The sequence below is a fragment of the Pseudoliparis swirei genome, chromosome 9 (assembly GCF_029220125.1).
Source record: "Pseudoliparis swirei isolate HS2019 ecotype Mariana Trench chromosome 9, NWPU_hadal_v1, whole genome shotgun sequence".
Classification (NCBI taxonomy): Eukaryota; Metazoa; Chordata; class Actinopteri; order Perciformes; family Liparidae; genus Pseudoliparis; species Pseudoliparis swirei.
In genome coordinates, this window is record NC_079396.1 from 19139051 (window position 1) to 19259624 (window position 120574).

Below are 120574 nucleotides of genomic sequence, written 5' to 3' on the forward strand. Positions count from 1 at the left end.
ACAGTATCTCCTGCCCTCCAACACAGAGCCAGTGCCTTTTCTAACAAAGTCCTCCATAACGATGTGGGTTTCCCAATTGAGCAATGAGCGCCGAGTGTGATTTTGTGAATGCAAATAAGCAGCTATCAGCTTTTATGGTTGGGAAACAAAGACATTTAGCCATTGTTTTCCCAGCCCTGTTTCTGTGCCACTAACCCTAAACAAATGAATGTTTGCATGGTTTTAACCGTGCACACGGTGCCATGTATTGACGCCGGAACAATTGCTCAATTGTTTCCTTTTATCCCTTTTTTTGTGTGTGTGGGATGCAAGTTGTGTTGGGAACAGTGGCTAAGTGTTTGCCTTGTGCCATCCGGTTTAGCTCTGCAGGGATACAGGACCTGTTGTTTTTTTGTTGTTTTTTCGTGCTCAGTTTTGTGACAGCCTCTGGTCGTTCTCACGTGTCAGCATGTTGCTTTGTGTTTTCTCTATCCGCGTTCTCATCGCTTGAAGTGCAGGACAGTCACTTTTTGTGTGGTTCGACATTTGTTTTCATTGCCGGCCTGCTATCATAGAGCGATTAGATGGTTCTTCAGCAATATTTAAATGAACGTATGCTTAGGAAGTAGTAAAGCTGATATAACGATACAGACAAATAGGGTTCAGTGGGGTTATGTGGATGTTTAGTTTAGGCAAAATATATATATATATATATATATATATATATAAGCATTTGGTGGGATCTACAATTACAACATTTGACTTTTAAATGAATATTTAGTTACCTCAGTTAGTAGCCAGTCTTAAAACAGTCTCCCAATTAAAGACAACCTATTTACAATTTTAGAAATTCCTCTGGTTTCAACAGATGTCTGTGAGCAAGCAACATATTTTCTTTGTTAACATGCCTTATCCTAAGAAAACAAACATAATGGAAATCTGATCTTTACAGACACAAGCCATTGTGTTATATATGTGTGTGTGGTGTGGAGTGTGTGTGTGCTTAAGTCTGTGTTTACCTTCCCTGCTTTCAAAGCACTTAAATACTGCTGCTGCCAAATTCATTCTTATGCAATCGGGAAACCTATAAAAAAACAATTAGAAAAGAAGTGTAATATGGATTATTGTTGATACTTAAAATATTAAGCCAAACACTGCAATATTTTTTTTAGCATCTTAACAGAAAAAAACCATCATGTCTATTTATATAATATATAAAATATATATACATTTTTAACGTCTTTTTGTTCATCATATTATTTTGTTGATCCTTGTTTCCCTATTTTCAAACATAGTGAACATTTTTGTATTCCTGTATGCAAACGGTCTAGACATGTTTTAAACCACCTAAATGCTGTGGTCTGCTTCATCAAAGTTGCATGTTCATGCTTTTCATCACCGGGTGATGACTCGGTGCCCTGGGCCATTCAGACCCCGGAAATGTTTTCATTTTGATATGGCGTGGTGCTTTTTTAGAATGGAGAGGGGATGGTGACGGGAGAAGGAAAAGAAGTTAAAATTAAAGCTGCGCTTGTTCAAGTATTACTGTGAGCATAACTTATGTTGTTGCATAAGGATTCACTTTTATTTTTGTTGGTATACCAATAATAAAATGTTAATTTTTTTTGTGCCTTTATCCCTATTGGTGCCAATTCTTTTTTCCCTCTTAAATGAAGTTCTCTTTCTGCCACCATAATGTCCACCCAACCCCATGATCTAAGTCATAGCCTGTCCATATTTGCTGTTTGTTTGACCCCATAAGGGCACGAACCCTGGCTGATCCTTCATCTGAGGACAAAGCTTATGTTTGCTGTGACATCATAAATGCCTGTGCAAAGAAAACAATGGCTGATGAATTCAGCGGGAGTCGGGCACAGTGGACAGCAGAGACACAGGGACGTGGCCCGAAACTTCCAGTGTCATGGAAAGTTTTTAGACAAGGACCCACACCTTGGCCAAACACACAGAATGCTCCCAAAATGTGGGGAAGCTGCGGTCTGAAGGGATCGGATTGCGGCAGTTGTTTTAGAGACAGTGGCAGGGAGGGACTGGCTATTGCCGGGGGATCATCGGGTTATAACACTAAATGTTTATATGAAGCTTTGTGGCTGTTGGAGACAGTCAGAGATGGCGCTCTGCTCCTTGGGGAAGAGAGAAGCTTTGTTTTTATAGTCAGGCTGGAATGTGTCGAGGACTGTGGACATCTGCTTTATTAGCATATGCAATTTCACCCCCAGCTATGAATCTACTGGTGGTCTGATAATGCACCATACTGTTCCTGATATCTGTAAATACAGAACGTGTGAAGGATTTACACCAGTTGATGAATGGGTTTGGAGTCATATTTTAACATGTGACTGAGACAGGAAGCAGGCTTTCTGAAAGGCATGGTTTTGAATAAAGTGTTTTGTTTTCAACTGCACCACACAGAGATTAGCACGATATGAATGTGTGGTTGTGGTAATTTTTAGTCTAGCTCTCCTGGAGCTTATGGGTGTGAAAATTCCTCAGAAGCATTCTCAGGTCATTACGGATGCATCCCACCCCTGCACTCATACTGGCTCATGGATTACCATTTTCTTTCTTAGGGTAATTGCATTATGGTGGCTTTTATTTTTTAAATCAAGTAGGGGCCATTTGGGCCTATGGATGAATGTACAACCACTTATGGATAAGATTCAAATGGAAATGTTGGTTTTACTCTGGACAGTGAAGCTTTCTTGTGACTTACTTGAACAATTTTAATTGATGACATATTTATATGAGCAACAATACCATGTCTCATCTCAACTCTTCCCTGATATTACCCGGCTTCACGCAGCCTCTGGGTATTTCCTGTTATCACAGCTTCATGCCAGATAATTAGTTGGTGTATGAATGATGCACCATTTCTCAAAATGTCCAATGATAAAGATCACATGGCAAAGTCCCTTCAGACAGATATCATCTATTAAATAGAGCAGGCCCATGTAACCTAACACCTTTTAGGGAATGCACTCAATCAAGCCTATTGTTTCTGCTCACATACAGTTCCCTCTGTGAGATAAGTGTGGCCTGGCCACTGAGATAACAACAATGCCTTAAAAGCATGGATGAGATGTTCACTGTCAACACCTCCGTCTGTAAGAATCCAGCCCAGATTACTGCGCTAGTTCAGTTTAGTCAGCCGGTCATCTGAGTGGAAAAACATTATTATAATTAACAATGCATGTGGAAAGGTATTATGACTCCGCAGTATCACATTACCCCTGACTAATATTCAGACTATTAGTCAGAATGAAATGAGGTGCCCTGGTGCCTGTGGGGTGATTCACATTGCAATTTGATGAGACCAGCTCCTGAAAAGGCAGCATAAATATTATGGCATGGAGGATGTGAGTCAGGACGGAGAGAATCCAGTTCATTGGGCCATTATTTGAGTTGAAAGAGAGAAGAGGAAGTTGGTTTGAAGATCTCTGTCTTGTAGGAAGGGTGTTTGCTCTGCACAGCTCAAGAATGTGAAGGGGGAAAAATCCTGGCTTTTGGGATTTTTAAAAATAAATAATAATAAATATTTCACTTATGTGTTGCATTATCACAAGTGAATGAAAAGCAAGCCTGATAAAAGCCTGTTGTTCAAGAAATAAATACGCTGCAATCATGTCTCGGTCAACAGGTTTAGACGAGTCAGAAATATCTGAGCAACAGGTAAATCAGACATTAACTGCATTCTCTCTGGTTTTGATCGGCTCTGGCTCATTACTTCATTTCAAGTATTTCGACTGCAGCCACATTCCTGCTAAAAGTTCATTTGACGCAGTCGTCCTCCTCAGACACTCATCACAGGCGGTGGGAGGCTGATATATCCATCTGCGCCTGCGAAGGGGCGCTAATCCTTGACAACTGTGCCCCTCTGGCACCATATCCGTTGCACTGCTGGTTGTGTGATACAATAGACTCCCCTCTTTTGTCCTTGAAATTGTTTTAATTAGCCCCACGGCGGGGGGTGGGGTTGAAAACATAGGATGGACTCAATAGAATTGACAAAATCACAGGAGCATGATACTATGGGCTTGGAGATGACAGACGCGTGTTAGAAATGGACCATCTGTAATAAAATGGATAAAAGTGCGGGCCTTTAAATCACAATGAATGAGTCAGCGCAACCTTGGGCTAGAAAAATGCAGGTCATCAAAAAGAATATGAATCACCTTGGAGATGAATTTGTATCCGTAAAGATCTTTAAGACATGTTTCAGTATTACCTCATGTCATTAGAATCTAATTATACTTCACTTCAATGAAGTCCTTAATCTAATGCAGGATGTGAATACTTTATTATTAATACACTTGGAGAGTGAACTTAAGGAGAGATTTAAGTGGGTAATTCTTGTGTGAAAAAAAAAAACCTGCTGCAAAACACACAATGAGACAATAACCCCCAAAACTAATTTCCCTCAAATGTCACTTGCAGCACTCATTGCAAAACTCTAAAACCTGTTATGCTTGCTGGCCCATGGTTCACTTAACAAAGGCAATGCATAGTTGTGTGTGTGTGTGTGTGTGTGTGTGTGTGTTTCTGTGTGTGTGTGCGCACGTGCGTGCGTGAGGGTGTGTGCTCACACTTGTATAGCTCTCTTTGTGAGGTCCAATTTGAATCTTAGACCTTCAGAGTGAGGACATTTTTGGAAAGTGGGGACAATTTATTCTGTCCTCACTTTGAGACATACCTTCAAAGGCCCGTCTGTGGGTTCAGACTTAAAGTTCGGGTTAGAATTAGGTTTAGCTTAAGCCTGGGGTTAGGCATTTAGTTGTGGTGGTTAGGGTCATGGGCTAGGAAATGTATTTTGTCAATGTTCTCACACAGAAAGTAGTACAAGGTGTTGTGTGTGTGTGTGTGTGTGTGTGTGTGTGTGTGTGTGTGTGTGTGTGTGTGTGTGTGTGTGTGTGTGTGTGTGTGTGTGTGTGTGTGTGTGTGTGTGTGTGTGTGTGTGTGTGTGTGTGTGTGTGTGTGTGTGTGTGTGTGTGTGTGAACATATAGGGTCTGATAAGCCACAGCCACATGCATTTGCTTGTCCCACCACCACACTCGCAGCATGGACCACTTGGACCTCCCAGCAGCCAGCTGGCTCAGGCAACAAGAGGTGACAAGAAGCCAACGTCTTTACCTGATCCAAGAGGATCATGTGACCTCTAAAATGCCACTATAATCCAATATCCATGTCTGTTAGGCCTTCTATTGGAAAGTAAATTCAAGGAATCTCTGCGGAATGCCAGCCGCAGCTTTAGCACCAGTTCTTGATACCGGGAAGAACAGATGTAATTAAGAGCAATGCTTGTCAGACAACAAAACAGTAACTCTCTGTGGGTGAAACTTAGTGTGGCCTTTTATGTAAATGCTAATTCCCCCTTCCAAATTCAGCTCTCCTAAGTCAAACACACCCATCCCCCTCGAGTGTTCCCCGCCTCATGGGAGGAGGGGTGGGAGAGAGAGGCAGAGATCCCAAACCATCTGAATCCCTTTTAACTAAGTGGCCAGAGAGGAGTACGGGTAATTATTCCACCATGATGCATTCCTTTTCAAAAGAGGATACCATCACTGTTCAACACATGGAATGCAAGCTGTGTTATGGGCACGGAAGGCATGTTACATCCTCCTACCGCAATAGAAACAGCAAAACAGGTGCTCACAAAGTGCTGCATGCGCAGTGGGGTACAAAGTGTGCGTGTGCGTGTGCGTGTGCGTGTGCGTGTGCGTGTGCGTGTGTGTGTGTGTGTGCGCGTGTCTTCTTACAGTATGCTTAGTGGGGTTATTTTCTATGTGCTCAAGGCTTATCCATCAAACAGCCAAGTGGATGTATGTTAGAGTGATCTGTTTCAAAATTATGTAATAATCTCTAACTAAGTATGAGAAATAATTGAAACCTCATCACCAAAATCTGATTCAGCTGTTTGACTCCTTCCTGCATACACTAATTATGTCAGAGATTTATTCATAACCAGGTTTACCCTGAACATTCAGGCGGTGTAGATGTGGAGTTTAAAGCAGAGTATATATAAGAATCATTTCACGTACTATTTCACGTTGGTAGAACAGAATTGTGTTCTCCAGATTTCAACATCAATCGCTTATGTTGTAGGTGAGTTTATAGAGATAGGTCACAGCAGGCTTAATGACAACAAATACAGCTGCGGGACATTTGAATGGAGAAGTCTACAATTAACAAAGATTAATAATGGTGCGCTTATGATGAGGCCCCTCCTCATAATGGGTCCCTCAGGCACAAAAGTTCTGTGAGGAAAAGTGTTTGTTTATTTTCACCCTACATAGTCATGCTGATTGTAGGAAACTGGAGACGTTGCAGTCTTGTCTGCGTGGAATTTGCGTCCCCCCGCACCCCCCTCCTGCCACCCCGTCACCTTTCATCATCAGTTAATGGAATATGGAACAAAAGAGGGCCTGCTGTTTTTTATAAGACAAAATGATGAGGACGTTGTGTGTAATTTTAAAGGCGTGACATCTACATACAAGCAAAGATGTTTTTTTGTCAGGCACTGATCAATTTGAGATTGCTTACATAACACGTCTGTTTCAGAATAGAAAAATAGAAAACCAAATACACATAAAGATTTCTCACCAAAAGCTATTCAAACATAACATTTCTCAAAACTTGTAATACAAATAAATAATTGTCTTCATTCAAATCATCAGGTTTCATGGTCATATCTATTCAGTCAGAAATCTCCACTTTAGTGCACTTACCTACACAAAACTTTCAAGTTTCATTCTATCTATATTCTGAAGGAGTTTGTATCATTCATAACCGGATTTACACTTTATTCTGAAAAAAAACATGGGAATATTTTCTTTTTTGAAATTGCTGTTGACATTGTTTTCTGACTTCTGGAGTGATACAAACACATAGCTCTTCTGTAAAAACGTTTTACTTTAATATTTCAACAAATGGTAACAAGAAGTTTGAACCTGACAGTATCAAGTGTGTAGATGTACAGTATGTGCAGGAAAGTTATGCAAGATTAGCACATATTTGATTAGATATTGAGTCATTTGCATATTCCAACATGACAATTTCAGAAACTTCTAATGCAAACAAATTAATTCTCTTAAATGGGGTTATCAGTTAAAACTCATACCCCCACCCACTTATAGTGACGCCCCTTCAATGTAATACATTCTAAATATGACTTCTGCTAATTACCATTTGTGTTATCCTGCTGAGCTTTCATCCCCTCAAATATACCCCTCCACTGCATAACTGCCTTTAACCGGATACAATACACACGTTCTCCTGACCAAAGTGTCACTCCTCGTCGTGCTCGTACCCCACCTGTAGCGTGTGCGGCATTGATTGCTCCTGCGAGCTCCACTCTCCGGGTGGTGTTTAATGGAGCTCATCGTCCCCGACCAATTCTCTCACCATTTCCTCTGAAACTGGACACTTCTGCCCATGTTTCATCCAGCAGCACCTTTCTTAGGATGCGACTGGAGCGTGGAGCGAGAGCTTTAACACGTCTCTTAAAAGAGTGAGACAATGAGCACAGGACAACTTTCCAGCCAAGCAGCTGTGTGGTGGAAAACACTTGCCTTTGTCCAAACCTTCCCACAGTCGCATAGGGGCTGTCATACGCCGAACATGTTGTCTGACTGTTTGAGATGGGGTTTTGAATGCATGTGGGGTGGAACCAAACACATTCATCTGTGTGTGTGGAAGTCACAGGGTATAAAGACAGATGTAGCATTACCTAACTCCCACTTTTCCCGCCTCCTCTGTGATATTATTCCACCGTGTGCTGGAAGAGTCATCCGGGGTGTGGTAAGTAAGTAAGTAAGTAGCTTTTATTGTCAATTTCTTCACATGTTAGACATACAAAGGAATCGATAGGACGTTTCCCACTCTCTCACGGTGAAACATATAAAAGTGCACAGGCACAACAGATAAGACAAGACATTTCCTAATACTAAGTAAACATAAAGATAAAGATTCACGTACAGTTGTTATAAATACTATATATATATAAATACTATAAATACGTAATATAATTTTAGACAAGTGAAGACAAGTGATTAAAGTGCAGAGTTTTGAGTGATTTGGTGTGTTTGAACTCAGTTTTCAGATGTCAGAAGATCGAAATGCCTCGACGTTATTTCACCAACATCAATATGAATCATCCATTTGACATCTTGGGAAATATCTTTATTTGTCAAAACTATTGTTTTTAACCCTTGTGTTGCCTTAGGGTCATTTTGACCCGAATCAATATTACACCCTCGTGTCGCCTTAGGATTAATTTGACCCCATTCAATGTTTAATGTCGGTGTTCTTTCGGTAGTCAACAAACAAACATAAAGTGCCTCACACTTAAACTTGGAAAACAATATTAATTCTAATAATTTTCTGGAGGTTTTAATTGCTGGCGTCAAATTGAACCCAAAGGGTAAAATATGTTAGTAAATATAAAGGTAACAGGAGGGTGAAACATTGAATCAGGTCAAAATGACCCTAAGGCGACAGGAGGGTTAAATATTTAATCGGGTCAAAATGACCCTAAGGCGACAGGAGGGTTAAAGTGTTAATAAATCAAGTTATTATTATTTGCATTCTAAATATGCTAAATATGAAGCTACCTCCAACAGCTGGTTAACTTAGCTTAGCGTAAATACTAGAAACGGGGGGGGGGGGTAGAATGTCTCCGTCCAAAGGTAACACAAACTCCCTTCTTAAGCTCACAAGTGAACACAGTAGAGCCAGGCTGGTTGTGTCCCCGTTCCCTGTCGTTGTGCGGAGGTAATCTGTTGTTTCAAGCTTCATATTTACTGCACAGACACAAGAGTGGATGGATCTTCTCATCTAACTCATGGGAACAAGTTAGTGAAATTCCCAAAAGGTCATGCGCAACATGTTTGCCATTTTAACGTTTGAGAGCGAAATCTCCGTCGTCTGTATCTCATAGCTAACTCCACAGTGTCTGTGTCACGTTAGCCGGCAGATCCGCCAGCAGCCAGCTCAATGTGTCTGTGTGATAAGTCCAACCCAAGCCTTTCATCCTCTGGACAGTCGCACGGAGACACAGGCGGTTCAGGGTTAATGACGGGTTGTCGCTGCACCTTTAATGTACTATGTGTTGAGTAAAGGGTGGTTATGGATAATGGTTTTTAAAAGAAAAAAGGCATATACTTACACATAAAAGGATGTTGATAATGACATATTGATGAAAACCTACAAGCTGCATATATCACTGGTGTATTGTCAGGGCGAAAGCATTGTCTGATTTCTAGGGAATCTCCAATCATACAGCACAAAGGTGTGTGTGTATATCCCATATCTGTGCAAGCAACATCCCTATCTCTACCCACAAAGGAACTGAGTATGAGCAACATTTCCTTTAGATTAGTCTGACTGTAATGGAATACTTGTTAAAAAGGCAAGAATGTGCTTTAATTTGTCAAGGGGATCTGAGCTGACAACTTTAGTAAAGTCCACTATAACAACCTTCCAGGGCCCCTGACCTAGGGAGGGAGTGACCCCTGACCTTATTTGGGCCTCTTTTATGAGGCCTTTTTTGGGCTCTGGCCAGATGGCTAAACTATCAAAGGGGTTTTTATGAGAAAAATCTGCAGGCAAGAGTGGAGAAGTATATGTATCTCATTGTGTGGAAAACAAAGCCTCTGTAACTTCCGACTAGGTGGGTCGAGAGAGAATCGGATACATAGAGGGGGGCGGGGTGTGTGAGTGTGCCAGCCTTCATTTCATTTAGCCTCTCTTTCATAAATAATATCAGCGGGCAAGCTTTTCATTAAATCTTTTGACCTCCATATTCTCCATCATTCAATGTCTGCTCTGTCCTACTCAAACCCAACAACATGGATATCTTTACAAGTGTGAAGAAAATTGAGAAAAATATTGTTGCACACTTTTGAATTAGCTATCCTCGAGATGAAAAAATAAGTTTTTTTATCTCCATTATGAGCAGATTACAATTGGCTCAGTCCTCAATATCCAGCAGCATCAAACATGAAGACAAAATATATTGTCTTCATGTTTTGTCAATAATTGCAATCAGACAGTTGAATTATATAATAATAATAATAATAATAATAATAATAATAATAACTTTATTTATATAGCACCTTTAAAAACAAAAGTTTACAAAGTGCTCTACAGAGAATCAAGGCAAAACATATAGAATAGTAAGACAAAAATAAAATTTAAAAAACTTAATGAAAAAAATTATTTAAATCACAGACAAACTAAATTTGTGGAACTGCATAAAATGACTTTAAAGCTGTTCTATAAAAATGGGTTTTAAGAAGTGATTAAAAAGAAGTTAACTCCCATATGAACTGCCGAATATTAATATATGTTTTTATTTTTTATTATTTCAAACAAACCCAGCCATTTATAAAGGTAATGTAAAAGCATTATAATAACGCCACTCTGAAATTGATGCGACAGTTGTCTGAGATCACAGATGAACACAAATCAGTGGAATTTGTGCGTTGGAGAACAGGGAAGAGTTGTGTGTCCCAGGGACACGATAACTCGCTCTGCTCACATCACTCATGTGGCGTCTTTATGAGCGATGGGCTGTTTTGTTGGATTAGGTTTCTGGGGAAGCATTTAGGGCCGGCCTGGATGGGGAGCTATACACGAACAGATTCAAGATCCCCCCCCCACCCCCCCCCCCCCTGTAAATGTTTGCTGTGACGTTTTATATGCATAGAATCCAGTGAACGTGTTTGTACGAGTCCGACTTTGTGTATGACAGAAATGCTGCCATATTTGTGTCGTGGTGGTAAAGCCCATTCAGCCGGAAGTGTGTGTCTTCTTTTACACACATGGACAGTGAGGCAGCTGTTGTAAGCATTACCTGTGTGTTGTTCTCAGCAGACACCAAATCAGCTGCTCCCTTCCGAGCCTACTCATCATACATTCTTTTTGACCTCCGTATGAACAGAAGCAAGATCATTTCCAGACTCTTATTCACACACCAGTGGAAGGGCGATAAACAAGAGTTTGAAAGTCAGCGTGGCACTAGATTCATCGTGTTAAAGATTTTGCTTTTTCACTTTGTCGCACAAGTCATGTCACCGAATTAGTAACATTTTTTATATTTTGGTCATTCGTAGCCTCCCATACTGAGTCCCAGAGATACCGATCACTCATTTCTGTACATGTGAAGCTTCAGAGTTGTATGGAATCCTTCATAACTGAGGTAACCTAAGCTGTTGTCGACCTGCTTGTTTTAATGTGGCCATTCCTTCTCCTGATTGCACTCAGAGGTCGAGCAAGATCTGAAGTCACTGGAAGCTGTTAGAATAATAGGAGCTGACCATGTGTTTGAGGTTATGAGAAGGGGAAGGACTGCCCCTTTACACGGAGCAGAGACAGTCGCAGTGGAGACGGCAGAAGTTTGCCTCAACGTACCAGGACCTGGAGATGATGTGATGATATAACATCAGTCATGTCAACAGGGAGGGCACGGCGGATCCAGTCAATTGTAATGATTGTATTCTCTCCTTCTTCACTATTTGCCATTATTAACTACACATACAGCTTCCGTTTTGATTCGGTGTGGATGATTATTTAATTCATTATTAGCCGCCAAAATATAATTGTACCTAAGATACAACGAAGTGAACAGCAGTCCATGCAAATCCAGAAATGTAAGTTTATGCAGACATTGAAACAAAACAAAATATCGAAAATAATTCAATGTGTTATTCATGTTTTGGTAAGTTCCCTTCAGCCTCTAACACCCTGCCTGTTTAATTTCCCTTGCAAGGCAACGGCTCAGCACATGTACACACACATGCACACACTCCCATGCTTTCAAAATACTCGCCCACACACATGTACATACACCCCACCACATAGTTGTCTCCACCCATTTTCATTCACAAAGAAGAGCGTGGAGGGGGGGGGGGGGGGAGTTGTGAAGCAGGGGCCGAGTCAGTCAGTGAATGAGCTCACTGGGCATCTGCTGCGTGCTGCAGGGAAAGTCATCACCTATCGGTCCAAGTGGTACTTTTATTGTGAATTTTTTTTTTTTATGTTTATCATGAAGATGCTTATCGGTGCACTTTACGAGGACTGTTCTCCGTGCCATTTTGACTTCACAGTTTGATTTGTGTGTCTTGCAAATGAGCTAGAACCAGAATGGTGAGGGGGATCCTTCACCGTATGATTTTTTTTCTTCTCTCTGTTCCACTGTTAAATCTCCTAAAGTTTAAAACACAAAGACCCCTGGGCGCTAGCCAGCCCACCCTGCAGATGGCCGGAGGATCAGAGGCTGTCAGCACGCTTAAACGAGCCAAGAGTCGAGGCTTCAGCCCTGCGGGGGAGGACAAAGCATGAATGGGCTATTTCCACCAACTTCTATAGCCCCCCACCGGGCATTTGTAATATGATTTGTGGCAAATTTGTTTAATCAATATGGATGCGGGGGTTTGGAAAGAAGTCTTTCTTTCCCCCATTTTCTTCTGGCCTGTAAATGGATCAGTGGTTACGATGTGTGAAGATTAACTCAGGTTTTTAATCGCATCTTTGTGAGTATACAAAAGTGAGTGTGATACCTGAGAGGGAAGTTGAGGAGGGGACTTGTCAAATGGCACACGGATTCAAGTAATACAAGTTTGGACACTTGACGTGACAAAGCAAATACTTCTTTACTACAAATATTGCATGTGTGGAAAAGGGATCCTTCCTCTGTTGCGCCTCCTGACATTGTTTGTGATGTCAGTTTTCTTTTGGCGGGTTGGCTAGGGGGAGATCACATTTTTCACTAAAAAGCTTAAATCCTTCCATCATTAAGAGAAGCAACAGTCGTCTCTCTTTTCTCCACGGTGGCTTTGCAGACAGGCAGGTGGCTTCAATCCAATTGCACTGTGGCTGCTGTCCACGAGGAATCAAAGGACAAAAGGCACTAAAGGGTTTTCTCCTTTTTGTCGAGCTTGTGATTTACAGTTGTGCCTCCCATAAAGTAAACCACCCTCTCTCAGTTGCTCATGTTTTCCTCGTCGGAGAGGAGAGGGAGGTTGCTGTGGTTTTCGCATCCGTTGGAATCATTCTCTCAGTGACTTCAGGAAATCAGAAAAGTCTGCATCAAGTCTCACAGCAACACATTTATAGCTCACACACTAGCCTTAACATTTGAAATATCATACGTGTGTCTTAATTGTATGTATGTTTTGTTTTGCTTATTCACCTGGCCCACCATGTGTGACCAATAAAAGACAAAGAAAAAGGCACAAGAAAGTCCCGGAAGCATACATATTCTGCCCCAGCGTACCCCTCTGGTTATTATTCACAGATCATCCACCTGGATGTTTCTGGCTCTTCCTCTGGATTTGTTTGCCATTATAAGCTGTGGAAAGCACATAATTACTTTTGTCACAGCCCTTTTTCACCCCATTGAATTGAATATCTTCAACAGGCCCTCATATGTCTCTTTTCTTTTTCTCAACTTCCTCTCAGATGCCCGTTACAGGAGCTTACTGCGGCGCAGTTCCTGCACAGATGTTGGCAGGATTCCTAATTTCATTCTCATTCTCTGAGCCTGTCAGTTTTGAAAGGGGGAAGCAGGACAGAAAATAATCAGCAGAACATCCCATAAGTCTGAATGTGGGGGCAGCAGATGTGGGTGGGGAGGGGGTTGCCACTGGGCCTCTCCACGGCCCATCTCACTATTGTTCAGCAGAGAAGCCATTTCTGTGGTTGCCATAACAACCATAATACACTCCTATTCATGCCCCCGTGCTCGCGGTCGTATATGAGCTCCGATTCTTTGACAAGAAGAAGCAACAACAAACTTAACCATGTCTTTTGATATTTCTCTTTTTATAGAGAAAATCTATCTTCAGGAACCAGGAAGCACAAGAACACCATAATATCAAATATAGGTGAGCAGATTGTTAGTGCCAGGGAGTGAATGTTGTTGAATACAGTAGGCATTTGGGGATTAGTTTCTCTTCAGCGGTCTCAGGGGGAGGTCGTTACCTCTGAGGTCCGCGGCTGTCTTTGTCATTTGCCGCTGTAAACCTACAATGAAGAGCCTGAAAACCCAGCAGGTGTCTTATAGTCTTTGAGCCCCGTGAAGAACAACCACATTCACTGTCAAGTGCTTTATGCTGCATGTTTCTTTTGTATTTTAGGAAGTTTTTACCCTTCAACACCCACAGGCACTTTTGAGAGCTTTTGGCTCACGCTTAATTGGAGGCGTTGACGGGCCCCAGTGCACGCTGTTATCACGGCCCCTAGTTACTTATGCTGCCTTCCAGACAGCTCGGCGGTGTGCATTTACCTTGTTTAAATTTCCAACTTCCAAGCGTTCCCGGTGCACATTGCTAAACGTAAATAAGAACATGGCTAACCGAGACAAACTGATGTTTCAATTGAACTCTCGGCAGTGCAGGCTGTACATTTTTTTAAAACGTTTTTTGTGCAGAGAAGATAACTTTCAGAGATTGTTTACCGTAACCAGCTACCTAATAACATTAACATTAACGTTGGTGACACATGTTGACATCAACAGGTTTTTACTACATGATACTAATGATAGTGTGTATTATTTTGTTTAAATACAGGTAAACATACTGTACTTTATGTTGCATTTCAGTTGATGGTTAACCATTTGCTGTATAACATCAGACAACTGCTTCTTTGTGAAGTTTAAAGGAGGAACAACAACTCTGAGTGGCATTGCTTGCTCGCCTTCACAGATCGGGTCCTAAACTAGCCACCGTATATTTTATTGTCTTGTCACATGATCAGATCTGGACATTGGACAACATCAACATACATATTACCCTGTATATACTATATGTATATGTCAATAATACAAAAGAAAATAAAGCAAGTTTTAAATGATTATGATGTGTATAAATATATATACATGTACAATATATATATATATATATATATATACACACAGTATATGTGTGAATGCAGTATATGTAGTATATATGTACAATATATATGGACAATATATATATATATATATTATACTCTATTATTATAGTTTGTAGATCAAGCATAATTTAATAAAAAACTGCTACATGAAAAAAATAACATGACAGCGATGTTTTGGGTCTTTCAAGGGAATATATAGCAAATGGTACAATTTTTTTATTTAACAGAAGCTCTTTCTTGGTGTTAAACTGTGTAGTTCTGAATATTTGCCCCATGCATTGTTGTAGAGGCCGCTCTTTCAACAGACATTCATTTCATGATACATTTCCTGCCTGTAAATAAATGTGACTGCAATATGATCAATCAACATCCCTAACACACTCACGCCTCATTGGGAGTAGACACACGTGCACACGTGTCAGCATGAGATCATGTTAACATGGGAGCCTTACAATCATCAATGTTTCATCAGCGCCACACTGGTCACTTTGCCATCTGGTTGCACATTCCACAAAAATGAATCCGTCAATGTGAATGCTCATTACCTCCTGCACCGTAAAAACAAATTGGTAACCTAAAGAATAACAAAATGTATTTGTTTATCGATAATGTTGACATATTTAACTTCTTAGATGATACTGAAGTTGTGTGGTAGATATAGTCTACATACAAGAAATAGCGACCATTTGTAGTTTTACTGTGATGTTTTTTGACGGCTATGCATGAATCTGATATGAAACTATGTATATACAGGACTGTCTCAGAAAATTAGAATATTGTGATGAAGTTCTTTATTTTCTGTAATGCAATTAAAAAACAAAAATGTCATGCATTCTGGATTAATTACAAATCAACTGAAATATTGCAAGCCTTTTATTCTTTTAATATTGCTGATTATGGCTTACAGCTTAAGAAAACTCAAAAATCCTATCTCATAAAATTTTAATATTTCCTCAGACCAAGTATACTAAAAGATTTATAACAGCTGAGTGTTTGTCAAGGCTCAGGAAACCTGCAGGTGTTTCGAGTTAATTAGACAATTCAAGTGATTTGTTTAATACCCTACTAGTATACTTTTTCATGATATTCTAATATTTAGAGATAGGATATTTGAGTTTTCTTAAGCTGTAAACCATAATCAGCAATAAATCAGAATAAAAGGCTTGCAATATTTCAGTTGATTTGTAATGAATCCAGAATGCATGACATTTTTGTTTTTTTAATTGCATTACAGAAAATAAAGAACTTCATCACAATATTCTAATTTTCTGAGACAGTCCTGTATACATGTTAGAGGGATTAGACATTTTTGGTATTGTCCTTTGGTTTTGAAGGAACTTGGACATCACCGAAATAAGAGTTGGCAGTATGCGATGGTATAAGTGGTGCATTCTCATAAGCTAATTAGAAGTGAGAAAGGACTGATATCCTGCAGACCCTCTGCTCAGCACTTCCCGCCCTGTAAATGTTTATGACCCTGGCCCAGATTGCATCTCAGATTTGAAGGATTGGCCCCCTGTTGACTCACAGCTTGATAGTGACTGCCAAGCTCTCCCTATCTCTTTGTTTATTGTGTTTTAAATTCTTCAAGTTTGACCTCTTCATTCCCAAAACTACATTTCATCTCGATAAACGTATTGAAATGTATAAATTAAAAGCAGAGTTGTTGGGTTCTCTGATTTGAATGGATCCCTGAAAGTGCTAGATCTGTGTGTCTGTGCTTTACTTTCTCTCCAATGTGTGACTTCAGCTCTTCAGGCTCGTTATTGAACTGACTCAACATACGCTTCTTTGCTGTGCCATTGATTACAAGAGAATGGGGAAAAGTGGACACAGTGGGGTTCTCTCTTCATACAGTGAGTCCTTGTTGCCCCTCAACACTCTATTGTTTATTGATGGAGGTGCTTGTCATAGTCATGCAATAACAAAAGCCTGGCTATTGGTGTGTTTACCTCTGCACAGGAACCACTGGGCAATTCTCCATTAAATTACAGCCATGTGTGGGCCACTGATCTCTCCCCTCACCCGCCCGCTCCGGCATCCAACACACACTCGCACTGATCACACACTCTAGGTTGAGCAGGATATTAGACCTTTAGCATCGCTATAAATAAGGAATGTCAAGAAAGAAACCCACATCATGTCACAAAAGATAATGTTTGTGAAAAGAAATGTGGCAAATAACGCTTATAATAATCTTGACAAGAAGAAAACACAATTTTAAGAAATCAATGAGCAGAGCATAGGTTGATTGGGGAATTATTTCCTCCAGCACCAAGAACGCCCCAACCTCAACAGTCAACAGTGTGAGACAAATAAGCAGTCATCTTGTTATCTCTAAAGAAACAGACCGAGTACTTCCTGCTTCCTGATAGGTGGCACAACCATTTCAGGTTAAACTCTTGCTTAACATGCAAACGGATCGGTTAAATTTGACTTTGTATTTGGTCATATTTTGCATTCAAAGATCCCCTCGAGACATGTTTTAAGACACATAAGAATGCTCTGTTTTCAATCGAAATGTGTGTCTGATAGGTTACTTCGACACATTAAAAAAAATAACGAAATGAAAATATTTATGATTCTGAAAATATTGAAACGTCTATTATGTGTCTGTGTGTGTGTGTTGGAGTTCCAGTTTCCACATCACATGTGTGTGAATTGCATCTTGGCTTCTAAACAAGCTGTGATGTCACAAAATGGTGTTTGTGTGACCGCACCATGCACAAAACGCTGTTACGAGGTCGTGGTAATTTCACTTACTTCTGTGCGGTCACGTTGAAAACACTTCTCATACATCGGTCTGTACAGTGAAGGCCAAATATCCAAGTGAAGTAACAATAAGCACATTATTCAGTGAGGGGGTGGGCTTTCAAATTCAATTCATCACAGAAATATCTCTCTATATACATTGTATTTACAGTTGACTAGTAGGTACATGTGGCATGCTGTAGGACTCATATGAGCAGTGCTTTTCAATAGAGCTACATTCAATGGGGTGAACAACAATATTGGTCGTGCAGGCAAACACCCATTCCCTTTCACCTCAAGGCCCGCAGTCTATTCTAGGCTGATGTTACCCAACAAAAGAAACTAAATACATGTGTTTATAAAAAGGGAGACATTTTAAGGGATGTTTGCTGATCAATATTGAACACAGTCTGACACTATAGTGATTGCCGTGAGCCTCAACACTCGTCTTTGCTAGATAACGCTGTATTTAGATGATTGTATACTGAAAACAAAGAGTGGCAGGGAAAAGCAGTGTATAGTCTTTCCAGAGCTCTCATATAAAAAGGTGGATTGATTGCTTCCAAGCAAAGTTTATGTTGTGATATGACGAACATGTGTGGAAAGAAACACAAGACCTATGTAGGTAGTCTAAGTAACAACAAAAGGTCAGCGGGACTGTTTTCATTTGTGCTTGCCTATCCTCAGCATTACTTACCCTTTCCATGGGCATCAAGCTTCGCATGAAAAAACAAACTTTTCCCTTTGTCCTTTGTGTGAGTTTAATGACGTTATTTATGACTACAAGGGAGGAAATGTTTTAAGAGGCACCTGAAAAAAACCAACAGAGGATAAAATAATAAAACAGAAAATAGGAAATACTCTCAGAAGAAATCCTAGTTTCAGAAAGCAAGAAACTGGTCACCCATTAAAAGACTTGCTGGCGTCCCACTGTTGAAGAGTAGACATCTGAAATGGTGCGATATGAAAGGCCTGTCGACTTTTGTTTTTAATGGCTCCTATCGGATGTGAAAATGATGTTTTTCACTGTGTTTCTCCAGAAGACAGTTAATCGTTTGCAATCTAGCACTTATGGAGTGTGTGATTCCATGCAGGGAGTTTAAGAATACACGGACATGTCATTATACATATTGAAAGGTTATGACAAGCAGGGAGGGGTTTCTGGGTACCTTTTGCACCCATTGCTGATCATTTGAGTCCAAGTATTTGTGAATTTCCCTTCCAGAAATATACAAAGAGAAAAGAAGAAACTCAGCTTTAAAGATTACCAGATTGCATGTCTGGTATGGTTTCTCCACCCCCAGATATAGTCAATAAACTATTTTTAAAAATCTCGCTCATTAAGTCGAGAGTACGCATATTTGTTATATTTCAAAGGTTGCATGACACTAGATTTCTCCTTCTTCACTGAAGCATTAGTCATCTGTGTATGTGTGCTATAAGATTTCCTTATCACACGTTTAGGTTGCATATTGAACCATGATTTGGTTTTAAAGATATTTCTGACATCACAAAATCATGCCTAGGTCAGATTTAAGGTGGCGGAATTCCTTCTTCAGCACTTAAATGTAAAATAAGCCTTCTGGTGTCAAACCAGGAATACAGACTTCTCCACACTGGGGGTCAAACAATGAGCAAACACATTTCTGAGGCGGGGGTTGTTAAGTTATTTTAGCCTACAACTGAAGATTTAGCAAACTGATTAGTAAATCAGGCTTTTTTCATCAAATAAATGGGCTCACTTTGACAACAGTTGTGATTGTCACACTTCTTCACAACTTCCCAAGTCGGTCAGTGCCTTTCATCTTTTACTGAGTGCTTAAAAAACACATGTTCAATTCACAATTCCTCAACAAGTGTCGAGGCCATTATTGTTTGTCCACTGCAAGGTCATCGTAAAAGTCGACAAATGACATGTGAGAAACTTTACGTCTCTCCAGCTCGCAGCTTTGTGTAAACTCTGGAGGGAATAAAGGAACGGCCAGGATGTAGAAATGACTGAATAGTAACTGTGGATATAATCAAGATATTGTCAGATAGATGATTTGGTCAAGGACGTACTGAATGTTATGGTTTATGTGCCCAATGCAACAAGATGATCCCAATGGCTCTCAGCAGCTGACAATCTATTCGCACTTTAACAACCGAGGATCTCTCTGTCCATATGGCTTCTTACTTTTACACAGAACGAAGCTGCGAGATGGATTAATTTTCCTTCACTGTCTCCATTGTTTGTGGCTGTCAAAGTGAACACTGCATTTGATTTTCAATTAACTTATCTATTATTATATCGTGATATTTTGGTTATTTGAGATGGATTGTCTTATTATTTGATTTTACAAAATGAGGTATGTCCATGTGGCTTATGCATCCATCTGCTTCCCACAACTGCACTTTTACAACTGCACACGGTTTGGCTTGTTTAGATTGAACGTAGAAGAAACAGCGTATTCAAGCATAGTTTCTTATTGGGGCAATAAACCGTCTAGACAGCACTCCCCTCTTTTTCACCTTCACCCAGTCCCTTAAAGGGCATTTGTTTATCTGAATATATCGGCTTGTCTTTGTCTCACACTTATCAGCTGTGGCATTATATAACACATGCAGAGGCCTTTCAGACTGAAATAGAATGATGAATGGCCAACATCACTTATATCAGCTCATTTAAATGATATATATAGAGTTTGACTTTGCGTTCTCAGCTAATGTATGCATTACTTTTCCATGTATTTGTTGTTTTTAAATACATGCTCATCCCATGTTGAGATTCCGAACTGAAAACTGAATTAATAATCGTTGGTGTTGTGTTCACTCCTTTTTGTTGGCACGGTTTAATCTCTGAAAGCCTGGAGGAGCTTGTCACATACAAGATACTCTCCTTTCTCTTTTCTTTTAGGTCTCATGTATAATAATATTGTATCCAAAAATAAATTTTCCCACACTCGAAGGATCTCAGCTGACCCCTTTACACAGCTTATATGTCCTCAGTGGGTCACAATCCAAAAATAAATTCCTGCCTGCATAAGGTAATATACAAGTACAAGTCAGGTGCTATACATGTCCTGCACATACATACCTCATATGCTCATGCTCTGAACATTTATAAATCTTGAAAGTTGCAGTCTGGATTCTTATGTAAAGCCAAAGCCGCACAAATGCTGTGTTATCACTGAACATGTTGGGATCTTTACCCTCACATATTTTAGTGTTATCAATACATGTAATGTTGGGTTATTGATTAGTTGATAATCCATTCCGGTTTTTTCTACTACACCCGTCTAAACCACTTTAGTTGTTATAGAGGTCACATTAAATCTGAAAGACATGATTGCGACACTCATAAAGGTTTCAACAATACCCACATGGGGAATGTTAATGTAAAGCAGTATCTACCTAATTTCACAACACCACCACAATGTAGACAGTACGACGTCAGCCCGAATACATGTTATAGATTGGGGTGACATTTGTTGTTTTGACTGAAATGATGCCGCTAAATAAACTCTAATAAGAGTATGTTTTATGGCTGTAGAGCTCAGCAAGTTGACATGTAGGAAACACAGGACAGTATGTGACAAATTCATCTCTACTAATAAATAATGCTTCACAGCAAAGGGGAAAAAATGCAAACAAAACACCAGTGTGATTGCTTCTACTTGTTTGCAGTAGCCTGAATAATCAAAGCATTTAAGTGATCTCTGTCGGTAAAACTAAAGGATACATTGTTGGAGCAGTGACATAAGTTACTGGGGCTTACTGGGCAACTTCCATTCACAGTATCAAACACAATGAACCCCCACAAAAGGATGTATGTTACTTTATTTTCACATCTCGTTTAGTTCTATATTTGATAAAGTTAACATACGCCATAAATACTTCTGTATATAGCTTTAAAAAGCAGTGCAAAAAGAGTTGACCTGTGGGTGTGTATTCTCCATTACTGCACATTCCTGAAACAAAACTGACCCTTTGACTGTGTTTGGGAGAGTTTAGATGGACATGTAAACCCTTACTACTAGTAAACAGCAATACTATTATATCTGTTCGAAGAATATCCAAATATATCTATAAATATCCCAAGGAATATTGTGAGACGGTAGACTATATATATAAACATGGTCTATGTATGTATAGTCTACCTTCTCAACATTCCTTGGGATATATATATACACAGCTGACAACCTAATGTCGACAGTATCATCTTAAATAAATAGTTTACTTCTATTTTAAAAGCAGATATATTTTTACAAAACCTATTCATTATTTCGTTACATTTATTTTATTAGAATTTATTTTAAAATTGTAAATCATTTATGTGTTGAGTTTGGCACTGTTTATTTGTTGTCTATTGCACCAATCACCAAAACAAGTTCCTTATATGAGCAAACCAACTTGAAAACTCTTCCTGACTCTTTTTGATTGCAGTGAAACTGTAGTAGAAAAAAGACATACCATACGAAGCATAATGTAAGTGTAGCGCATTAATCACTGCAGGGAAAAAAAGATATACATAAAAGATCAAACTCATACTGATCTAATGGTTAATTAAATATATACCAGAAAGTACGTGAGGTATGTAACGTGTTTTTAAAAAAATGATTTAAGTTATAAGTGCAACAGATTATTAACAGACGACCAGTTTAAGATGGTGTTGCTCGGCTGATATATTTTTTTTTTCAGGACCCAGGCAGAGAGCGATGAGTTGGGTGTTATTAACCCTGCCTCCATCCTGCCGTCCATCCACTAGCATGGCTCCTCCCGCCCCCTCCTGCCCTCTCGGCCGGGCTCATCGATGGGGGAGTGCATTTGAATAATGTGCGAGCACTTGGACTGGAGCCAATCAGCTGTCAGAGGACCGTGATAAATCGCAATGCATTATTGATAATAATAATTACGTTGACATGCGCATTTCTACTTGAGGGGTTAATTTTCCGAGCCGAAGAATTTGTTGAAGAAGGAGAGGAATATTGTTGGCAACTCTTTTGCTCCTGATGGTTGCACCATGTCGAGGCGCAAGCAAGCCAAACCGCAGCAGATCAACTCCGACGAGCCCGGTTCGTCACAAAATGGTAAGTTTACACTAGACGTGAGAGTTGTGGCTCCCTCAGAAATGTATCGAGTAGCTCCGCCGTGCCATAACGCAAACTATCGACATTCTATCTCAGAGTCGGTGGCGCTCGCACTTTGACCTGTTGCTGTCTGTTTGGGTTGACCAGCAGTCAAACTTAACTGCAGTCATTGAACGCGACACCTTTTTTTTTCTTCTTTTTGGGGAAATATATATTTTTTGGGTACACGATTACAACACTGTATGCATTCGCTTGGCTCCCGTGGAGAAGGGTCAAGCCATGAAGTTATCATTTAGCCTGTGTATAACTTATGTGGCATTTTAAATAAATGATACATTTCATCCTAAATCGATTTATTGTGGACTAGGTCTTACGTGGGCAAAGTTGGAGTCGGCGACTCCGTTTGAACTTTTTTTGGGGGGGGTGGGCTTCGTTGAAGCATATGTTGCTCCCTGTTGATTTTAGGATACTTTGGAGGCTACGTATAAGTTGTGTGTCATTTGAATGAGCCTGTGCTGGTCAGGATATATCCGTTGTTTATTTATTTTTATATCGTTCTGATATCACCAACTGGTCTCATTCATCATGTAACAGCACTTTTAATCGGAGCAAATATGAATGCGTGTACTTAAACATTTCTTTGACCGAATTTAAAAAGGGTGGTCTATTGCCATTGTCTGACTTTTTCTAAATTGATTGCTTTAATATCTTTAATTTGTGATGCGGCTATATGCAATATCGCAAATTACACATTTGGTCATTTATCTACTATTATTATGTTGCATTTGTTTGCAAGCGCGCGCCGATATTGAGGTTTTAAACAAAGGTACATAAACACTGAATGAAATATGACTCTGGAGTAAGCTGAGCTAAAGGCAATAAATACCCCAGTTTAATGCATGACTGTTTCCTTTCGTACATATGTGGAGAAGTGGGGGATGGAGCAGTGGTCTTTTTGTGGAGACTGGGTGGGGGTGTGTTTTGGTGTTGCCATAAGCAAACTCCCGAAACTGCTGGCGTAGACCTCCCCTTTTTTTATAATTGGGGAAACCTTGTTAACACGCATTCTTTTCTTTTTAGCTCAACATCGTTGTTGGATGAACTATTCCACATTTGGTGAACCACACAGGATCATATCTTGAATGTTTTAACGTTAGTCTGACCTCGTGTCATGTACCCCACCAAAGGTGATCTGTACAGGTCATGCGCCGTCAAGTGGTAAACTATAGCGTTGCTCCCTTATTTTTGTTTTAAATTTCTTTAACTTCATAAGGGACAGCGTGTAATTTTTATTGGAAAGAGTAGTAGTTACATTTTCCTCAGTTAAACCGTGTGTGTATTGTTCCTATCGAAGTTAACTGCATTATGGTATGAATGGCTGTACTCTAAAGAGCAGTGTGTGTGGCTGGGTACTGTTTCCTAACAAATCACAGTTTAATGCAGTTCGCAAAATTTTTTTTTTTTTTTAACTCTTTTTTTGTGTGACCCGGGCTTCAATACCTCCTGGTGACCAATTAACAAGTCCAACAGTTTCCTTGGGCAAATGCAAACAGGTGGTCTACCCCCTTTGCTCAAAGGCATTAGCATTTAACAATACACCCAGTTGTGAAATGGCCTCTTGGTTAGCAGACAAATTCAAATGCTCACTTGGAGCACTTATCAGGCTTTCACAGGCTGTGAAAATCCTTGGCGGTAATAAATATTACATAGCCCCATTCATATTATTTTGTTCAGCCTATGTTTGCTTAGTAAATTTACTTTAGTTATTTTCCTGACTATTATATCAATTGGCACATCAAAATGCAGTTTCTAGAAATGGATGCTCATTGTGAAACCTACATTTATATTTCACTTGGAGTTGGTTTGATTAGTTTTGCCCCACACGTAGCACTGGAAACGGATCAGATTTCTGGCAAGTATTTGAGTGTTTCAGAAACAGTCATTTAATTCCCATGTTTCTTTGTCTTTCTGGACATTATTCTGGGTAATGTCAAAGGGAGGTGATTGCCCTCTGCTGGCCCTGGAGGCAAATTCAAAGTCCCTAATGGCACAGTGGAGTGACCTACAGGGAGTCGACAAAAGAAAAAGAACAAAAGCCTAAAAATGCCACAGATTCAACTCTTTCTCACAATTGCAAACAAATAAAGATAAATCTATACTAAAACATTTTTTACATTCTTACAAATTTGTTAAACATTATTTAACATTATTGTTTTAGATATTGCCTTAACTATATGAAGTGCATTAATCCAAATCTTGTATTCTCTTTTTTTCTCTATTCTTTTTTTAGGGATTTCCCCTGACGATCAAGCCATGGAAACTGCAAATGAAGCAAAGAGATTCAGAATCGACGAGACCAGGGTCTGCAACAAGTGTTGTGCTGAATTTTTTGATGAAGCAGAATTCCTTGAACATGAGAAAAAATGCACTAAAAGTCCACAAGTGGTCATCATGAAAGATGGCAATAGCAATGAAGTGCCTGAGGAATATTCTCAAGGCTCTCCCGAAGGCTTCACCAGTGACCATGACGATAGCCAGTCCAGCAGCCATTCCCTATCAAATGTCAATACAGACCATCTGGAAAGAACGGAGGAGGAGTCGAGCATGACTGCAGATGACTCGGGACAGCAGGATCAGACAGAAATGCCTGCTAGCCCTGAGATGACTTTCATTCCCTCATTGAAAATGCTAAGTTCAAATGTCACTCTCAAAACCATGGCGGACACCAAAGTGGCTGTCTCCCAACATTATTCAAATATTACATCTCTGACCTCATCGCAAGAGGTCATGCAGGCCATCCCGACTATCTTGGAACAGTTGGTGTTCCTTCAGCAACAGCAGCTACAGCAAATCCAGATCACAGAACAGATCCGAATCCAAGTAGCCACAATGACTCCACAGGGTCTCCAGTCATCAGTGGGATCAGCAATGGACCCTTTGAAAGCCCTCGGCGCACATCTCTCTCAACAGCTGTCTGCTGCAGCAGCTCTGATAGGAAAAAGGACCGGCAGCCTTGCTATGGAGGCCATGAAGCAAGGTAAACTACCTCTGCCCAATGGCATCCCTACATCTCTACCCAGAGGACTAGAATCTATGACTTCTAAAACAGACATTGTGAAGGGCATTTCAGATATGGCTAGCCGCTTCCCGGCACAACTGCCACAGTCAGAAAGTGCCATGGGTTTCACTGACGCCTTCAACGGCATCGACTCAGGGATTGAGTCCTCCAAAAAAGTGAAGACGAAAATGCTGACCCCCCCAACAGAACCAAAGACTGATGACTCGTTATATAGGCACAAGTGTAAGTACTGCGGAAAGTCCTTTGGCAATGACAGTGCTCTCCAGATTCACCTGCGTTCGCACACCGGCGAAAGGCCCTTCAAGTGTAACATTTGTGGAAACCGCTTCACAACAAAAGGCAACCTCAAAGTGCATTTCCAGAGGCATAGAGACAAGTATCCCACCATTGGCATGAACCCACATCCTGTGCCAGAGCATCTTGACAACATCCCCACCAGCAGTGGCATTCCCTTTGGCATGTCTGTGCCCATAGACGAGTCAAATATGACCGACAGCAAGCCTATGCTAGGTAATCCTGCTGCTGGCTTCAACCCGTCACCCGCACCAGGATTCAAGACAACATTTGACAGCTTAGCAGGGGACCAATTTCCTCAGAGACCCTCCCCAACCGCAAGTGACGGCTCCCCATCTGTTTCCTCTCATGCGTTTATCCAAGAGATGGAAGCAGATCCCATTCAGAGAGATGCAAAAGAAATGCTTGGAGTACTGCATCATATGAATGGCGATGCCCTCGTAGGAGAGCAGAGCTCTGGAACTGCAAAACTTCAGCAGATGGTGGACGGCCTGGACAAGAGTACCAGTGACTCCAACGAGTGTGTGATCTGCCATAGAGTGCTCAGTTGCCAGAGCTCGCTCAAAATGCATTACCGCACACACACCGGCGAGAGGCCCTACAAGTGCAAAATCTGCGGGCGCGCATTCTCCACCAAGGGCAACCTCAAGGCCCATTACGGAGTGCACAGGGCCAACACTCCCCTTAAAATGCAGCACACGTGTCCCATCTGCCAGAAGAAGTTCACCAACGCTGTGGTTCTGCAGCAGCACATTCGTATGCACATGGGTGGGCAGATCCCCAACACCCCCGTATCAGAAAACCAGTTTGACGCAGCAGACCTGATGGAGTCATCGCTGTCGGAGGAGCAGTTCATGGATATGAATGGCTTTGATGACAGCTTGGAGGATCATGAGCCAGAGCTGAACTCCCAGAAGCCAAACGACATCTCAGATTCCCTCCCACCTGCCTCTGAGGAACCGCCACAGAAGCATCCGGCTCCCGCCATTCTGTCCAGCCTTGACGGCTTGAAGAATCTCACCTCTGCTCTTGCACTGAAACGACAGAGTAGCATCGCTTCGGAAAGTGAGGGAACGTCTAAAGAATCCTCTTCAGCTCCCAAAGAGCAGGAATATCAGACTGGCTGCATTCCTGTCATTTCTGACTCTGCCATGTCGTTCCCCTCGTTTTCCCCACTGAACAACAACATGAGTATCGGCAAGTCTTCCGAGTCGGCTGTTGATGACTTTGCCCGCGGTGTGTCTAAACACGAATTTGATGGTGCCACTGAGTCCAATGGGGCCCTTGACCTCACAGCTTCCAGCAGCTTCACCCCCAAAGCGATCAAAGAAGAGCCTGGCATGCTATTCACAAATGGAGATTATGGTGAGTTTATTAGAAAGAATAATTTGTATTGAATGTATCATGTTGGATGCTTTGCTCTAATTTTCCGCCTCCTTTATTCAAACAGTTCCCAGTAACATGACCTTCATGAGGATGCCATCGAGTCTGGCCAGCCTGGAGATGAAGCTTCCTTCAGAGAATCCCATGGGCCCTCATGGTTTGTTCAGCTCTCACATGCCTCAGGGAACCGCCTTGCCCTCTTCCATCTCCAGTGCACCGCGACGCTCATCCAAACAGCACATGTGTCACGCGTGTGGCAAGAACTTCTCCTCCGCCAGCGCCTTGCAGATCCACGAGCGCACTCATACAGGGGAGAAGCCTTTTGCCTGCAACATCTGCGGCAGGGCTTTCACCACCAAAGGAAATCTGAAGGTAAGTCCTCTTTGTCTGATAAAGTGCTGAATTGTCCATTTTCAAGCCTGTTCTTGGGAGTAATGTAAGTTGTGGTGGGATGGTAAACGACTGTCTTGTCTTTAGGTGCATATCGGCACTCACATGTGGAACAACACGCCCCGGCGCGGCCAGCGTCTGTCCCTGGATAACCCCATGGCGCTGATGGCAATGAGCTCCGAGGCTAAGATGTTGCCAGAGATCCTGCATGCCCCTAAAGAACTGGGGGCTCCACCAATGAACTTTGATCAGTCTATGTGGAACCAGTATGCTTCTGCCTTCAGTGGGGGCCTCACCATGAAGACCAATGAAATTTCTGTCATCCAGGGTGGTGGCATCCCACTCCCTGGAAGTCCTGCTGGTGGCCCTCTGATTGGATCCACTGGAGGCCTCATGAAGTTGAATGGATCCCACTCTGGCTTTCCTGCCAACGTGGCAGAGATTGAGAAGACCAGTTCCGACAGCGTGCCAAAATTACAGTTTCCACATTTCATGGAGGATGGTAAAATTGCAGTTAACTAGGTTTTCTTTTAGCCTTCAATCAATTTACCACCTGAACTCTGTTTTTGAATGAAGTACAATCTATTCACAGAGAACCTTGTAGAATGGACCTAGATGTGTGTTTTTCCCCTCTACATTAACTTCATCGCAGCTCTCTCTCCTCTTGATTCTAAGTGTTATTTTTAGTTGAACTTGGTAGGACTACTGTAGTTGTATTTTATTTGATATAAATATATATGCGGGTATTTTTGTTTTGCTGTCTATCCAGAAGTTTGAATGTATAACTTACTTGAAACTGCTTTAATTCAGACTGTCTCCTCGATACTTTTATTTTTTACCGTTGAAGGATTTTGACGTTAATAGGAAGTTTCAGGGCATGGCTTTTTTTAAGGACACCATCTGTGTTCAGAAATTATGTTGTAGTTAACGTATGTATCTATAATGACTACTTTCCCTCCTATTGTGTGCCATAGGTTTTATGACTTCATACATTTTTGTAATGCTAACTGTCATTAGCAGGTCTCATTTCTGAAGGGGGTTTTGATCAGACTGACTTATTCCAGTGTGCTCTCCGTCAAATCAAGTTGCAACAGTTCACTTGTCTGTTTCAGAGAATGTAGGTTACAAAATAGGCCAAGTTACAGTGGGTAATGACTCAAACCTTTTTGCCAAGTGCCTCAATTGAATTGTACAATGTTGCTGTTGTCTTTCACTGTGCCATAAGGTTGTTATGAAGGCTCTGTGTTGAGCCTAATAACATTGTTGCATTGTACTTCATATATCAGTTAAAAAAGTCAAGAAAATCAAGTTCCCCCCCAAAACATATTCCACTTGTAAATCTGCAGATTCAAACTTAGTTGGCTGAGATCTGAAGGCTACTATGTGCTTAATGATCTCATGCCTGCACTTTATTTCAGGTTTGAGTATGTTTACATGTCACTGCTTTTATTGTGATGGCTGAACAAGGAAAGGGCAAATCAGAAATTGTCGACTTTCCCATCCTGTCAGATTTTGTGTGACGCAACCAATCGTCGGAACCTTTCTTTCTAGGTTATCATGTCAACTGTAGCATCATTCATTTATTTATAATTCACAAAATGCTTGGGTCTAGGGGGTACGTTCTACCTCGTTTAGCTTTTAGTTGTCCTCCTTGCCCCCGACGCTCAATGCAATGCTCTGTACATTTTCCGATACATTCTTGAGTACACGATGAGATTTTCGTTCTCAACCTGCTGAGTTGAAAAGTAATGAATGTATCACTGGACACTTTACACCACTCAGAATGGTCAGAGTACTTTGTAGGCCCCTGCTGTACATTCCTTATCGATATGCATTTGCCAAGTTGTGCCTTTCTTTAGCAAACCATGTCAAAACTGCTTTAAAGTTGGTCTCTCCAATTCAAGTAATGTTGAGCCAATTTGGCCCGTTTACAATGTAAATGTTTTTGTTTGTGCTTCAAATATTTCCTACACCTAAATATTTTCTGATTTTGAAAAATAAAATCAGGGTGACTTTTTCAATCATTTTCCTGTCATTACTTTGCGTCTAAAGTTATTGTTCCCAAACTGATTTGAGCTGAGAACAAAGAATGAACTGTGTGTCTGATCGCATGCGGGGCTGAAAATGTATTTGACACGTGTCGAGGCAAGTTTTGATGTCCATTTTAAACCCTAATTTACATCAATTCACCTTCAGATGACTCGAGTATTATTTGCTATCCTCCCGAAGAACCAGTAGACATTAATCCCTGCCGTTTTGCATTTTCCATGAACGAGTATTTGCATCCACAACTGAATCCTGACTCTAATCCTGTCCACATTCCATTTTGCGTCATACAGTGGTCTTTTTTTTACGATCTTTACATTCTACAATAATGCTTCAATGTTATGGTGCACTGAAATTAGTACAGGGTGTCCATTCAGAAACCCCTGAACTCCAATATGTCCGCTCTACTACAAATACAACCAGTCTATTGATTTGTTGTTGTGTATAAGACTTGCATTCATTTCTATCTTGGACAACACAACACACTTATCCATTTACAGAATAAAAAACCGAAGACCTGGACACACAAAGTCTAAAATTAGACAGTTTTATATATAAAGCATGCCACAAGATAGAAACACTGACATGTTAATGCAAGTGTATTCATTGTGGTGGCTCCCCCTGATCATGATAAAGACTGGTCTGCATTACACACTGAAGACAGTTGTGGCACGCATTATACAAGTACATGTTTACAACAGCATAGACTCATTCACGTCTCCTCTTTTTAATTCCTTTCATATGTTTTTACACCTGTTTTTGGAAGCTTGTGTAAATCTGTCAGGATGTTCTTTTGGCTCCAAAAACGATTTAGGTCTCTAAGTCATATCTGTGCAATCGGATTACATTCTTGAATATGCCTTGTATTATCGCTCAAATACCTATAAATCGCCTGGGGGCTGAACCATTGGACAAAATATTGCAACGTGTTACCAATATTTTGTCCACTTTACATAACCACATAAAAAGAACAAAAGATTACAATAGAATGCATTCCAACACTGAAACTACAGCCCAACACAAATCACAAATGATGTATTGGATTGCAATTCACATGTTTGTTTTTCTGCCAGGGATGGAAAAAGTACCCATGCAGATCTTAACAAATTTGTTGACTGAGCAATAAAGTATTGAATTGAAATATAAGAAACGTTTCAATGTCACTGATTGAAAACAGGGTGCCAACCTGAGCAGATCTGATCAGCCACAAATGCTGAAGACACCATGTCTTTAATGAATGCTTCCTGAGCCATATGCTGTTTATTATATGTCTTTTTAATGTGGAATCAAAGTGACTTGTAACTGCAGTTAAATACATGACGTGCCATAAACAAATGTGAATGTAATGTAAATATAGCTTACACATATTACACTTGCTCACTGATAACCCCAAAACAAGCGGCACGTTGATAGCTATTCATATCACGTGGAATAATGCTCGGTAAACTACACTAATATATTGACAACCCTAATTATATTAATAAATGTAGTGTTCAAAATACCAAAGTATGATACTATCAAACGGGCCAGTGAATCACGCTGAGATAAGCGTGCTGGGTCCCAGCAGCCATCTGGACCGTCCTGTGTGAGTGACAGCTGGGATGCCTCCGCCCAGAACCGCGACAGCCAGGCGTGCTGCCTACAGCCTCCACCCGCTACCAGGAGCCGCAATGACCGACAATATCCCCCTACAGCCCGTGAGGCGGCCGAAAAGACAAGATAGTAAACACAGGAATGGGTAAGGGCGTTATGGCGCACAGGAACGGGCAATATGAAGCCGTTTGTGGACGAAGTGTGCGTCCGTCGGCTGCTTGTGCTTCAGCCGTTAAATTGTTTACAAAGAGCGCATCGACATTGTCTCCAGAACTAGGTTAGCTCAGCGGCGGAGGGTTTCAAACGGGCGGGGGTGTAAGAAGAAACAGCGGCTAACAGACACAAGCACGTTACTTCTAAATGATGTGCTAATTCGCATTTACAACGGCTAGCGTTAGCAGTAGCTCCAGCAGACATCCTTGTTCCGGGGTGCAGCCCCGGGAGCAAGTGCATTTGACGCCCATGTCAATATTTGCTCGGCATACCCCCCGGCGTTTGTCTGTCAGAAAGCAGGAATAACGCGTGAATGTCGGCCCCGTCACGAGGCGGAGTGTGTGCGAAATTCACATGCGGACCCAGTTGTGCTCTTTGTGGTGTTATTTTGACCCAGAACATGAAGGGGCAGGCCTCGGCGATGATGATGGAGACAGACGTACAGGGCACAGTTAATGAGTGATTGAAGTGCAGCCAATAGTCTGGTTAGGCTGCCACGATGACGTCACATCCTGTAAAGACAAAAACAATAATGCCGAAATATTGACCTGCGGCTAGCAGCTCGGTGTACAGTATTTTCTGCATTTTGCAGGATAATTTATAGGCGAGCCCAATGCATCAAATTCACCTGTTCATTTTGACAAGGCAGCGCACTCCATTGCCAGTCTAGGTACAACTAATGCTGTCTATTACATACACCCTACCCTCATGAGGTTATTATAGACTACACAAGAAGGAGGATATGCTAAATACAATAAATCCATCTCTTTGTCATGCCCCAAAAAGTGCATCCTCAAAATGTAACCTAAAGCTGAATCAACACCTTTTTCAAACAAACAAAACATTATAACCTTCATGAAAGTAGGATGTATTGCTGTTGTATTAAATGCATTAGTTTTTGCCTTATCTAGGTATCTAATAAACTGGCATTTCAGTGTATATAAGACTCATAAGAGTGTTCGATATAGGACATCGCAGTAGGCCATATTGTAATTATGCTAAATGTTTGATAATTGTGCAGCCCTGCGTCAGATGCACTTTAGCATCACTGCCTCTTTATTATTGTCAGCTGTATTCTCCAACATATACAAGAGGTATATCTTTTGAATGCAGCTACAAGAATATGTCTTTATCTTTAGGCCTGATATAATATGTTGGTGTCTCCCTGGATATGAGCCATACAGGAGCCCCAGCTCTAGCGTATTAAGGGGGTCCCATCCATCACAGGGTTATCACATAGTAGGTTGGCAAAAAATTAACTGCAGTGTTGTCAGACCTGGCCCACAACTTTTGAAATGTTTTTATTCTTCAAAAGAAAAAGGTATCTGTCATAAAACTTTGTTTCCCCCTAAAACCCCTACTCTGAAAGTAACCATTTTATGTGCATCAAATATATGCTCGATATTTGTAACTCCTATATTTTTTTCATCGCATTTTTTAAAAACTATTTAACCATATGGTGAGATTGACTGTGCGATATCTTAACCGGCGCCGCCTCTTCCTCTCAGGTGCTGCCCGTGGTCGAGATGCTGTGGCATGGGTGACTTCCGACCCCGCACCGTGTGGCTCGGCCACCCAGAAAAGAGGGAGCAGAGATACCCAAGGAATGTCATTAACAACCAGAAGTACAACTTTTTCACCTTCCTGCCTATGGTGAGTGTCAGTCAAAGGTCACCCCTCCACATACCCCCCTCCCGTAAACCCCAGAACCACCACCCACCTCTCTCAGCCTGGCTCTGATTCACTGTCACTTGTCAGACACATTTTCCCATTCAGACGATCATAATCTGAGGAATGTCTTCATCTTGTATCACCCACTGTATTTGCAACAGTTGGTGGTCATTGTTGTGTTTGACTCATTTGAAATGGCCTTGGATCAGAGGATCACCATCGAGCTGAGCTGACGCTTATTTTCCAGATTAACTGATTACTAATGTTGTCTATAAATTGTCAGGAAAATAAAGAAACATGCCATGACAAACTCTCGGAGCCCAAGGTAGTGTTGATAGATCACTTGTGTTGTCTGCCCAAAGATAATCAGTTTGCGGCTACATTTAAGATTATATGACATATGCCAGAGGACGTAGTTTTTGATAGGAATCTACCACCAGTCCGATTTGTTGGTGAGGCTTCACTTCACATGCTGACAGTATAAGGAGGTCATTAGTAAAGCATTTTTTAATGACTCGTGTTAAAATGAAGATCCCTTGGAGAAGAGAAGCATGACTTGTCACATTTGGACAACAACATGGTCTCATAGCATCAAACCACATTCATATTCTTACAAGACCATGGAAGGGCCAGATGTGATACTGGTTGGCGATTCCTTACATTGGCAGCAGTTGCTAAGCTTCGTGATCTCCAGCCTGATTTACATATGCATTTGGTTTTTAGACATTAGTTGTCTTACGATCTTCTGACTTTTTTTTTCAGACATTAAAAGTAGCTCAAATTTGTTTGGAGAGCCAAAGACAAGAGCAGAGCCTTTTTGCATTGCAAATTGTGATGCTTTTTATTTACTTTGGTTCGTGTCAAGAAGTTCTTCTCACTAGAACATATGTTTGTCTGTATGTTTTTATTCGTACATTGTTTCATGTTCACTACTTTCCACCTGGCATCAGTTTGGGAAGTGATGTACAGTCGCAAGATACGTTTTTCGCACTTACACACTGGTTGTAATGAAAGAGAGCAAAGTTGAAGCATTATTTATTTTAAGAATGACGCAAGAGGAGGAAAGCTGCTAAATGGCTTTGGATATTGTTTCATATCTTTTAGGTTGTTTATAAGGCCAATGAGGACAATGATTGTGGGAAATATTGGAATTCTATATTAGATTTGTGTGTTTATATAAAGAAAGTTGTTTGATTAGAACTAAAGATCATTTTCATTTTTGGTTGATTTGCATAATTCGTTCCTTATAAATCAATGAATATTTTGGTCCATAAAAGTTGAATCTTTCAATTTCCCAAAGCCATTTGGTTGTGAGGACAATGAAGCTGTAATTTTAATTTTTTTCTCATTGACGACTTAAAACCTGAAAATATTTACATTTGAGAAGCAACGACATGTGAATGTGGGGGTGCTTTTGCTTTCAAATAAATTAAATGAATGGTTTTACACAAACACACACACACACACACACACTATCTGTGTGTTTGGATACTTATGTCATGTCAATCCCTAAGAGGGCAGTTTAAAAAATGTTGTGAAAATTGTCCCTGAAAAAACATAAACATTGTATTGCAAGTCATTTCTTTAATTATTTATTATTTTGTATTTTTTTCTTTTCTTTACCATTTTCTGTTTACTACCACTTTTCTTCTCCAGGACACTAAAACACTATAATGAGGGAAATGGACACCAATGGTGTCCAATACATTTTCTATCAAAATCCATCATGGCCTCTCAGTACATGTCAGATACACTTGCATGCACAATAACTTTACACATGGAAAATATTTCACTCTGTACTCTTTTGCTCTATGTTCACAGGTGCTGTTCAATCAGTTCAAGTACTTCTTCAACTTGTACTTTTTGCTTTTGGCCTGCTCTCAATTTATCAATGAGCTACGCTTGGGTGCACTCTACACCTACTGGGTGCCTCTGGTATGTGGCATCTCACTAACTCTTAATTGTTTTGGTCAATCATCTCCTTTTTGGAGACTTTATTAGTGCTCAGTGCATCTTTGTCATGTCTTTGTGGTTCTCTACTGTAAAGAATGTTTTGATGTTGACATTTCACTCTGCAGGGTCTCGTTTTGGCTATTACCATCATGAGAGAGGCAGTTGAAGAAATAAGATGCTACATTCGAGACAAAGAGATAAACTCCCAGATTTACAGCAAGCTTTCAACAAGAGGTAAATGGTGGCTTTGAGAAACAACATTGGTTATGTGTTGGTTGTGTTGATATCTGAACCACGGTGCTTATTTCTTTGCATCAGCGTCTATTAACTGTAAGAGCTTAGGTCCTATTAAAACTTATTGAGGCTAGGGGAACTGGTGGGTAATTCAAAGCAGAGATGTAAAAGTGTACATAAGAGGCCTTGGTATAAAGTGCTACCAGCAATAAAAAGCAGGAGACCTCTTGTGGTTTCCATCACTTTTCCCCTTTGATGTGGCAGCTTGTTTTACCCATAAACACAATGACTGGTTGCCTCCATGATAGCGGCCCCCGTGCATATTTTGCGGTTTATAGAAGCTTCATGGTGTCAGAACTGGATGTGTTGTTTTCTAACAAAAGAAGAACTGGATTAAAGTTATTTTGTTTATTCATCTACTAATCATTTTATCCATAGCAAGTAGAACTTGCCTGTTTTATTTTCCTACTGATCAAGGAGATGTAAGCAATATTCAGTTTACTTTGAAACGAGGGTTATATGATTACGGGCAAACTCATATAATCCTACTTTTTTCTCCTTTCAATATTGAGATTATGATTAATCATCACAAGTTTTTGCAGTTTCACATATAAAATAAACAGAGTAGTGCTTTAACTTCCTTGTTAGACTGGTCCTTATTCACAGTGTATCTGTCCCAAAACCTTTTATCCAAAATTAAATCAACAGAGCACTGCTTTCCTGTTTATGAAAGCTGCTAACGAACAAATAGTTTTATCTAAATAAGACTTAAAATAAGGTTGTTCTTCAATTGAATTGAGTGCATTTCAGTTTTGCCCATAAGGATCCAGTATATATTAGTGCCTTACTCTTCTGATCTGGTTTCATCATTGAGGGAAGTTTTCACAGGCTGTTGCTGCAGCGTCATGACAGCTCCCCAAAAGTCAAGCCAAACATCGTGTGGCTGGCTGTAAGTTTTTATTAATACACAATTAAAAGTGATGAATCAATTTATAAAAATAGTTGCAGGCTAGTCTTCTATTAATCAACTCATCAGTTAAACACATGAACTGTTGCAGCTCTGGTCACATACAACACACATACATGAGATCTTCACGGAGAAGCACTTTCTTCTATTCATGAAAGCTTCCTCTTTTATTTGAGATAAAGTATGTGTTGCCACATTTTGTTTGCTAATGGTGTTTCATGTTACATGCCGCTGTGTAATCTGTAAAATGTTAAGAGCACTAATCTAAAGTTCCTTGAAGCCTACTGCATAGCAATATTAATGTGCTTTAATGTCTTACATATGCAAAGCCCAGAGGTCACGGCAGAGGTCAAGGTTCAGTGATCTCTTCCAAACAATTTTGCCCGTTGGTTCCAAATGGAATGAGAGAAAAGGCTCAACTCCCCCAGCATTCTTTCAAACCTGTGAGGAAAATGACTTTCCCAAATTCACTAAGGTGACCGGTGAGGCGCACAGAGCAACAGTTCATTCAAAGAAGACATGAGTGTGTTTAGGTCACTCAATGTTGTTAAATAAATCACAGGTGAGCTTAATGTGTTTTTAGACAAGATCTAGATGGTATTGGAATGGTCAGCCAACATGTATTTAATATTTCAACTACATGGTGTTTAGCATAATATGGAACCCATCAAATAATGTTCAAAGTTACTGAACTCTAAATTAACTTGAGACTTTATTCTGTGTATTTCAGGTACAGCGAAAGTGAAAAGCAGCGGTATTCAAGTCGGGGATCTTATAATCGTGGAGAAGGTTTGTTAAAGATTGTTTCATCCACATCTGTGAATAGTTTTGCTTTTCAGGACTGTCAAGTTCCCATTTATATGACAGAGAATAATGAGGGGGTTGTTAATCTTCTCTGCTCCACTGGTGACTGAGGTGAAAGGAGTTAGTAAAGATTTTGTAATCTTGTGATCAATGCTGAGCCTCAGCCTGTCAAGCTCAATGCATGCACAGCACACGTGAACCTAATATGCCTTTCATTAGGGCGCACACACAAATTCAATTAACTACTATTTATTGATAAAATCGACTTCATCTTGAAATCCCAATTCTTTCTCGTTTTTTTTGGTTTAAAATATCTCAGTCAGTTTAGGTTTTCAGGCAAATCTGTCGCTCTTCTCGTGGACACAGTGGATTCTCTGAGGTCTTCGTCCATGAAACATGAGAAGTGGCTCCTGTCTTCAGTTTCCAACTAAGGGCTTCCTTCTGAATCACTCATTTCAAAGCAGCTGAAGGAAAGGTCACACGTGTTGTCCTACTAGTTTCACTAATATGACTGAGTGATTCAGAGTTATGTGATTTACAACTGAGAAGCTCTTCAGCAGTGGTGAAACCAGTAGCTTTAGAATTATTTTAATTGAAATGCATTTGAAAACTCATATAACACATCTTTGTTAGACTGTTGACTACTTGGCTATATCCCATGCACAGTACATTTCTTCGGAAGCGGTCCAGATGAATTGAATGGAGAGTTTGTCTAGTGTCGTGCAGGGACCAGGTCAGGCAGAGTGTACAACCTGGTCAGGGTCCTGTTCAGGCCACGACTGAATGATTTGCTGGAGGGCTTATTATTTTGACTGACTGGCTGTTGGTAATGTGGCACATGAAAAGCCAAAAGTCTTACTTTTCTACAGTTAAAGAGCAGAGGAGGGAGGAGGAAAAGTGCAGGCTCAGGAAGTGATGTTGAAGTGATGTTTTTCTTTCTGCCTTTCTTTGTAGAACCAGCGTGTTCCTGCTGACATGATCTTTTTAAGGACCTCTGAAAGAAATGGTAAACATCTGCTGGTCATTCATCCAGATCGCCACAACAGGCTGGCGGCCCGGCTGGCTGGCTGGGGAAATGACTTGTTTAAAAAGGCGCTGAGGTGCAGGGATTAGCCCTGAGCCGGGACAGGAAGTCCTACAACGTCTAAATTGTAATTAGGTCCAGTACTAAACTATCACTCAAAGCGCGGTGCGGTGGAGGGTCACTCCTCCACCTAATGGTGAGATGGGCATTGTAGACGAGACCTTGTTCTCTCTTCACCTTTTGATGACTCATTTTGTCTTTCAAATGAGAAGATAAGGAAAGGAAAAACAAGGACACAAAAAATCTAATGCAAAGAGAAAACCGGAGACATGCCTCATCTGAATAATCAAATATGGATTAAGACCAGATTTGTCAGTGATAACACAAACTTGGCAAAATGCGTTTCACTGTTTATTTGCACATATACAAAATCCAAGCAAGTCCATTCAAAATCAAAAAGCACATCACAAGGACACGCTATCCTTTTCCTTTTTTTTCTGCTTCCAGAAACCCAAATGTGACTCTGTCAGTGAAGCTCGTTGCAGCTCGTTCTTCTTGTTGCGTCTTCCTGTTGAAGGAAGAAAAACAACAGCTTTGTTTTACTGGAAATAGTTATTGGTTATCTCGCTTCCATGTGGAGGCCATTAGGTCAATTATGAAGTGCCCATAGGCTAGGATTTTCTAGTTGAGGCAGGATGGGGGGGGATTAAATGGTGGATGCCATCACTCCTATCTCAACAGTGATATGAAGCTTAGGGCCATTCACAGATGTTGCTACAATCCATTCGTGACTCCACGCTAAATAGTTTGATTGCTCTTTTTAATGTGTTTATTCAACCCAGCAACTTGGAAACATAAAGTAAAACGTGTATTAGAGCAAATAAATTCAGAAAGCAGCAACCGGGAGAGTAGCTTTCAGTATTTATTGAAATATAAATGTTTTGATTTGTTCAAGCAGTTGGAGATTGTGACATACCCCCTTTAACTAAAAGCCAATCTATGGTTGCCCCCTAGGGGTGAATGTGTTTCTATCTGGCATCATTGGCAGCTCTTGTCCTCCCCTTCCCAGGCTCCTGCTTCCTGCGCACTGACCAGCTGGATGGAGAGACGGACTGGAAACTACGCCTCCCAGTGGCCTGCACTCAGAGACTGCCAACTGCCGCCGTGAGTCATACAATAAAGACGTAGATGCAGGAGAACATTGTATGTTGTAACATTGTTTATGTCGTTGCTGTGCCCTGTAATAACTGATGTATACTGATGAATAACTGACTGGTCTCAGAGAAGCAAGTCATGAGGACAGAGTGGTCATTTGACGAGAGTGCAGGGTGGCCAGACATCAGAGAATGACTAAAAAGTCAAAGGTTCCCCTCAGGCTCATATCGTTTGCTATTGTAGTTCTTCAGTGTCGGACCAGTTTGGGTTCTTTAAAGGCAATTACTCAAGCAGATTCAAACATTTAAAATGGAAAATTGTCACTAAGTCAATATGTTTAAGATTGTTCAGTATGATACAGTTAAATTAATAAATTAAATACCTGAAAAAAGTATTTATTTAGTGATTTATTATTTCAATCAAAATTTTAGGGCAAGCGGATGTGTTGGTCCGAAGCCAAAACAAGTCCATTGACAGAAAATGAATTAACAACTAGTTTGTAAATGTATTATTTGGTTTGATTCCGACTTGATTCTATTGATTCAAATGTGAACGTTTTCTGTTTAGTCTTCATCCGGAGCGTCTGAGTTCAGACGAAACGGGACGATGGGAACTTTTGCCCTGGGAAATTGTGATAGGCATCTTTAACTCTTTTCTAACATTGTATAGACCAATTTTTAGTGACAAATCAAGATAATAATCATAACATTAATCAATAATACTGCCCAAGGTCCAACTCAACCCTAAAGTGCTACTCCACCCGCCTGTTTCTGTCATCTCCTGCTCTCTGAGCTTCTGGTGACAGTATCTCTTTTGAGAGTAAACAACATGTGCATCCGGAGAAACTTGTAAAAATCATATAACCGTCATATTTGTCAAGAAAATATTAACAAATGTAATATGCAAACACATAGAGCAAACACTGCATAAACTGTAAAGGACTGTAGGATTAAATAGATCTGGTCTCCATGTGAGGGACATATTATCGGAGGTAGTTGCATAATGTTTCATCAGCATGTAAGGCAGCGCTTTGCTTGTTCAAACAGCTTTCAATAGCCAATCACTTTTTCCCGTCAGTGATCCTAAACCGTGTTTTCGATGTCCCACAGGACCTTCTACAAATAAGATCATATGTGTACGCAGAAGAACCAAACATTGACATCCATAACTTTACTGGAACTTTCACCAGGGTGAGTGATTACGTGATTACCATTCTGTTGAACCCAAAGCCCCTTTATGTTCATCCGATGGCAAAGTAACATGTCGGTCTTACGTCTGAATAATAATGCTTGGGTCACGGCGCAAATCTCGTCTTAAGTGGCAAGATGTGTTTTTAAAAGCCATCAATTATGCATCTTGTGTGAGAACAAACCAAACATTGGTTTAGCTAACAGATGGATGGAGCCAGTAATGTTTACAAAACGTCTTTAACAAACATAGCAATAATTTGACCCGTTTCGGTCTCCCGTCATCATTGTGAATATGTGTTGTCTTAATTGCTACAGGAGGACGGAGACCCTCCAGTCAACGAAAGTCTGAGCATTGAGAACACCCTGTGGGCCAGCACCGTTGTCGCCTCTGGTAAATAAATACCCGACGAGTCGCGCAGCTCTGTCGATAACGCAGCCAAAACCCAGGAAGTATCCCAGACCGTCTTCTGCCTCCAGCACAAAAAGCTGCACTGAAGCATTGTTTAATTCACAGCTGTTGATCTGTAGACTGTAGACGGTTATATCTAAATGGCTCTGGGTCAGCGACCCATAATGGTAAGGAAAGTGTGCTTCTTCCGTAGGAGACACAAACACACGCTGACATGTGTTATCCATTAAGCAATGTGAAATCTGCATCCTTTATTCCAAATGTCATTGATCATTTGAAAAAGTCTATTCTTGTCAAGATTATGTTTCTGGGAAACATCTCCTTGACATACTGTGTGTTTTATGTCGTTATTTTTATTATATTGACCCAAGGCAGGTTTTTTCAGGTCTTTTCCTCTCTCTCACTCCAGGGACTGTGGTGGGGGTTGTGATTTACACCGGCAAGGAGCTGCGCAGTGTCATGAACACCTCCAACCCAAGACACAAGGTACAGTAGTGTGAGCCAGAGCCACAAGACCAACATCTGATCATCTAGTTTGCATGAAGATACAGGTTTCTTATGAATTCATCCTTAATTGACTAATTGTGCAATTTCTTAAACTTTTTTATTATTTACTTGGACCAAGATATTACACACACACACACACCATTTGTTTTCACATTTATTTGACTCCTAATCTTTGCCTCTGTTGCTCATGATAGGTGGGTTTGTTTGACTTGGAAGTGAACTGTTTGACTAAGATCCTGTTTGGGGCTCTTATGATGGTGTCACTGGTCATGGTGGCCCTTCAGCACTTTACTGGCCGCTGGTACCTCCAGATCGTGCGCTTCCTGCTGCTCCTCTCCAACATCGTGCCGATTAGGTGCGACTTTACCTTCTCTACTTCAAAGTAATCTGCAGTGTTGCTTTGTGTTCACATGCGAGGAGTTAAATCATGTACTGTTTTTACTTGATGCAGTTTGCGAGTCAATCTGGATATGGGAAAGATGGTTTTCAGTTGGATGATTAAGAATGACTCCAAGATCCCCGGGACGATGGTGAGGTCAAGCACCATACCTGAACAGCTTGGACGCATCTCCTACCTGCTGACTGACAAAACAGGTTAGACTGCAGGGAAAAGCAACATCATTTATATAAAAATAGCCTTGTTTGTGGCCAAAATAATCATAGAGGCCAGCATGTGGAGTACTAATATCAGGAGTTATAGTGCTGTGGATTTGCCAAGGAAGTATCCAGTGGGACAGGGTTAAGTCGTTTCCTTCCCTTGGGGGTTGTGCTCTGTGGTGGGGTTTCTGCTCCCGGAGACCTGATACTTATTGGACCATTAAATCATAAAAAAAGCCCCAAAGTCTCTAATCCATACACACCTTATGAGCATAACACCTCCACTAGTGCACTTCCTCAGAGCGAGGTGTTACACGTCAGATTTATAGCCCTCATGCCCAATAAACTGATCAGCCTTTTACCCCATCCAGAGCTTGATAAGGCCGGTGGGGTCTGCAGTTCAGGCCGATGTACGTGCAAAGACCCCTGAGGTCTTTTTGATATACTAGCGGAAAATGCTTTTAAAGTGAGTGTGAGGACACAGAGGTTGTGTGTAGTGTTGAAGGGAGCGCTGCTGGCTTCCTTACAATCACCATCTGTGACACGCAAACTCTTTTAAGTAACCGATTACTGTTTGGAAATCCATACGCAGAAACAACGTGGAAACACTTTACGGATATTGATGCTTGAGATTTTTTCAAAATGACGTTCATTTAGAAACTAAAATCTGAAATGTTAAATTTTTTGGTCCCGTCAACCATCATGCAGTAATGGTGGCATGTTGCACAAGATGCTAAAACTCTTTCAATCGTAATTATTTTGTATGTCTGTAATTTAACTTTTACCAGGAACTCTTACTCAAAATGAAATGGTGTTCAGGCGCCTCCATCTTGGAACCGTGGCATATGGGATGGACTCGATGGATGAAGTCCAGAGCCTTGTGTTCAACGCCTACACGCAGGTACAAAGAACGAAAAAGAACACGCACAAGTCCCCGCAGTGCTCCGGGTCTTTCAAAGAGAAGCAGTGCCATTTAGATAACAAAAGATTAAAATTCCTGAATCATGGGAAAGGGTAACACAAACAGACATGAGCATTGTTTTAAGAAACATATCAGTTTGTGATTATTGTTTGGTTGAATGCTTCCTGACCTCAGATGACACTCTTTGTCTCCCTTGACACCAGAGGTTAGTGAAGCAGGAAACAGGATTAGCCCACAAGCAAAGCAATGACCGGACTTCTTAAATGACGCTACCATTAACCCCTGGTACGCACAGGCTTCTAAAAATAGAAAGGCCACAACGCAAAAGCAAATTGTTCATATTTACTTAAGACATCTGGTTATATTTACAGGCCACTATCGCGGCAATCATTGAAACGGCCATTAGTGAAGCAGCTTGTTTCCAGGGTCAAAACATTCTCCAGTTAGTTATCATTACTTTAGAATGAGCTTTTTGAATGTGTGTTTCCTTTATTGTTGTAAACAGGATTTGACATGTTCATAGTTCATACCGATTATTAGTTCTACTGGCTACAACAGCTGCCCACTTGACCTTGATCACAATGAAAGAAAGGTTATACCTCTTTTCAGATTCCTGTATGCCATTATTTTCATCACAGTACCTTCTGTAATTGTCTCCAGCCCGCCCATGACCTTTCAGCCTCCAGGGCTCCAGCAGCCACGAAGGTCCGCAAGACCATCATCAGTAGAGTTCACGAGGCAGTGAAGGCCATCGCCCTGGTGCACAACGTGACGCCCGTATACGAGGCCAACGGCGTGACCGACCAGGCCGAGGCTGAACAGCATTATGAAGACACGTGCCGAGTCTACCAGGCTTCCAGCCCGGATGAGGTACGACGGCCGCCCGCCCAGAACCCGATACACACTCCTCCAGTGTTCGTGACACGCGTGTTATTTCTAGTTTTTGTAAAACCCTCAGGGCTGATAGGAAAAACATGTAGTAGCATTTTTTGTACTTTATTCATACACTGGTAAAACTTTTCCGACAAATGTGCAATTCAAAATATAACAATACATGTAGAAAGAGGAGTGAAGTATATTACAAATCAGTTGCACAAAGAGGAAAATCAAAAAGAAGCAGGGAATTATTGATAAGAAACACTTTGAACTAACAATGTGTTAGTTTTTTTATACATCGGTGTGGACGTTTACCACATTTGTTATACAAACAGTTGCAGTACATCCATCCCATGATATACGTAATTACACAACCTACATGTTGATATACGTCAACTTGACCTGTTGGACAATGTACACTTAATCTACTGAAACGTTATGTTCTCAAGGACAAACACGGAAGGCCCGACAGGACAACAGACTTCCTATCTCAAGATATCAGTAGAGGCCATTTTCTCAAGTGTCTTCCCTGTTTTCTGACATGAAGGGGAACATTCACCAGCCAAAAGGCATTCTACATTTATGTCCTTGACGTGTATGAATTCTTTGAACATCAGGAAGAGGGTTGCGGAATTTGACTTCGATCCATTTCCTGCGGCGTAAATACGGATTTCCTTAATGTGCTCCCCAGCTCATTGCACTTATACCCTTTTGAATTTCCTCTTTGATAGCATATTTTAATAGAGCCACGTACATCTGTTGTGATTAGAGACCCGAGGTTTATGTCGTGGGAAGGAAATTGAGCCGTTTTAATGTTTTGAGGTCAAACAGAATAAAAGAAGTCGTAACTGTTTTCTTTTTCTTTTCTTTTTTCTTCTTCTTCTTTTCTCTTTGTCCTGGAAGGTGCATTTTATCAGTTTGATCAAATCTAGCAGGCTTCAGTTTGCTTTCAGGAAGTCTTAATATAGATCTGGTTCTATCTGTGAGCACCAGGACACAATAACAGTGACTGTTGAATTTTTGTTTTTTACCAATGCAGTCAAAACAGACATGTTACTACGCACTACTCACACTTAAAACATGACTAGAGATGCCTCAATTGCAATGTTCTTGCCAGATTCAGATCTTTCAAAAGTCTCATCTGGCGATTCAGATTTATAAAAAATTATATTTATCTTAACTGAATCCAGTTGTCTTCCTTTCCTTCATTCTGAGAACTATAATTGACAACATAGTCATGTTTGTAACTTGAAATGTAATTGTTCATAACAAAGCACTGAAGACTGATCTCATGTATCAGCAATTTTGGCAGATTAATGATAATCAAAAGGATGACTCGCAGTATATTATGAGTAATTTACCACAGGGAGTTGATATCTGAATAACTTTCCTTTTTAGCTTATAAAAAAAACTTGTTCGCCATGTGTGGGTTCTGACTCAAGCAAACTGGTTACATTCTGGTTACAACTGGTTCATTCAGCCCAGTTCTAAATCTGCAGCCAAACCAGAAGCTGCTATGACAAGGTGGTGCTGCCGTGGCAGACACCGGATCCAAGAATACCCCCACGATGAATATTTCTAGACTGTGACTAAACACAATCTTCATAGTTCCCAAAACGGGATACGGAAGATTACAGTAATCTGAGTTTTTCTGACGTCAAAGTGCTCCTGGCCAGGCGTTGTCATGCATTTCCAAAATAAGTAATTTCCCCACTACAAAACTTGTGGTTTCACAATTTGATCGTGGAAATCGTTTTTTTGTTTGTTTGTTTTCTCTCCTCTGTGTCCATTTGGCCACTCTGCCATTAGAAATGTCAGCAGATGAATGATGAATGTGATCTGACTTCTGGTCTGGAGGTTATTGGGAAAAGTCGTCTCCCCACACAGACTCGCACACGTTAACGTTGTAATAATCAATGTCGCCTCTGTCGTGTCCTTCAGAGAGGGGAGAGCAAAAAGTATATCTTGTTTTTGTTCAGAAACGGACAATTCCCGAATGTATTAATCAATATTCTTGAGTGCAGAAAATGTTTGCGCTATTGATTAAGACTAATTGGTCACTGTGCTCTTTGGCATCCTACTCGGTCCAAAGTGCCCGTCACTGTGTGTTTTGTAACTCAAGTAATGGAACATCATATTGACATAAGGGCTCCATCGTGAGAACAATAGAAACCCTAAGCAGTTGTCCCTTTGCTCCCTTGCTGTACTTGCATGATGATTATGTTTTATGATTTTGTAAAACATATAAAGTATTGGCAGTTCGAGAAATATTGCAGCCTGACCATTTTTGCTCTGATTAAAGCCTTTACAATGTGACGTTGATAGGTGTCGCTTGTGCAGTGGACTGAGAGTGTTGGTCTGACACTGGTGGGAAGAGACCATTCCTCCATGCAGCTGCGGACCCCTACTGGCCAAATACTGAACTTCACCATCCTGCAGATATTTCCCTTCACCTATGAGAGCAAGAGGATGGGCGTCATAGTGCGAGTGAGTGCCAAGATAACTTTGTTGCTCTTCTGTCCGTTACATTTCAGACGCCGATGTGTATATTTGAAATTGGTTTGATTTCCTTATTTGACCAATTACTGAAATAGTTCTTTGAATAACAATGTAGGTCAGCATGTTGCTAGGAGGGTGATTTGGACGTCACTCTAGCCAAACAAAACACTGATTAATATTAAAACATATTATCTGTGAAAACCCTCACCTTATAACCTCTGACTATGTCTGATGACTAACATTATTTTTGTTGGCCAAACTAGAACTCAGGAAGCCTGGGATTATCAAACTTCCTCATGATAATATTTTAAAACACTTTTTGGAACCCATGTGAATACCAAAATATGTTTCACATTTCTAGGCCACACAAAGTCATAAAATAGTGCATTTGCTATGGACTGGGAATCCTGCGTGAAACCCACTGCGGGTAACATCTAACGGCTTTTCTTTCACGTTTTAAATCTGAATAAACTGTGGATTATTGTTTCCAAGGATGAGTCGACAGGAGAGATCACGTTCTACATGAAGGGTGCTGATGTGGTGATGGCAGGCATCGTCCAGTATAACGACTGGCTGGAAGAGGAGGTAGACCTCCTTCTTTTTTTTACAAGACATGATGAGGCCGTAACGACAGCGATTTTACCCCTGTTATAAATAACTCGCAGACTAACGTGCTAAAACCAGATGTTGCTGACTCTTTTTTTTCTAGTGCGGGAACATGGCGAGGGAAGGCCTGAGGGTCCTTGTGGTCTCAAAGAAGTCTCTCACGGAGGAGCAGTATCAAGATTTCGAGGCAAGTCGGCGTCCCGTGAGATTAACACACAGCGATCTGAGGCTTAGATCCCAGATTCATCTGAGAACGGGACAATGCTTATGTTTAATGAAGCCATCCGGGCTGGTAAACCGCAGCAGTATCAACAATTTGTTGGCTATCTCCTTTGTGCAGATTACCCTCAAATTACACACAGATGCAGAATGATATTTATGCAGACATTGTTCAGTATTTCTAAATGTCAAAGTGTGTTGCTGAGTAATTAGAGTGACCTCTGACCCCTCGTCCCTCCAGTCCACACACCCCACCCTCTCACACACACACCCCACTCATTGTTTGAGCAGGGCAGGGCTGTCTCCCCTGCAGTCCTCAGCCCCAGGCCCATTACTGAAGTGTATAATTGTGTAAGCAGAGCTGGTGGGCAGCAGTGAGTCATCAACTGAGTCACACACACACACACACACACACACACACACACACACACAGAGTTTGTGTTCCTGTATGAGTCACTCTCAGATTGTTTTTGCTTTATCTCACTGGCTAATTGCCCTGGAGCTGAAAAGCTGGAGATGGGCGTTGACCAATAGATCATGACTGCTCTGTATTTCAAGTTTTCTAAAACATTGTAGCTTTTATGGCTGCTTGCAGGCAAATACCTGAAAGTGTATATGTCAACTGAAACTTTGATATCAGATATGGATCTTTCTGTTTGATGATGATAATTAATGCTGGAGGGGGAACACAAATCTTGACTGGTGGCCACATATTGATGTTTTCTCCTTACATCCCTGGCTGGTTTCCTTCAATGGACTCACAGTGATTCTACTTTATTGAAACTGTTTTCATCTCCTCCCACTCAAAACATTCTTGTCCTCTTTTGCTCCCCAGGCCCGGTACGTCCAGGCCAAGCTCAGCGTCCATGACCGCTCGCTGAAGGTGGCCACAGTAATTGAGAGTCTGGAGATGGAGATGGAGCTGCTGTGTCTGACTGGGGTGGAGGACCAGCTCCAGACTGATGTCAGGCCTACCCTGGAGATCCTCCGCAACGCAGGCATCAAGGTCTGGGGGCCAGGCGGACTCATAGCTCACAGTAGTAACATACTAAGAAAACAAAAACATAGAGACGAGACAAGTACATGTGTTTTTCATATCTACTGACGAGAACAAGCTTTCTCCCAGTGCCTTTTTTTCTTTGTAGAAAAAAGTAGTTATATTGAATTTGAAGGATAGTTTTAAGTGGTTTTGGTTGGCACACTTTAGATGGCTTCTGTGAAATATTATACCATGAGAAATGAGAAGTTTCTTATGTGCAAGGAAAAAGAAGTGAAGTAAGAGTTTTAATTTAAAGACTCCCCTAAAACATGTAAAAAGTAAAAACACGTTTACTCACTTGAGTCCAGTGGGAACGGTGCACATCGGTTAAGTGCGGAGGTTGAATTCTATTTTAGTTGCTCACATCATTTAAGAAATTACATTTTAAATGATCAATAGCTGTTTCTTCTGCTTTTGAGTTAATTTCTTCAGATTTAACAGAAATATCCACTCGAGAATGAAGTGATTAGAATTTGGTGGTCAAAAGTCGGAGATTCCTCACTTCTTTGGGAATGAAGACTTCATATGTTTACTATGAACATTTCACACACATATCTAATGGGATGTAATTATGTCGTGAGGCGATGAACTTTCATAGTTAGCAGAAACGTACAACCGCGAGACGGTAATTGTTTTTCTACCGTAACCATTTAAACTCTGCTATAACCGCCTCCAAGCAACCTCCATTAAAAATCAACCCGAGACATCATTTGGATACTGTGATGCCAATCTATACCATCACTGGTTTTCGGTTTTCGTCTTCTGTTTGAAGCACAAGTGCTACGATGAAGTAAACCGTGTTCGATCGTAAGATAAGTTGACACACCTTCGCTCCCAGACAGCAGATACAGGTGGCTTGAAGTCGGTGATTAGAGTCTTCGATCCCTGGAATGGAGCTTTAGTGAACTGATTTAACAGACCGATGATGGAAACATATTGTGTCACGCAGTAACACGTTTGAGTGGAATTTCTCTCTGAATTACAAAAACTGCTCTTTTGCTGCATGTGACTTCCTGGTTTGTGTGCAGGTTTGGATGCTCACGGGAGATAAGCTTGAGACGGCGACGTGCACCGCTAAGAACGCCCATCTGATCACACGCAACCAGGACATCCATATCTTCAGACCTGTAAGTGCTGGACATTGACCTCTCTTCCTCTGATATGGATAGAAAGTGGTAATAGTTGATTTTAGTACCAAAGGGTTCTTCCCAGTTCAATGCAGCACTGACAGTCTCCTGACCCGCGGGCATCCATCCTCTGTGCGACCGGGCCCCATTAGCTCGTGGTCATACCGCCGCACACAACTACGCATGCAGCCCAAGTCCGCATCCACACGGCTGAATAAATCACCTCCCACCAGCGAAAGCATCCAAGCCGCTGTCAATGAGAACAAACAGGCCTTCGCTCCAACGGAGAGGAGAACCCATCTGAACCACTCCCAGAGGGAACGCTCAGAGGGCTCACTTCCTAATTTGTTCTGCAGGTTTCGGGCTCTTTTGCCGCTTTGATAGTCCCCTTCTGCCTTCCCCTCTGGAACCGTGCCAGAGCAGAAGGAGCGCCTGCCATATGGGAAGGTTACAACTTGCGTACAACTGCGGTTACTGGAAGGGAATAACAATGGTTGGCACGGCTTGAAAACCTCTATCCCAGTGGACAGGAGGAGGGGGGGGGGAGTGCTGACTGGGCCTGCAACACATGCATCTGGATTAGTTTCCTGGTGGCCACCAATGCCCTGATCTAGATTGACGTATGAATAGTCGGCGGCTGAAGGATATTCATTCCCGAGCATAACGCTTGTTGACAGATTAACACCATGCCCTGTCAGTGCTGCATTTCTGGAGAGATTTTTAGGTCTTTATTTAAACTTTGAATTTATTTCTATAACATAGTGTATTCTTCCACTTCCCAATGTCCCATAACAAGTTAGATTTGACTGCTTACCCCTCATCTATTAAGCATTTGAAAGCACTCCATAAACATTTAACAAATGGTTAATAACGCACTATCACCTATTTTTACAAAGATCTAAGCATTATATTGTGTTTTAATGGTTATATACTTCTTATAAATGCTAAATTAAAGTGTTTTACATTTTATATTTTTTATATAATTGCTTGATATGTATTGTTTCACTTGTGGGCACATTGCTCACTTAATATCGTGCTAATTAAATTGTTATCATCTTATTGACTTGACAGGGGATTTGTGTCCTGCTCATATGATTCTGCTGTAAAAATTGTTTAGCAAAAATATTTTTATTTTAAGTAATGTTTCCAGGCCAATAGTATGGGGGAAATGCATACCGTATCACCCAGCCTCATCAGTTGGATGTTTGGCAGTAGTTGGTCGTTTTAACATTCGCCCTCATTGCAGCTGGAGGGAAGCGAGCCGCTCTTCTTCGAGGCTACCTGTCTGATAACAATCAGGATGCAAAGGCAGACAGATTGTCGCCCGTGATAACTTATTATTGCGAGTGTGTTTTGTGCTTGCTTTTTCAAATGCGGTCGCCGTCGCCATAGGTGACAACACGAGGGGAAGCCCACCTGGAGCTCAACTCTTTCAGGAGAAAACACGACTGCGCGCTGGTGATATCAGGAGACTCGCTTGAGGTAAACTCGAGTGCATCTGTGCACGTCTAACCCTCCTCCCACTCTTATCTCTGCGTATGAAACTCTGACATGTTTTCTGTGCGATGCATGATAATACCACTGCCACGGATGCATCCCTGGCAGTGGTATCTGTGGTTAGTCACTTTCTAAGAAAGCAGTAGGAGTTAAACTGTAAGTTGCAATGAGGTTTCCAAGAGACTCGGAGGAGATCGGTTATATTCGGGGGGGGGAGGGGGGTCCTATGTTTCTCACGAGTCCATTTGGTCGGTTTCTTGCAGGTTTGTCTGAAATACTACGAGTACGAGTTCATGGAGCTTGCGTGTCAGTGTCCCGCTGTGGTTTGCTGCCGATGTACCCCGACTCAGAAGGCTCAGATAGTCCGACTGCTGCAAGAACGTACAGGAAAACTCACCTGTGCCGTAGGTGAGTTTAAAGTAGAAGGTGTCCAATGGCTTTTTCAGTCTACAGCTCCTTTTTGTTCCTTTTTTAAATTTTATTTTTTTACTGTACGTTTTTAACATTTAGCCTTCTTTACACACCCTCCTCTAAACATATGTTTTTCCTGCAGCAACAAACCTGTCTTACTCCCTTCTGCTCCGCACACCAGTAGTCCCAGTAACACTAATACAATGCCACAATAAAGCAGAGCTGATTTTAAGTGTGCATTAATGCTAATATGCGATGCATCACTTGAAGATGATGACACCCATGTCAGGGTGATGATTCATATTATTGTTATGATCTTTAAAGAGAGTCGTTATTGGTTTTGCTACAAAGTTCTGACATCGATATCAGCAATAAGTAGAAAGTTGTAACCGAAAACGAAATAAATTATCGAGGTTTCTCACACGTGAAGAGTTTAGTAACGTAACACAGCTCACTGAACGGAACAGCCATCATTTGACGTGTTTTACGTGTCATTGGACCGTCGTCTTTATTTATGTTTTTTTCACACTGCCCCTTTATGTCACACATTTATGTGGCAAATTGTAAACGACTATCTGTGGCCGTAGTTCTGATCTCTTAATCAGGACAAATTAAGGGTGTGTCCCATGAAATGCATGCGCAACACTCTCACTAGAAGGTTGTATTGGTGTGTCACTGATGTGAATCCCGACACCTCCATGGCTTTTGTTTTCTCTTAGGGGACGGAGGAAACGATGTCAGCATGATCCAGGAAGCCGACTGTGGCGTGGGAGTGGAAGGAAAAGTAAGACTCTCTCTCCTTCTCATCGCCTCACATTGGCGTGTCGCTCTCGCAGATTTTTACATATTGGGTTTCCGGTCAAGAGCTCTCTCACGTTCAGAGACATGCAGAGAGACATGCACACAGATGATTCCTCTTTACGAGGACCCATTGTCTGAGTAGAGGAAACAAAGATGACAAGGGGCCTCTGTGAGTCGCTTCATGGGTCTCTTGTGCTTCTATCTGTAAATTAAGAATGTTACTTTTTTGGGAAAATATTATAGTTACTCCCTTTCTTTTAAGAGTATGTTGAGACTGCATTTCTTGAGTTTTTAACACAATTACTCAAATAATTGAGAAATTGACAGAATCTAAAAAAATCTTGAATTTAATATGGCATATTCAAAGTTGTTACATTCCCACGCATCCCATGTCTGCAGAGAGTATGTGTCCACCATCTGTCTGATCTCTGTGTTTCTCTTTAAACAAGCTATGTGTATGTATATTTATATCACTGAACAATCATAATAGTGTCAGCCTGCTTGGACCTCTTGAAGCTTGTCCTCACTGGCCTGTGTGCTGTGTGTTTGGCAGGAAGGAAAGCAGGCGTCGCTGGCGGCCGACTTCTCTGTGACTCAGTTCAAACATTTAGGCCGTCTGCTCATGGTCCACGGTCGGAACAGCTACAAAAGGTCTGCAGCCCTCAGCCAGTTCGTCATCCACAGGAGCCTGTGCATCAGCACCATGCAGGTAGAGTTCAACATCAACCACGAAATCCTCCCTGAAAAACGTTACATTGCACATTATGTGAAAAAGTGTGTCAAATTAGATAAAACATCACATACTGACCATAATAACATTTATGTTTCACCATGAATTTGACCACACAATTATACAATTAGCAATAAGAATGTAGAGTAAGATTGACTTTTTGTTTGTTTAATAAGATATGTTACAATAAACATAAATAGAGTCTGATTTAGCAGTAATTGAAGGCAGGGTTGAGATTTAATTTCAGTTGACTTTTTCTGTTCTGTATCCACCATAACATTTGTTTTTAAACTATCCAATCTTAGAAGCTTTATCATCTAAACTACTGTAACATTTTGACCTGCCATACATTCGCCTTGATTTTGATGAAGAGATTTTAATTGTCTATGACTATCGCTGAATGAGCTACCACCATGGGGATTGAACCTGTGGCACTTACAGTGTTACAAACCTGTGGCGATATCTCAAATATTCCCAACACCTGTTTGGACCTCTGCTAATTGACATCCGAAGAGAATAAATCTGAGATTTTCAAGATTGTACCCTTTTAAACTTTGGGCAGAGAGATATGAGATGGGCTTATCCATAACACCTTACATCTAAATGCGAGAAAGAAATGATTGGGTCGAAGCAGGGTGAAGTTTTAGGGGTGGTCATGGAAGGGTGGGGTGCATGATGAGTCAGTAAGTGGTGCCCTTGTGAGCCGGCTCCCACACATACCCAACACCGTCGCCAACCTCAGCCCCCGCCATGGAGGGACAGCCCATGAGTCACTGCACGTGGACTCTGGGGTTTTAAGCAGCCCTTCACCACATGTCTGGCATTAACACCCACCGCAGCTGTGACCTGTCTGTTTGGGGGCTGCCCGGATGGTCGGCTGAATAGTTGACTGCCCAGTATTGGTAACATCCATATTACCAATATTAGAAACATCCATAAATTCAAGACACATGCTAGTATTAGTCAGGGAAGCTCTCATTGGTTGGGAGATTGAGGATTATTGAAATGTTGCATTTTATGTGTGGGATTTAGCTCATTGAACAGTGATTTAGTGGTTGATGTTGCCTGATTCATGCTGCATCTTTCATTTACCTCCATTTCTCTGATGTAAACTGACTTTAAGAATTTGGAAAGTGATTCCCCTGTTTTCTTGCATTATCATCTGTTATGGCATTTGAGTATTGACATGAAAGTATTTGGATGTTTCCCTAGGCGGTGTTCTCCTCTGTTTTCTACTTTGCTTCAGTCCCACTCTACCAAGGATTCCTGATTATTGGGTGAGATCAAAACTCCGTGTGGCTGTGACTTATCAAGAGAGCATTTGGCTGCTTGGGCTCTCTGGCATTTCCTCTTTGTTAAAGCGCTCCGTAAATGTGAGAAGGGAAAATATGATATGACGAAGTCCCGGCTGGACCGATGTATTTCATTGCTGAATCTAACAATGAAATGTGTGAAGCTTCTAGGACATGTGGCATTTTTTCCGGGGAATATTCCTCACATGATTTTGTCTGTTTCAGCTACTCGACCATCTACACAATGTTTCCCGTCTTCTCCCTGGTGTTGGACAAAGATGTGAAGTCAGAAGTTGCCATGTTGTACCCAGAATTATACAAGGATCTCTTGAAGGTATTTAACACACACTGCCAGAGTGCAGCCACATATGATACAGAAACATACATGGAAAATGGTAAATATGATGTGTTCTACTGTTCTCTTTCCACAGGGCCGACCACTATCTTTCAAGACATTTCTAATATGGGTCCTAATAAGTATCTATCAAGGTAAGGAAGAGTTTATACAAACTTCTGATAATCACAGGGGTGGCCAAACTTTTTGGATGTTGGGTCATTATCATTTTTCATCATCATCTCATTCCAATATTCGAGTGGTTTTAACCCTCCTGTTACCTTTCGGGTCAATTTGACCCCATTCAATGTTTAATGTCGGTGTTCTTTGGGGTCAATTTTACCCCAGGCTGTTTTTTACTGTCACACATATCAACTTTTTTATATATTTAAAGGGCTATTTAGGTAGTCAACAAACAAACATAAAGTACCTCATACTTAAACTTGGGAAACAATATTAAATCTAATAATTTTCTGGAGGTTTTAATTGCTGGGGTCAAATTGACCCCGAGGGTAAAATATGTTAGTAAATGTGAAGGTAACGGGAGGGTTAAAGTGGACCGCTGCTTTGTTTCATGTATGCATCATAACAACGGCGTGTACCTCCTCAGTCCGAGGTTTCCCTTTATAAATGACTTAATACACGACGACCGCAACCTGCCGGCAGGGAGAGTTGTTTCCTTTTACGCAGGCGCAGAACGGGCTACTTGGCCGTTCACTGACGTCTTTGCCACTGCAATTTTGTGCAATTCTTGCGGCCGAGACGTAGGCGACATGCAGACAAGTTCCAGTCGCACTTCGCTCCTGGTCGGTCTTTGATTTGGGGTTTATATTTCTGGACCTTGGTGCTCGCCAGCTGTGGAAAAGCCAAACCCAGATTCCCTCTTGTTTTGGAAGGACCTTTCTCCACTAGTTTTTTTCGCCTTGCGGTTTTTGCGGGGGTTTTCAGCGCTTTGTCCACCATTTTGGTACGGGCCGAGAGCTGGGTCACACCCCCACACACGTCTAGTGGGTCATGGGGTTATTTATATGTGGGTCTATACAGTGTCTCTTAGGAACATCTTATTAATTCTCCCTTTAACATCAGTGAAGCAATAGATAGGAGTTGTTAGGGTTAGACTACTGTAGCTCATCTACTTAACCCTCCTGTTACCTTCACATTTACTAACATATTTGACCCCAGCAATTAAAACCTCCAGAAAATTATTAGAATTAATATTGTTTCCCAAGTTTAAGTGTGAGGTACTTTATGTTTGTTTGTTGACTACCTAAATAGCAATTTAAATATATAAAAAAGTTGATATTTCTTATATGTTTGACACAGTGAAAAACAGCCTGGGGTCAAATTGACCCCAAAGAACACCGACGTTAAACATTGAATGGGGTCAAATTGACCCTAAAGGTAACAGGAGGGTTAAACGCCGGTAGCGCAACCATACCTGCAAACTTGTCACTTTTCGGTGAAATTCACCGTTTTGAACTCAAAATAGGTCATCCACGTGAATCGTGGAGATCCGAAAAGTTTTTGTTTTTTTGGGGGGGGGTCACCTGGCCCGCTGCCGTTGAGATTGCAGTGAGACGCGGAGAAAAGTGTGAAGTGTTGCTCTTCGCAATAAAGCATCTTTGATGGGACGTGTCGCGTCTCGGCCAATCAGCGTTCAGATGTCCACAGCGTTTGGGGGTTCAGGTTAGCTTGAATGTTAGCCCGCTACATCTACTCCTGTCATGCTGCACGGTGTAGCGATGCTAACAAAGTACCCGTACGTTAAACACGATATGATTTAGCATATTTTTAGTATCAATACTTCATGAAGAGAGCGATCAGAGCGCACGCGCTGCTCCGTGTCGAGCTGTCTGCGCACACTGCGCTGCGCAGCTCACAGCGAGAGAAGTGGCGCAGCTTTAGAGACTTCGGCTTAAAGAATAAAAAGATGCCAGAAGTGAAATGTTTCAGTCTGTAAAGTTCTGTAACTCTCCAGCTGCTCATCCTGATGAACTGTGTATCATCTGGTCAGAGACTAACGGCCTCATAGTGTATAAGCAATGCAATGATCGAACCATGTAGTTTCATTCATATCTGGCTGTATGAATACTAATATTACTGTCATTTGTTAAGTGTTGAAAAAGTTGGTAAAAAGTGAACCATACAGATGTTTTATTTATTACTATTATAGATAAATATACCAGTCTCGTAATTATGGTACCATATTGTTTTTATGGTGTATTGAATTCTGGTATCGGGTATCATGATATTTATGGCAGGTATGTAATATGTATAGAAGTTATAATATGAGTATCGTGACAAACAGGTAGAGACAGAACAGATTCAGGGAAAAGTCCATGAGGACTGTTCAGGCAACAAAAAAAAGGAAGTTGGTTCATGAATGACTTTAACCATATTATATATAATAACAATGTATATTTGTTATTACTATCATTATAGGGCTGAGTCAGAGCGGAGAACCTTTTGTTCTTAAACTGTTTATTATCATTATTTAGATTTGTGGTCAGAACAATAAAATGACTGTAGTTGTGGTTCTAAAAGCTTTGAGGCTTCAAACAACGTGGATGTGGTGTGGTAACAAAAGAACAAAAAAAATCACCTGCACCCCCCCCCCCCCCCCCCCTTGTCACCTTTTTCACCCCTCATGAGTTTGCAGGTATGGCAACACACTGAGCAGTTGCCTTTTCAGCTCGCTGTGATGACTGTTCGGCCGTTCATCATTTCCGACCGCCGTGATTCTGATCCTGCAGCAATCACTCATTGCTCACTCTTTTCCAGACTAAGCATCGACTCTCGCGCCAGATTGTGGATCCCATCGTTGAATGTTTCCGTGGCCTCTTTCACCTCCACAGGGGGCATCATCATGTACGGGGCGTTGCTGCTCTTCGATTCCGAATTCGTCCACGCCGTCGCCATTTCCTTCACGGCTCTCATCCTGACGGAGCTGCTGATGGTGGCCCTGACCATACAGACGTGGCACTGGCTCATGATAGTCGGGGAGCTCCTGAGCTTGGCCTGCTACGTTGCCTCGCTCGTCTTCCTGCACGAGTCCATAGGTGAGCGAACACAAACACCCGGACATGAACTGATGCTTCCCCCACACAGACGGTGACTCTGAGGCCGTTGGCGGCGCAGCTCACTGAGCCAAGAAAACAAATGCACTCTGCGTTCAATTCACCGCAGCCTGATCAATGTGTTTGTGCTGTTGGCGACCTTGAAACCGTGCGTCAGCAGTCAGGTGAACATGTTCATTCACAATATGCCTCTGGTGTGCAATTAGCTGTGGTTATGAGGATATGAGGAAGGATAAAGGTGAGTGCATTGACAAAGTGTCCTCACGACGACGAAGCTCAGGCATGCCGAAGTATCAAAGAGGAAATGCCATCAGTCCTGTTAGTTTCCTCTGGATCGCCGCGGCATGACAGGAAACACTGGCCACAAATATAAAACTCCACATATTGTTGCATAGAAACACATTCACGGCCATAAGGAGGCTGGAACATCAGCAACGTCGTCAGATGGTTGTTGGTTGTTTATGTTATTCTGTTACAGCCTGCCAGGCTATTGGATGAAAAATAAGCCAATTTTAGTTGTGACATATACAATATCCTAACCAGGAGCTTCCCAAGCCTTTATTCTCAGCTTTATGTGGGGTGTGGAGTTCTATTTTTCGCGACCACTGAGGATCATGACTGACATGCGGTCAAGTGTACCCTTTTTGGACACTTTTCCTCCCTCCTTGAAGTCAGACTGGAATAGATTTGAAAGGCTATTCTTCTGGTGCATGTGCAGTTCACACAGTTAGTTGGACACTTTAGCACAACATTTGGTTGAAAGGGTATTGATTAATTTGTAATCACAAGAGTCGCAAATCGGACCATAAAGTGTGTGTGTGTGTGGGGGGGGGGGGGCAATATACATGTGAAAGATTTCTTCAGTATCAACGTAGTCCAGTGGTAGTTGCTGTACATTCAATTCAATTCAGTTTATTTGTATAGCCCCATTTCACAAATTACAAATTTGTCTCGGAGTGCTTTACAATCTGTACACATAGACATTCCTGCCCCAAAACCTCACATCGGATCAGGAAAAACTCCCAAATAACCCTTCAGGGGGAAAAAAGGGAAGAACCCTTCAGGAGAGCAACAGAGGAGGATCCCTCTCCAGGGGATCTTTTGGTACACTGCAAACAGGAACTACTAAATGCTAATGTGGCATACTTTGAATGAAAATAAAATCACATTTCCCCTGTTTATTATGTATTTAAAGGAGCAGTGCGAAGGATTTAGTGGCATCTAGCAGTGTGTTTGCAAACTGATTAAAAAAACTGAATGCCTATTCCCTTATCCCTCCCCTTTCTAGGGATATTGGAGAATTACGATGGCCTTCGTGTGATAGGTGTTTTGTTTTGTTCATTCTGGGCTACTGTAGAAAAACATAGCGGTGCAACACGGCAGACTTGGTGGAAGAAAATCATCTTTTTATGTAGATGTGAACGGCTCATTCTAACTATATGAAAACGCAAGCATTTGCAGTTTCAGGTGATTATACACATGAAAACATCGTATTTAATGTCTGCCAGCAGAGCCCTCTCGATCCTACACACTGGACCTTTTTCGGATCTGCATTGGAAGCACATGGTTGTGCCTCCAGTTTTAAATGATGCTTATTAATGTATGTCTGTGTCCTACAACCACCTCATTCTGATCTCTGCCCCTTCGTCCATGTCAGACGTATTCTTCATCACCACCGTATCGTTCCTGTGGAAGGTGACCGTCATCACGCTGGTGAGCTGTCTGCCCCTTTACATCCTCAAGTACCTCCGCAGACGCTTCTCCCCGCCCAGCTACTCCAAGCTGACCTCTTAAAGACTGAGAGGAGACTCTGGCTTCATTTGCTTTTGGAGAACCAACAGAAAGGCGCCCCCGTCTTCATCCAGCAGAGCCTGCGCTTAGAGCAGAGAATCAAACATGGATTCGTCCCACTTTAATTTGTTCCAAAAGGTTTCACTTGGAAATGGGAGGGACCGGCAATTTATGTCCGGGACCGGTTTGTGTCGCAAAGCAGTGTTACCTGCTGCACGTGTGTGATGCAAAGACTAACTGATGAATTCTCTATGTGGAGCGCGTCTGCAGTGAATTGTAGGTTGAGTTAGTTTAACTGACCTATTTACTGTCAGCGGACTTAAAAATGTGCTGAACATAAATGTAAATATGATTTGTAAAAAACCTGCGGCTATTTCGCCTGTATTTAATAAATCAAGGGACGGAATCGGCTTATTTCATTATGCAGATCCAGTTTGTTTTCTAATGTCAAAAATCATATCACGGAAAGCCTCTTACTCGGCTTTGGGGATGAGCCACTTGGACTGGAAACAAATTTCTCTAATTTCCACTTCCATCTGCAATGGTCACGGCGTTGGTATTGTTCCACACTGAAATTGACGTAGCACCCTCACTCAGGACTTGATTCACACTCTCCTTAAACGGTGATTTCTAAATGGGAAAAGAAAAAGAAGAAAAAAGTCGACTGGCTAGACTTTGCATAAAACACACGTCTGCAAGTTTGTGTATTTGTTTATACCCGACGCAGGCGGGGGTGGTGGGGTTGTTTCTTTTAGCATGAGCCGCGTGGCGTCCGATGTTAAATCGGTCCGTGTCTCTTCGTACGGACGCTGAGTTGTTAGTGTTCGGGGAACGCGGTCAAAGCGGGAGGAGTGCTGCTTATTTGCAGCCTGAACCTTTCCGCCGGGGCTCCCGTCAGGCCGCGCGTCCGCAGGGGAATGTGCGGCCTCTCATGTGGGCCACGCTTCAGCATTGCATGATGACTCACTGTAACAGTGACATAAAGCCATAACTGGAAATACCCCCCCCCCCCCTGACCTGCATCCAGCTGCCCACTTTCATGTCGTTTAATCCGGGGCCGCGCTCCCTTCTCCTAACCCACACAGTTCAACTCTGAAAGGGGAAAAAAAATGGATCAAATCCTCTCTTTGTCTGTTAAATACAATGTGAATAGTGTCAATAAATATTACAACTGCCCGGCGAGAGCAAAGAAACTGATCTCACAACTCTGGTGTGTCATTTCTCTGGTGGTGTGGCGGTGGAGACACTGTATATAATCTGCAACTAACGGAATAACACAACTACACTGACACTTATTTCAAAATCACTTCACTTTTCTCATGTTTCTTGGGGTCAATGCAGCATCCAGGGGGACAAAAGTTATCATTTCTCTAATATGTTCAACGGATATTGTAATCCCCACTGAATTCAGTAAGCTGTTTGCACATCATTTTGTTGTCTAAAACCAATTAATTTATTTGTACGTTTTAAATGAATCACAAAACATAAATTATGTTGAATTACGTTTTTTTGCTTGTAAATAACCAATTTTTATTTGTTGATGTATTAACATATTTTATTTAATGGTGTTGATTGCGTTCAAGTGAGCAGAACAAAAAGGGAGAATTGTGTTGTCAGTGTTGTGATAATGATTAATAAATCTGTTGTTTTCTTTTCCTGTGTTTTTCTTCATTGTGATTAATAAATAAAAAAAGAAGTTTATGGCCAAACAGTTTAAAAGGATGAGGCTGGTGTTATTTTATTATTATTAATAATCATTATCTCAAGAAAAGACCAAATGGATTGTCCGGTCTAAATTATTATGCGATGTACCGATCATGTCTGTAATTCTCGGTTCCACACTGCGAGGAATAACCAAAACCAATAGAGGAACATCTTTTAAGACCAAATTAATAAAAATATAGTTCAATGTATTTTTTTTAAAGGCTCACTAACTTCCTTAACCCTCCTGTTACCTTTACATTTACTAACATATTTTACCCTCGGGGTCAATTTGACCCCAGCAATTAAAACCTCCAGAAAATTATTAGAATTAATATTGTTTCCCAAGTTTAAGTGTGAGGTACTTTATGTTTGTTTGTTGACTACCTAAATAGCCCTTTAAATATATAAAAAAGTTGATATTTCTTATATGTGTGACACAGTGAAAAACAGCCTGGGGTCAAATTGACACCAAGGAACACCGACATTAAACATTGAATGGGGTCAAATTGACCCGAAAGGTAACAGGAGGGTTAAACAGCTGGCTTTTACTGAGGAAAAAAAAGTGGCATTTTCACCTGAGGATTTATAAACATTGGGTAATCTCGTGAGTTGTTGGGGCAGCAGGACTGTGGTTGTGGGATTGACTCAAAGTAAAATACAGTGTTTGTATTCATAGTAAAGCAGGAACATGTATGTTTATGTACCCACTGATTGGATGTGATTCGTATGATGAGATTTTTGAGGACTTATGGTGAAACATAGCCACAACATGTAATAATTGAACCTAAAGTGGCTTAATTGTGTTTTCATAAATTATAAAAGTGGAACTATTGAGCTTAATGTGGCCTGACTATCTGTGTGGCCTCAAACTCAGTCTGAATTAAATTAAAAGTGAGGGTGGCCCGTTATGTGGTCGTCCACATGCCATATGTTCAGAAAAGTTATTCAAAGAAATCAGATTTTGTTGCATTTTATTGTAGAAAAAACTAACGGTACTATTTCCCTTTTCCCAGTATATTCCCCAAACATGGAAACGGAATTTCGACTGAATCCATCAATCACAGTTTGGATGCAAAAACAATTATAGCCATTATGGTTGTGTTCCTCCTGGGCCCAGTTCCTGATGAGCTGTGAGTTACACAGAGCACACACACAGTCCGGGTGCTTGGAGCTCTCTCACCAGAGGAGGGAGTCCCTGATGTCCGGAGAGCTGCTGTGTTTTCTGCCTCACAGTTGCATCCTAAAGAACTCGGGTCGTTCACAATCTCAAACGTATGAAACAGGATTCTAAAAGCAAAGTAACACAAACGATGTACACTACCGTTCAAAAGTTTGGGATCACTTAGAAATGACTTTATTGTTCAAAGAAAAGCACTGTTTTTTCAATAAAGATAACATTAAATTAATCAGAAATACACTCTCTACATTGTTAATGTGGTAAATGACTATTCTAGGTGGAAGTGTCTGGTTTCTAATGAATATCTCCATAGGTGTATAGAGGCCCTTTTACAGCAACTATCACTCCAGTGTTCTAATGGTACATTGTGTTTGCTAATCGCCTTAGAAGACTAATGGATGATTAGAAAACCCGTGCAATTATGTTAGCACAGCTGAAAACAGTTATGCTGGTGATATAAGCTATACAACTGGCCTTCCTTTGAGCTTGAAGTTTGTAGAACAAAATTAATATTTCAAATATTAATCATTATTTCTAACCTTGTCAATGTCTTGACTATATTTTATATTCATTTGATCAATAAAAGTGTGATTTTTCATGGAAGAGACGAAATTGTCTGGGTGATCCCAAACTTTTGAACGGTAGTGTAACTTTATTGATTAGACATGAATTAATCCCTTCTTAAATCACTAAAAGTTCAAACTCTACAACATTATTAATTTTTCTTGGAAGTCGAGAGTTATCAGAATAAACTTTTGTTAAAGTTACAAAAGTGTTGAAGCGCACATGTTTTACTGATTTATTGGATTCTCAGGCATAAAATGTTTTCCTTTTTTTCAACACGCGGCCAAGCGCCTCAGTATTACACGTTCAAATTAAAACTACAGCGCATGTCCAACTTCTTTTTTCTGCCCGAATGCGTACGTTAAACCATTAAAAGAAACCATTTAACTTAATCAGTCCCATGAAAAGTGAAATTCCACTCCAGAATCAACAGAACGGCCCGCGAACCTTAACATTGGAGGTCTTTCCTCCTCTTGAAGCCAGCGTTGGAGCCCCCACCCCCCACCGCTGCTGGTCCACCGCCAAGTCCACAATCCAATCAGTCACAGCGAGTTTTAAAATGTACAGTTTACAAGGTTTGAAATGTCAGCCTTTAAAAAGAGGCAGCTCACTGTTATGCAACGTATCCGGGCTAATTATCACGAGGTCGGTGCATTTTTATCTTTGGCACTTCAAGACAGGAATCTGTTTCCAGCTTGGAAACATCTCACACACTGCTGCCAGCGGAACAATGCACGAGAGAGGGAGCGACGACGATGAATGTGCTTCAGAGTCGACCGCAAACTGTCACAGGGTCCCGACGTGTGCACTTAATGCACATGATCGCATGGAAACTTGTGGGATCCATGTCCGACCTTCGGGCCAAGGCGACCACATCGACGGGGTCACTGGGCCTTTTCCTGGAGAGAACACTGAACTCTCGCTGCAAGGTTTTGGGGTCAGCTGTTCTCCCTGCGTCACATCTCATTGGTCCGTGGGCCTAATGAACTAACGTGTATTATGCTCCGAGGATTATATGCCACATTAAACTTGTCTGCTTGATGCAGTTTTGAAATAACAGAAACCCTTGATGGATGACACCAAACAATGCACCACATAGTGCAGGTGAAGGGCTTACTACACCCTGTTATGGCTCTGTGTAAACACTGGATTTGGGCATTGACAGAAACATCGCAAAGCATGAACACACCCTCCTCGGGCACTATTTATAGCTCTGTGGGCTTGGAGTGCTTTGATTTGTCTTAGCACCCACTGTTAAAGAAGGGCTGCACATGTGTTTTTCCTTTCTCCCCCCACGATCTCTAATGACGCTGGATACTCCGTCCCAAAACAACTGAACGAAACAGCCCAAATTACTTTAAGACCGGCTGGACTAAACACGTTTTCTAACTGGTGCAACGAGTGAATAATTGTGATTGTTGAGGCAGAAATACAGTCATTTGTTAAGAATGAAGCTGCAATGGGAAGTTCTACTTTTAGCTGAAACGCTGAACGAGTTTACTCCACTTTGTTTTGACTACCAAATGTTGACCTCCATATTGTGCTGATACAGAGCGATGTTGAAATTATGAAATACTGTAGTAGACAGAAGGGGGGGGGGGATATTGTTTCATGGGATTTTATACATCTGTGCTCAAAAGGGAAAAATCCATGAGCTAGTCCACCACTTTTCCACAGGACTTAAGACGCGTGAATTCTTTCTATAAACATTCCGGTATTGATCAGAATCCTGTTACATAACGAGGCGGTTACATCCACCGTGGACCTATGTAGTTTCCATGTTAATGGAACATATTAGTTCATTCACACAATTCGGAAAAAAGAAGGAAAATGTTTTCCAGGGATCTCGAGTTGTGGTGGGAAGGAAATAGGATTCCTTATTGCACAATGACGTGCCAGCGCTGAAACCCTGGCAGCAGCGGCCTCAGCAGCGCCAACATCTATTGAAAATAATTATGAAACACAACCGGATTTCACTATTCTACTTCATCATGAAAAGATCAGCCACAGATTCCCGAATGTTGTGCTACACCTCATTTTAAAACATGTTAAATTATATTATTAAATCCCAACACTTGGATGTTTAACCTTCAAAGAAGCAGTTAACTTTGAAGAAGTAGAACTTGAATATATATATACATATATGTATATATGTATATATATATAAAAAGTCTGAAAAAACATATCTTCTTCCAGAATGTATTACTATATATATAGTATATATATATATATTTATATATATATATATATATATATAATAAATAAATTCTGAATCACTAATGATGGAGAAGGAGAAGATAAGTTGTTCAGACTTCTTAACTGGTTTATTGAACTTTTTTGTGACACACACACACACACACACACACACACACACACACACATAAACTCAGATACATTTCCTTCGTAAATTCTGGAAAATATGCTTTTTAAATTAGCTGGCAGCTGGCTGTAGTGTTATATTTAGCCCACGGACACAAGTGATATCAGTCTACACATCTAACTTCACTTTACTCCGTTTTAATCAGAGTGAGTGCTAAGTAGAAAAGTACAAAGTCCACGCTTCAATTTGCTCCTCGAATTCCCTTGGAAGGTTTTCCATGAGACACGATACGTTGTCCCATTTCCATATCAACGTTCCACTGCTTGGATTTAAAAGCTTAATCACACATGTTACACTTGGAAAACTGAAGGAGGGCGACGCTCTAACCCAGACAAGTTTACCTCAATGAGCTGTTTTTACAGTGATGGAAAAAACTGCACGAACTTGGAAAAGAGAGACGCTCTGAGAAAAAGAAAAAAAGACGGAGGTTCAAACTCGGCCGTCTGGACACAGGCGGCTTTCCTTCTCTTAAACGCGTGTCATATTCACTTACTCATTCATAATTCGAGTTGCATAAGTGTCCCGTAACAGTGGAGGAATTTACATCTGGTAGACGAGGCTGCTGGGTGGTTAGTTACCCCCAGAACGACGGCCATTGCTACTGCGGCCACCTAGTTTGCCCATAGCTCCCTCACTCAGACTAATCCATGTCTCAATCCCAAACAGAACCTCTGATTACCTCTCAAGTAGCCTACACACTTTTTCCTTTGAATGGCCTCGCGTTTGACATGACTGATGTGAGCGCAGGATCAGTCACTGGGGCTACCGGAAGGCTTCAGCACAAATATAGAGATGGTGTTTTACTTGAGGGCGAAACAAATGATGCTCACCGTATTGGTATCGAATTGCTGAAAATCATTGTGCGTCTTGAAAGTTTTTCTAATGATGTCATACTAAATGCTCGGCGACCTAGAGTGCGCCAGGGAAAACTTATTTTTGTCGGCCACCCGAGAAGTTAGCATCACATCGGTTCCCTTGACAAAAAGCCAAAGGGGTGTTCCCACTTGATTATGGATTATTGCAGACAATGAACTCCGTGGTTTCTGTATTACGTGTTGTGCTCAGCAAGATAATGTTCACACATAAACATTATTTTGTGAGCTGTACATGCAACCGAGCCAGGAGTGAAAAACTAACGCAAGGCTACAAATGGACGACACCACCACGAAGCTACAGGCTAACTCGTGTTCATTGTGATGGCGTTTAGTCGTCTCATTTGGCCACTTGATAGCAACCTTATTTTTTTTAAGAGTGGGGCATCTACTAATGTATTTCATATTGTAGTATTGTAACTCTAAAAACTAAGCCTGTGTTAACTACAGACCTTATCAAACAAACAAAAAAACATTTTAAAAATCTGTTAACTAACAGACTATTCCTCGTTCATGCAGATCTCTATTTGTTTCAATGGCCAGGATTATAACTTTAAAAGTTAAAAAACTAAATGTTAGAATGTTTTACAGAAAGCAAACTTGAACCCCAACATAGGCAGCAACACGGAGTTTCAACATTTGTCAAATTAACAGTGAAATCACATTGTGCAAATGCAGTTACGTTATACTCTAGCTACTGGGAAGCTGAGGCCATTGACCTCTCTCCAGGGGATCAGTGCTCTGAGGACTTTCAGACATGATCACACGGGATAGAAAAACTCCGACCTGATGCAACCAATACAAATGATAACTAGAATGGGCACTCGGTAGAGCGCATACCTTCGCATATCACAAGATTGGGCATTGAATTATGAACATTTTGGCATTAGTTGCATGCCAATTGGACAAAAATGTATCGTGCTATGGTAAAAAAAAGAGTTTGACCTTTCCATGACCTTGACCTTTGACCCAATTGATCCCAAAATCTAATCAAATGGTCCCCGGATAATAACCAATCATCCCACCAAATTTCATGCGATTCAAGAACATTTTGACCTGTTCATGACCTTTGACCTTGACCTTTGACCCGATCGATCCCAAAATCTAGTCAATTGGTCCCCGGATAATAAACAATCATCCCACCAAATTTCATGCGATTCGGTTCAATACTTTTCAGTTCTGCGAAAGATTTTGACCTGTTCATGACCTTTGACCTTTGACCCGATCGATCCCAAAATCTAATCAACTGGTCCCGGATAATAAACAATCATCCCACCAAATTTCATGCGATTCGGTTCAATACTTTTGAGTTCTGCGAAAGATTTTGACCTGTTCATGACCTTTGACCTTTGACCCGATCGATCCCAAAATCTAATCAACTGGTCCCCGGATAATAAACAATCATCCCACCAAATTTCATGCGATTCGGTTCAATACTTTTTGAGTTCTGCGAAAGATTTTGACCTGTTCATGACCTTTGACCTTTGACCTTTGACCCGATCGATCCCAAAATCTAATCAACTGGTCCCCGGATAATAAACAATCATCCCACCAAATTTCATGGGATTCGGTTCAATACTTTTTGAGTTTTGCGAATAACACGCATACAAATAAATAAATAAATACACGGCGATCAAAACATAACCTTCCGGCATTTTCAATGCGAAGGTAATAAATGAAGCACCACAAGTGAAAAGGGAAAACACTCGAAGGAATCAATGTTTTTTTGACTTGCCTGATTTTAGGTGGTGCTGCAACCCCTGCTTCCCACGTCCATGTACGACGGCCAATGTGGATTACATGTGTAATGTGTATGATATACTTTATATAAAAGCTAGAGAATTTGGGGATTTAGAATTATTAGCGTTCTGGCCAAGAGTTAGATCATCTGTAAGGTTTGAAAAATCTGCACCGGTGAAACTAGCTGGAAATTTAGAAAGTTGATTCTCAGTTTGGATTAGTTCAAAATAGTAAACAATTAGTTTTTGCCAAATCCAATTATACATTTCTTTTTTCTTTTCTTTTTTTTTAAGCTATATTTTTTAATATGCGCACTAAAAGCAGAACCATAACAGGCCTCAATTCATGGCTCTGAAACAGTAATGTATAGTGCCACTGGGCTCCTCTGGCTGGCGTCCTCTACAGCTTCCTCTCCGGGGAAATATGTCAACCTGACGAAGTCGAAGCTGCTCGACCACCAAATGTATTCACGTTTGATTTTGAGCCTTTCTGTGTGTCCTCGACTACCTGAGAAAGCCACATAACTGTATTAGTGATCACAATACAATAGAGTTTAGTAGAAGCATGATCTACTGTATACATGTTTGCTTTTCTGTGGAGACATGGTTCAAACATCTCTCATACCACCAAATGTTTACGTTGCCGCATGTCTTAAGTCTTAAGGTGTTAGAACTTCCTCATTTCTTCAGAGCTTTCACTCGTTTGGAACTTAAAAGGGAACCCGGTAACAAAACAGAGGTGGCTGGGCCCTTTCATTTCTTCACATTTCTGGATTAAGTAACAAAGCTATAATACACTTGACAACATCTGAGACTCAGACGGGTATATTGAATTCACTCACAGATTGTTTGCCAACACTGGAGTAAGATCAGTGTGGGATTTAAAGCAGCATGTTCACCGTGACATCACGAAGGCTCCACTGTCCCCATCCTCACTGTTATATAGATTTACTCAAAGAAGTCCCAGTCTGGGATGTATAGGAGCTCATATTGTTGTTGTTGGTATTTAGTTGTTATTTTACTGATAGAAAAGTAGAATTGTTGATTAATTATGTTGCATGTTTGCTCTATTTTAATTTGTAATATATTATAATTAATTAAATATTTTTATGGGAGAAATAAATCAGAGGAAACATAGAAACCTTTTTTGGAACATGGACTCGTATGCCTGCCTTTACACATACCCACGGTGCATTAATGGCCCTTTAAGATTTATTTCATGGAAATGGCCACTTCATGGGACTTAACAGTGTGAATGGTTCAGTGACCGTGTGCCGCATTGCAAGCAACATAATAACATTGAAATAAAACATCAAAAGAAATGGATGAATCCCAAATATCTGAATGATGTTTTGTTTTACATTGTACGGTACCTTACATGACTTCTATCGCAATAGATAATTTGACCTCATGACTACATGGGGTCATTCTATGTCGTGTAATGTTCAGCCTTTTTTTCCAATCAAAGTGTCAGAAGATGCTGCAGATTTCCATGAGGAAATGGAAACGGAGAGCTGCTTCTTCCCAGAGGGAACAATGGAATTCTCTATATTCCGTGTTGTAAGCGTAAACTAACCATGGCCTCTTCAATTGACTGGAAACACAGATCGATTTCAAAACTGTCTGGTCTACATTTTAAAATCTGAAAATAAGAGTGAACAGATACAGAAAAATGTGTAACATACATTTAATGTGGAGTGTAATCTAGCTTCAGAGCTTCTCTCTCTCTCTCTCTCTCTCTCTCTCTCTCCCTCTCTCTCTCTCCTTCTCTCTCTCTATGTGTCCTACAGTAATTTCTTCATCCCTACAATAGAGTTCTTGTGTGCTACTGTCTGAGAGAAGCCGCAGAAATGCTTTGGCGCAGGACCCGGAGACGTCATGGATTCCTGAGTGTGGGGCTTTGCAGGAAAGCCCTGAGTCTCCGACATGGACCGGCTCCAGGTTTCCATGGCAAAGGCGCACAAACAGGAGGAAACACTGAGGGAATCCCGTTATTTTACAGCATTGGGGCATTATAAACACCCAGAGCGCGGAAGGAAGCCGCTCTTGATACACAAGTAATCCTTATAGAGCTCGAGGAAGGGAGACTTCATACCAGAACCGTTCCTGTAGCTGCTGCGGCCACATGCTTTTCTGAAAAGAAAGATAGTTTTACGTGCAGCTGATTCGCAGCTTGAAGTTTATGAACACGTAGACATAGAGCGAGGTCTATTTTTGTGTCTACTTTCAAACTTTTCAACCGAAGAGAGCTTCCTCCGCTGTGGCTTTAAGCGGAAAGTTTTTTTTTTTTACTTTTTAAATTTTTTGATTTGTTTTTTTCGTTTTTGTCTCCAGATGTTTAGAGAGACTTGGAGGCTGGCACAGTACCACACCATGAGGTCGATGGATCAAGGTACTGCTGAAGTGTTGTGATTATCTGGTAATCAAACCATTTGATTTTTAATTGATGGAGTCGTGTTAGCCCTGCGGCGTTGAAGTATGTGATGATGTGAGCGGATCAGCGCGCGGCGGCGCGTGCCTCGGCATCACGGGGAAGCGCTTTCTATAGCTTCCATCCACCACACCGGTGGATGGAAGCTATAGAAACGAACATTATTGTAATAATTTATAAGGAAATATTCTCAACTTTATGTCATCGGTGCAAAACAATAGTTTATATGACATGCTATCAAACTAGACGTACTTTAATGTCATCATATGTGAACGAACAGAGCTATTTTATATTTTCAAATCACCTGAGCTTATTGACTATACTGTATATTGGTTGTGCGATGTGGTCCCCCAGGTTTATCCTACAATCCAAATGTGGTTTTCCCTCAATAACTTTCTACTCGAATACTCTCGGTTTCATGTTCTGGCTGATGTACATTTTTGACACTTTGGTCCATTTTGGTTCAATGCCCGAATTAGCCCATAATCAATAATTCTATTCAATTTAACCGCAACCGAAATCATCAAAACATTTAAATTGAAAGTTTTACATGGGCGCTGTGCGTCTGTTTGTTTTGCTGACTGAGCATGTGCTACTACAACAGGAGGGAACGCCGAGTGTCTGCCCTGCGTCGTGCGTAAATCTGGGGATTCCCTCAGGAGTGCATTATGTATGAACTGCTAAATATTGCATCTCCAGGTTGTCTGGTTGATGTCATGAAATCCAATCCACTAAAGGAACATGAGGAATCTAACAATATACGAAACCAGTATTGCAACACACACACACACACACACACACACACACACACACACACACACACACACACACACACACACACACACACTTGTTTATATGAAAGTGTAAGCCAGTTGTTGAACAGGTGATGAGGCCAGTCAGCACCCTGCTGAGTCACTGTCACGTGTCAGACACCCGGGGGCAGCACCAGGCTGCACAGTGTCAGAAAACTCGCATTAATCGGATGAAATGGAGCACTCCGTTCATCACATCCAAGCTGTACTTCAGCCTCTCTCTTTTTTCTCCTCTTCTTCTTCTTTGACGCATCAACGAAGAGGAGAGGCGTGATCAGACGCAGAGATGAACTCGAGCATTCATTGTAAAAAAAATAAAAAATAGACCCGCCTTCATCTGAAAATAACTGCGGCGGGGCTGAAACAGGAAACGTGTGCGCTTCACCTCTTGCAGGCTCACCGATGCATTAGGTGACACTTGAGCAGGTTCCCCAGAAATCCACACCAGCGCCGCAACACATCCAAAACCACGTCTGCGTCGCTTCGCCCGGGACTCGAAGGAGTCGTTAGGAACAGACAGATGACCTCTTTTTACGACGACAAGGATTTGGAGGAAGAGCTCAGTCGAGTCAACTGCCCCGATGAGGATCTGGAGTTTGAGTACTTGTTTGAATATGAACCACCTTGCAGCGACTTTGCTGCGGGAGATCAAGGTTTGTCCGGAGCTCCAATTGGCAACCGGAGTTCACTCCTCTCTCTCTCCCTCTCTCCGTTATTTTAAGGCTCCGAATGAATGTGAATTCATTCATTCATATTCACGTGAATGAAGAAGAAAAGCAGGAAGTGAATGTGATTTTGATGGGGCTTCTGACTTGTGGTAGTTATATGAGAGAACATGTCAACTTTGTCAACTTTTTGTTCGGCTGTTTTCCTGTTTTTTTTAAACGATTTGACTTTGATTTTAAACAGATGCACATTAATGTCTGTGGTGAACTGAGAAAAAAAGCTGTTATTACTTTAAAATAATGGGGAAAAAAATTCTCTGTTGTGATGAGATTTCATCTTCCTTCCCCTGCAGATGATCCCAACCTTGCAGCTCACAAAGTCCTCAGCCCTGAGTGCGAGCAGGCTTTCCATCTGGAGGAGGCCTCCCCTTACGGCATCAAGTCCTGCAGTCCCTCCTACAGTGACCACAACACTGAGGTCCTCTCAGGATATGAGAACCAGGAGGCCAGACACTACCTGGACAATACCCGGCCTGCAGGCCTGGCCCTGAGCCCGCGGATCGAAATCACTCCCTCCCGTGAGCACTACAACCATGGTCGGGACTCCCTGCAGAACCACCACCTGAACATTAGCCCTAGACCCACCCTCACTGTGCCTGGCCATGAAAACCAATCGTACCGTGAGCCTCAGTGCCTGAGTCCAGCCAGCAGCAACTCCTCCACCAGCTGGCACTCGGAGAGTTACTCCCCCTGGGCGTCTCCCTGTGTGTCCCCCAGCAGCGGGCAGAACCCCGGAGACCTGTGCCCCAGGTTACAGAACATCCACACTGGCTCCCCGCGCACCTCCCCTGGCACCTCCCCTCGCACCAGCCTCGCCGAGGACGGCTGCCTGGGAACTCGCTCGCCCTCCTCCAGACCTGGCTCCCGCTCCACCTCTCCACAGGGCAAACGCACCTACGACATGTATAGGAATCCGGGCTTGGTCCCAGGCCACCGCTCCCGCAGTCCCTCCCCTCACAGCGGCCATGAAGATCACAACATAGGTGCCCACTATACACACAGCAGCCTTGCCGATGCCATAAATGGCTTTGGCAGCGGGCAGCCAGGCCTGGTGCCCACTAAAATAGTCAAGACGTCGAACCAGGTTTACACTCTGTACCCAGAGCACAACGCAGAAGGGAACTACTTGGTGTCCTGCGACCAGGACATGAAAAACAAAACTGCTGCAGAGCCTTTCTTTGTTATCCCCCCAATATGGTCCAAGCCGCTGGTTTCCGGCATCTGCAGGTAAATTAGCAGGAAGGTCAGGGCTTGTTTCTCACGGCTGACACGATCCACAAAAGATACATTTCCGTCTTTTGAGAGGATACCTTTGAATGATTTCCAATTATTGATCTCCTCTTCTGTGTTCTTTATGTCCTGTAGCATCCCCGTGGCGTCTCTCCCCCCGCTGGAATGGCCGATCCCCAGATGCACAGACCAGTATGAACTCCACATTGAGGTGCAGCCCAAACCCCACCACAGAGCTCACTATGAGACCGAGGGAAGCAGGGGTGCAGTCAAAGCCCCCACAGGAGGACATTCTGTTGTGCAGGTACGACCGAAAAACAGGATGGAATGGACCAAGCACTCAAAGTCATTCAACTAAACTAGTTTACCCAATTTTGCATTCAACACTTCAATAAAAAGTGCTGAACAACCATATGAATGCACGCTGTCAGGTTTGTCCAGTAAATTACAGTTTGGGAGCCTGAGGCGTCCCCGATACATGACGGTATTTCCTTCACTCATTATGCACTCAGTGGTGGTGTTATAGCCCAGGGCCAGCTGTATGAAAATGACTTTATGTGAGTTACTCTGGCTTCTCTCATAGCACCTTTTCTTATTTCGCAAAACAAATCATGAAAGCATGGCGTAACCCCAGACATATGACACACTCTAACCGCCCCGTAGCCTCATGAAAAGCCTCAGAACTGAACTCAGGTCAGTGAGCAACACAAGCTTTTTTTCTTCTTCTTGCCTTCTAGCTTAAAATAGTTTGCCGTTGTGCGCCCTCGCCCCCATGATTTCAACCACACAAGCAGGCCTGTGTTCATGCTGTCCCCGACTTCCTCTTACACACTGGCGTGTTGACTGCGTGGGTCTTGTATATTAGCTGAAGTGTTGAAACACTCTCCAGACATGTGTAAAAGGGAATCAATAGGGCCTGTGGTTAAGATAATTGGGGGGGGGGGTGGGGGGGGCTGCTAATATTTCCCTTACAGTCACGACATGGAATTCAAACGCAGCGTGTTGACATAAGCCGGGACACAGTCATGGCTCGCTGTACGGTCCGAGGATAGGTTCAACTTCCCTTTCTCGGTGTTACCATGGCAACATTTCAAAGCTGTTTTCTGTTGGTTGATATTGGGGTCCGGTTGGAAATATAGCTTCTCTCGGTTCTTTTCCATTTTCTGCCCATCCCGAAGGCCTCACCCTAAGGTCAGTTCTGCCTGGTTTGCCAGGCCAATCAGATGGTCAGGCCTGGCTAGCCACAACTGCACTCCTTCACCTCGTCTTTCCATCCTCTTCTACTCCTTTGCTCTCTCTGTTTTCTCTCATTCCTCCCTTCTTCTCTCTCTCTCTGAGCCTCGTACCCTCCACTTTACTTTTCCTACACTGCTTTCTGTCATGACTCACTGCTCCTGCCACTGCCATGACAACAACTCGCCGACTGCTCACATGGCCCGTTGAGTGTTTGCAGTCAGCTTCCTCTGTTTCACCCCGAGTGTCAGCTACCTGGATTATACGGAGCCCGCATGCTCATTCATTTTGCCATCGCTTCAGCTCACATCCAGCAGCTGCTGTGGAGTCTGCCAGTTACCAGTTCTAAAATGTGAATGATGGATGTATGCCATATGTAGTTTTTCATTTCTGACCACAATGAAAAAGAAACGATCCAAATAGGAAAGATACCGCCTGGTGGTGAAAATAACTCTGATTTCCCAGGCATTGAGACTAACTGCAGCATAACTTTACTATAGTTGAAATAGTATTAAAAAGAAGTTACATGAAGTGTTAGTGCAGTCCCTCTGCAACCCGTTCATGGTTATATTCTATCATAAAGGTTATAAGAGAAGATATGATATTCCTTTATTAGTCCCACAGTGGGGACATTTCAGGATCACAGCAGCGGGTGCACATTAGAGCATGAATACAAATAAAAGATGAAAATAAAACACAATAACAATGCTAAATACTAATACTAAAATACTAAATATACAGAGGAAACAAACACAACAGCATTTAGATGCAAGTTAATGCGTTGCAGGTTTCCTCAGGAGGCTCTCGCGGGTTAAAACGTAACATCTCTCTATCTCTCTCTCTCTCTCTCTCCAGTTCACAACTTCACCTATCTCAATACTTGTGTGCCAGATGTATCAGTCAGGCTGGATGTTGAGGACACTAGTCAGGAGCCTTCATCTCGTTCATCTAGAAGGAGCCCCATGCCGGCTGTAGGATGTGAGCTCTCTGCTGCTTTCTGCTCCGGGCGGCAGACAGGAGACTCGAGCGTTTACACGAGGGTCTGACGATGATTAGTCACCTCTGGGGGAAACCACATCTGGAAATGCCGAGTTAGAACGAGCGGCTGTGGAGAAAACAAACCGGTTTAAAGTGATTTCAGGAGCTCTGAGTGAAGTAAAAATAAAGGTTTGTTTGAATGATGAAAAAATAAATTATTTTGATGTCTGCAGCTACATGGCTACAGAGGCAAGGAGCCACTTGCCCTCCAGATCTTTATCGGAACAGCTGATGAGCGCATCCTCAAGCCCCACGCCTTCTATCAAGTCCACCGCATCACCGGTAAAACGGTTACAACCACCAGCTACGAGAAGGTTATCCACGGCACCAAAGTCCTCGAGATCCCGCTGGAGCCAAAGAACAACATGAGAGCCATGTGAGGATAGAATAATGATTTAATAAGCATCTAACTTTGTCCGTCGTCAGCTTTGCTCACATATCCACGTCTCCCTCTCACAGAATCGACTGCGCTGGGATCCTGAAGCTCAGGAACGCCGACATCGAGCTGCGGAAGGGTGAGACGGACGTCGGTCGGAAAAACACCCGCGTCCGTCTTGTGTTCCGCGTGCACATACCTCAGCCCGGAGGACAGCACGTCTCTCTCCAAGTGGCCTCGCATCCTATCGAGTGCTGTAAGCAGCTACTTCTCAAACACTTTGGTGATATGCGGTTTGATTCGGTGAAAGATGTATGAGTTATGAGCACGTGGTTCCTTTTAAAGGTCCGACTGCTGATGTTTTCATCAGTGGACAAAACTTTATTAAAAATAAGAAAAGAGGAACCCTCATTCAAACACGAGTTTGGAGCCGGTCAGATAGTCCAGAGTCCTGCACACAAAGATGTCTCTATGCCACCGGGCCTTCCCTCCAGTAGGTGTGCTCTGTGTGTGTGTGTGTGTGTGTGTGTCAGTGTATCTGTGTGCTTGTGTGCAGTAGTAAAGGCTGTGTTTGGGTACATCAGTGCATGTGTACACAGTGTTATTAAAGCCCTGGGTGTAATCAAAACTCAAACAAGAAGGCTCTTTATCTAGCTTGGACTAACACCCTGGTCCAGACACAGCATTCACCATATCATGATGGGCTGCGTGCAATATGCTCCTTTTTTAATTTGTAGAAAAAAGAAGAAAAAAATCATGACGCCGAATATGAAATATCCTTTATTAACCGTTGTTTACCCCATCTGTTCCTCCGATCACAGAACAACCGGTATTACCCGTCTGTCGTAAGAAAGACCAATGGAGTGTGGAGTTTCTGTCACAATGACACCTGAGACACATCTGGCGGGCCCGTTGATAAGCAGCCTGTCAGTGCTGGTGTGTTTGAGGAGGCATACCCCCCAACACACACACACACACACACGTCCCCCCTCCCCCCGTCGGTGTCATCCACTTTGTTTCATCCGCTCGCGGTGTCGTCGGGCGAACAGACCTGTTCAAAGGTCACCGCGTTGTTTGTCGACACCTCGGCTCGCCTCAGTGAGCGTGGAGTTATACGGCGCCACGCTCACGATTGGGTGACAATCAGGTGCAACAGGAGGAAGTACGACGATTATTAACTCCCATTACACCCCTTTATTCAAACCCTGAACTCCGATTCCATCTGATGGAAATGTAATTGATGCCCTGGACATAACTTGATGCATATTTCCCAGCGAAATAAAAAAAGGAAATTAAACACGACTCCTACAACTGATTATCAAAATAGTTGCATTTTTTTGGGGGGGGGGGGGGGCAATCCATTAATCAAGTGATCATTTCAGCTCTACTTTTGGATAAACACTAGTTTATGTGTTCAACGTTGTCCCTGTGTGAGTGTGAGTGTGAGTGTGTGTGTGTGTGTGTGTGTGTGTGTGACAGCAGATAGACGGTCAATGTAACACACCGCCCCTCCTTGTGTCCCGGCAGCCCAGCGCTCAGCGCATGAGCTTCCCATGGTGGAGAAGCAGGACATGGACAGCTGCTCCGTTCTGGGCGGCCAGCAGATGATCCTGACTGGGCAAAACTTCAGCTCCGATTCCAAAGTCATTTTTTTGGAGAAAACCCAGGGTGAGTGGCAGCAAATGGCATCATCCCTGGCATCACATGCGACCTGTAGGGAAAAGCAATACTCTGTATTCAAACAATGTTTTGACAGGCTTTGAGAGACATACATTGCCCGGGAACCTATGACATAACCTATACAACCTTTGTTCTGCTTCATGCATATGTTAGTTCTGCTTCAAAGTGTCACAATCACACCATAACACAAGTGTTAACAATGACTCATACATAACCATGTCTGTGTGTCACAGCTCTCACATTTCTCCACCATTGTATAGCTGGAGCCACACAAGTTATTTGCATGATCGCAGTGATAACACTGCAGTCTCACTTCCCTTTGTCCTTTTCTTCCTCCCTGTCTCTTATGATGCATTATCCCAACTTAGATGAACCTTTTGTTGTTTGATTAATAGCTCTGTGTGTCACGTGACCTTGAAACTTAGAGCATCTGGATGGAAGGAAGGAAAGGATCTATGGTCTGTTCAAGGCAGTGAAATGCCATCCTTTTTATAATGTAATGTAAGGTCCTTTCAAAGGTGAACAGTTCTGTTGAAATACTTGTCTGATATTGTGACTCACTGACTCCACTGCTGTTGGAGAGCTTTGCTTTCTAAAGGCTCATGCTTCCTCCACTAAAAATTCTGCCCCGGCTACTTTCTCTTTGTTTCCTCTTCTCCGGGGGTCCCTGCAATGGATAGTAAAACATAGACACCTCACGGCATTGCCATTGTTTTTGGAGACTTTCTGTATGACACACAGCTCTGGACCAGTGCAGCTGTGAAACCCCTCAGAATGAGAGACAGCGGCCCTGGCTGGAGCTCCCCTGGCTCCCGTGCTTGGAGAGGGAGGGTTGTCCAGCTGCCTGCCCGGGTTCTCCCTCCAGTTCCTCTTGTTCGCTCCTTCTTTCCACCTGCGCACACAATTATCCCAAAAGGGAGAACAAGAGTCGGGGGAACCCTGAGAGTAGAAAATTGCAACAAAATGCAAACACAATACAAACGCCAAGAAAGCAGCAGTCGTCACGTTTTCTAAGACGTGGAGAGTGTGGATCATAAAAATAAGGTTCAGAAGAAAAGTTGGCGAGGTGTGTGGAATCCCCCGTCCTCCTGCTGACTCATTTCAGCCATGTGTTTTTAATTTGAGGGCTTCCCACCTACAGAAACAGTCAAACAGAAATCCCTGCAGCACGCGTCGTATCATTAGGGCATATGGAGTTTACATTTTCGAGGACATTTAGCGTTCTACTTCTTCCTCTAAACAAGCGCTTGACTGTAATCTGATGAAGTGTTACGTAACATAACATAAACCCTAATCGTGACAGTCTTGCAGCAGATCAAAGCCTGCACTTCTCACCACATCCAGGCCAACGATGTGTGTCCGGTCCGCGCCGCATTTGAGAGCGCCAACGTGCGTCTGTCACGGCCACTCGTCTTTCTGATTAGTGGAAGGCTGCCGTGTGTTCGCGTGAAACCTGCAGACCACCTCGACCTCCCGCTGTGCTCGGTGGTGACGCAGGAAGTTGTTTTAAAAGTGATATAATCTGCATGCACAAAGAGGCCTTTTCTGTCCACGTGAATTTTTAACCAGACAGACGTGATGTTATGGTGACTCTACTTCTACGGTGTATGTAACTGTATTCACATTAGTGAAATATAATGAACTAGTGTTCTGATCATATAAAGACTTCAGAATAAGGGTATTTCTTGATCACTTGGGATTCAGAATTTTCCAAATGTACAGGCGACAGACCCGCAGAATTACGCCACCGTCTAGTGCATCTTGAAACAATCAACGTTACTTACTCGACTGCCGAGTTAATTAAGTCTCTCTTTTCACTTTTCTCTCTTTTCTTCCATCTAGATGGGCAACAAATCTGGGAAATGGAAGCAACCGTGGACAAAGACAAGAGCCAGCCCGTACGTATTATTATGAACTGTTTGTTAAATCCCTGTATGACAACCTGTACAACGCACTAAAAGAGGCAACCGTCATGATTTAGTCGTTCAGTTCAAAACAGTCTGCCACATAACGGAGCGCTGTCTCGCAGAGCATGCTGTTCGTGGAGGTGCCGTCGTACCGAGACCCGTCCGTCTGCCATTTTGTGAAAGTGAACTTCTACGTCATTAATGGCAAGAGGAAGCGCAGCCAGCCTCAGCATTTCTCCTACACACCACTGTCATGTAAGAAGGCTGCCCAGCCTCTTTGTGCTATGCTTCACGTGGTAATGTACAGACATTAGGATTAATTGTTATTCGAGCGAAACAAATCTTTCTCCCCACTTTCTCTCAGAATGCTCACAGCGATCTCTCGGTTTTGTTTTCAGCTCCATCCATCAAGACCGAGCCCATAGATGAATATGAAGCAGACCACATGGGTTTCACCGTGCCTCAGATCTTGGGCTTATCCCCCCACCCCTACTACCATAACCCGCGCAGCGTCCTTCATCCAGACAACGGCCTGGCCTCCTGCCAGCGTCTCAGCTCCAGCCTTCCGAGCCAAGACGCACGTTTCCAGCAGCAGAGCCCGGCCGCCGTGTACTCCCGCGGGGGCAAGAGTCTGAGCGGCAGCCCCGGCCTTTATCAGCAAACTGGAGGGTTGATGCCTGACTCCCACCGGTCGGTCCTGGTCCACACGGGCTCCCCGGCTCACTCTGTAGGTCCCCTCGGTGCAGGCCAGCACCCTTCCATCATCCAGTTCTCTCCCACCAACCACCACCTGCTTCGGGGAGGTGATCCTCAACCTCTCACTGATCCGCAGCCCGACGACCAGCAGGTCATCTACTGCGATGGCTACTCTCCACAGGCGGCCGCCGCCAACTCGCCCACACCCCCCCAGGCTCAGACAGCGGTGACCCACCCGCAGCACTATCCCACCGTTATCCAGCAGCAGCCGTACGTGCAGAAGGAGCAGCAGAAAGGCCGCGCTCCGCCTGGCGCGGAGCACATGGAGGCTCCGGGGGACGGACAGAGGAGGGTGACGGTCAAGGAGGAGAACTTGGACCAGGCCTACCTAGATGATGGTGAGTGTAAGTTAATGCTTTTATACTCTGTGTGAGTGGGACAGCCTGGTGTGTTCACAGTGTGTGTCTTTATCAGCTAAACGGTGTGAGGTGGGGCAAAAAGCAGGCAAAGAAGTGATGGATGTGTGGGATTCTCTCCGTTTGAAAGGATGGATGATTGGAAATTGAAAAGAACAATTCAAGGATATTTTCATGATGATCTACGTCCGATAGTATCCCTCTGAAGTAAGCCAACAGAAAAAGCTCACACTGTTAAAACAATCCTCGCCAGGAGGTGCAGTTATGTTCCACTCAAGGTGGAAATAACAGGCATTATGAGTCATGTGTTTATACTTTGACTCTTGTCAACCCCATTACCCTCTGACAGAATTAATGTCAGGCCACATTCAGCCGCAGGCAGGAGGTTGAACCTCTTCTTCAGTTTGCAGTTAAAAGGTTCTCCAAACTATACTGTGTTTAATAATAGGTCTGAAGGCAGGTTGAGGTTTTCATCATCATCATCATCATCACGTCGCTCCATTCAATAATGCTCACTCCTCTGGTCGCAGGGGTTTGCCCGGCAGGAAATTGGCTTTTTAAAAAATTATAAATCTCGTGTTAGAGACAGAGCGAGAGGGAGGGAGAAAAAAATGTCACTCCGCTGGCTGCCTGGACATGTTGACACTGTTATGAAGTGAAAAACAACTTCCATGGCAACCATTGTCAAACAGTGGAACGGGCTGCCTGGGAGAGCTGGGGAAAGCCTCTTTGTTTGTTATAGTTGGACGGCGCTTCTCCTTGGCCTTACGCCCCTCGATTCTGTGGGGGAACCCACCAGAGGATTTGTTTTTTTTCCGACCACGGGATTCTGCCAATCTGGCACAAGACATTCCTATTTGCAGCTGCTCTCCTCCAGAAGACCAGGCTGATCCCTGTAAGATAGCGGGAGGGAGGAGGGTGGTTTTCAGGAAAAGGGAAGGGGCTGTGTGTCTGTGTTTCAATGGAAAAAATGAAACGAAGAAAAAGGGCCAATGGAATTTGTGTTTTTTGGATGGAACTTGCAGGGTTTCCCTCCACTGTAAACAGCAACAGGGCTGTGAGTTGGTGAATTAACACAGTCGGAGTAACAGTCAAACTGTTTGATCCTCCCTTCATCAAGAATCGATGACCGCCAGTCAGCTGTGCCAGTTTCCTTTGCATCTTTATTTATTTTCAGTTCTTATTTTAAATAGCCCACTATCTTCTGGAAACCATGTCAAACTAATAGCAAAATTAGCAATTACATTGTTTTATTTGCCTTCTTTTATCCAGAAAAACCGCAGGAGATATATTATTATTTTAAAACTACAATATAATGATTCTTCTATAATACCACATCCCTGAATGTTTAAACTATATTGATAACGCTTGATAGTCTGTATCCTCCTGCTGGTGATAATCCACTCACCCCCATTATTGTAGCATCTACTTATCAATGTTTTAGTGATGAAAATAAGGGGGACTTCCCGACATAAAACTTTTAAACGAGTGAGAAGATAAGTGAGTCAAAAAAAATCCCCTCTGTGTGTGACTGCAACATTTAAGTCGTTTAAGTTGTGACCATCAAACTCGTCTTTACAAAAGTGAGATTGTCAACATTACTCATTGAGACATGTGTTTGTCTGTTGTCATGTGTGAAAAGAGGAGGATGCCATATCCTGGTGTCGTCACAGTGATGTGGTCGATAACTGTCACATCCGAGCAGGCTTGAACTGTGTCAGCTTTCGTGAAGTGTGAACTGAAAGTCAGGCATTTCATGTTGGGCCCAAACTTGGCTCATAATCTCCCACACGGAGGGTTTGAATCTCCAGCCCTCATGCAAGTTAGCATGCTACGTTGTTGGTGCTCAAACAAGAGATGGTCTGTTGATAGAAACAAATACAAATATCCATCTATTCAGCTGAAAAAAAGAAAAGATACCTGTGTGGGAGTCTGCCTTGCCTTTGGACCACAAAGGTCAAGAACATCCAGCGTGTCTCACGGCGTGCCACACAGTAAAAGAGCCACTGGCATAGTTCACAAAGGCTGAGAGTGACAGATTTAGTGGGTGTGGAATTAAGCCCAGAGGCAGTGGAGCAGGTGAAAATGTTCCAGCAGGTAGAGATCAGGGGCGGGAGAGATAAAGCACACAGCAACAGCCTGGTGGATGCGCATTAGTCTCAGCTCACTTCCATCCCATTTGAAAGGCTTGATCAAATACACGGCTTTGCTCCAACCTCAGTGATGAGCACATGACAACTGCTCTAAAACCGTTGGATTGTTACATTTACAAGTCATTTCAGTTAGTTTGTGTCGATTTTTGTCAGCTTATTACAATAACACTCATAGGAGTACTCATAGCTCTGAGAGCAGGATTCATCAGTTGCTGTGATTGGTTCATACTCTCCATACCGTGAAGAGATCTACTCCAAGAGCGCGTGGCTCTTGAACCAGAAGGTAAACGGGTCGATCCCTCTCTCCAGCTTGTTACGCCCTAGAGATACTGGACCCCAAAGCAAAAGATTTAGAGAGATGATCAAAAGCAAAAAGTTTATTCTTAAGCTAGAAGAGCAAAAAAAAGTGGAAAGGGCAGGAAGGCTGGGCACGAGGAGAGACGAGACAGGAGGGACAGGGAAGGATAGCAGAGGATAGCAGCAGGACACCGACAAGGATTATCTGGGAAGTGGGGCAGGGAAGGGAAGTGGCCAGGGCTTTGGGGTGAGGTGGAAACAGGTGTGGGGTGTGCTGCTGCTGCTCGCTTGCTGCTGGGAGAGCGAGCCAACCACTGTGGGCCTGCAGCACAAAAAGAGAAAGGGAGGAGGAAGGAGAAGACACAAGAAAAACACACAAACAACACACACCAACAATAAACTGAATCATCACAGTCTCAACTGCCCTCACCCTACGACTCCTCAGGGTCCCTCCTAAAAAATAAAAGTACTGTCCTAATCAGGGTCCAAATAGGAGAGGCGGGAAATCCAGAGCCGCTCCTTTCCAACGCCTCCCAATCCCCCAACCCCTGGAACCCAAACCACCCCCGCGCGCGCCCACATCCAACAAAGAATATTGGCAACTGGAGGGGTGGTTGGAGGAGGGGGGGGGGAGGGGGGGAGGAGACTGAGAGGACTGAGGAGAGGAGAGCACATGAACAGATGATTGGAATGGGAAATGGCCAGCAGCAGCAGGCCAGCAGGCCTGCGCGGCAATAAATCCGGAATAATCAATCACAATGGCATGCACAAACGGGGACCAGATGGACTCAGTCTGGAGAGTCTGATCAGGAGGGATCACGGACAACCAGACAACCTGGCGGGCTGGCTGGGGCTGGCTGGAGCTGGATGCTTGTCTGCGTCTGTCTTTGGTTGAAGAGAGCTGCAGAGAGAGCTGCCAGACTCTGCCCTGCTCTGCGAAGAGGCCTGCACTGAGATGCTGCCAACTGCTCTCCTGCTGGGGGAAGAGGGAGGGGAGGGGTTGGACAAGGAGGTTGAATGAGGCAGGGCGGAGCCATAGAGCAAACGAGGAGGGGTGGGAGTTGGGCCAGGATGGCCCCAAGGCAGGTGGGAGGGGCAGGAGAGAAGACAGCGAGAAGAGCACAGCGAAGGAGCCCCCCAGTCAGATTTTAGTCTGGCCATTGGTGATTGGGTGACGGGTGGTAACCTGCCTGATGAGCAACGCCTGGCAAAAGCCTTCCAAAAAAAGCGAGTAAATTCCAAAACGAGAGCGTGAAAAATGGACCTGGAAATAAATGCCATGCTGGAAAACAAACATGGTGACTAGTGGTGGGAAGAAAAAGTGAAGAAGGAAGGATAGGAAAGGGAATGAAGGATTCATGAATAGCGCGCCAAGGTTAGTCAGGATAAATCTTACCTCCGATGGGGAAGACCCGGAGATGGAAAGGGAATGCCATGGAGACCAAGGAGAAGGAGGATGTGAGAGAATGGAGGAAGGAAGCGGAAGCGGGGGCCAGGGGCGCGCTGCGCAGCCGGGGGGCGGCGCAGCGGGCCACAGGCGACACTCCAGAGGACATGGAGGGCCATGAGAGCTGCTGGAGCAGAAATGGAGAGGAGAGCTAGAGTCCCCTCTAGGGCACCTTCTATATCAGCTGATCACTGGACGTGGACACTGGCGCAAGCTGGTGGGCGGACATCCCTCTGATGGACCGACCTCTGGACCTCAGCTCCTTGACCCTCCTCACCACCCCTCCTGGACACCCTTCTGGAGGCTCCCACTGGCTGAGCGACACACCATGGTCCCCACGGGAGGAACGGGCGGAGGAGGGGACCCCACAGGAGGAGGCGTGAGGCCTTGGCGCATCCGCCTGACGCCCGAAAGGCCCCAGAAAAAGCGCCAGCCGAGAAAAAGCTGGACCCTGAAAGCGCCCAGCAAGGCTGAAGAGAGATGAGCCTGGCGAAGCAGAACGAGATAACGGAGATGGTGTGAGTCAGTGTGGTCCACAAATACCACAAGTGGTGCCCCTCCAGCTACTCCCCATTCCTGTAGGGCTAAGACTACTGCCAGCAGGCGGGGAAGGTTCCCCACATCATAGTTTTCTTCTGGGGAGAGCGCGGGGAAAAGAAGGCGCCAGGGATGCAACTCTGGTCGGAGGACACCAGTGTCGGAGGCCCGACACCAGTGTGTCGGAGGCATCCAAGAATCAGGATGAGACAACACAGGCCAAGAGGAGACAAACACAGCAGAGCAAAACAAGCAGCACAGAAAGCAGCAGTGACACAAGCATGAATGATGAAAAACAGAAGTTTAACTGGTTAGGACTTGTGGTGGGCTACTGACACAGAAAGTCATAAACCAAGGTAAAATTGGCAAAACCAAGGAACCTTTTGAGTTGCTTTCTGGCCACTGGAGTGACTTCACTGGGTCGGCTTTGACCACTTCTTTCGACCACAAAACTGGGGACTGAAACAGAGGAACAGGAAAATGCAAACAGAAAAATGACATAAAAGTCCAGTCTCTGAGTCTCCAACCACTTTGCTCCCGAGCAAGCTGCACCTTCAAAGGGGGTGACAGAATCATCTCATCACATAAAGACAAATGAAAATATCATCAAGATCAACAAAGACAAATCTGTTACATATCAAAACAAAAAACATCATTAATGAGTGCCTGAACAATACAAACAAATGTTAATGTAGTAGGAAAATGTCCCAGGGACAGTCTTCTCAAAATCTCCCCTTTGCCTCCTCCTGCCTCCTCGGGGTGAACCTATCCTTGAGGGTAGGTTGAGAAGAGCAAGATGGTGAATTGATGGTGAAAAGCTGGCGGAGAGGATATTTATTCTTCACTGTGATATCATTCAAATCAATACAGGGCAAAGCAAATCAGGGCCTTGGCAAGAAATAAAAAACAAGCCCCCCCCAATGGAGAAAAGGGTCGGCGACCAGAGAAGACAGAGGCAGTGATAGAAGGCAATCTCCATGGCTTCCCTTTAGGGGAGATATTATATAGTCTGTCTGCTTTCGAGCATGGAGCACGGGGAACAAGAGTGGGACAAGGTCGGGTGAGGTGGAGTGGAACCTCAACGGGTGGTCCTCAGGAGAAAAAACCTGTCCGATCCTTGCTGAGGTCATGGGCGTGGTCAAGGAACAGTGAGGAACAGGGTAGGGGAAAGGGTAACAGTGGTGGGGCAGAGTGGGTAACACAAGAGAGAAGAAGGGCAGAACAGTGACAGATGATGACAAACTCCAATTGATGATGGATGTGGGTCCAAAATAAGCCAGGGAAGGTTAGGGGAAGCGGAGGAAGGGAGGAGGAGCAAGAGAGGGGATGAAGAGTTGATGATTACCTGATGGACCATACAGACCTGGGCTGGTAAGTGATGAGACACGGGCTGGCGGAAGGAGACATCAGAAGAAAAATGTCCTTGAGAAAAAGAAGTTCTGAGGAAGATTGGGAAGAAAACAACATCAGGTGAAAAAGAAAGTTCGGTTCTCGCCAAAACTTCCAGACTTGGAGGGAAACTTGAAACTTGAGAGAAGGGAAACTTGCACAGGAATTACTACCCTTTAACGAGGCGGCAGGATGGAGATGGGGAGATGTCCATGTGCCCCTCACTGAACCTCCTGCTCTTTTGGCAGGAGACGGAAGAGTTAACGGGAATGTGCCCAGCTGGCCTGAGCCTGGGCAGAGCCACAGGAGATGGAAACTACTGGGCTCCTCCAGCCTCATTCTCCCTCCGCAGCTGCATAGGCTGCTGGCTGAGGGGAGACTCTCTGGGCCGGTTGATGAGGTGGCGTGGTGGGGGTGAGGGGAGGTGCGTGAGGTCCAGCGTGAAGGGTGACTTGGTGACTTGGGGGGAGAGGAATCTCTGGCTGCCTGTTTCTCCTGGGCCTCTACCTGCCTCATCTCTCCCGCCCTCGATTATCAATTAATCAAATTCCTCGGTCTCATCTCAGGGTCTCATCTCAGCTCCAGCATCATCCTCGTCAAATCTAGGGAAGTACGGAAAACTGACTGAACACCGAAACTCACCCCTGCTCTCTGCTGCAGAATGAAATCAATCAATGGAAATCAATGGAGACTCTGAAGAAAGATGTAAAGAAAGGTCAAGACCCTGGCCTCCTTGGGCCTGAAAGGGTGCAAAGTGGGCTTAAGCATTTGTCAAAACACAACATGGGGTTATAGATAGAAGGAAATAGATAGTTAGATTACCACTTCAGGCAGCGGATACGATATGCAGAACAGTAGCTATTGTACTCAGAGCAGAGGAAGTAGTGAGGAAGTGGGTAAAGGCTGAGATGGAATGAAGTTGAGCTGGACTGAAGACTGCTGAATAATGACCTGTGAAGGTCACAGGTGACATGAGGGGTTGGCTCAGGGGGTGGGAGGAATACAGGGATGAATGGATTGAATCTCTGAAGCTGGAGGCTGGAGGCGGTGAGGAGGGGATTGGAGCTGAGTTGCAGCTGAGCTGCTGAGCTGGCTGGCAAGCTGTTGAGGAGGAAATGAGGGTTCTGAGAGGACCATCCGTGCTTGCAGAGGTGAAGCTCCTGCTTAAATGCTGTTTGCTCCCCTGAAGACTGAGAGCCTCTAAAAGTCTCAAGCTCTCAGATAATTTCTAGAGTCCAAAGATAAAAGGACCCCAAAGCAAAGAAAGCAGAGATGAAGCAAAGAAAAGAAAGCAAAAGAGAAAAAGTCAGATAAGCAAAGGCAAGAAAAAAGAGGCAGTGGAGGGGCAAGAAAAGGGGAGAGGAGGCAGGAAGCTGGACAGGAGCACAAATCAAAAGACAGGAGCGACAACATCCAGGGGAACAGGCAGGAAACACATGGGGGGAGGCGGCAGGAGGAAGGCAAAGCAGGACAGGTGTGAGAGGGTGTGCAAACAGGGAGGTGATGAGGCCAGGCCCACACAACTGGCCCACAGAGGGCTGCTGAGAGGAAGAGAGAGAAGGAGGAGACAGAGGAGGACAAAGAGAAAAAACAGAGAAGGAGACACAGCTGTCCTCATGGTGAAGTGTTGAGGGAGCGGTATATATTGGACAAAAGGAAACTTTGACATGTCGGTGGGGTGAGGTGAAAGGTCACGCCTCTACCAAGGTTATTACAATTCACCCTAAGAGGAAGATAAATATGTGTACCAAATATTACAACAACTTAGCCAAGAGTTGTTGAGACCCAAAAAAAAACTGATTTCATCCTAGTGTTGGTTTGAAAAAATATCAAAATAATTATTAGAATTCATCCTCTGGGGACCATGAATGTCTTTACAATAATTCATTGCCTAATAATAATATTTTAAGTGATGGACCGAATAAACAACCAACCAACATCCCCAGAGTGATGCTGCGAGCATGAAGGAAACGGTATTGCTAAACTGAAGCTGTCCTGGTGTGTCACATAAAGTGGATACCTTCCAAAGTTGTCTTTCTCACTGGCACATTCCCTCTTTGTGGTTCCATAGACGGTGTTGCTGATCTTTGTTGGATGAACAGTTGAAACAACTGAGTAGTTATCATGTTACTAAGCAACTCTGCGTTATAGTCCGTCTACACATATAATTACAATTTAGTTTTCGCCAAAGCACCAAATAACTAATTTGTGTGAATAATGAAATCCATCACTTTTGTTTACTCGCTATAAGTTACTATTTGTTGACAACAAAAGAAAAGCTTTCTTTGGACGCACAGAATCTTCTCCTCCGGTATTTGACGTATCGCTGACGTGGCCTTTATCGACACCTACTGCGAGTGCTTGGAGCTCTGATGTGTACGGAGATATATTGTAAAACAAAAGTTGAGTGGACGTAATTTATATTTCAAATCATAAAGGAAAACATCCCTTATAAATATATCTGTACTCGTGTAGACGGGTCCGAACCCCGACTCCTGAAGACTCACATCAGCTTCATTTAAACACAGAGATGCAGAAATCTTTCACTGGAACGATATTTGAAATAGATCTGTTCACAGTTAGTGTAGAAAGAATCAACTCCAAAAGCAACCGATAACTATTTAAATATGAGTGTGTCAGCAGTGTTTGAAGACATCAATGCCATGTGAGCACTGACTCACCATAACTGTTGTTGGATTGGTGGTCAGCCGACAGTCTGCAGACTTTACTTGCTCTTTTCTCTCTGAGGTTGTCAGCTTCACGCTGTCATTACAATCCCTCGTTAGCTATGAACGGACTGTGCGGCCTTCAACCCACACAACACACACACTGTAGTATCATGCAAATAGGTGCAGACACACAAACACACACATTCCAGCTCGCAGCAGGCACTGTGCAGCGACTGAGTCAGCTACTGTACAGGGTGTCTCTCTCTCTCTCTCTCTCTCGCCTCTCACAGTCAGTTGGTAAACAGTGAAGCTCATTGGTGCAGAACTCAGGAGCCAGACACTTACCTATTGAACAGACTGGCCCGAGTGTTCCCCGGGCCAGCCTCAAATAGCCGATCCGTGCCAACCCTTCATTAGAGTCAGTAAAGCCCCACTGTGTGTTGCCCCACTGCGGCGCTTCTGCTGCTTCTCTGAGCTTTTTTTTATGTCCAGGAAAAATCCTGTGGCCTCGTTGGGGGAGATGAACGTTTCTTTAAGGCATTAGGTGTCAGAGGGAATTCTACTACAGACTAAAATAAACAGGAGCGCTGATGCTGTGACGACAGCAGAGCACCCAGTTTGGCTGCTGCTGTAGTTTTTGCTTCGGCCATAAAATGTGCTCAGTGTTGAGCTGCTCTAATGACTTGTTTCTCTTTCACATCTGCAAATGATCAGATAGAAAGAGAGACAGACATACAGCGATTGGTTTGTTGGATAGAAGAGGATATCTGTCTCATAGCTTGATTATATTTCATAACACTGCACTTAGTAATTTCAATTATAAGCAATATTTTCTCTCCAGGGCCAAATGGATCCATATGCTTTTATTTGCACCTCCTAACTGCTAATCTTTAAGAAAAACATGCCTCCACTTTGGAAGTTAAATGCTTAAGCCCTTAACCATCTCTCATCTGCTTATATAAGGTGGTGTGTGGGTAAGGTGGTGTCTGCTTTCATTTAACATGTGTTTTAATAGTTGTACACTTTGACTCGCAATCAAGGCTTTAAATAGAGCGAACACGAGCCAAGTGAATAAAGTCCCTCAATCTCTAAAATAAGGCAGTGCAAGGTAGCAGCATTCAGTATGTTTGAACAGCTGGAGGTTGTTTCAGTGGCGAATGTTATAGATATAGCGTCCCAGTTTTCATCTTTCATTCATCCTAATGAGTTTAGGGAAGTAGTTGGACTTATAAGCCTTCTTACTAATAGTTGGAACTAAACTGAATTGAATTGAATAATAGGATTAATGCACTCTCGTATTAGTCAATTGAAAATGAGGCCACAGTCAAAAATTAATTAGCCGAGCGTAGCTTAGCTTTGCACAAGGATTGGAAATGGAGTAAACAGCTAGCCTACAAAAAAACAACCGACTACAAAAGAGTGATCAACTTACTAATTAATACATTATTTTGTCTTTGTTTCTTTTGAATAACAAACCAGGTATTCCTTTTTCCCCTAATTGTCAGTCTTGATGGTAAGCTATGCTAATTGGCTGGGCCTGTAGCTTCATAGTGTACAGAGAGCGGATCTTCTCATTCAATTTATGGCAAGAAAGAAAATAAACTAGAAAATATTTGTAGAAGGTTAATACTCAACAACAATGTGTACGACAATAACGTCCCCCATTAATGTTTTTTCAAACCGCTAATGATACTGATATTCAGATTTGAATTTTTTTTACTTTGGTTGAATAACCCAATCCCGTTACCAGGGTTACAAAATCTCAGACACAATATGCTCTGTAATGGCTTGGTTACGGGCAAAAAGCTTTTTTGGCCCACATTGAAATACTTGTGTTACTCATCGACCCTCATGAGTTCCCCGAGGCTCGGTGGAAGCGGTGGCACCGGCCTATAATGTCTCCAAGTGCCAGTGTACACACACAGACACACAGTCGGCTTCCAGATAAACGCCAGAGCTCCTTGCATATCTACAGTGATGACGTGTCACATGACTCTACACTCCTTCCCGCTTCAAATACTTACATGTTGGCAGATATAAAGAATATCTGTTATTCACAACTTATTAAAATATATTTTCATGCCCCCCCCCACTGTATCATATTACATCATAATTCTATTTTTGGAACCATGACACCAACAGTTTCCATTTCAACTGGCCCTCTTTTGTTGATGTGGATACACACACTTTAAATCAACATGGAGTTATCACTTTATCACTTATATAGCTCTACCTCTAGTGGTTACTCAACATTAATGCGGCCTTTATCCATCCTCCATCAAGGCACTGCCCAGAAATGTTAATCAAATCATCAGGAAGAAGTAAACAGTCTTTCAGTTATATAATCAATTACATTTTTTGATGTTGGCTGTTTTAACACTGTGAATGTTGTTGTTAAATTACTTAAATTGGCCCAGTCACTGTTTAACATCTTTCTCTTTCTTTGCTTTACAGTGAATGAGATCATAAGTAAAGATCTGACGGGCATTCAGGCCAGCGGGCAGACATAGAGGACGGATACGAGCAGGAAATTACAGCATACCCCCACCCGCACCCTCCGACACACACACACACACACACACACACACGGTCTTCAACCTTCCATAGAGGTGACGAACATACACCGACAATCAGACCTTCTCTTCCTCATTTTCTTTCGCCACAGAGAAAGAAATATCAGCTCTGGGCTGCTGTGTTTGCTCTTGGATGTTTTCTCGCTATAAACAGTTTCATTTGGCAAACACAAGAAATAATTTGACCCATAACGTCTGCCACAAACACCGAGCGGGTTTCCAACAAACTGAAACAGGCGATTGTGCCTTATTTTTTATATTACATTTTCTGTTGAAGTTTGGATGCAGTTTGCTTTACAGAGGAATAGCGATAACATTAGATAAAGCATTGGCCATACTGTTCAGGTAATGAACTCACACCGGTTTGCCTCTCACATATTTGCCTCATATGAATGACAGTCATGTAGCATGCAGCAGTTTAAAGTTTGGGAATCTTCTATTTCATGTAAATTGGTTGGTCAATAGCTTGATTTTTTTCCAAAGATTCAACCCAAATATTAAATATAGAATATGGATTGTGGCCAAAAGCTTGTAATCTTTTAGTTTTGTTATTCTTGCACAAAAGATGTTGACTGTTTGACTTCAAATGCAGTTTTACATGAAAAGATTGTCTTAAGCTTACATGCTGATCATCTTATTTTTAGTGCAGTTTTCGGATTGAAGTGAAGCGCACACTGCCTTAACCATTTTCAAATGAACTATTTTGACACCTCCTAATATGCACTGTTTTCAATAACAGGGGGTCAATGTTCTTACTTTTTAAAAAACATAATATTGGAGTCATGTGAATAATGTACCATTTTATATTCGTAAAATCTATATTGCATTACATTCAGGTCATAGTGCCAAAGTGGCTCCACAGGGGCCTGCCATGCCATAGCGATAGCATGGGTCGACGTTTTGTCAATGTTTTCTTTGCTGGAGTTGATTTCTTTTTCCAATCTTGCAATAAAAATAATTAAAAAATGTATCTGAAGTCTGGCTCATGCAAGCTAAATAAGAGATTTTGTACCGAAAATGGTTGTCTTGCTTTTTTAATCCAATGTTTTTTTCTATTTCATTTGTATTGCTCTTAAAATTGATTGTAATAGCATATGTGGCTGCTTCCACATTCTCAAACCAAATATTCTAAAGTTTATACTGTGTGTATTGTTTTGTGTATAGTCCATAATGACAATCATTATACTCAAAGCTACATGCCTGCCTATGCAGAAGCTTCATGCTAAGTAAAGAGCAATATGATGTCCTTGTACTTCATCCACACTGTAAGCACAGTCCGGGAACACAGTGTGTATAACTCATGTACTAATACAGCTTTCTTTGACGGGAAAGGCTGTATTTAAAAAAAGATATTTTTGTAATATATCACTGAGTGAATTGGAGTATATTGAAAGTGCAGAGTGCCATTTTCTATGATTGTAAAGAGAAAATTGTTGTAAGTGAAGTAAAGCGGTAAAAACACAATTAAGGGAAGATGTAAGACTGAATCTCGATTTTTAATATTTGAAATGCACCTATTTGATATAAAATAAGATTTTATTTTGTAATATTAGTCAAACTAATATCGATCTATTGATGATATTGTTCATTGAGCCAGTGCATTTGACAATTCTTGAATGTAATCTTTATTAAATAATGTTTCCCCTTTTCTGTAAATATTAGGGTGTACTTGTCAACGTCTTATGATATAAATAGAAACAAAATGTTGTTCGTTGAGTGTCTGTTACATGTCTTGTGTATATAAGTTACACAAAGTTCTAGTTATCATCATATCTTATCTGTTTTGTTACATTGTAAAACTTGTTCCGAAGTGAATTATGATACATTATCTAAAATGTTTAAATCTGCCCATAATAGGTTATATTTTTATTTCTGCATTTGTTTTTATTATTTTACAATCTTTAAAGAAATCATTAGTAATGAAACTGTTATTAATACTGCCGTATCTTCTTTTCTTTGTTTATGTTGTGTCTAATAGACTTTGTGACTTTAAAAAATCTGTTTCATGCTATTTTTGTATTCTTAAAAGTAGCAATAAATAATAATCATATACATCGCAATTGTCTTTGTTTTGATGCATTATTCCTCTGCAGTTACTCGCATGAATGAAAGAATGCATGAATGACTGAATATTAAACATGCATTTAATGTCCTGACCCCGATTATGAGAGGAAAATTGAAAATGAGTATACCAGCAGTAGACAGTGACTCATCAAGTGTTTCCCTCCTGTCCTGAACAGACAGCCTCAAGGGAGACTCAACATGTTTGTTGACAATTAATTTCATTTAACTTTAAAATAGTTTAACCCAGTAAAAGTATGTGTTATTTACATAGACACACACGTCCGTGGACAGTGCACACACAGCGTCAAACCCCATTCCTCCCTCAAATAACAAATAACAACGAGAACATTTCACAATAAATATAGATGGTGTGGCTTCTGCTGAAAGGTGTTTATAGACATTTATGAGACGGGTAAATGAAATCAAGCATTCTGATTGGTTGGGAGTGAGTCACGAGGTGTACTTTATTCTGCCATAATGTCCTACAGATGTTTACATTTATCTGAGCGTTCCATATCAGTGCGCACTCAAAATAATAATAATGGTAGATTTTGCTCCTATAGATTTTCACCTAGAGAGAGCGCGGGGCGAACATAGAGAGCGGGGGGGAGACACTGAGAGAGCATGGGGTGGGGGGGGAGAAATAGAAAGAGTGCGGGGGTCCTTCCTTCCTTGCCTACTTGCTTGGCTTCCTTTCCTTCCTTGCCTACTTGCTTGGCTTCCTTTCCTTCCTTGCCTCCTTGTCTGGCTTCTTTCCTTCCTTTCCTACCTTCATTGACTCCTTTCCTTTGTTGCCTGCTTCCTTCCTTTCCTTCCACCCATCCTCTCTCCCTTCCTGTCCATTCTTCCTTTCCATTCTTCCTTCCTTCCTTTCTTTCCTCCCTTCCTTTTTTACTTCCTTCCGTCTTTCAAATGAATGGGACCATTTCTCGCTTTTTTGGGGCGTTTTGGGGGTTAAGCGTTAGTCCGATCTCTTAGAAAAGTCATTATCGACTATTACCGATCAGGCTGCATGTTTTTATGTATTTTTTGTGTAAGCTCTGGGATTCTTCGTGGTTTAAAAAAAAATCCATACACTTTGCGAATCTTTTGCTGTTTTTCACTTTTTCCGATGAACGCAGATTTTGAAACTTAAATGTACACGATTCCCGATCAAGCCGCACATTTTTATGTATTTTTTACGCATATGCGAGCAATGCTGCGACCTGTACACTTGACCATGAGCGCAAGCCACACCGAACGAGAAATGGACTTGCATCCCCCCCGGAGGCTGCAGTTGCTATGGAGACAGCTTGTTTGGTACTTGGTCCCCATGTCGGAAGGAGGACTCTGTGAATGAACCTTGTGTTCAGGAAGTCTCTGGTTATGACATCACTAGGGGCAAAAAAAGCAGCATGTGGGCTTCTCTGCATGAGCCGTCTCATACAGCCCACTCGTAGAGAGATGCCACGATGACTCACGCGCCCTTTAGCACTGGATGGTGTAATGAGTTCGGAGCGCATTCAGATTTACTGCGTGAAATCAAACAAGAATGAAATACATGATGAGCTTGGCATTTCATTCAGTTCGCTTTTTGCCTTATGAAATAAAAAGAGGACTGAGCTCATCGTGACACAAAGGGCATCAATTTGTTCGAGCCACTACAACAGCTACATTAAAAAAAATTTTTAAAAACCTACCAGTGAGTTTAGATTTTTGAATTAACCAGATGTAAAGCGGAAATACTGGAACTGCGGTATTATTAATTGTACCAATCTTTTCCTGAAATTCTCAGGTGGGTTGATATGGTGTTACCAGACGGATAAAGTATTAAAAAAATATTGGCATGGTCTGCTGCAGGGCAACAGTATAATGGGCTGTTTGTGTGGAATAAAGATGACATTGTCCATTTGCAGACACTTCAGAAAAACTCCACATCATATTTTTCAGCCATGAGTCAGTTTCCTGGGCTTCAGGTGTATAAATCCCCCTTCTAAAGTCTAAAGTATATTGGCTTATTTAATTATTCGGTGGAGTATAGATTGAAAAAAGTAGTTTTAAAACATTATCCAAAATAAGTTGATGAAATGTGTCTCATTTTATGTTTGTAATTTTGTAAAAGGTTCAATATTATATAGGTGGAGGCTTCAAATAAGCCTAGTTGGCTTTTTGTCTCTTCCTGCACTGTGATATTCATTTATCTCTGTTGTGATTTTTATTTTATTTTATTGTTTGAATTGTGCAAAATAAATAAATAAAACAAAATAAAAATGTCAATTTTAAAGTTTTTAATCTGCTATCTTTGTCTCAATAAAATAAATATGCCACCCATTCCTCAATCATTTTGTGGTAACGTTTCTAACATAATCTTACTTGGACCCCGGAGAAATCTGGGTGGGGAAAATGCAGGTCTGATAATCACCTGTTTATATAAAGGCAGATGTGCATGTCAACCCTGTATGTACAAGTACACAACTGTATGTCCATACCCTGTACTATAGTGACAGCTAGTGTAGCAGGAGAAAACTGAAAAGTGAGTGGTGGGCTCTGCTCATGTCCTGCAGGGGGAGACAAGAAGTTGTGAATGTTTGTTCCGCAGCACTGGAATCAAGAGAGGCAGCTAAAGAACAGAAGGGAATATTTTTATTGTTTTGGTAGTTTTACAACTGAACTGGAAAATGCAGTAAGTATTGCAAATCGAGTCCAATGAAGCAGCTTACAAAAGCTTCTTTGTCAGAACAGCTGTAGCCTATATTTAGCTTTTCTGAAGACATTTTAGCATTTCACCAACTAACAATGAATTTAACCATTTCATAGTCTGTTGAAGGGTGTTCTATTCTTGCAACTTCTGAGGACATAAAAAAAAGGGTTTCGTGTGTTGTACAGATTGTAAAGCCCTTTGAAGCAACTCTGTGATTGTGGGCTATTGTGAGGGAGCAACGTTAGTTAAGTGGGTTAATATGTTTTTATTAACACACATTTAAATATCAATAACAGGCAAACCATAAATATGAACACATTTAACAATGAGCAAAACAAAGTAATACACGTCTCTTTGGCCTTCATTCATGCTGTCCAATATCAGATGATTTCTTAGTTTAATCCAGACCCTTACTTAGCTCTTATCATTACTTATCATTTAAAACTGAAGTTATATTGAATATCACACATTGAACTCAGAGCTCTCACTTCTGAGATCCACCTATTAATTATAATAAGTTGTTTTTGACCAGTAGACAACCTCCAGTTCTGAAAACCAGGCCAATGTGGAAGTGCCTTACATCTGCATTCTTTCTACTTGCCAGCAGGGGGGACTCCTCTCGTTGCAAAAAGTCCGATTTTATAGAACTCTATAAGAAAATGATCCTACTTATTATTTGATTTATTACATCGATAATCCTTTTACTAATGAGTTTATAGTCTTTAACACTAGTTTTGTTTCCATAATTTTAGAATAAAATGGAAAATAAAGCAGGCCATAGGGCGATGTTCGGTTGATTGCAATATCAAGTCATAATGGGTGCAACACGTGCCTCATAAAATCTGGTCTGCACTTCCTGAAGGACTCACTAGCTGGCACACGATCGCTGAACAAAAGGATGATAGATTTCTTTCACTGAGATTGTCAAAAGTAGCCCTCATAAATAAGTGAGAATAAAAATGATCCAATTATTGAAAATAGCTTTTGTTTTCAAGGCTTTAAAACTGTAATACACGAAGAAATTGGTGATGACACGGTGACTATGCAATCTATGGGTCTGACCAACTCTGACATATCAACACTCAATGCCTACAGCCTTTGTTTTTTCTCTGGACTCAGGAAACAGGTAGCACATACGGGACGGAAACACTGTAATGATATTACTAATTGAAAATGCAGCAACTGTATTTGAAAAATCACAAAAACTACTGATTAGACTTGACATTAACTATACAAAATACACAAAGCTATTCCCCCAAATCAACTCCCAACACGATGCAGCCTCTCTTCTAATACATTAGTATTCAAATGTCAAGTGATACAATGTCCTCATGCAGCAGAGCACACTTTCCCTGACATGTTACAGTGACCAAACTAAAGCAGAGAGTGCAGAGCGCTGTCCAAACTGTTATAATGGTGTAATATTATTATTATCATAACCACCTGGTGAAATCCCACTTCCGTTCGGAGGTGTACGGTGACATCAGCTCTGAAGTGGCCCTGATGCTCATTAAGTCAGAGGAAACAACAGGCTCGAGTGATAAATACAGCTGCCGCCCACCAACAACAACAACAACACAAGAACACACTGCTCCATAGATCAGCTCTATACTTCTCTCCGGTGTCAGAGTTCTGGTGTTTACATAACACTTCCTTCTCACTGCAGTCCACTCCTGACAAGGGAGTGATTGGCAGCATATTCATTGAAAGTATCTGGATTCATGGAAAGCCATAATTTTTTTTAAAGAAGGTAAATCATCAGACGTCACCGGTTTGTTAATCTAGATATGCAGTTTGAAGACTGCAGAGTGATGTGTTCTCGCAGTAACGCGCTTAGATGCAATCAATCGGATATTCTAAATATCTCTGTCGGGCCGTGTGCTGTCTGAAACGGTGGTCAGTGATGTTGGAGCCCCACAGGGAACTGTTCTGTCTCCCTTCCTCTTCACCCTGTACACCAGTGACTTCCAGTACAACACGGAGTCATGCCATCTGCAGAAGTACTCTGATGACTCTGCAGTGGTCGGGTGTATTAGGGATGGACGGGAGGAGGAGTACAGGGCAGCGGTGAGCGACTTTGTAAAGTGGGCCGATGAGAATCACCTTCGGCTGAACGTGGCCAAGACCAGAGAGATGGTGGTGGACTTCAGGAGGAAGGCGACAGCTCCTCCACCTCTGAGTGTCCTGGGAGTGGACGTGGACATGGTGGAGGAGTACAAGTACCTGGGCGTCTCCATCGACAGCCGACTGAACTGGAAGGCCAACATCAACGCTGTGTACAAGAAGGGGATGAGTCGACTCTTTTTCCTGAGAAAGCTTCGATCCTTCAACGTGTGCAGCAAGATGCTGGAGTTATTCTACCAGTCGGTTGTGGCCAGTGTGCTGCACTTCGCCATTGTCTGCTGGGGAGCAGCATCGGAGCCGGTGACACCAGCCGTCTCAACAAACTGGTTAGGAAGGCTGGCTCCATCGGCTGCCAGCTGGAGCACCTGGAACAGGTGGTGGAGAGGAGGACGTTGAAGAAACTGCTGTCCATATTGGACGACCCGGACCACCCTCTCCACCACCTCCTACAGGGACAGAGGAGGACTTTCTCCAGACGTCTCCTCACGCTCCGCTGCCACAAGGACAGATACAGGAGAACATTCCTGCCGACGGCTATGAGGCTCGACAACAGATCACCTCTTGCCAGATCGTAGTGCAATAACTTAATATTTACACTATGTTGATCTGCACTTCACACATTTCATTTATTTACACTACACACATACACACACATTTCATTTGCACTACACACATACACACACTTTGCATTTTGCACACTGTCTATATTTGGTGTTTTTATATTTAGTTTAATTGTCATTAGTATTGTGTATTGTGTATGCATATATGTTGTATATATACATATATATTTTATATTTTGCTTTGTATGCTTCTATATCTTTCATCCCTGTTTTTATATTTTATTTTTTATTCATGTGTGTTTGGTTTATTGGTGCTGCTACTGCTACGACAAATTTCCCCTTGGGGATTAATAAAGTATATATCTATCTATCTCTATCAAAGGTAGGCGTGTGTGTGATTGGAGGTAAAGTCGGCGACCACGACTAGTTAGCGACCATTGTGCCACACGTATCATGAAGCCTCACACAACGCACACAGTATGTTATTGCGACATTGCGTTGTTGATGGAGGAACATCGAGACAGAAGCTCTTGTTCATTGGTTGTACATTTCATACAGATTGTGTACATTCATGAACTTTAGAGGATGGCGATCTGCCGACTGCTCGCTGGCAAGTAACACTTTTCATTTACCTCGTGGATCATCTCAACGGCTTTTACATGGATCGGCACAACATGATGTGCACACGATGTATCCAAATGCCTTTTCCAGTGGCACTCTGACTTTGACATCAGTGGTTTTATTTCACACAATCTGCCTTATTTGTTTTCATTTTACCGAGTCTGCCCAGCCACTTCTCACTTCCCCCCCAGGCCTGTGCATTTCATCAGAAACCATGTCATTCTCCATCGATCCACCCGTGTCATTCACCTGACTTCCAAGCCTAATGGTCAGCCTGCCTGACTTTCAGACTGCTGCCTTATAGTCAACAAAAATGTTGAATATAAGATATTTTTGGGATAGTGACTAGTGATGTATTTTATGATCTGTCCTAAATTAACAAACAAGCAAAGGCAAAGACGTTGGCATGATCCAATATCTACATTTACGGAATTAACTTGGAGCTGATTTCTGCTTTGTTATATATTTAAAGAGAGTTCCTAATTATTTCAAGTGCTGTAGATTATCATATTCTGTTTCTCTCAGTGATTAGTTTGCAGCGGTTCCACACTGTATGATAATATATATTCTTAATGCCCATGTTGCAGTTATTAAACTGAGCAAAACATTCAAACCCAAGAGACAATGACTTAATTTGCTTCAGAATTTCTTACCAATATAAATATTCAACATATTCTGTCCATAATGTTGTGCATTTATGACCTAAAGTGCCATTTTGGAAGCTTTGTCACCTTGTCTTTGTGCAAAGTGTGAGAAAGAGGAGGGAGGGGATCCATCTGCCTGAGTGTAGAACAGACACCAAGGCCTCCTTGTTCCTTCATCAAAATAGATCATTTACATTGAGCAGCGACTGCATCTCAGTCCAAATGGTGTAAATGACCTCCTGTAAAGATGAACAAATAACACATTTTAATGACCGTCAGAAGCTTAGAGTTTGGAAATAAATCACAGCTTCTGTTAACATCCCATGAGAAGTCATAATTGGTCAACCACCAAAGCAAAACTGATGCACTACATGCAGTTTAGTTTAGAACATGGGATGAATCATTTTAGTTAGACTACTGATGGGAGAAAGCATCCATACTGGACATTCCTTGCTGTATTTAGCAACTCGCCAAAGGGAAAAAAGGACATTCTTATAGCAGTAATACAATGTTGATGATAACTATGATCAGTGAAAAGCATCAAGGAAACAAAGGAGCCCGTAAAATGGCACACAGCAGAGCAGGCAGAGGAAAGCCTGCACAGATTGCACTGAGAGGGGAGCTGTTATTTCCACAGCTATAATCAAAGCCACAGTGATCAACAGACCTGCTGAGTTATAAATTGACATCTTAACACCGACAGCAGACGTCAACTTCTCACACTGCAAGTCGACTTCACAGTGAAGCGGAACAGAGGGAAAGATAGCAAAAGAAGACATATCTGTTGGCGTATTCCTGTGCTCTCTCTTTAATCTTGTGGTGTTTATGTGGAGCCTGGTCACAAAACAAAGGCTTCAAATGATGCTGAAAAACAGAGAAAATCAGGAACCAGCTTCATTGATGAAATGAACCCTGACTAATTGGGTTTTTGGTTCATGTAAGCGGTTTGACAAACGGGCCGTATTCAGTGTTTAGCTTAGATGAGATGGTTATCCTCACCACTGTCCTCTGTATAATTAAAAATCAAATTTGAGGTGGATATTCGCAGAAAAGAGCAGACTTGCATTTAATTTATAACATGTTACTGAAAAAACTTGCTAGTACCTATAAATACTAAAATTGTCATCACTGCATAATATCCATCCCTAGTCATAAACACATACACTGTACATGCATTACATACCTTTACATGTCACATACAATTTCCAACTCTTACTCTGTCACATAGCAATCAATGGACATCCTGATAAACTTAATTACACTTAAAACAAAGAATATTTATATCTTCGATGAAAACAATTATTTAAATAGTAATGGATGATTCCAAAAAGCGTTGTCGTTGCCTTTGCACTATTTGAAGAGCTGACCTTCGATGATCTGTTTCATTTAGATGATCATCCCATAAACTCTGATTTTGTGACTCATTACCACTCAAGAGTTCAGCTAATTCTTCACCAACAGTTGACTATATAATCTCATCACAAGCTTTTGATCATAGCACCCAATCTTCATCGTGAGCGTCAGATTGTGAAAACAATATGGCTTTCAGTATTCACGCACTCTGTGGTTAGAGAGCAACACGAGCATTCATCCAACCTGTGCGTCTGCCACCTGGCGCCACCTGTGCATTCAATCCATCCGATCTGTCGCAGTGACTGCATGATATCATAATTATTATTAAATTATACATTAATCCTTATAGATTCATATATATGAATAGTGGGTTTAGTTTTATAGGTGTATCTGTTTATATCATTGTTGTAACTGTTGTTTTTTGCGCCATTAAAAGAAATTCAGTAACTTGAGACATAAAGATATTTAACTGAAACCACAATCTCTCCCAATATGCTTTTGTTGCCTAAACATAATCACAAACGGCAGTGGGGACAACGCCAGGCTGTGGTGTCCAAGTTCAGGGTCAGACCTTCCACCACCAAAGCCTCCAACCTGCGGTTACAATGGTCACCACAACGTTACTGGGAATATAATTGTGTTTAAACATAATTTCTAGAAGACTAGGTTGGCCTGCTTTATAGACAGTGGATTAAAAGTGTATTCTTTAAAAATAATTCACAATAATGAAGTAGATTAACATGGGACGCACTCCACATCTGAATGTCACTGCTTGCATTTATTCTTTCACACATAAAACATTAATCTCAAGAGCCTGAATAAATCTAATTATTTTTAACATCGTGATCTTAAGGTCTGATATTGAATTCTTGATAAAGCTGTTTCCGTCCTATACTCCATATGGTGGATATATATACGATGATGTGTTTAGATGGCTTAGAGCCCTGGAAACGAGGGCTCTATTCTAGCAATTGGAATAGACCTCCATGGATCTTGCAAATGAAAAGTAATAGTTGCATGATGACATTAATAATAATAATACATAAAATTTCTATAGCGCTTTTCATAGTACTCAAAGACATTGAAGTAAAGCCTCACAATACGATCCATATCACCCTGAAAATGCCTTCATTCAGACATGAGGAGCTCCATGTCTTGCTCTCGACTGACAGATAATGTCAAGTGTGTCTTTAGACAGCTGGATCTTCAACTATTTTGAGAGACGTGCTCTTTCTGGTCACTGACCTCTCTACCAGAGTGACCTTTCATGCCATTTTCAAGAGGATGTACAGCATGTGTTACTCATTTTCACAACCCCCTGAGTGATCAGATGACTCTGTTTGCACAGGGATGAGAGTACTGCTGCTCGCTACCAAGGCAAAGGTCGTCAGCTGCTCACCGTCAGTGGGATGTGAGCCTTAAAAACTGTCTGCACAGTAGGAATCCTCATTTTCTTGCGTAAAGAAGTGTCTTCTGCAGAAAGCTCGTTATTTCACTGGAAATGAGGAAAGCCCTGACGTCATTTGACGGGTGGCCTAAGATTCTTTAAATTTACATCAATATTTCAATGCTTACATGATGGTATTGATGCTTGAATAAGGATTTGCATTAATCTGTGTTCGTCCAGACACTATTAAAATAGTGTTTATACTTAATGTATTACATTTGTTTCATGTTCATCTGGTGAGGATTTCATACTTTAGTGTGACCTGTGTTGTAATATATATTGAACCAAACGTCAGTCCAAAAATGGTCAGGGCACAGTAGAGAACATTACATTACTGTAATCAAGTTAAGGAGAATTACTGTTATACAGTTGTTCAGACTGAAAGCAGGAGAAAAAGCAGAAAAGAAATAATAGTGCTCAAAAAAATGAAAGCCAGTTAAAATGATTACCAATTGATCAATGTATCCCTTGTGTCGGAGACCACGATTGTACTACGTCTTCCATTAGCAGTCACTAAATTGATAAAATTATAGCTGAATAATGTCCGCATCACCACTGATTTTTGTTTTCATCAAATCTTCTTTTTTCTTTTTTTCCTATTATGTATTTGCAATTGTGTGAATTTGTGTGGAATACTTAAAAAACACAAATAAATATCAAATACAGGAACACAGTGAAGTAGTTTAGCTTGTTCTGACCGATGATACAAAATGGTGCTTCGACATTTTAGAGGACCAAAAGTCTCCAATCAACCAACTACATTTATCAAGGTCTGGAGACACCATGATATTAAATGGCAAAATATTTTGACTGCAATGGAATCGGTGCAATCAGAGGCTCATAATGCAGAAGAAATATGTGTCTTTATAATTGTTCCATTGACCCGATTGGTCGAGCAGTCCTGGCGTCCAAAAGTCAACAGTGGAATCTATCATAGACCATTAGCTGTGTTGCTGTAACGCCCTGTTCTGTGTCTGCTCCGTTTCTTCTCTGGAGCCGTTTCTCAATTCAAAGTAGGCTACACTGAGTACAGACTTGTGTTCTTTTGGAGTTTGGTCTTGGGAGTCCAGACTCCGAAGGACGGGAGGGCGGTTTTTCTGCGATTGGAACAGCAGCTTACTTGTTGACGTCACCACATCAGCTGTTCTAGCTCATGAGTTTACTCAAATTATACACTGTAAATTATTTTTTACAGTCAAACAAAATATGACACCCTGCTTTTTTCATTATACTTTAAATATAATTATTTTATTTTGAATTGTGTGATATATATATATATATATATATATATATTTATATGTATTTATTTATAGACACACAATTCAAAATAAAATAATCATACACATATAATTGAATATATATTGTGTACAAAATATTTAGATTATATATAAATATGTGTATATATATATATAATAAATATGTTATATAGGCTACATATATCTATATATTTGTGTATTAAAATATTAAGTTATGAATCCTAACCCTCAATCAAACTGATTTAACGTTATCTGTGACTAAATAATAAACTCGTTGTGCTCGTTAGATCCTCCAAACCGAATTATAGCTCATGTTTAACCGCTACGGAAACATCAGAGCCAGACATCCTGCCGAGATCAGGCTGCTGTCGGCGGCCACACAGCGCGCTGACCGCCCGGCGCTGCGGAGCTCACTGAGCGAGCAGAACCTCAAATCTCCGGCCGTGCTTTGCGAGAAGCGGACTATGAATTGGAACATGTACTCGGGCTGCGACTGACGACGTTTCACGAGTCCACGAGAACACAAGTACAGAGATGTACGCACAATAACGCATATTGAGAAACGGCTTGTGTCTCCTCTGTCTCCTTGATTATTTCATTCCCTGCACCTGCCCTCAGCCACTCCTGTCTCCTTGATTGTTTCATTCCCTGAACCTGCTCTCAGCCACTCTCGTCTCGTTAGTGCCTCATGCCGTACACCTGTTCCCCCCCCCCCATATATATTGTGCCAGTCTTCCCTCGTCTCTGGATGGATTGTTGTCTGTACTTTGGTCTTCCTTGTGTTTTTGTGCCAAGTTCTCCAGCGTTATTAGTGTGTATTCCTGATCCGCCTGTTCTGACCCTGCCTGCTGGCCCTGACCTCTGACTTGTTTGCTTTTTGGACTGATCTTCCGGTTTTTGGAACCTTTTGCCTCAGTAAAGAGAGTTTTTGCCCCCTCGCTACTGTGACAGTTGCACCATTATTTTACCTCCTTTATCACGAATGCAAACCAAAAATGATGATACAAATACATCTTCATATGAACTGAACCGTGTAATTAAGCTAAGCTAACACGCTAGTTGGTTAACTGACGCTCGGAGAGCTTTATTGTGCGTCTTCAATAACTATTATTATTACCAAAGGTGTACACTGTTCAACGAAATGCCAGAAGAAAGTAAACAGAACAACGGAAAATAGAAGCTCCGGGAGCTTGCCAGCTCCAGCGGTTCCCCGTTAGCCCTGCAAGTGGCCACTGTCACAAAGCTATAGCCCCCCAACTCATTTGCGTGGACCAGCACCGGTTTAAAAATGCAGCAATGTTGGCAACAAAGGGGAATCCCTTCAGGATCCTCCTTACTGTGAAGGAACAGTGCTGACCACCACTTGCTCAGCATCTGATCTGCACACGCTCAACTTTCCTGAGAAGGACAATGCACCGGAGTCAGCTGGGTCGTCTCGTTTGAACAGGAAGTTGAGACCTTGAAAATGACGAAACACTTGGTCGCTTCGGTGGCAGTAGGAGTAGTGGAACGTGATGCTGGATTGTGTGTGTGTGTGTGTGTGTGTGTAGCATTCAACCAAACAGAGCGAGTTCAAATCAAGTGTGGGCAAGTGGAGAAATATGTATCCCTCATTTTAAGTGGCAGCAGAGGACAAATTGGTACCGGGGAGACCTCCAGGGACACTTAATGGAACATAGCCATCATTAATGCATTTTTTCCAACTCGGTCAAAATGTTTTTGATATTTTATATTCTAAGTGGCCTTAGCTGAGGGCTTTGATCGAGTAGAAAGAAAAGATGACATCATGTGACAGTATGCAACACATTGTAAGAAGGGTTATTGGGCAGCAACAGATCTGACATGTCAGTCTTTGTATTTATCAGCTTTTGTATTTTGTGCTTTTACAGCAGTCTCATCACTAAGATTAGCCTGCTCAGGAGATTAAGGATGAATTCATGCAGGTCAGGCTGAATAAACACTCTTGAGACGAGGGAGGGAGGAAAGGAGGCAACGTTTTGTCCACGGCAGCAACAGCACTAATAACACAAATCATTATTCTACCGTCGCAGCACATTCATCTTGAGAAACCTGGATGCTAGGCTAAGATCCAGTGCTATTTTTGGTATAAAGCCATGTACACTCCTGTGATATGCAAGCGGGAGAAATGTGGCTCTGATATTACCATGCCAACTGGGGTTTCTACTTTATGTGAAACAGTGGAATTGCATTTTGTCATCAACCGCTATAGCGCTGTGCATTTATACTTATCCTCGTGTCATGTCGGCCAAAGGGCTTTCCCAGAATTGTGAATGAAGGACAATGTATTTAAATTGTGTATTATTCTTCTATATGAGGACAGCACACTGTATAATTTGCAGTCTCAGCCAAATGTGTAAGATTTAGTGGTGTGTTACATACTTATTATATACATACTTTTTAAGATCTTCTGTTTCTAATAATAATTCATTAATTTCCCTTGTCCCTAGACTTGTAAATTGTGCGTTTATAAGTGAACGTTTTGGGACTATGTCTAAAAACGTCTGCATTTCACAGATTGTGGGTTGATGGCCACTCCAAATGTATGTGTGCGAGAAGTGAATTATTCATGTTATGTCCCTTTCAATATGAATGAAGCAATCAGAGTTTTACTCAGTGGAGGTCATAAAAGTTCCTCTTTCATATTTTTCATGGAATCACATAAAACCATATATGTAACTTCAGAAGAATTTTGAGATTGGATTTAAGGTGAATGTGTTCAAATGAATTGTTTGACTAATTTGTGAATCTATATTCCAAAAGGATTGACACATTGAACCAGTTTCTGATCCTACAAAGTCAACAGGTTGTCTGTGCCTTCCAAAATCATGAACGATATTTCAAAATAAAATACTTTTCTGATCTAACAATGAAACATGAGATCAAATCCTCTCCTGAAAAAAAGGACAAAATTCAACTAAATATTAGGGAAAAAATAACAATAAATGTTGGTATTTGGATTAAAGATACATTTTGTGTGCTCTAACAGGAGGGACATTTCCATCATACTATTTTATCTGGTGGAAATAACATGACTCTCATCCTGCATCACAAACCACTTTTACCTCAGAGCAGGAGGTTCTCGGATGCTTTTAATCATCATTGTCGCATGGTCAGGAGGAAATTGCTCAAAATTAGCTCATATTTTAGGAACTACGCAAACTGGCCCACCCAACAGATGGACCACTTTACATGCCAAACAAATGGGTTTGAAATAGATCACTGAGTTACTACTGGAAGATGGACTATTTACACCGACCAGGTGGACGATTTAACATTTCACGATTGGCTGGGAAATGTGTCATCACACAATGTTTTTTGGGATGTTTTCTTTTCCGGTGTATCCTCTATTCTGATGTTTTTATTGGAACCTTGAACCAAATCAATGTAATGTGTCTTGCATATTTTGTCTAAAAAACGGATTGCACGAGCACAGAAATGCATATCTTCGTACATAACGTAGAGTTCTGCGTGGTAGATGTATCGAGGGTTTTTTCACGTGTGATTAGCATGAAGAGTGTGTTGTTTGAACAGACACTATAGCCGGGCAGCTGTCAGAAATAGGATGAGGTCACAGACACCTCCCACTCTTTTCCACACTGTCCTACATTGTGTTCCGACTCTTCTCGCTCCGTGATAGCCGTTCTCGCTATACTGTGAATTCGCGCTACACTTATTTGATTCCACTACATACTGAGGTTATTTTTATCTCACACTCGCACTCAAAGGAATTATAATATTTACACTTGCAATTCCCGATCAACTCAGTTGAGTTTGCAAGGTAAAGCCCAGATTATTACTAATCTCAGTCAACCAAATGCAGCTGTGCCTCTTTGAACCTCATTGCGGTTTGGATTTGAAAAGTTTTGAGATAAAAAAGTGAAATATCCAAAAATCACTGGTGGTGGGAGGCAAATAAGTACATTTAGTTGAGCAGCCTGTTCATTCATTCTTTATACGTGTACCTTTGAAACGCAATGCATCATAAATCATATATAACGCATGTGATCGTGAGCCATGCCGTCAAATGTCAAGATTGACTGATTTTAGCTTAAGTTTATGAGCTAATTTACTAGGGATGAGCCAAAACCGGTATTTGGCCGAGTATAACTAGTTTTGCAAATCTTTATTTGGAACAAACATTAAAAAAAATAGCTTTCTGCTGCACAGCCTGATTTGAAAATATAGCTAAAACATGTACATGGTTACGCTTCCATTAGTTTTTTTTGTTTACCTTAACTGATTTGCTGAGGTAATTTATTAAAACTAACGTGTCTTGTGGAGTCTATCAAAACATTTCATTTTGATGTTCAAAGTCTAAATATACAGCCATACAAACAAAGATGAGAAAACATTTTTCTTTCTATAACCCCATTTAACGTCTCACCCACTTTAATTATTTGGCAGGGGCACAAAGTAGGTTACATATTCCAATAAACCGTCATGAAATAAAGGGGAGCCACATTTGAATGGCTTGTCAACTCACATGTTTTCTCAATGCAGCCCACAAAAACCTGACCGTGGAGTCTTACTCACAGTTTGTAGGTTGGTATGACACTCCAGATACCCAAACGTGTGTGTGTGCACAAACACTAAAAGGTTTTTCTTGATGCGTCCCCTTAAAGTCGGCACCTGAACTCTTCCTCCGCCACTGGAAATCACACATCATCGAAGCATAGCCACTGGGCGTCTGGTAGCACATTATACCTTGCTGCTGTTCTATCGACCTCTGTGCAGATCCTGGCAGAGTATAACATACTTTTTTCTTGCCACAGGTCAGCTAATGTGAAAATGAGATGATCAATCAAATGTTTCCCTCCTACACTCACTTCATCAGAGCCGGGTTAGTAGGGCATGCTGAATGTCATTCTGAGAACCCCAAGCAGCAATTCCTGGAATATGTTTCCGTTTGGTCAAAACTGTCATTAAAACAAGAGGACAATGAGAGTGATTCTCATTTACTACAAGGCCTTTGTCTAACTTTTTCAAACGAATGTCTTCAAGGCTGCTGCACAAGCAGCATCAAACTGTGCAGTGAGAAAGTGCTGCTAATAACAAAGAAAGCCTTTTCAGCTTCTCTGACGATGGCAGGGAACAAAAGCAGTTGAACCTATACAATTATGAGCGTGAAAGGATGTTTGTGTGTGTGTGTCTGTTTGCATGGAAATAAAGAACTGGTCGGTTTTTATTGAAATAATTCCTCTCGCAAAGTCATCACCTCGTTCTCTCTTGGTTGAAACAGTATCGGCAAACATGGACGGCTTTTATTCGTCCCAACCAAAAGCTTTTATACAATTATTTTTGAATTCTAGAAAAATGGGGAGACAATTATTTCTTATTGGTTCCAAGTCTATCTGTACAAACGTGAGAGTATGAATCTTCTAGATCACCAGATCATCCTGTCTCAGAAGAACACAGTGGCCAAGCCAATTTACAAACTGAAAAGACATAAGCAGCCACTCTCAAGATGTTCTTCTTGACTGGCCGTAACCACAGTTTTTTCCCCAGATCCGCATTGGACGTGACGGTGATAAGATGTCAGAAAGTAAAGAGGGCTCTGACTGAAATGTCCTGAGCTGTTAATGCTCCACTGCCATTAAGTGTTAGAAATTTAAATTAAAAGACAGGTAACGAAGAAAGTTGGCTCCCACAAAATCTGAACATAACATAAAATCCTCTTACAGAACCATGAAGTTATCTCGACATCACCCTGTGGAGCTGAATATGAGAACATGTGTAAAGTCCGTACATTAAACACACTGTACCACACCAGCTCTAACATCTGTGTGCAAGTGTCATGACTGTATCTTGCACGGCTGCAACGCTATACTGTATGTCTGGGGAAGAGATATGTTGCCAGACATAGACCCTGGCACTCAAAACCATGTGTTGTCCAGGAGTTTGCTTATCTCCTTATGCTAAAGGTTCTTGGTAGCCAATATTTGAGCTTAGTGGCTCAAATACTACTCAGTGAAACAAAAATTAAGCCCCATTGATCCAGACTGGGCCTGTTTACTTTATTAAGTTCAGATGTTTGAAATGAGAGAGAGTTCCGTTTGTTTAGCATTCATCAAGTAGAGGAGCACGACGAGTCTGTGGTGGAAATTAATCTTTTTAACCTTCTTGTGAGAATTAACCGTAAGGGTGATGAAAGAGTATTTCATCAAGCAGACACTTACAATAATTCAGCTGACTGAATAGAGCTCTTCCCCACAGAGGTCAACCAGTCCACATGTTTTACAAAGTATATGTGCTTCACATAAGCTGCCACAACCGTCAGGTTGTGTCTACAACATAAGATACAATGGTGTGGTGACGGGTTTTACTTTGCAACGTCTGCATGTACAACAACGTCAAAGTTAAGCTTTACACTTGCATTTAATTGTCACGACGGGATTAGGGTGGACCCAAATGCACGACTCAGGAGACAGATAATTCAAATAAAGATTCTTTAGTGCAAGATCGGAACAGACAGAATAATCAAACTATGGAACGCTCGAGGGCTTGGTCGGAAAAACACAATACAATCTGGCAGAGGACAAGTGGAAGTGAGGGAGCTAAATAGTGAGGGACTAATGAGGGGATGGGCTGCAGGTGAGAAGGGCGTGAGGACCAGGTGAAGGGAATGAGGGACTAACGAGGGAGTGATCAGAGGCAGGTGAGGGGAGTTGGATTGACGAGATGGGAAGCAGGATCTGGAATGACATGATAGTTAGTGAGACAGGATGAAAACAACTAATACAAAAATGAAGGTGTGGAGCTAAACTGTTACACTCATAGGTAAAATTATGATACATTTCCACAACAATGTCCACCAACAATGAGTCACATGGGTGTTCTTCATCCGTAAGCTAGAGTAAAGTAGCTTTAACATTGTTGAAAAGACACAGACATGAGCTGCTTTGAAAATTATATTTGAGTATTCAGCCAAAGACAATTTTACCTCTTGAAACCGTGGAGAGACAGCAATTCACCACTGAGAAAACTGTGGGAGAAAAAGAGAGATATAGAGACGGCGACGTCAAGCCTCAGAATAAAAATGTGTTAAAATTGTATCAGCAGCCTAATTAGCAATCAACAATCATCAGGCAAACACCTGTCGGTGCAATCACCGCTGGGGCCGTCTTGGTGAAACAGCTTCTCATAACACACACTGCTGGTTCCTCTTCATTTTTGGATGATTTTCTATTTCAGGTAGTCCTTCAAGCTGATTTGTAGGAAACGCAGCATGCCTGAATCCTCAAGTACTGTGGTTAATAGTTCTGAATTGCAAATACAGCAACATTTGTTTGTGCCATGCAGTCTAACTGAGCCTAACACCCATAAACTGGCCCACTCACGTGTCAAGCCAAAATTAGCATACATCAAATTTTATTCATGAACAACAAGCCATCTTTAATCTAAATCTAGAAATGCACAATCTTGCCACCAAAAGCTGCGACATGAAAGTGAGCACATCTTTTTAGCCTCATTAGCAGACTGGCTCTGTTGACGGCAGTGGCGGGCCGTCAGGGCCAGCAAGGCCTTCTCTGCTGGCCTAAACATCATCAGAATATATATTTTTTTCTAAATATATTTCCCCACAAATATGTATTCAATTATTTCCCAGAGTAAGAGTTATTCTCTTAATTTCATAGCGTTCCTCTTGGTTGCGCTGCTGCCAGCGCCAGGTTGAGATTTGGAGGGCTGGTCTTTATGTTAGATCTTTTATCCAATCATATTCAGCCATCGTGTGTTGCCAGGGGGCTAACATCTGCCCTTAGGCCTTCAGAATCAACATTGAAGGCGCTGGTAGCTTCAAGTGAATGGGAATGACGATGTCGTGTCAACCAATCAGCTTTAGAGTTGGCTCCTCTAGGCCTTCTCGAAGGCCCCGGAAGCGGCACAGGAGCAGCTAGCAGGCGGAGTGCTGCACGTCTTTTGATTGGATTACCAATATTGAGAGGCGGGTCCTATGGGCAGGTAGATGCAAAACCTCAGAACTAGGAAACTGAATTTGATAAAGGAATTAATTCGCGGACTACAAAGCTGTTTTTTCAACCCACAATGGCGGAAGGAGGAGAAGATGTCGAGTTGGTCGAGCATATACTTGAAATCTGCTTTGGGTGCGACAATGCCCTGTTTAGTGAACAAACGAGTGCAAGTGACTTTTTTTCTTCTTTTTCTCCGTCCCGATGCGCGCATTCTGCATCGCGCGAGACGGAGAGCCGAGAGAAATGACATGCTGTTGTGTAGATACGATCAACATCAGACGGCTGTTTAGTTTAATAAATGAACAAAGACGTGCTATAGAGAAAATGACGGGGGCGGGCCAATTTTTTTTATGTCATGCGATCTACCAATACTACGCCGTGATCGACGTATTGAGCCCTGGTCAAGAGCCATGGCATCATAATGATAGTAATAAGAGGTGGATTAATTCGGGTGGGACTGTGTAGGACCTCACTGAAGGCCCAGGCCCCAGGCCCACGGCCCGCCACTGGTTGACGGCCATGCTGGTCTGGTTCTGGTCGGTCCACCATTTTGGATTTTTTGAGGATCTGTCCAGACTGAAATAGACTCGTAAATCATCACGACCATCTCTCTGGTTTTTGTTGCTCAAACTGCTTTGAAACAATTGAAGTTCTAACAATTTAAATAAATCAATGTGACTTTATTCCTCCACATCCCCAACAGTTACTATTGTGATGATGTCTTATCTTGTCAGCGATAATTTGAAACACTTAAAATACTTTAGTTTATGACCATATACCTGTTCAACTATAATTGAATTCCCATCCACCTCCGTGTACCTGATTGTGTTTAGTGAGGATTGGCGAAAAAAACAAAAAAACACAGTAAACTAAAATAGTGAAAATTATAAACATTGTACCTGCTAAACATAGAATATAGAGGCAATTAGCTCAGAGCAACACTGTGCACCCTCAGAGAGCTGCTACTCTATCGACCCTCAGTCGTGTCTATTTTAATTAATAGGAGAAATCCCACCTTTCCCATTCACTGTGATTCAACTTGACATTACAGCCCTTTGGTTGCTAACATGAAGGATGTCTGCTGCTTCTGTCTTGAAGCCATGGGACATGATCCCGTCCCAAAACTAAATCGACATGCAGCCTGCTGGATGCAACATAATTTGAGTTATGTGCAAAGCATTTTGGGTTGGAAAAAAGATGGAATACGCAGCATTTTGCATATAATAGAAACAATTCAGTTGATAAATTTACACTTATATTGTATTGAATATTTATGAGTTAACTATTAACTATTACTATCAGAGGCTTTTTTTAATGGATGCTCACTTTAAATATATTTAAAACAAATCTCACGTACCCCCTAGAGGGCCTTCACGTACATGAATGCCCTCTAGGGGGAACGTGAGATTTGTTTTAAATATATTTAAATTTCTAAACCACTGTTCTAGAAGATAATCCTTTCTCATATTGCTGCATGAAATCTGCGCTTTAGAAATGCCATGCGGCACGGTCTGGTTGAAGATCGTGTGCTGCAACAATGTCGTATTCTCATTCTCCGTCTGTATCATCCTCTTCAGTTGCCTTTGGTCACCTGGCTAGGAAACAGCTCTGCTCTTGAGACATCATCATAGCTCACATAAATGACATGCTTACTTTCTGTAACAATATATCTCTTTCTGAAAACACACACGCAGTGCTCGGCCCACAGTCATAAAATAATAATCTACTATCTTTTTCTTCTTCTTTTTTAAACACTAGTCATACACCGCAGGCTGGGAGAGAACTTGCACCAAAACAGTGCTGCACTTTTTTTTCTTTTTTCCACTTCCCCATGATGGGTAATAACAGCACTGAAGTGAAAATAATCCACTGAGATTGATGTGTCATGTGTTTTTACATCCAAGCCAGGCAGATCAATAAAGGTGTAATGAACCCCAACACAGTTGTGAGGTAATGCTCAGTGGACAAGATGCTGACATGCCACGCATGCTGAATCGCAAATGTTTTGGTATGCCCACATATCAAATATATTTTAGATTTTGTTCTCTATCAAATTGCATTTACTCAATAACTTTGGACAGTATCACCATCTCCTGGATGTAAACACTATCATCCATTACATCATCTAAAGACGAGACATACTTCATTGGCCATTGGGAAGAAATGTTAAGAAGCAAAAACATACAGGGAGCATTTGCTCTGGGCAATAAGCACGCTCCGTATGAGCGCTCACCTCCTCTTTCTCATACCTCATGATAGCGTTTCCCACCACTTGTCTAAAATTGGACACCTTGGTGAGTCTGAGCCAGCCTCCAGTGGCCCTCCCCTCCTCTCCTCTCTCCTCCCTCCCTCCCTCCTCCTCAGTCGGTTTACCCAACAGACTAATATAAACCTTTTGTGAGAAAAAAAATTACAAACCCTGGCAATCTTCTCATTTAAAGGTGGAATTGATGCACGGCTCTCTGGATGTTAGTTGCCATGGATTTCTCTCAAAAGCTTTTGGTATTATGGCACACCCACCTCAGCGCTAGAGCAATGAGTTGAGCGAGAGAGAGGGAGAGACGAGGGCAAATGGAAGGGAAAGAGGGAATAAGGGAATGAGGGAGGGGAGGGCAGCCTGTTGCTCATGATCATCAAATAACCACCTCGTGCTCCACGAGCCTGGCGCCTGATGTGCATTGATGGAGCAGAGGTAAACGAGGAAGCAGCAGAAGCTCAACACAGATTTCGTATTTTCCTTCATGTGCATTTTTCTCAGCGCCTTCAGCGAACTAACAGCTGATGATTCTGGAGCACAGTGAGTATTTCCTTTTCTATTTCACATCATTTACGTGGTCAAACTTGTCGTTCGTTGTGCATTGAGACACACTTTTGTAGTTGTAAGTCACACTTTGAGAATTTGTCACATGCAGCACGGTGGGGGTTTTTTTTTTTCACAGAAAGAAGTTGGAAATGGCAGGAATGACTGATATTTAGGGTTGATATCAAGATTATTAGATACTGTATTTAATTTTGAGTGGTGAATTATGCAGTGCATTTATTATTGTATAGTTTAATGCTTTAATATTGTTAATAGATTGCACTTTCGGCATTATTTTACTTTGGATCTTTTGGCCCCTGTATAACATCTCTTTAACAGAGATAAACATTTGGAAACCGGATACCCTGCACTACACCATGGTAACAAGGCTGCAGCTACAGCGTGTTACGATCAGTAAGGATCAAGGTTCACGGTTGTAGAGAGGCACTTTCTCTGGAGCGCTCTGTTTACGTTTACAGACGCTCTACGTGCAGCGAAATAAATCCTCTAATTTAAAAAATGAAAATTTATGGGAGGAAAAACTTTCAAATATGAGAGCCACTTCAAGTCCTCCAAACAGTGACTCATGGCTGATGTTGGTGCCAGTGGGAGACCACATTCAAAACCACCACATGGTCTCCTTTTGAAGATGATGTTAGATTATGCCCCATAATGTGATTATGAGTCGCAAATGCCTCTATTAGACTCTGGATCAGGGATATATGACTCGTAATACATCATCCACTTTCCCTCCTCCAGTTAATTACGAATGTAATGAGATGAACTAATTACTTTTTCCGTTTCTGACAGCTAATAGTCTGATTCTCCCCCACAAAGTTGGGCCCACAAATTAATTAGAATCTGCCATTCCCAGGTGCCTTCGTGTGTAAGGCATCTGGGATACATGTCGTCAAGTTTCATTAGAGCGGATCGAAGTGTCGCGGTCCCACCCGTGACACGATTTCCCAGGAGCACCAGTGGGTCAGTCAAGGCTGAGACTCGACACAAATCGAGTGATGGATCTGCTATGAAAGTGGAAGGAGGATACAGTTATTTTCTCTCTCCACATCTTTTTGCAAACACAGTGCAGGCTGGTCTATGTTTGAATGAGATCTGCTTCTTTCATATCCTGGCTCAATGGAGCAACAAAACGATCCACACCACAGGCCACTTGTCACTTGCAGCTTTTTTTTTCACGCGACCTGTCATATCCAGTGACAGGGAAGCTGTCAGTTTCTGCACTCAACACCAAATATTTAAAGTCCAGCCCATCACTCGATGATCTTATTCCTTCACGTAGACTCACTTGGCAACCCAGCCCGAAAGAAGGTACGGTGAGATTGTTTGTCTGGTCCATTTAATCCAGCCCATCAATTAAAGTACTTTTTCACTCAGTGTGATGGTGCTAAGAGCTCTCCATCACCTATCTTTGACTGGTCACTGCTTGTACTTTCTGTCACAGAGCGGCACAGATCACCGGGGTGAGGTTGTGCCTGCCTGCACATGCCTGGCCTCGGCACCACTGACTGCAGCTGTGAAAAGGGAATCATAAGGGTTAATGCCCACACAGACAATGCAGAGAAATGAATGTCATGCAACCTTCAGATAATCCAGTTAGTTGAGCACTGATGAGCGTAGAATCATCCTCTCGTATACGGTGAATATGTATCGGTGTGAGGTCGAGGTGTTCTGTAGACAGATAATGACAGTGCTGTGATGCTTCTCATTTGCTCTTTGTTACGGAGACATTTTACCCACAGATAAAGATCATTTCAAAAGGTTACTGTCTGTTCAGCATTTACAATATGATCATGAAGATTTTTAAAAAGAAAGAAAGATAAATGCATTTTCAAACGCACAAAAATACAAATGAATCAATCTTTAATGCAAATGTAGCTCATTATTGAAGTGCATTATATCCACAGCATATTCCTCTGCACTTCAGAAACGGAGAGCAAGACATTGTTGAGGACCGCATCTGGTCGAGTTAGGGAGACACGTATTGCCCTGCAGCTGTAGCTTCTTCCAGGGGTTTCAGAATGCATTAAAGCCGCCCACTCGCAACACAAAAGAGACATTTATGTTTCCAACTATTCCTGCTGGACTTCTGTAAGGAAGAGGGCTCCTGTGGTGGAAATGCTTCTGGCATTTCGGACTGTTTCAGCATTTAACCAGATTCCAGAGGGAGAAAGGGAGAGCACGTTGGTTCTCGGTGGTCTCAGGTCTATTTCTGGAAAACAACCCTCTTATGGTCCATTAGAGAACGTTCGGGAGATGGGAGTGTTGGTGGTAGGGGAGAAAAACGAGAAATCGTGGGATCTTAATGTTCATTAGGCCTGAGAGAGAGAGAGAGAGAGAGAGGGGATATTTCCATGCCTCTACGAATAGATATGGTTGTTCAGTTATGTGCAAGACAATAAGGCGGCACTCTGCACTCTGAACAGCTGTCACCAGAAGGCTAACAGCTGTTAAATATGTTTCCTTTGATTGTAAGTCTCTGCGCTTCAGATTTTCATCAGAATTCCTGATCACCCATTTAATTACCATGTGTTTCTATTTCACAGTCATTGAATTGCAAATCCTCGATTCCGAGACAGGAAAAAATCTGCCGGGTACTGAATCTTTTCAAATTGCACAGCACTTCCACCTAAACGCAGACATTCAGCCATACATAATATGGCGGAGATATTTGTGTCTTTTTGTGCATATTATAGCACTTTAAATATATATTTTTAATCAGGGGCATCCTAATAGAGGAACATTTCACACATTTCTCAGCAGAGAATGAATTTCACCTTCTGAAAGGCTTCAGATCTCTTTGAATATTTGCTTTGACCTCGCAGTGATAGTTATCGTTATGACGCTCATTATAATCATCTCAATTAATATTGCAGATAGTGATGCTCTTCGCAGACTCTGGAGGAGGGCACTGTGGGTAATGCATGCTCAATGCAGTCGGGCACCAGAGACTCACAACCCCGTGACTTACCAGGCAATCTGGAGAACATGCCCTGTGGCTTAGCTGTGATAACGCTGGCATAGAGAGAGGCCAGACCTCAGCCGATCTGGAGGGGAGAACAGCCTTCGCTGCCATTGCAGTGTTTTCTATCTCTCCTTTCCGAGATAGACTTCGTGCCCCGGAGGACACATCTGAGGCACAACACAACGGAGAGCAGTTTAAAAAATGCTCTTGTGACTTCGGAGAGGCAAAAAGCACAGTCGATTTAAGAGAGAGAGGGAGAAATCGAACAGCCTGAAGGGGTTAAGTGCGATGTAATGGCATGTGCACATCCACACTGGTGATGCACTGGAGGCATATTGATAACCTCCGCCGCATGGAGGGAGGATGTGAGGATTGATAGATTTCTGGCAGCAAAAAAAGAGGAATTCTACTCATTTTTGAGAATATTTGTCTTATTTTTCTTGTCTGTTGGTTTTTAATTAAACAGTACAAGTGATAATTTGATAGAAAATAGTTGTACTCAAAATATGGAAAATGTGCAGTTAAGGATCATAGGAAACATATTTCAGTTTCAGATCAAATAATGGCCAAAATGAAACACCATTAGGAAGCCGGCAGAGTGTTGGAGAGTTAGCTCTAATTTCATGGGAGATGGTGCTGACTGTAATCAGGGGCTCACAGAGGCTGATAGTGCAGGTGCCTAATAACTATTCAGTGACGCATTCACATCCCCGTTTTTAGAAACTGGGGCCTCCTTCCTGACCCTGATTAGTGGTGCAGCAAATCCAAGCACTGACATTTTAATTCCTGACTGGCTATAACTTGCCTCCCCCTAAATGACTATAATTGATTAAATTAGTTTGGACACAGGCCACGTGGTACCTCTTGCACTGTGACATGCAGTTGACATCTTCTCGCTCCTATTTTTAGATATAGTGTTGCTTTGTCTCTCTCTCTCTTTCTGTTAATTTATCTATCTGTTTTTTCTGTGTGTTCAGAAGCTGCACAAAGCAGTTACATCAGTGAATGATCTAACAGCCAGTATAACATCAGGCCATTATGTATAACTCCCAGGCTGCTGTGGGTAACAGATGTTCATGCACACAGTTGGGAGTGAAATTGTTATCCCTCGATGCCTAATGTATCAAGATCAGTGATCATGCTCAATGACACGTAACTGAAATATTCAGAGACAATGGCACAGACGTGTTGATTTTGTAATTCAATTTGTGGCTACAAGTTGAAGTTATTCGAGCTTAATTCAATTGTTTTAGTAAGCACAATTAATTGCTTTTCTTCTAAGAGTGACAAGAGAAACTCACTATCTCCCATGCGCTGATCATGAAGCCCAGTTTATTATTTATTAGATTAATGTTTAAAAGTAGTGGCCCGGTTTTCTCCACAGTTAAAATAATCTACGTACCAGCAGCTCAAAAGCTCAATAATGAAAATGTTCCATCTTGTTTGTTTAATTCGTACAGAAGCAGAAATCAAAGTTGTGGATTTACGTCCTGCTCGTCCTGTCAGTGAGGTTGCCCGACATGAGAGCTGTTTCCCCCTGCTTCAATCTGGATGCTAAACTAAATTTAGCTAAGCTAAGCAACACATGACTGCTGCTCTGGAATTAGATGAGTGATAGTGGTATCAGTTAGTTGATAGTTGTTGCCATGTTCAATTCAATTGAATTAAGTTTATTTTGTATAGCCCAAAATCACAAATTACATATTTGCCTCAGAGGGCTTTACAATCTTTACACATACAAGGGAAAACTCCCAAAAAATAGAAAAAAAAACTTTCACTGGGAAAAAGGAGGAGAATAGAGGAGGATCCCTCTCCCAGATGGACAGTAGCAATAGATGTCATGTTTACAGAATGAACATTGTTACAGAGTTACAACACATGCAATTAATCCGACAGGAAGTATGTTGAAAAGCAAGAAATATACTTCCACTTGTAAACTGTGTCATCCTTGAAAAGATGGCGATGTCCGCAGCTGCCCACTTTCAGCTTCACAATGGTACTTCAAAAATCAACGGGTGACATAACGCAGACTACTTCTACGGGACCGACTGTTTCCTTCTGACAAACTGTTTGTACTTCTGAAACACATTCAGAGCTTTGATCAAGTTTACCCATCACAACAGGGATTGTCCGATGTTGCCTGAAATGGATGTCCACATAAAAGCATAAAAAGTCATTTACAATGAATTTCTCATCTTTACAATATCAGAGATCTTGTGGTGGAATATTTCAATCATGTTTTATGCTTGCCTTCATGTGGCCATTAAGGCAATCAATAATCTAAGTGCCTCCTGCTGCAATAATGCTGCACCATGGTTTTACCCATCCTTCGGTAAATTGGATGTCGATGGTTTTAGTGGTAAAGCAAAATGTCAAAACAGTGTCAGTATTGCTCTCTCTTAAAATCACAGTTTCAATGTACTGTCTTCCTTCAAACTATAAATGGAAGCTCTTCCAAAAATCAAAGCCATAAATGTCCATTTAATTCATTTGTAAACTAAATACACACACTTTGCATTTTGCACACTGTCTATATTTGGTGTTTTTATATTTAGTTTAATTTGTCATT

General features: G+C 42.0%; 3 protein-coding genes across 7 annotated transcripts; all 3 read left to right on the top strand.

Moving 5' to 3' along the window:
• Positions 1-22640: 22640 nt before the first annotated feature.
• On the top strand, positions 22641-29874 carry sall4 (spalt-like transcription factor 4). Its single transcript, XM_056423079.1, has 4 exons — positions 22641-22707; positions 24998-27445; positions 27531-27835; positions 27941-29874. The coding sequence occupies exons 1-4, from the start codon at positions 22641-22643 to the stop codon at positions 28373-28375; spliced, it is 3255 nt and encodes a 1084-aa protein (XP_056279054.1). The 3' UTR covers positions 28376-29874.
• A 1651-nt stretch (positions 29875-31525) lies between these two features.
• LOC130199480 (probable phospholipid-transporting ATPase IIA) lies at positions 31526-61090 on the top strand. 2 transcript variants are annotated; one of them, XM_056423007.1, is made up of 28 exons: positions 31526-31637; positions 33214-33358; positions 35198-35311; positions 35455-35563; positions 37261-37319; positions 38289-38340; positions 39428-39522; positions 40623-40703; positions 41019-41094; positions 41522-41598; positions 41814-41974; positions 42071-42213; positions 43005-43117; positions 43799-44008; positions 46340-46501; positions 47006-47098; positions 47223-47306; positions 48174-48344; positions 49406-49504; positions 50897-50986; positions 51265-51409; positions 52132-52196; positions 52767-52922; positions 54156-54220; positions 54461-54569; positions 54667-54724; positions 57425-57628; positions 59304-61090. In XM_056423007.1, the coding sequence occupies exons 1-28, from the start codon at positions 31570-31572 to the stop codon at positions 59438-59440; spliced, it is 3141 nt and encodes a 1046-aa protein (XP_056278982.1). In that variant the 5' UTR covers positions 31526-31569; the 3' UTR covers positions 59441-61090. The 2 variants fall into 2 exon arrangements, with proteins under 2 accessions (XP_056278982.1, XP_056278983.1); XM_056423008.1 differs by lacking the exons at positions 57425-57628; positions 59304-61090 and adding an exon at positions 57229-57408.
• An 8855-nt stretch (positions 61091-69945) lies between these two features.
• Positions 69946-93536, top strand: nfatc2a (nuclear factor of activated T cells 2a). Of its 4 annotated transcripts, XM_056423588.1 has the most exons (11): positions 71171-71769; positions 72135-73068; positions 73207-73375; positions 75516-75718; positions 75802-75974; positions 77246-77386; positions 79241-79296; positions 79428-79560; positions 79704-80032; positions 80138-80405; positions 91364-93536. In XM_056423588.1, the coding sequence occupies exons 1-11, from the start codon at positions 71637-71639 to the stop codon at positions 91417-91419; spliced, it is 2595 nt and encodes an 864-aa protein (XP_056279563.1). In that variant the 5' UTR covers positions 71171-71636; the 3' UTR covers positions 91420-93536. The 4 variants fall into 4 exon arrangements, with proteins under 4 accessions (XP_056279562.1, XP_056279563.1, XP_056279560.1 ...); XM_056423587.1 differs by lacking the exon at positions 71171-71769 and adding an exon at positions 69946-70265 and having other exon boundaries at positions 79704-80405; XM_056423585.1 differs by having other exon boundaries at positions 79704-80405.
• The last annotated feature ends 27038 nt before the right edge of the window (positions 93537-120574 follow it).

Excerpts from the sequence above, each read along its gene's own strand:
- sall4 (XM_056423079.1), top strand. The coding sequence starts at position 22,641 with ATGTCGAGGCGCAAGCAAGCCAAACCGCAGCAGATCAACTCCGACGAG. Across the intron at positions 27,446-27,530 it reads ATTCACAAATGGAGATTATG|TTCCCAGTAACATGACCTTC; the intron begins GTGAGTTTATTA and ends TTATTCAAACAG. Across the intron at positions 27,836-27,940 it reads CCACCAAAGGAAATCTGAAG|GTGCATATCGGCACTCACAT; the intron begins GTAAGTCCTCTT and ends TCTTGTCTTTAG.
- LOC130199480 (XM_056423007.1), top strand. The coding sequence starts at position 31,570 with ATGACCGACAATATCCCCCTACAGCCCGTGAGGCGGCCGAAAAGACAA. Across the intron at positions 41,095-41,521 it reads CAGCACCGTTGTCGCCTCTG|GGACTGTGGTGGGGGTTGTG; the intron begins GTAAATAAATAC and ends CTCTCACTCCAG. Across the intron at positions 54,221-54,460 it reads CAAGGATTCCTGATTATTGG|CTACTCGACCATCTACACAA; the intron begins GTGAGATCAAAA and ends TGTCTGTTTCAG.
- nfatc2a (XM_056423585.1), top strand. The coding sequence starts at position 71,637 with ATGACCTCTTTTTACGACGACAAGGATTTGGAGGAAGAGCTCAGTCGA. Across the intron at positions 73,069-73,206 it reads CTGGTTTCCGGCATCTGCAG|CATCCCCGTGGCGTCTCTCC; the intron begins GTAAATTAGCAG and ends TATGTCCTGTAG. Across the intron at positions 80,406-91,363 it reads CTACCTAGATGATGGTGAGT|TGAATGAGATCATAAGTAAA; the intron begins GTAAGTTAATGC and ends TTTGCTTTACAG.